At 34.2% G+C, this 125,154-nt stretch overlaps 16 protein-coding genes and 1 pseudogene across 30 annotated transcripts; 4 read left to right on the forward strand and 13 right to left on the reverse strand.

Moving 5' to 3' along the window:
* Window positions 1–2,808: 2,808 nt before the first annotated feature.
* On the reverse strand, window positions 2,809–4,003 carry LOC140814056 (chlorophyll a-b binding protein 8, chloroplastic-like). The gene is made up of 3 exons (XM_073172917.1): window positions 3,805–4,003; window positions 3,647–3,708; window positions 2,809–3,570 (listed from the first exon to the last, which is right to left on the reverse strand). The coding sequence occupies exons 1-3, from the start codon at window positions 3,943–3,945 to the stop codon at window positions 2,955–2,957; spliced, it is 819 nt and encodes a 272-aa protein (XP_073029018.1). The 5' UTR covers window positions 3,946–4,003; the 3' UTR covers window positions 2,809–2,954.
* Window positions 4,004–4,649: 646 nt separating this feature from the next.
* Window positions 4,650–7,818, reverse strand: LOC140815089 (persulfide dioxygenase ETHE1 homolog, mitochondrial). Its single transcript, XM_073174199.1, has 9 exons — window positions 7,400–7,818; window positions 6,594–6,722; window positions 6,343–6,450; window positions 6,005–6,139; window positions 5,528–5,569; window positions 5,376–5,435; window positions 5,239–5,292; window positions 5,082–5,106; window positions 4,650–4,988 (listed from the first exon to the last, which is right to left on the reverse strand). The coding sequence occupies exons 1-9, from the start codon at window positions 7,634–7,636 to the stop codon at window positions 4,885–4,887; spliced, it is 894 nt and encodes a 297-aa protein (XP_073030300.1). The 5' UTR covers window positions 7,637–7,818; the 3' UTR covers window positions 4,650–4,884.
* A 355-nt stretch (window positions 7,819–8,173) lies between these two features.
* On the reverse strand, window positions 8,174–10,227 carry LOC140814147 (uncharacterized; annotated as a pseudogene).
* Window positions 10,228–11,134: 907 nt separating this feature from the next.
* On the reverse strand, window positions 11,135–12,876 carry LOC140814770 (uncharacterized). Its single transcript, XM_073173861.1, has 2 exons — window positions 12,697–12,876; window positions 11,135–12,575 (listed from the first exon to the last, which is right to left on the reverse strand). Exons 1-2 carry the CDS (start codon window positions 12,872–12,874, stop codon window positions 11,269–11,271), a joined length of 1,485 nt encoding a protein of 494 aa, XP_073029962.1. The 5' UTR covers window positions 12,875–12,876; the 3' UTR covers window positions 11,135–11,268.
* Window positions 12,877–25,440: 12,564 nt separating this feature from the next.
* LOC140815294 (uncharacterized) lies at window positions 25,441–26,188 on the reverse strand. The gene is made up of 2 exons (XM_073174421.1): window positions 26,052–26,188; window positions 25,441–25,896 (listed from the first exon to the last, which is right to left on the reverse strand). The coding sequence occupies exons 1-2, from the start codon at window positions 26,063–26,065 to the stop codon at window positions 25,575–25,577; spliced, it is 336 nt and encodes a 111-aa protein (XP_073030522.1). The 5' UTR covers window positions 26,066–26,188; the 3' UTR covers window positions 25,441–25,574.
* Window positions 26,189–31,411: 5,223 nt separating this feature from the next.
* LOC140814289 (2-oxoglutarate-dependent dioxygenase DAO-like) lies at window positions 31,412–32,848 on the reverse strand. The gene is made up of 3 exons (XM_073173227.1): window positions 32,417–32,848; window positions 31,982–32,300; window positions 31,412–31,727 (listed from the first exon to the last, which is right to left on the reverse strand). Exons 1-3 carry the CDS (start codon window positions 32,752–32,754, stop codon window positions 31,467–31,469), a joined length of 918 nt encoding a protein of 305 aa, XP_073029328.1. The 5' UTR covers window positions 32,755–32,848; the 3' UTR covers window positions 31,412–31,466.
* A 2,524-nt stretch (window positions 32,849–35,372) lies between these two features.
* LOC140814664 (cationic amino acid transporter 8, vacuolar-like) lies at window positions 35,373–37,644 on the forward strand. Its single transcript, XM_073173713.1, has one exon. It carries the CDS (start codon window positions 35,667–35,669, stop codon window positions 37,503–37,505), a length of 1,839 nt encoding a protein of 612 aa, XP_073029814.1. The 5' UTR covers window positions 35,373–35,666; the 3' UTR covers window positions 37,506–37,644.
* Window positions 37,645–47,710: 10,066 nt separating this feature from the next.
* Window positions 47,711–49,846, forward strand: LOC140814927 (gibberellin 2-beta-dioxygenase 1-like). Its single transcript, XM_073174025.1, has 3 exons — window positions 47,711–48,443; window positions 48,541–48,892; window positions 49,447–49,846. Exons 1-3 carry the CDS (start codon window positions 48,049–48,051, stop codon window positions 49,696–49,698), a joined length of 999 nt encoding a protein of 332 aa, XP_073030126.1. The 5' UTR covers window positions 47,711–48,048; the 3' UTR covers window positions 49,699–49,846.
* A 2,547-nt stretch (window positions 49,847–52,393) lies between these two features.
* On the reverse strand, window positions 52,394–54,745 carry LOC140813933 (interactor of constitutive active ROPs 4-like). Of its 7 annotated transcripts, none has more exons than XM_073172752.1 (4): window positions 54,604–54,707; window positions 54,211–54,284; window positions 53,727–53,800; window positions 52,394–53,646 (listed from the first exon to the last, which is right to left on the reverse strand). In XM_073172752.1, the coding sequence occupies exons 3-4, from the start codon at window positions 53,741–53,743 to the stop codon at window positions 52,545–52,547; spliced, it is 1,119 nt and encodes a 372-aa protein (XP_073028853.1). In that variant the 5' UTR covers window positions 53,744–53,800; window positions 54,211–54,284; window positions 54,604–54,707; the 3' UTR covers window positions 52,394–52,544. The 7 variants fall into 7 exon arrangements, with proteins under 7 accessions (XP_073028853.1, XP_073028854.1, XP_073028851.1 ...); XM_073172753.1 differs by having other exon boundaries at window positions 54,599–54,696; XM_073172750.1 differs by lacking the exon at window positions 54,211–54,284 and having other exon boundaries at window positions 54,604–54,745.
* A 3,976-nt stretch (window positions 54,746–58,721) lies between these two features.
* Window positions 58,722–60,624, reverse strand: LOC140814244 (polyphenol oxidase I, chloroplastic-like). Its single transcript, XM_073173162.1, has one exon. The coding sequence runs from the start codon at window positions 60,596–60,598 to the stop codon at window positions 58,826–58,828; it is 1,773 nt and encodes a 590-aa protein (XP_073029263.1). The 5' UTR covers window positions 60,599–60,624; the 3' UTR covers window positions 58,722–58,825.
* A 2,250-nt stretch (window positions 60,625–62,874) lies between these two features.
* On the reverse strand, window positions 62,875–68,892 carry LOC140813587 (E3 ubiquitin-protein ligase DA2-like). 6 transcript variants are annotated; one of them, XM_073172163.1, is made up of 11 exons: window positions 68,678–68,892; window positions 68,381–68,481; window positions 67,962–68,272; window positions 67,240–67,291; window positions 67,084–67,129; window positions 66,846–66,960; window positions 66,621–66,738; window positions 66,418–66,439; window positions 64,414–64,480; window positions 63,484–64,082; window positions 62,875–63,307 (listed from the first exon to the last, which is right to left on the reverse strand). In XM_073172163.1, exons 3-10 carry the CDS (start codon window positions 68,151–68,153, stop codon window positions 63,495–63,497), a joined length of 1,200 nt encoding a protein of 399 aa, XP_073028264.1. In that variant the 5' UTR covers window positions 68,154–68,272; window positions 68,381–68,481; window positions 68,678–68,892; the 3' UTR covers window positions 62,875–63,307; window positions 63,484–63,494. The 6 variants fall into 6 exon arrangements, with proteins under 6 accessions (XP_073028264.1, XP_073028262.1, XP_073028261.1 ...); XM_073172161.1 differs by having other exon boundaries at window positions 66,427–66,520; window positions 66,594–66,738; XM_073172160.1 differs by having other exon boundaries at window positions 66,418–66,520; window positions 66,594–66,738; window positions 68,697–68,888.
* A 3,121-nt stretch (window positions 68,893–72,013) lies between these two features.
* Window positions 72,014–72,310, reverse strand: LOC140815675 (VQ motif-containing protein 1-like). Its single transcript, XM_073174744.1, has one exon. It carries the CDS (start codon window positions 72,308–72,310, stop codon window positions 72,014–72,016), a length of 297 nt encoding a protein of 98 aa, XP_073030845.1.
* Window positions 72,311–73,514: 1,204 nt separating this feature from the next.
* On the reverse strand, window positions 73,515–79,186 carry LOC140814169 (coiled-coil domain-containing protein SCD2-like). Its single transcript, XM_073173057.1, has 19 exons — window positions 79,084–79,186; window positions 78,529–78,585; window positions 77,880–78,190; window positions 77,170–77,663; window positions 76,951–77,026; window positions 76,696–76,737; window positions 76,498–76,560; window positions 76,229–76,278; window positions 76,126–76,153; window positions 75,841–75,915; window positions 75,609–75,719; window positions 75,475–75,535; window positions 75,158–75,271; window positions 74,949–75,070; window positions 74,614–74,683; window positions 74,342–74,389; window positions 74,228–74,268; window positions 73,990–74,116; window positions 73,515–73,781 (listed from the first exon to the last, which is right to left on the reverse strand). Exons 3-19 carry the CDS (start codon window positions 78,105–78,107, stop codon window positions 73,684–73,686), a joined length of 1,848 nt encoding a protein of 615 aa, XP_073029158.1. The 5' UTR covers window positions 78,108–78,190; window positions 78,529–78,585; window positions 79,084–79,186; the 3' UTR covers window positions 73,515–73,683.
* Window positions 79,187–79,687: 501 nt separating this feature from the next.
* Window positions 79,688–81,778, forward strand: LOC140813782 (exopolygalacturonase-like). The gene is made up of 5 exons (XM_073172497.1): window positions 79,688–79,875; window positions 79,941–80,246; window positions 80,631–81,152; window positions 81,222–81,648; window positions 81,699–81,778. Exons 1-4 carry the CDS (start codon window positions 79,738–79,740, stop codon window positions 81,444–81,446), a joined length of 1,191 nt encoding a protein of 396 aa, XP_073028598.1. The 5' UTR covers window positions 79,688–79,737; the 3' UTR covers window positions 81,447–81,648; window positions 81,699–81,778.
* Window positions 81,779–81,858: 80 nt separating this feature from the next.
* On the reverse strand, window positions 81,859–86,801 carry LOC140813783 (polyadenylate-binding protein-interacting protein 9-like). Its single transcript, XM_073172499.1, has 10 exons — window positions 86,147–86,801; window positions 84,894–85,004; window positions 84,778–84,822; window positions 83,311–83,383; window positions 83,096–83,208; window positions 82,927–82,986; window positions 82,700–82,747; window positions 82,529–82,597; window positions 82,225–82,286; window positions 81,859–82,142 (listed from the first exon to the last, which is right to left on the reverse strand). The coding sequence occupies exons 1-10, from the start codon at window positions 86,519–86,521 to the stop codon at window positions 82,094–82,096; spliced, it is 1,005 nt and encodes a 334-aa protein (XP_073028600.1). The 5' UTR covers window positions 86,522–86,801; the 3' UTR covers window positions 81,859–82,093.
* A 7,798-nt stretch (window positions 86,802–94,599) lies between these two features.
* Window positions 94,600–103,411, reverse strand: LOC140813498 (ethylene receptor 1-like). Of its 4 annotated transcripts, none has more exons than XM_073171993.1 (7): window positions 103,332–103,411; window positions 100,889–101,827; window positions 99,662–100,030; window positions 99,267–99,533; window positions 99,062–99,189; window positions 98,785–98,982; window positions 94,600–95,392 (listed from the first exon to the last, which is right to left on the reverse strand). In XM_073171993.1, exons 2-7 carry the CDS (start codon window positions 101,783–101,785, stop codon window positions 95,035–95,037), a joined length of 2,217 nt encoding a protein of 738 aa, XP_073028094.1. In that variant the 5' UTR covers window positions 101,786–101,827; window positions 103,332–103,411; the 3' UTR covers window positions 94,600–95,034. The 4 variants fall into 4 exon arrangements, with proteins under 4 accessions (XP_073028094.1, XP_073028092.1, XP_073028095.1 ...); XM_073171991.1 differs by lacking the exon at window positions 103,332–103,411 and adding an exon at window positions 102,764–102,954; XM_073171994.1 differs by lacking the exon at window positions 103,332–103,411 and adding an exon at window positions 102,764–102,952 and having other exon boundaries at window positions 100,889–101,864.
* Window positions 103,412–118,080: 14,669 nt separating this feature from the next.
* LOC140814644 (9-cis-epoxycarotenoid dioxygenase NCED1, chloroplastic-like) lies at window positions 118,081–120,701 on the forward strand. The gene has a single exon (XM_073173682.1). The coding sequence runs from the start codon at window positions 118,326–118,328 to the stop codon at window positions 120,324–120,326; it is 2,001 nt and encodes a 666-aa protein (XP_073029783.1). The 5' UTR covers window positions 118,081–118,325; the 3' UTR covers window positions 120,327–120,701.
* Window positions 120,702–125,154: the final 4,453 nt, after the last annotated feature.

The following is a 125,154-nucleotide window of genomic DNA, read 5'->3' on the forward strand; positions in this document are numbered from 1 at the left end:
TTTATTTTTGACTTCTGCTTCTACTTTTATTTAAAAATAAAATAATTATATTTTTTAATATTTATTCAAACGTCAAAACTGTTTTTGCTTTATTTTTTAATTAAAATGCTTTAAAAAATTGTACTTATTATAGTATTTTTTTTATAACTACAACTTCTATATCCAAAGTCACTCTTTATCTAAGATTCTTCACATGAATAAGTGATCATTAATAGATAGTATTGATTTGGTATTATATATAAACTCCAGAAGCATCTAAATACAAGAATGAATTAAAAAAAATTGTATTTTTGTTTTTGTAATTTTGTCACTTTACGATTTTAGCCATCTATATTATCAAATATCATTTTTATTATGCATCTTCCGAGTTTTAGTCATTTTTCATCAAAAATGATGATGTGACATTACATAACTTAGTGCCATATTAGCTCTGTATTGGTGTCACGTCAACATCATATCAAAAAATGACTAAAATTGTCAAAAAACAAATATAACTTATTAAGACTAGTGTTCGAAAACATAATAAATAAATATCTTAAAGAGACAAATATATAAAATCAAAAACTATATATAAAACAACATTTCTTTTGTAGTGATTCAAATTGGTGGATTAATCTATTTAAATCTAGATTAAAAGATATAAAATAGACATTAAAAATGCACAAAAAAAATATCATGTGAGACAGTAAAGCAATTTTGCGAGATATATATTCTATTGGTCATCCATGAAAAAATATTACTTTGCATGTTAAAAATATTATTTTTTATTGTAAAAATGAACAAATTTGAATTATCTCACGAATAAAGATTCGTGAGAAACTTATAAGATCTAATCTATACACGGACGCATGCAACTTAAAATACACATGTAATAAAAAATAAAAACAAAAACAAAAACAGATGTTAATTAAGGGGTCTTAAGGATTGATTAAGGTTCCCTCTCGTGCATGCAACTTACGGAAAGGCAAGCAGATAAAAAGGAGAGGATGGCAACTAAAGAAGAAGGCGAGTGTTTCCATTAATGGCGCGTGCCCTTTATTCTAGGCCTTTGCACATGGAATATGAGAGCCAATTATCATTTCCTTTTGAATTTTTAGTAAAATAATCACATTAAACAAAATGTATATTCTACGCATCATTATTTGAAACTTTTACCAATTCAAAATGACAATTTACGGAGAAGGAAGACTTATATAACGTATTTGTTGGGTAGACTCATTGCAACAGAGAACCTGTTTCTGGACTGTTAAGTTCTATTGTTTTGAGATTGAAGAAGCGAAGACTCTTAGTTGTCAAATTTTTTATTATCTTATACCAACAAAATATTGTAAAGATAAACGTGGTCAACAATAGCAAGAGTAGTTCTCTTGTGAGACGGTATCGTAAATTTTTATCTGTGAGACGGTATCGAAAATTTTTATCTGTGAGACGTGTCAACCCTACCGATATTCACAATAAACAGTAATACTCTTAACATAAAAAATAATATTTTTTCATGGATGACCCAAATAAGATACCCGTCTCATAAAATATGACCTGTAAGACCATCTCACACAAATTTTTGTCTAATAAAAATTGGAGGTACACACGATACATGTGGCTTCATAGAAAAATTGAGGAAGTTTTTTTAAACAGCTTTAAAATTAAAGTTATTATTTTTGAAAAGGAATTGGTATGAAAAAAGATAGGATGCAGAAAAAAAAAAGTGATGTATGTCGTGTTTAACCTTTTGAAGTTTTTGGAATTTTGAAAAAAAGTTCACCAACATTACAACTTAGTCATGTGAGTTTCATTGTTGAGATTCATTTTAAAGAAGATAGTTGGACTAACAATGTTTGGGCCTTGAACTTGACATCATGGGCCTTATTGTTTTAGAATGGTAAAACGTGCATGGTTGCAGAGGATCTGAAGTTCCTGTTATTGATGGAGACTTGATTAGTCAACGCAAGAAATCAAATTCGAAATGACGAGGAAAAGCAATTACAAGATCAATGGCTCGAGTTTTAGGTGCTACAAATGATGGGAATGTGGGAAGTGAGGCTGGTTCAGGGTTGATGATGATGCTAGGCATGATTGTCTTGTCCATTTCGATCATGTCCATGCTTATCTTTGGTTGTGCGGATGATGGATCAAGCAAACCTAACAAAGGTCGTCGAAATAGTGATAATTCCGGGGGTAAGCAAGGCCTCGGTGATTATGGCGGTCGTGATACTGGCGGTCGTGATACTGGCGGCGATATTGGTGGAGATGGGGACGATACCCACGGTTGTGGTGGTGGATACGGCCAAGAGGCCTGAGGTCATACTGGACATGGCGGGGGTGGCGGGTTTGGTGGGGATATCGGTGGTGGTGGGCATGGCTTCCACGCGGGTGGAGGATTTGGTGGGCATGGGGGTGGTGGTGGGTTCGGTGGTGACAGTGGTTTTGGCGGCGGGGCGGGGGCGGGGGTTTCAGCGGTGGCGGTGGGGGATTTTAAGGTTGTCCGCCTATGCATTATGGCTTGTCCAGGGGAAATTTTAAGAACTACTACGTTTGTTTTTACCTTTTTATTAGTCGAAATATCTTATCATAAGAAATACTATTTGCTAATTTGACATTTGGACAATATCTATTTACAGAATTGTAACTTTGTAAGAGCTCTTATAAAAATAAGAGCTTTGTTTCAATTATTCTATGGTTTACCTTAAAAAAAAAAAAAGTGGTAGGAAATCTAAAGAATTAAAGTATCACCTGTTTTATATCTGGGTCTAAATTAATACAATTTTTCCAAGTTTAGCGTCCAATTTTAAACTTGGTGTAACAACAAGATAAAACTAAGCATGATGAATAACATGAATGAAAATCATCTTCTGTCATATATTACACAAGAGATGTTCAAATGATACTCTGCACATGATCTTATCGCAAATCAGACTCGATATAAACATTAAATTTCCCCCAATTTCGACATAATCTTAGTGAAATTTGAGGCTGGTTAGCACATTGTTGTGCACAGGATCCGACAAGTGAGCCAGCAAGTTCTCATATGGGCCGTCACCAGTCACAAGGGCCTGGATAAAGTAACCCAAAATAGCCAACATAGCCAATCTTCCATTCTTTACTTCCTTCAACTTCAGATCCTTCAAAGATTTCTCATCTTTCCCCAATCCAAGCGGGTTGAAAAAGGGGCCGCCAGGGTAGGCTGGTTCACCCGACCCGCAGAATCCCTTTTCCAGGCCCAAAAAGTACTGCTTCCCCATGGAACCTGGATTGTACCAGTCCTGGAATCTCCGGTGCTCAGCAAATCCCATCAGCGCCATTTCGAAAACGAATAGTGTGTAGTTATCAGCCCAGTAGTTGTATGTTCCGGCCGGGGGGATGACTCCAGTTCTGAACCAGGGGAGAGCTGTTTCTGGTGGAATCAGGCCGGCTTTCCCTAGTATTTCCGGTGCTATGGCACCCACTGCCCCTAGCATTGCGAAACGCCCATTGATGATTTCTCCGTAGGCTAGCCATCTGGGCTCGATGAATCCTCCAGTGCCTTCTGGGTCTGACAGCCCCAATGGGTCGAATCCGTAGTCACCGGGGAGACTGGAAACAGTTCCAAGTTTTCCATTAGTTTCAACTTTCATGTCTAAAGAAATCAATAGACTGACAGATGATTTACCTTCCATCCAAGTAGGACAGACTCTGCTTGGATGCAAACCATAGTTGCCTGTTTGCTCCTTGCTGAAATAAAAGCACATAATCAAAATTTAGTGGTAAACTTTCATAACAAAATCAAGGTTTTTCGGGAGTTTATGCGTGTGGATGTTTTGTAAATACCTTGACAGGAGGACTAGCCTCTGCCTTGACAACAAATGAGACTTTTCTTGATGATTGGATCGACCTTCCTCCAAAAATCTGCCTGGCGGCGTCTGCGGAAGCGCAGATTGATGATGAAGAGACCAACGCCTGTGTTGCCATTTTTTGGTTTTTCTTCTTGGGACAGAGGAGTTCTAGTTTACTATCCGAACGAAGGAAGAATTAGTAGCACCCGAGAATGATCACAAACGGAACAAGGACCAATCCATGCTAGCCAACTGGATTTGTGTGGGACAGATAGAGATCTTTGAAATTGTGGTGCACACACGAGTAACTAAATCGGTGGATAAAGTTAGGATCTTGTTGTCGAATGGAAATGGTACAGCTGGCATGGTTGCTTGGATTGCAGATAATTATTGGTCCGGAAAAAGTCTTGGATATTCCATAGCCACCTGGTTTGGGATCTCCATTGTTCCATGGTTTGTTCTCCACAGAAAGGGCACGGACTAACGTTATCCCACCTTGGATACAGTGGATTTCATTGTTATTTATTATTTATAAAATTCCCTAAGTCGAAGAATAACTTTAATAAATGAAAAAAATATGCTTGGTGAGATTTTGGTGGTTCAAATGTATTTCCTTAACTCAATAGTTTGACACTATTTTCGATTTTTGTCGACGAGTCTCCAAGCCTCTTAAAAACAAATAGTATAATTTCAATAAAAATAATTAATTTTACTTCTTTCAATATTTATGTGACTATTCTAATTTTAGATCATTTTTACACCCCTAGCTAACACAAGTAGACGAGCGTTTTTCAACTTCAAACAAATTTTTCAACGAACCTGGAACTTTAAGACATGAAATAAGAAGCGATTTGCCATTCCAAACCAGAGTCGCTGAACTTGAAATAAAATTAGCAGAGTATAAGGGTTCGATTTACTTCATCATATCTTTTCTAAAATCCATATAATTGAGCTGTTACAAGTACAACATCTCAGAACAAGCCACCAATTCCTTAAACATATCTGTCCTGAATTATGTAAATTACACTTCAGGTTCTCTTGCTCTCGGAGAAAGAATGCTACACGTTCCCCACACCTAAGAGATAGATTGAGAGCATTTGGATTGGACATCTTGCAACCCACAAACCATGTTAGCAGGGACTGCTATGTCTATCATCTTTGGATACGACAGGTTTAAATCTGTGCAACACAAAACAAATTATATATCAGCAACAAAATGATACAAAGAATAGATCGAACTTCAGTTTTGAGCATTTGCAACCAAATACTTACTCGCCATTATATTTTTGAATGTTTCCTGCAAAAGAATATAGATAAGTAAATGGGAATTTCACAAGTCGTGCTTAATAAAGATTTTTATGCATAAGATTTTTGACTTGTCAACAAGTTGGCATCGCGAAAATGAAAAACAGAATAGTCTGGTGATCACCTGATCTTTCGTTAGGCGGGGGTTGTGCGCCATCTCTTCTCCCACAGTACTCACCTAAAATTCATTGAAAGGCATAAGCAACTTCAGTTATGTGTGTGCCCATGACAAAAAGTAATTAGATCTATATGGGCACTTACAGAGAACCCCTTGTAATCATGAGCAGGATATACCAATGTGTCTTTAGGCAATGTAAAGATCTGTTTTGGAATAAAAATTAGAATGTATGTGGGAATTTTGGAGTGTTAAAATTCATAAAATTTTGTTCATTATATGATGTATTTATTCTTACCTGTGAATGAACCGACTTATAAAGCTGCTCGGAACTGCCACCCTGTGAAAAAGTAATGGGATTTCAATATCAGAGCTCCAAATACAATATAAAATAAAATATAGAATCAAATTTAGCTAACAAAAAATTTCTCCAGGGGAAGGATAAAGAGACTGCGTGAGGAAAACTAGTGATCGACTTTGCATGTGTTACTTCAATCTGAGAGCTTTAAGGATTTCATAAGTCTCAATTGATGCGAGTCTGATCTGAGACATATAGTTATGCACGCAGGGTTAACTCCAAATACTTTGTGAGTCATAACTATCAACTTATAAGGAGATCAAGTTTCTGTTCCAATGATTATCTCCACATCTTTAGAAAAGGAAACTCCTTATTCAAGGGTTTTAGACAAAGAAAATTTGTTACTTCAGTTCACCATTGAAAAATCACATGACGAACAAAATTTGGATAATAGGTCTCTCATTAAGAAGATAATACCTGAAAATCTGTCCTACCACATCCACGTATCAATAAAGCATCGCCAGTGAAAGCCATCCTTGGTTGTGGCTGATTTGGTCCTGCTCCCGTGACATAGGTCACACAACCTTGCGTATGACCTGGTGTATCACGAACCTGTGAAAGAGAAGATAATCATGCAGCCAACATGAGGATGATCAAATGCATTCTACAGAACCGAAATGCAGGATATCTCAAGGACATCATCCGTATAATTAAATAGGTTATATTCACAGGTTGATTAAGTCATACATCAACTTATTCTATTCAGTTGTATGATTGGCAAATCTAATTTGAAAAGCTCAAGTTCCTTGTGGTACCTCCAGAAAGAGATCACCAAACTTAATTCTATCGCCAGGTTCAACAAATAGGTCCGCTTTTGCCTTGCTTGCTTTAGAGATTATGGATTTTAGTCCAGGAACCTTACTCTGTAGCGACAACATAAAAAGAAACAGGTTAGAATACTATCATATAATATTGAATCATCATTAAGAAAATGCAAAATATACTTAAAAACCATCTCCGCATCATCAATAATTTGAATGTGAAAAAAAGAACAGAAAACAGTAACCTTAAGCAAACCAGAGCCAGTCACATGATCAGCATGCACATGTGTATTGATTGCATAGATAAGATTTAAACCCAGCTCTTTCACCACAGAAAGATCCCTATCAACGGTCTTGTCCACAGGGTCAACCAACTGTTTACAGAGAAGTTGCGTTATTTCATTCTGAAGGCGACATTGCAGCGTGAAAAACAACGAAGAAGAAAGCCAAATATTGTCACGCTACAAAAAAAGTCTCCAATTATCAATACATTGGATCAATTCCCTATGTATCGAAAGTTAAGCAACAGTCTAACCCGTTATTTCTCATACAGACAACCAGTAAAAAATTTGATGATGATAGAAATCAACACATAGCGTTAGCTGGGAAAAATCAATAGAATATTCATAATCTAAACGAATTAGACTTTAGAATATCAACTGGTTTCTGCTTTCTCGTGAGAAAATACTTAACACATTCAAGAGTGATTCGGATACTTGTTCTAGTAATTTGGCATCATCAATCAGCAAGTCAACCTTCAAATGATCCATCCAGCGGTAAAACGAAGATAGATAAGAAGCTGTTTAAGCAATCTTGATAGGAAAAAGCAAACAACTTTCATCCTAACACTTTCATTTCGCTAAATAGAAGGATCGAAAATGTATCAAAAAGACCCCAACCCCATAATAAGCTATTATATCAAAATTCATTAAACAAACACAAAAAACCCATTTGACCATTACTATTAAACATGCCCCATAAAACATAGAATATAATCATAAACCGCAAATTTAAACTGACAAGAAGAAACTAGGATGTGATGAGAACTAACGAGGGCAGGTTTATCAGGATGAGAAGCATCGGCGAGAAGGTAAGTGTAAGTGCACGACTCCTTCTCAAACATCTGACGAAAAAGCAAAGCAGACGACGTCGCATAAGAGGCTGACCCCATTGGCGATGATCGAACACTCGCGGTAAACGTTACAACCTTCGGGAAAAAAGCTTTCTTTTGCGGTTTAGGAACGGAAAACACAAAAGAAAATTGGAAAACCCGGAAATTCAGAAGCATTTCTTGTTGTGCAAAGGTGGGATTTCAATGTCATAACACGAATGGACGAGCATATCAATGTGAAGATGCTCGAATTTTTTAATCGGTGATGTGCATTTATGATTTATGCGTTGAATTTGTCGCGATTAAGGAAGTTTTGGTGTGATCGGGAGTGGGAATTGGCGAGTGATGTGATTGGTCGTTGATCAGGAGACAGCGTGACAACGTCAGCAATTGCACCTAGTATTGCGCGCCACCTTCGTGCTTTGTTTGGTTGTTGAAAATGAGGTTCTAAAAACTCGAGTTTAAAAATTGTTTTTAGTTTTTAATGTATAAAATCAATCAATATAGATGATCACAAGCATACAAATTTTACAAATAAATATATTTTACTATCAAGAGCAACTATTAAAAATATTTCGGTGTATTTTTTGTTTAAAAAATTTTATATGATCAAATTTTAATATTAAATTTATAAAATAATAATAATAAAAATTAACTTAAAAGAAAAATAAAAGTTAAAAAGTAAACTAAAATTTTACTTAAAAAGCTCGTACTTAATCACGGTTTTTCTTTTCTCACATAAATTCGTTCCACCTTATTTTGGACTTTTTTTTCTCGTTTTGGTCAGAATCAAAACTTTTACTTAATGTGAACAATGGTTGAGAATTGGGTGGGAAAATATTTCTTATACAATAAATAAAAGCAAATTTGGTTAGTGAAACAATGTTTTTCACATAGTATTCTTTACTTAATTTTATATAGGATTCAAAGGTAAAATGTTCTCTAACCTGGTTCGGAACTCATAAACACAAATATGCAATTTAGAGTAAATGTAAGAAATTATATTTTTCTGCAAACAATTCAAAATTGAAAGCTTAACACGGACAGCTTATTTTTCGCCAAAAAATTACCGAAACATCATATTGATGGCATAACTTTCTACACCTCGGTTCTCTTGAAAACAGTTTTTATTGTAAAGAATGGGCTAAAATGTGTCCCATATTTATTTATTTTTTGTTGCAAGTCATCTCATCGACTGGGGCATGAAGAATACCTGCATCCAAGATCATGCAAACTCTTGGGGATAACTCATAAGAATCTTCAAGCGGAAGCTTCAGTTTGAGCTTGAAGTTGCACCAATACCATCCCATAACTGATTAGTCTCGTTTCAAGAGAATCTTATAACTCAGATAGTTTATGATTTCTTCAAACTTGTCCACAAAATCTATTCTCAAAGATACATGCATTGTGAATCATAAGCGACACGAGTTAACTTTTCCCATGAGAACCAAAATTATAAATGATGGGTCAACCTTATATTTTTCAGGGAATGATACTTGTATAATCGGCTCTTTAAGGAAGTGGCTACCCCTCCAAAATCAAGAATTTAGGTGCACTATTATCCAATTATCTCATCAAAGGAGACACACATTTAGTATCGATGCCAAGCCCATTAGATAACACACACCTAACAATTTGTTTCCACATTCCCATTTTTGGCACGAATCCATGCCCTACCATTTCCTTCAATGAACATTCCACATCTTCCGCCACATTCTGACAACAAAATCCCTTTTATCACCAACTTGTAAGATTCAAAGCTCGGATTTATTCCCTTCTTAATCATCTTTTGCATAAAAATTTTAGCTTTAACAGAGCACTTTGCATCAAGAAAAAAATACAACACCTCTTGATAAGTTCCTGGATTAGGCTTGCATTCCTTGACCATAGCCCTGGAAAAGTTCAATCCCTTCTTGAAATCTCTTTTGCTTTCTTAATCATACGATCAATATGTTGAACACGATTGCGTCCGCCTCCACCCCCTCTGATTCCATCATATCCAACAAACTAAATGCCTCGTCCACACGGCCAAGCTCGCACAGTCCATGCATTATTGTCGAGAAGGTTCTCACGTTAGGAATGCATTTTTGATTAGGAAATTCATCGAGCACATTGAGGGCAGCCTCAATCTTCCCGCACTCACATAGCCCCTTTTATGATGATATTCAAGCAACAGGCATCAACCTCCACACCCAAGCTCGGAGCAAGTGCATACACCTCATGAACAGCCTCCAATTTCTTAGTCGAAACCAGCAGATTCAACACGCAGTTGAAGGTGACCACGCTTTGCCAGCACTTGTAATATGGCATATCGAAGAGGGTTTCGAGGCTTTGTTCATCCAACCAGCAGAATGGCCGTAAATCTTGATAACGCCACGAAACAACACATCAGAAAGCCGACATCTCCTCTCAAGCTTGATTCTTTGCATGGGAGTTTCGACCCCATCAATGTCACCGGAAGCTGAGAGATTATTGATGACCGTAGAGTAGAGATATTCCGTAGGATTGTAGTCTTTGCGGTTAGAGAGCTGAATAAAGAGTGGGAGGATGAAATGGGGGTCTTTGATTTCATTGAAAAATCCTGATGACTTGAGGCTGGATCAGCGAGTCTTTGTGGTTGAGGAGATCGGGTGGAACACAACGCTTATCACTTATATGTGAGGAAAATTGACGGAAGAAGAGAGAAAGATTCAGTCTTGGGAGGAGAATTGAGGATATGCAGATAGGCTGATGGATTTTCCATGTGCAAGTCATTGCTTTATCATACTCCACTTCCAAATAGTACACATTCTGATAGGTGAGACAGATATATATATATTATTATTAATAATAATTAATAAAATATTATATTTAAATTTTTATTCTTATTATTTAGTGAATATATTAGTTATTTTCTTCTAATTTAAAAGAATGTATAATTCCAAAATTGATTTGTGTATCATTTTCTTTTTCTATAATATATATGATCTAAAGTTAATTCATTGATGAAAATAATTAATTGAAGCTATCATCTTTCTAAATCATGAAAGTAACTGAATATATCTGTCATATATACATATAATATATGATCTAAAGTTAATTGATGAAAATAATGAATTGAAACTAAATTCTTTCTAAATCACGTTAACTAATAAACATGACGGACGATATATTCGGTTGCTTTCAGGACTAAATAATATCATTCTGTTTTTTTTTTTTTTTTTTTATAGAATTCACTACTTTTAATTTGATATAATAAGATCTAAGTTAACATAAAATAATTATATATATATATTTTTTATTGGTAATTATATCTAAACAAATTTAAAACATTTTGTTTGATAAACATTAATAAACAATAATGCGTGGTAGAGCTGTGAACACTGAATACAAGCAAATTGGTATCCATTCGAGATGTCCTAAAAAATTTCATATGTTTTACATATATGAGTCAATCTTACGATTCTTTATATGTGAGACGGATTAACTTTATTAATTTTTACAGTAAAAAATAATACTCTTAGTATAAAAAATATTATTTTTTTGTGAAATTCGTATCACAAAATACGACTCATAAGATCGTGTCATATAAGTTTTTACCGTACAATATATGTGCTGGACGGACGAAATTGTTTAATTGATTGATCTTTAAAAATAAACAACCATGAACCAACAATAAGAAGCTGAATAAATAATAATAAAACAAAAAAGACATTTAACCGAAAACGGAGATTAAACTGCAAATGACGAAATAAAGCAAATTCATCAAATAAAAACATGGAAATTAATTATGGTAACTGCAGAAATGAAGATCCATGGAGCAGAGAAATCTAAGCACTGGAATCTGATGCAGGGTGGTGTTTCTTTGCAGCGGGCTCAATAGCACCATTTTTATTCTTCGGAGATGGTGACGAAGGTGTTGGTGCTATCTTAGGTGAAGATGATGGTGGAGAATGATACGCGGCTTTGGCTGATGGAGTTTGTGAGTGGGTTGGAGATGCAGCAGGAGCTTTCTTGGGTGAAGATGGTGATGGAGAATGAGGTGATGGAACTACTGACGGCGGAGATAACGGTTGAGAATGAGACGGTGGTACTACTGGAGGTGCGTGTAATGGGGTCTTGGCTGGAGCTTGAGTTGGAGCTTTCTTGGGCGAAGATGATGGTTGAGAATGAGATGGAGGTACCACTGACGGGCCGTGTGCTGGGGATTTGGCTGAAGCTGTTGGAGACTGAGCAGGAGCTTTATTGGGTGATGATGTTGTTTGGGGATGACAGGGCGATACCGCTGGCGGCGGGTGTGATGGGCTTACGGCTGATGGAGTTGGAGCTTTTCTGTGTGAAGATGATGAGGGGGAATGAGACGGTGGAACCATTGGTGGGGCATGTGTTGGGGCTTTGGCTGGTGTAGTTGGAGCTCCGGCAGGAGCTTTCTTAGGTGAAGATGGCGGTTGAGAATGAGAGGGTGATGCCACTGGCGGTGCGTGGGATGGTGTTTTGGCTGATGAAGTTGGAGCTCGAGTAGGAGCCCTCTTGGGTGAAGATGGTGGTTGAGAATGAGAGGGTGATGACATTGGCGGCACCCGTGATGGGGCTTTGGCTGATGAAGTTGGAGCTCGAGCAGGAGCTTTCTTGGGTGAAGATGATGGCACCAGTGGCGGGGCGTGTGTTGGGGTTTTGGCCATCGGAGATGGAGAAGGGGCCTTGGCCGTGGGGGATTTGGATGGTGCTGACGAATGGTGAGTTGGAGCCGGTGTAGGAGCTTTGGTTGATGGGGGCAGAGATGGAGAACCAACAGGAGGCGCTTGCTTTGGTGCAGGAGCATTCTGGGAAGAGGGCGGAGAGTGGGAAGGCGGTTTCGGCGACATGTGAGTGGGAGGCTTCGCCGCAGGCGGAGGAAGCTGTGGAGCAGTGTGGTTAATGTTGCCGCGATGATCAGAAAGGACTTGAACAATAAGCTTCTGACCTTTCTCACAGTGTTGTGCATGACCACTAATAAAGAAGAATATCCCTGATCTTGTCAACTTGAACTTTGTGTTTCCATCCTTGAAAAGTTTAATTGGATCATCTTTGTTGCATCTTTTATAATCTTTTTTTCTCACGACGAGGACCGAATCGCCTCCTTTCTTGTATTTGAAAACTGCATGCAAAATTATAAACAACGTCATTAGTTTCACATTTTGGCAATATTATTCATGTAGATATCTATGCACGTATAATGGACGTTTAGCAAGAATAAGACGATTGTACAAGTTACATACCGAGGATGTCATTGATTTGAAAACGATTTCTTTTAGCCCAATGGTTGTATGATTCATCAGATGCATCGACAACCCAACCTTCGTCTTCGCCAACATGAAATGTACGAGCATGAGACGAACGCATAAACCCCATTGAAATCGAAATTGCAACCACGAAGCTCATCATCCGGAACACCATCTCTACCTTAAGACTTCGGTGTATTATGTTATTAGACTAATATGCAAATTGCAAAGAGAGGGAAAACAAGGAGAATGCTTTAAAGGGTTACTGATGTGAACGAAACTTTGGTGTATTTATATTGTACTTTTGGCCATCTATTTTCAACTTCTAAGTTTTATTATTATTTATGCTTTCTTTGAACCGATGGTCTACCCTTTTTACTACTAATTAATTATACTTAATACGTTGTTATGTGCTCCTTAATAATCGCTAATGTACGTGGTCAAAGGATTGGAATGTTTTTTTTTCCTCTTTAATTAAAAATAATAATTATTACTCTTAAAAGTAATTCACTTCTTTAATGTTAATTTGTGAATTATGTCACTTAGAGATGAGGAGAATATTATTTAGGTACGTATCATAAATCAAAAATTTGTATGAGACGGTCTCAAAAGTCGTATTTTGTGAGACATGTATCTTATTTGGTCATCCATGAAAGATATTATTTTTTATGCTAAAAATATTTTTATATGCTAAAAATCAAGCCCGACGACATCCTCGCTTCGAGACGATTCACGCTTTTTAGAACCTTGGAAAATACATAGCCTTCTTACTAAAAAAGCAACATGTGATCTAAGGCAAGCGAACAAGGGGGAAGGATGAATTTGTGATACTCAAAATTAACATGTCTCACAGATCATGAAATACATATTTACGATTGATAACTGACTACGCACAGATTTGCAATTGAATAATTAATTATGAGTTGAGGTTGTTATGGGCCTACAAAAATATAAAATAAAACGGTTAATGGGCCGAGGTTCTTAACCCAGTCCATCAAAAATATATAAGAAACAAGAATTTATGGGCCGATGTTACCAACCTCTGCCCATCTAAAAGATAAACAAAACTTGGTGGGCCGGGTTGCCGACCCATGTCTCTGCCAACTTCAATCCATCGAAAAATATAAAAAAGGAGTTGATGGGGAGGGTTGTCAACCCAGACACTATTATATTATTATTATATATTATATATTATTATTAAAAATATTAAAAATCTTCTTAATAGAGACAAAAAGTTGTTTTTTTTGTTTTACCAATTTTGTCCTCGTTTGATATCAAATTTACATTTTGTTTTTATATATTTTTTTTAATTTCAAAAAAAAATTTTGTTTTTTTAAAATTACAATAATTCAAATAGCAATTAGTACCTCGATAATTTATCAAATTTCACTTTAGTCCATAGATAATTATAAAAAAATTGTACACACGCGGTATATCTAGTATATATATATATATATATATATATATATATATATATATATATATATATATATATATATATATATATATATATATATATAGGTGAAGCAATGGCCAAGTGCAGCCAAGAGATCTTTGGTCACGAATGACATGTTCAATTGGTCCATTAGCTTTGTTCATATATATTGTCTTGCAATGCCCCCTACAATATAATTAATGCCATTGTTTGTCTATGGATACTATTTAATTTCAAGACACTGTGTCGGCAGTTCAACGTGTAAAAATGATAAGATAAAAGGCAATTAAAGCTCCATCAGTCTAAAGTAAACATCGACGTCCATATATATATATATATATATATATATATATATATATATTGCAATATATATATATATATATATATATATCAAACATCATCATTATTTTTTTCAAAAGATTTAAGATTATCAACTCGGTCGTAAAGTTGATCCAAAAGCAACCACGTAATTATTTTGTGTGGGACGGACGGACACTTGCAGTCTTTGCATGTTACTGAGAAGATGGCACTCGAAAAAGATCATATATCATAATCAAATCTGAGTCCGGTAAATGCAATTGGATTTCCATCATTCCACTATTCTTAATAATAATGTAATTTTTTATTGATACGAGAAAATCGTCTAATTTTTCATATTGTGAAATAATTACGTGCTTTATGGTTGTAATTAAAAAAATATACAAAATATACATACATATATATAGATATAGATAAAAATTGGATCAAGATCCTCTGCTCTGGGAAGTGGGAGCTGTTTGTTAAAAAAAGTTATTATTTTTTAAAAAATTGATATTTTTATATTTTAATTATTTCAAAATCAAAATTATATTTTTACATTAAAATATATGATTAATAATCCAATTTAAAGTTATAATTTAAATTTTCGTTAGAAATATATATTGTGAGGGTAAAATGACGTCTCTCTTATTATTTTTTTCTTTTATAATTTTTTCAACTCTTTTTTTATAAAATTGTTAATTATAAAAATTTAATTTTTTTGCTACAAATATGTGACAAGAAAAAACGACGGTACATTCAAATTTTTCTAATATTATAGTTTTTTTAAAAAAATTATTTTCTAATTTTTTTATCTTGTTATTTTTTTATTTAGAAATTAAAATTTTATTAATCACATATTTGTAATAAAAATAATAATATTGTTGGCTTTTTTATATTCTAATTCTTTTGAAAAACTATTGTTAATATTTCTCATTTCTTTTTAAATTTTTAAATACAAAAATATTTTTTCTTTCTTAGAAATTTAAGAAATAATCCAATTTTCAAAAAAAAAAGTAAAAAAATATTAAGTATTCGAGCAAAAAATATTATACAAGATAATTTTTTTTTTATATGGTATCAATTTTTTGATATTATTTTTAATTGATCGATTGATTCAACTAAAATAATTTTTTTGTAAATTTTTTATAATTAGATTATTTCTTATATCTCTAATATATAGAAGTTAAAATTCTATTAATAACATATTTGTAATAAAAATAAAATTAACATCTAAATTCAAGAAATATATATAAATTTAACAAGATTAAAAAAAAAATTTTAAAAGAACTATAATATTAAAAAATAATTTTTTTTAATAGACAGCACCATCTTGATCCGTAAAAATTGTAGTGTTGAAAATACTTACAAAAGGGAGATAATGTACTCTGATATAATCGAAACGAAAAGCTCTTATTAATAGCAAATTAACCTGGCAATAATTAAACAAAAGATGAGGTATCATCGTTTACAACAGAAGAGACGAAGTGAGTTTCATCGTCTGTCCATTGATCAAGAACACTCGTACCAGCAATCCCCTGTTCACGACTGTTCTCAAAAGTACTCCAATATTTCTCCATGTTACCACCACTCGGCGCAAACTCCACGTCCATCCAATTGTGGTCATCAAGATCGTGCGGCATCGACCAATCTTGGCCGCTGGATTCGTCGTTCCAGTACTCGTTCGAATCGTGGCTGTCGTCGGGCTTGATTTCGGCCTCCAGAGACTGGATCACTTTAGTCAGCCTCTCGTCGTCGCAATCATCGACTTGCGTTTCGTCGAGTAATGACATGAGAAGGCCTTGATTGACATGCGAGAACTCCAAGCTTTCGAAATCATCCTCCTGCTTCTCAATGTATTCCCAGTTTTCAGCTACCACTGTGGCCATACAACTACTTGCAAGAAAAAAAATATTATACTGATGATCAGCGGTGAAACTGCACTTGGGCTACTCAATGGTTCTGGTTTTCCTCAAGAAAAGTACCCTTTATATAGCCGGGCAATAAAATCTTTCCAATAAAGTAAGAGAATATATTATATAATTTGGTGATAGCTAAATTATATGATATTTTTTAGATATTTTCTCTCGTTGATATATTTTAGGCATATCGTGTAAATTCTTTCTTCATAAATTATGATATTGAACCTGATCAGTTGAGATCTGACCCCTTAATTGCATTCTGATATCATATTAACTAAATAGCATGCTATTTAAAGTATAAATTGTTAGGTTCATACATATAAAGGCATGTGTTTATTTTCTAGATATCAAGTAGACATCCTGAAGAGTAAAGGTAAAAAATAAATAAATAAATAAAGGCAGTTTTAAAAATTGTTGAAAATTGATTTTGCTATATGTCCTTTAATTGAGGTCTCTTTCAGTGGTTGAGAAATGAAAAATTAATTGCATGTACTCGATGTTCCTAGTGATATATAATAATGCATCCACACTTCCACTGGTAAAGGATTGTAGATAAATGTCTTTGTCTACCACTTGTGACTGGAACATGTGTTAGGACAAGACATAAAATATTTTCTAAGATATGGAACAGTAAAGGAAGAGAGACAATTCAATATATATTTTTTAATGCCAAAATAAAGTTATATTAACATAGTAATAAATCAAAATGTACAAGCTTTATATACAAAAATAGGACTAGCTTTGTAAAAACCGGGGTCAAAGAGAACATGGTGATTGTTGGTGTCATAAACTTGTATAGATGATGAGCTGTTCTCGACAGACTTCTAGACGAAGAGAACATGAATGAAACTCACATCGAAATGAGAGAGATTCTAAAACTGTTCAGGTATAAAACTGTGGAGTTGAGGAATGCTTAAAAAATTTGATAGGTGCTCATATAAAAAAGATATATCTTTTTTCCCGATGAACTCTAAAATTAAGCGTGTTTGATTTGGAGCAATTCAGATATGAATGACCTCTTGAAAAGTTTCATATGATGAATGTAAGTGAATACATAAACACGCTGAAAAAATACATCTTGTTACAATAGAGACAATCGTCAAATTTTTTAGACGTTACAAACTTACTGATATTCAATATGACATCTCGATCTCATACTCTGATGATCTATAATATGTACAACTTGATTTAAATGCCTTGGACAGAATTTTGTTTGTGCTAGATCATATCACCAGTTAGATCGATGCCCATTACGTTTTTTATTTAGGTAATTTGATTCGAAATTCTCTTTTGAAACATATATGCTATTCGATTTATTATATATTTATTTATCTGTTGGTTTGTTTGGGATAATATTACTTTTAATATATCATTTTCGTAATCTTAAATGAAACGTAAGTTCACCCATGCTTTTCTGAAGGAATCTTATTTACACGGTCAATTTAATGTCTTTTATATGTTTACATTTTAGATAGGTATTGACCAGTGAGCACGAGTCCGATCGGTTTAAAGATATTGTTTCACGTTTTAATTTTCAGATTTGGTCGATTTATTTCGGTTCAACATGTTACCAAAATATTTCTACTTTATCATGGATAACACCAATTGACAAATTAAATTGGTTGAGTCACATTCAAACATGTACATTAATTAAAACGATGAGATAAACTTTATGATAATTGTAAATTAATTACAACTGTCTATATTTTATTGTTAATGGCTGTGCTGGTAAGTGGAGGCATAAAAAGGAGCATTTTTTTGGTAATTATGCACTTTGGAGACCAAACATTTGTCAGGTGTCTAATCAATATGCTTTGGAGTTGGATTGAAATTTGGTCACTCACTTCTCCTAAAAAAAATAAAAATGGCCACTCACACCCCAAGAATACTTCCACCACTCACCTCATGCAAATTAAATAGGACAGTAACCAAAGGTTATGTTATTTCATTGTTTACTTTGATTTCCGAAAATTGTAATTTTTTTTTCTATGTCAAGCGCTTGATATTATGTTAAAGAGTTATGTTTGTTGGTCAAGAAACAATTTTTTTTTTTAATATTTGTAGCAACGGGTAGTACACATACTTTTGTGCTAATGAGTCAGGATGTTAAGCTTATGAGTTCGAGTGGTGCGTGTCTATCTGTAAGTGTAGTCTCATATCTTTTATGGATCTTTCTTACTTTTTTCTCTACCTCCGGATTTGGATTTCTCATCAACAGAGACAATATTACTCGTTAAAATTTGATGTCAGTCTTTTACGGTCCACCTAATCAACCAAATCAAACGAAACAACGTCAGTAGCTTGAAGCACGAGAACTCCCAAGAACTCACTCATCTCATTACTACATTCATTTATGCACGTTTAACCACACATTTTGTCTTTTATGTCTTTTTTTTTATTTTTTCATTGATATTATCATATTTCAGTCTTAGTAATATATCTTTTGATTTTTGATAATTTTATTATTTTTAATCAGTAATATTGATGTGACAATACACTAAGGTCATATCCAGAAAATTGGAGATCCTAGACTAATTTTTAGGAGAAGGTCCTACATAAATTTTTTTATTAAATAAAAATATTACATCTGAGCTGACAATTAAATTCACTTAATTGTCAAAAATATATAATATATTACGTAAATTTATTAAATTATAAAAAATGACATATATAAACTAAAAAAAAAAACTCAATGAATTAACTTCATAAGCCTAATCTAACGAGTCAGTGATGGATCTATATATAATACAAATGTAATAAGAATCATCAAAATAATGAAACGTCAATAATTGATTTTTCTCACAAAACAAATAAAAATTATACTTTAAATTCTATCTGATACAAGATATAATTATGATTGAATTGAGTAAAAATCAGTTCAAGAAACAAATAAACGAAATTTAAGATCAAAGAATCCCAGAAACCAAAAATCAAATCAATTATTAAATATAAAAATACCAACAGCAACACACAAAAGCATGAAAAATTACATTCAATAAAAAATAGCATGATATATAATCTACCTAATTTGAGAAACATAGCTCACCTGGGTGGAGCAATTTAACGAAGAAAAAAGAGCTTTTTTAATAAGAAAGTTGGGTTTTTTTTTAACACAAATAAAGGAAGAGAAATTATACAAACTTTACCACAATTTCAAAAAGAATTTAAAAGAAATTGAGAGATATGCTAAGATTTTAAACGTAAAACAAAAACAAAAATAAATAAATAAAAGTTGGAGGCCTCATCAAGATGGAGGCTCTACGCAGTCTCATTGGTGACACTCTCCCTAGAACCGATATTGTACTATACAAATCAGTATTACTTACATCAACACCATTCAGAAAAGAGTAAAATTACACACACACAAAAAAAAAGAAAAAAAAAACAGTAAATTAAGAATAAAATTTGATAATATAACAAACTAAAAGTAAATAAAAAAAAACTTACGAAGACCAAAAATACATTTTTTTTTTTGCTTTCAAATATTAACCTAAGTTATCATCGTTATAAAAATATGACAAAAACTTGTGTGAGACGGTCTCACTGGTCGTATTCGTGAGATATATCTCTTATTTGGGTCATTCACGAAAAAGTATTACTTTTTATGCTAAAGTATTACTTTTATTGTGAATATGGATAGGGTTGACCCGTCTCACATATTAAGATTCGTGAGACGGTCTCACATGAGACCCACTCTATAAATATATAGTATGCATGTGTTGTGATTGATATGAGGCAAAAACTTGTGTGAGACGGTCTCACGGGTCGTATTTTTGAGACGAGTCTCTTATTTGGGTCACCCATACAAAAGTATTATTTTTCATGCTTTGAGTATTACTTTTTATTGTGAATATGGGTAAAGTTAACCCGTCTCACATATTATGATCCGTGAGATGATCTTACATGAGACACACACTTGATATGATCCCTCCCCCTACACCAAATCTTCACACTCAAGAGATAATATATGCATGTGTGAAAACAAAGTTAGAGATGTAAACTTGGGCGGAAAATTTTTCCTGAATCTAGTCACATCTTGAACCTCGCCTCATTTTCATTTTGAAAATATCTCAACCTGATTTTTGGGAATTTTCTCGTCTCAATCAATGTAAAAAGAGGGATCAAGCATATAATATATTCCCGACGTGATTCTCGATCCAGCCAGACCCAGTTATATTAATAATAAATTTTTATTTTTAGAAAAAAATTTATAATATAGTTAGAACATTGGGACTGGATATTATAATTTTAAACAGAATATTATTGTACTGAATTCAATACAGAAATTGACTAACATATTTAAAAAGGCTCGCTCATATATTAAGATTTTAAGGCTTAAATTAAATAGTTAACTAATTCATCCAAATAAAAAAATTGTTAAATTATGTCATTTAAATTTAGTTATTAGAGTTCAAGAACAACCTCTCTTATATCACTTGTTAGAATCAGAAACCTATTTAGAAGTGATGAATAAACATTTTTATATTTATTTGGAAGTCTTCAAAATGTTTTTAACAGTTTCAAGTTGTTAAAAAGTATTACTGAACGGCTAGACTTATTGGATGGAAACAGTTTAGTTAGACCAGTGGTAATCACAACGGTTGACAATTTAACAACAAGTAGTGGGACAGTTTTAATAAGAAAAAACTTAATTTATACAAGTTATATATCAGGTCGACTAGATTAGTTCGAACGTTAGCTATGTTAACAAGACGCTGCAAGATCGAGCTGGATGACACGGATACAACAATCACGTTCAGTTGACATAGATAACGTCTAAACCAGTATAGCAAATTGAGTTTTCTTTCTAACTATTTTGCCACTGATCATTTTGATCACTAGTCTATGAGTTATTATCAAAATATTTCCAGATTTTCAGATGGTGCAGATGATACTACAACTTTTATAAAATGTTAAGGTCAAGGATGTCTATTTAATTTTCATAGGAAAGAAACATACATTTTCGATATTTCACGAAGAGGTTTGATGCAAATAACTCTATCAAGATATATATATCTCATAAAAACGACTTAATATTTGTGTTATATCTAGAGTAACAATCTTTTTATATTTTAATACAATATATTCAATTAATTATCTCAATTAATAAGTAATAAAAACAAAAATATACGAAGATCACTAACTGTCCAATTGAACATGATGTCTTAACATATAAAAGGAGTGTTACTAATTTAACTTGGACACAATGTGTTTCTCTCTGTCTTATGTACCATGTCGAGTGTCTAGTAAATTGAAATTAAAAACTGGGCACATATCGATATCTCTAATCCGTTAGGTTGTATCAGTATCTTTTTGTAATCTCTCAAAATATATTTTAAAATAAAATCAATAAATTTGTTTTAAAATGTAATTATCTTACTCTTCTTCTTCGTCTTTCATTTAAAAAAAAACAGTAAAGTTTTTTTAAAAATGTAATCATCTCGCTATATTCTTCTTCGTATTTCATATTTTGTTGATACACTATGTGAAAAATCGCTTTTTACTTCGCGTATTATATGAAGTAATAAGGTAGTTAATTGCTGAAGTCTTTGGCTGGTGTGGGAAGGTGACGGTTTATTAAATATAGCGACGGTCTATAAATGGCCGTCGCTAAATTTAGCGACGGAACTCATGCTAAAAACCGTCGCTATTTAGCGACTGAACTTATACATAAACCATCGCTAAGTAGCGACAGTTTTTAACATGAATTCCGTCGCTAATATGTTTGGTAAAATAAAAAAAAAATTAATAATTTAATAAATCTGTGTTATGAATTGGTACAATCGTGTAAGAGATAAAAATTTTAAGTATTGTGAAGTGGTAAAATCGTGTAAGAAATAAAAATTTTAAGTGTTGTGAAGTTGTAAAATCGTGTAAGTGAGAAAAAATTTAATTGTTGTGAAGTGAAGTTGAAGAAATTGGAGAGAATTTGTATGTATTTATAGAAAGTGGTGGAAGAAAATGGAGGGAAATATGTGCGGGTGAATTTTTTTGAAAATTGCGATGGTTTGATTTGAACCGTTGCAAAAGTTTAATTCGGCGACGGTTTTCTCTCACCTGTCGCTAATTTTAACGACGGTGTAATTTAAACCGTCGCCAAATAAAGCGACGGTTTTAGAAAAACAGTCGCTAGTTTAAAATATGCGACAGTTTTTATTTAACTGTCGCTAACTTTAGCTACGGTTTAAATTAAACCGTCGCCGAGTTATAATTTAGCGACGGTTTTTTCTTCAACTGTCGCTAAAATTCGATATTAAATTAATTAAACTTATCTGTTCATCTTTTTACTTCAGTATCAAATGTTTTCATTATTTTTTACTTCATCAAAATTGATATGGCGAAGTAAAATATAAAAAAAAAATACAGTGAAGCCCGTGTTTTTAAACATCCGAAGTAAAATATATTATTTTACTTCGCTTGTGTTATTACTGAAGTTATTGGTAATATATTACTTCGTAATTTATTATTGCCGAAGTAATGCCTGACGAAGTAAAATCCGATTTTTGTACTAGTGATATTCTTATCATCAGTTGCATATATCGAAGTGCTGCAATATATATATATATATATATATACACACACACACACAATCAACCCCTTAGAGATACCAAAATAATAAATGCTGTTCTCACAATATATAAATTCAAAGCTAGTGTGGATTCGGGTGTTATGGATATCCAATTTGGGTCAATGCGAAGTGGATCAAGAAACAAGAACTAACTACAAGTTAGTTGATCAAAGGCTCAACCAATCAGCCTCTTGGATCCGAATCTTAGAAATACAAATACATTTTTTCGCAATTTTTTAATAACAAAAATATTGTTTATGAGCCATTCGGTGAAGTGCATATTACTGCTAAGGGGCAAGAGGTTAATTAAAGGGCTGGAACTCGCGCAGTTGACTCGATGAATAAAAGGGAAGTCACGAGTAGAGATATGCAGCTGTTGATTCGACAGAAAAAGAGTGTGAAAAATTAATCCAAAGAATTCTCTGTGAAATTCAAGTGTCTCTGTATATGTGAGAAAACAAGAGTGAGACGATCTTGTAAACTTGTGTGATCAGGAATTTTGTAATCGATTATAGAGAAGAGTGCCTCCTCCGTGGATGTAGATCAAATCGAACCATGTAAAATCGGTGTTCTTGATTTCTGAATTTCTTATTCATTGCTGTGAGTGGTTTATACAAATTGTTGGCACTTGGAAATATATATGCACCTTAACATTTTAATTTTTTGGGTGTTTCAGGGCTTGACACTTGTTGAAATGAGACTTGAACAGGTGACTCATCCCTTCTTTCTCTTGCAATAAATAAGTCCCGTTACAAGCATTTTTCATCAGAAAGCTAAGTTTTATCAAAATTTGTGGGGTTTAGAGAGAAATATTAGGTGGGAGGAGAAGCAAAAATAAAAAGAAAAAGGGAAAAAACGAGGAGAAAAATACCAAACTTTGTCCACAAATCTCCAAATTTTTACACAATAATTTCTTAACGAGAAACCATCGTTGTTGGAGATGTAACAAGATCATGATCCTAAACTTTTCAAAAAAATTGAGTTCATGAAGAACAATTTTTAGAAAATTTCGAAAAACTAATTCTAAAATAGTTACTTCTTCCAACTTGTTTTTCTCGTTTTTTTTTTGAACGAATTTTGTTTTGATCATAACATAAAACTTATTCAAAATATTTTATAGTTTACGGATGTGCTCATCCTGATCACAGTCCCGTAAAAACTATTTTGGATGGCTGAACAAGCCAAATAACAATTTTAATGTTTCAAAATCTGGGTAAGATCGGTTCGAAATTTCAAAATATATTCTGAACAAAAAATTTAGAACTCAATAAAATAAAAGTACTATAAAAGTTTCGGTTGTGTTTGGTGGCCGAAGCTCTCTCATGCCAAGGAGGCGTGTGTACTATACACGCCATCATGTGTTGTGATTTCGCGATGGTCAAATCTATATGCAACTATTTTTAGACATTTTTGAAAATTTTGGTGATTTTTCAAGTTGTATTCTAATTTATATTACTTTTTAAAGATTAAAAAAATTATCTGGCATGAGTGTGGCATGAAAAAGATTTTTTTAAAGATTTATCACTCACTGTCGGTCTTAACCAGTGTAAAATCACTCAAATTATATTATAAAAAATTATCTTGGTTTGAGATTGATAACTGATGGGAAAACGTAAGCTACAATGTGAGGTTTTTATCGTGATGCTTACTATTGATTTTCTTCATTTATGACCTCTTTTCGCATTTGACCTGGAATTACAATAAAAATTCATAAATTACTGATTTATTCATATTTATCGCATCATATTATACATGTCACATTTATTGATTTGATTTCGGAAATGTTATTGGCTCTTGATTGGTCATTGATCAGCTACTAACTGATTGAATAAATGGAACTCTAGACAACAGTATATCGGATTATTAGTCCACCGTACAATGCGACTTCGGCTCGGAAAGTGAGTCAAATGAACGACAAGTTATCAACCCGGGTACATGGTCAATCTGAACAACATGAATTCGCTACCAAAATGTGAGTTCACCTTGGCTCATAAATATTCGATTGTATGAATCTTACTTGAGTGCGTGGGGAAAAGTGACATGTCAAATGCTGGTAGGTGTTATCTCTTTAGCTCACGATATTCGTTTCAGAGTCCTGAATAGTTGTTAATAGATTTCCATAACACTGCGCTACCACTAATACATTTTATCTTACATAGAATTATTGTATTGAGATATTCTTTTTAAATTTGTTATATTATATAAACTCAATATATATCAAGCGTTGTCTCAAGAGAGACTGTTCGATTTGGTGAACAAAGTGAACGTTTGATCAATTATTAGGAGTTTGATTTTCCTACTAATACTTTCTCGAACGAACCTATCGTATAGTGTTTTCTCAATGCGATTTACATGTGTAACATGATTTGCAAGTTATTGCATTATCAGAAGAACTACCTGGGGCAAATCAAATGATAACAAATGATACTATATATGGCTGTCCAATCTATTCAAACTTCATTAAAAAAAATTGGAGAAGATGAGGTGAAAATCGATTTACTTAATCTTATACAAACATGTCATCATAATATGGCACAATCCAAAAATTTAGGCAAACAAACTTTACATCGATTGCTCTCATACCAAAAAACGTAAAGGACGACTTAATTGGAGAAGATGAACGGAAAATGATATACTCCGCAACGATCAGCTATTAATCTCCACCGCAACCACCGCCATCACCATCACCACAACCACCACCAGCACAGCAACAACCACCACCACAACCCGCAGCTGCAGCTTCAGCCGCGATATCTATTACAGCTACAGCAGGCTCCGTCACATCAATGATCGAATCGCGATCCTTCTGCACAGATCCTCCATTTACAGCGGCTGGAGCCGCCTGAGAAGTTTGGGAACTCTTTGGTGCGTTTGTGCGGCGGAGACATGCCGGAATCCAGCAAAATAATATAGCAAACGCACAGACACCACCAATGACCCCGAAGACAACGGCAGAGTTATCAGATCCTTCATTGCTGCAAAAAACAGATTACAGACATCATGTTAACAGCTCTGGTATATATCCCTCGAAATTTAAGATTGGTTATGTGGAGAATTCAAGACTCTAACTAAACCATGTATGAATATCATGATAAAAGAACGTGGAACAAAATACAGCATCATTCGACACCTGGAGTTACTCATTTTTCCCACCCTATTTACGCCTTGAACAAGTATATATATTTTCTACTCAAGGAGACTCCGATCCTTACAATACGTGACAGCAGCGAGAATGAATTAAGCAGGTTGTCTTCCAGCATAGAAAAATTACAGTCCTTTAATAAGCTGAAAATTGGAAACATCGTAGATACGCGTTTCGTGATGAAACTTGGTCACTGTCATTGATTTTGAAGTCCACGCTAAAATCCAGATATCTCATGCAAATAATATTACATAAAAGAATATTGGTATTTATATTCTTTCTTTTCAAAATAGTGGGGGATATTTTAAATCTGCGTGAATTGGCCATTACAAATATTTTAATAGAAGGTTTATATATACAAACGGATCGAAATTCAGTATTTATTGTATATATACTTTGGATTTATTTGATCATATACGAAGGGCATTGCCCTTTTTCAGCTTGTCCAATGCATTAGTACCCACGTGGAAAAATATACTGGCTCATTTTGTATACAATTGGATCAACTTTAGGACATTGCCTACGACTGCATGTGTCCTATGATGAAAAGACCAACAAATCTGGACACCCCTTCTTCGGATGATTCATTTGTCCTGCAGAAGGTCATGTAGTACTATTTTATTATTTCATGTATTGCTACAAGTTTTCTATTTTTATCAGGCTCTCTCTCTCTCTTTCTTTTTATATATAAATTAATAATGTCAATTTTGGATCATTTTCTACGTTAATTATATACAAAATTTAGAGGTCAATTCAATTTAAAATAATTTACTAAATTAAATTAAACCTATTTAATTAGAACATATGTGTCCGATTTTGTAATTAACAATAGATAAATGTATCCATTTGATTTTAATCCCCAATTCAAGTACCTACGTACCAAACTACATATTATAAATAGTTAATGCACTAACATGAATTTTACTTATATATTAACTAAAAGGATTAAAAATCAAATTTAAAATTACAAAATTTCATCATGTTACAATGTATTCTAAATTAATTAATTTGTAAAATAATTAATTAAATTCTAATTTTTGATCATAATTAAAAATTAAAATGCATGAATATCTAACAGATCTCATGTGAGCAAGCATATTCATTTGGATAAATAACAATTTGAGTACTGTAAATTGACTTAAATCAGGTTTTGCTCCTCTAATCAGTTTAAAAATATGTACGATCCTTTCATTCCGGTTCATAGGAATGAGTATCATCAATTAAATCATTTTTTTAAAAAATATACAAAATATATATAATAATTTACAATTTATTGTGATAAAAAGAGCAGATTAATTTTGTCCCCGCGCGCTCCAATCCTGGAAAGTCTTGCAACTACAAAACAAATAATAACGGACAAGAGGATGATTCTTAGTCATGAGTTGCAAATTGAAGCAATTTCTATCAAGTTTCAGCCTCTTTTATTTCTATTTTATATAATACAATATAACTAAGCTCCCTATACACAAGGCCAATGTAATTTTTAAATTTTGGACGGCAGTATAAATATAGTTACAATTTTAGCTATAGAATGTCTTAAAATTATTTTGTAAACTCGCCTAATTAGGATTTTTTAATTTGTCGAAATTTGGTTTTGATACGATGAATTGAATTTTTCTGTGTTTGTGTACATTTAGTACAATTTTCCTCGGAATGCTGACATTACCAACACTCTAGTAAAAATCAAATTACAAAACTATGTTCAAATTGTTATTAAATTTAAAACCAAATATCAAATTATATATATAACCTAAAAGAGATTCAAGAGTTGATCCACTCCTTAAATTATAGTTATTAAAATAATTATATCAAATTTATTTCCCGAAAATAATAACGAACCAAAAATATGTAAGAGTATGTTCGTTAATGGTCAAATGGAGAAGGTGAAGTGGAGTATGTCGCGTTTAAAATAATTTCCGAGGAATAGAGAAGGTGCCAAGTAATTGTCGTAATAATGTTTATATGTACAGTGAGAATTAAGACCGCTGGTTTTAAGAATTAAGACCGCTGGTTTTAAGAATGAGTGATTGCCCTTCTCCGACCCTTACTGCCCAACCTGGGAACGGACAGCTAATGCGTTCCATTTATTGAACAGGGTTCTATGGTCGGTCCGTGACCTGATTCCCAATATATGATGGAATCTAATTGATTCCTACTTCAATTCAAATATTGGATCTCCTGTCTCATCTCAATTAAGAGGGGTCATGGAAAGAACAGGTTCAAAATCACGATCAATTCCTTTTTCAAATCCTGCTGCAATCAGTTTTCTTTTTATAAGGGCTAAAATGTGTGTATATTTATTTAAAAATTAGTGTTCTAAAAAGCTTAATTAAATCTCGTTTATTCATATTTAAACTTGAAAATTCCCTAAAATGCTTCGCCTTCGCCAAATTCGGTCAAACATAGTTTGATCATATTAAATATAACTAAATATGCTTAAGTGCGACTTTTAAAAACTAAAAAACAATCTACAACTAATATTAATGCTGATGTTTTAAAGTAGTCCAATTATATTGAGTTTATATTTGATGATAAGGGAGATGAAATTAATGATACAATATAAAAAAAATAGAATCTGACCAAAAAAATTAATGCATTACATTTAAATTTATTATATTTGTATATTATTTATTCTATTTATCCGTTTTAGACAATTAAAATTATAATTTTAAATTAAAAACGCTTTTTTATGTTTAAACTTGTATTAATTTGGCTTAAAACTTTAAAAAATTGCTTTAAGCTCTCACACTTCAACGCGTTTCAAATTTTTTAAAAATCTGATCGTTTGAAACTTTTGTGAAACTTAGCAAAATTGTATTGCTCTTGCGACGAGAGTCGTGATCATTCCGGTTAGTTCGATTATGGGTGTGGGGGCAGTGCCCACACCCCATATGAGTGGTTGAGATTCCACCTCATGGGGAAAAAAAAATTAAAAAAAATAAAATTTCTGGCCCTTGGATGTACCCCTGCAGGCAGTGCCTGCAGGGGTAGGATGAAATAATCCGATCATTCCTTTGTACTCATGGAAGGATTATTTTTTGGATTTAATTCTAGAGGTTATGCGGGATTGATTTTAATTTATATTTTCAGTAAATTTGAGGATCGGCTCTGATTTTTAAGTAATCCCACGTCCTTTTCTTTCATGGATTAATTTATTTAAGCTGTAAAACGCGTTATTACATCCTATTATATATAATCGTTGTTTAGGAAAAGATTAAATTACTTGTCGAGATTGAAAGTTTGGCATGTATTTAGATTTTAGAAGGCTCCGTGCATAGAAGTTTCAATTAGCATATATCAATGTAAAAAAAAAAAAAATTGGAATAAAAATTAGGTGTGATATATATTTTTTGTAATTTTATTTATTTGGATTTAGTTAGTTTCTTCGTATCATCAGACGTTCAAACTAAAGGAAATTAAGGATGTCAATTTTGTAATTTTGGTTCCAATCTCGCAAGTAACTAATAATTCCAATCTCGCAAGTAACTAATAAGAACCACTTGAATAACATCTTTGAAAAAAATTATATTAATTAAAAATCCAAGGACTTGTCAAATTAGGTTCAACATCCTTTATTTTTGCATATTTTACTATTTTAGTCCGATTTGTGCCCCTATTAATAATTTGGTCGGGAAATGAAGAGTAAGAGACATAGATTAAGGACATGGAGAATGAACATTGGTATTTTGTTCTTGCAGGTGGCAATTCTTTTCCAAGTTGGATGCCAACTTAACCTTAAAAAACAAAAACCCAGTATGTTATATATCATAACTAGGAAACGAGAGGGGAGCTTTTTCCCCAAAAATGAAATTCAGGGAGAAGATTCCCTTAGACCCAATTAGATATCGAGGTGCACTACGAGTGGGCAAGTGTAAATAAGATTTAGATTAATTATCGTCGTCAACCCAAATGGTTGAGCTTTTGATTAATTATGGTCGTCACCCAAATGGTTGAGCTTTTGAGATGAAAAATCCCAACAACCGGATACCCTTTCTAGACCCATGAACTCAAGTCTCACTGTTGTGGATAAGAATTTTATTTTTAAAAATATAGAAATAATTCTAGATTGATAGTTTATTGATTGTTTGCCAAGCAGCGAAAAAAGCAATTTTGGTTGAAATTTTACATTCATGAGTTGTTTAGTTTGAATAAATTTTAGGGAAACCGTTTTTCGGCCATGTATATGTAAATTTTTTCTGATTTTGATCTTTTATGCTGTAAAATTTCAATTTTATTTTTGTGTTTTTCAATTTTTTTACTATTTTATTCTTTTTCATCGGGATTGTTAACGTGACAATACACACGTTAGTACTACATTGGTATCACATCATAGTCACGTTGGAAAAATAACTAAAATTATAAAAAAAAAAAAGAAAAAACAAAAACAAAAGATATAACGGTGCTAAGAGACAATCATAAATCAAAGAACCAAAAAAAATTCCCGAATTTTCATGTATTTAGCTAAAGAAAATAAATCCAAAATAATTCAAACATTTAACCCATTCCAAATATCAAATCGAAATAATACTCAAGCGGCAAATCTACTAAAAATAAAAAGCCCTTAGCAAACCCCAACAGACCCGACCCATTCAAATCGCAAAAATAGTCGAAAATATTTGTTTACCTATTTTGCCCTATTTTTTACCCTATACTTTTGGATATAGGTTAATATACGATATATCGGTAAATGAATATTTGTTGTTTATTTTAAGTTTTGATGACTTACACCACCCAACCTGCCATTTTAGTTGGGCTAGATTTGTTTGAACTTTTCTCAATCCATTAATTGGTGAGCTAACATGACCAGCCCCATTTGATGGACTAAGACGGGTCTGGGTGGATCCATCCTTTTGGACAACTCTATGTGCGTTGTATATAGCAAAAGAATAATAATGTTTTTTAAGGACGTGTTCGAGTTGGTAAAATAAATAAGTGTTGATTAATAATTAGTGGTTCGATTCTTTCTACCTACATTTTCTCGAGTTTGTGGAAGGCAATCCAAACAATAATTTCACATTTCTATACATGTTCTCTCATATATAAATAGAGCCGATTGAGAAATGCATACCAGGAGTGGAATCCAAGGCTGCACACGGATAATAGTCCCGTACTATTGGACAGTAAAGTCCCAAAAAAACTACCACAGACCAATTCAATCAAAGATAAAGAAGAAAATATCATCATGATCCTTTAAACCAAATATTCGAAACAAAACAAAAAAAAAAAAGAAAAAAAACGAGCATATGAGGTGATCAAATGATAATTAACATTTTCCTCCCTGACAGATTATTTGAATTAATTCATCCAGGGAAAAATCGATGACCAGCAGAAAATAGAAATAACAGCTCCATAAAATATTATAATATTATTGAGAATTAAAAATCTGCATACATCCTTTATGAATTAGTTCAACAATTCCGGGTGAGATCGGAAAAATTCAAGAGCTTCACCGGTGGGTGAATTGGTAGAGATTCGTAGCCTTCTGTAATGATTGAAATTGAAAGGCACGTAGAGGGCAGGGTGATCGGCATCCGCCAACCCCGGCAACACTCGAACCGTCTCCTCCTCGGCGGGCAACACGAAAAGGGCAATTGTTATACGTACGGTAGCCTCGTAGCATTGCACTTGATGCTTCACGTTGTGAAACCTCCCATTACTCCACACCTATACATGTATGCACATGATTTATTACATAAATAATTGATATTTATACGCATTAATTATATTTAAGAGCTATTGGTCATAAAACGCACGAGTCATGAAAATGGAATAGTTGAATTTATTATTGATTTTTGAATAAAATATAAATTAAAAATTAATATATATAATTTTGATATATATATGACATCCAATGGATGAGTGACACATCATCGATGCTCACGTAGATATGCACTGTAGGTATATACACACACTCTTACCTTGCCCGCATCTCCGACGTTAAAAACAAGTGTTCCGGGTACATGATCAACGGAGATCAACTCTCCAGTAGTTTTGTCCACAGCCTCCAAACCATCGACATCATCATCATCTTGTAGTATGGTGAAAAATCCAGCGTCTGAATGCATTACAGCACCCTGTAATCCCACAGTTTCCGGTCCATAATTATATTTGTTCATTTTGAACTGGCATATTCCTTCCTTGAATTTCTCGCCATTCAATCCCAGACCTTCCATTAATTTGCTCCCTAGGAGCTGCGCCAGACTTTGAAGAGCAGAAGTGTGTTTTACGATGATCTCCCTGTAAAAAGATTCAAAAATTGCCATTATTGAATAGCACAGAATTCTTCTCTATCTTTTATTTATTCTTAAAATAAATCAATTTAAAGGTAAAATATTGTAAAATAATAATTTCACCTCTGCTGAGGAGATACATCCAACTGAGTGCAGAAATTTTCGACAGCAACGGCCGAGCCATCGTCGTATAAACTCAGGCTTTCGAAAAAGGCACTGGCCATGTTAGGTGGGGTGTACCCTTTGGAAGGCTCCTGATGGTTATAATTTCTCATCTTGATTTCCATCGGAAGATCATGAAGAGAACGTACTACATCCTTCATATCAGACATGAGGGAAAAAGGAACCCCGTGATTGATAAGCCTGAAACAACCCCAATCTTCGCAGGCACTCACTATTTTCTGGGGCAGAGTTGAGAAATCTTGCATATCAATCACTGGAACTGACTTGTTTACTGCCATTTTACTAAAAAAAGTTATTGCCTTTCTCAAGTTCTTTATCCATGTTTTTATATCTGGGTTTGAGTTTGAATAGTCAAGATCAAGTAAATATAAAGTTTATTATTTATACAAGATTTTAATTATATATCAGATGTCAAGTGGATTCATTATTTTGGTAGGATGAATAATTGAATGACTGTTAAGAATTTGGTAGATTAATATTATTTAATGAATGTAGGACCATATATATGATGAATATTGAATTATGACTAAATTATTATGATCTTTGGCATTTAGTGTACATTGATATTTAGATTTTGTTGTTCTAATTTTTTGTTTGCGTAATTCACAATATATTTAGATTTTGTTGCTCTAATTTTTTGCTTGCGTAATTCACAATCTTATATATAGACACATACATAAATACATAATAGTAAAAACTTGAGTGAGACGGTCTCAAGGGTCGTATTTGTAAGACGAATCTCTTATTTGGGTCATCCATGAAAAATTATTACTTTTTATGCTAAGAGTATTACTTTTATTGTGAATATGATTAGGGTTGACATGTCTCATATATTAAGATCCATGATATGGTTTCACATGAGACCCACTCATACATAATATATAGAAGTTAAATTGAATTTTTAACTAAAAAATACTCCCGTTTTTTCATGCTTTTCGTGTGTTTATGTGTTTTTCACGTTTTTTGTCTGAAGTTGTTAAAAGAATCTCGATATTAATATATTTTTTTAGGAGCAAAAATAGAATTAGTGATCATATTTGTTCACCAAAATATGACGTCAGTCCAAATCACTCATTTTACTTTTTTTTTTTTTTTTTTTACTTTTTCAAAGCTAGATGGAATTATAATTTATAAGCTGCATCCTCATAAAACACATTATAAATATATAACAACTCGATTTCACGCGTTATTTGCTTATATAATTGTTTTTAATATTAATATTTTTAGATTTAAATATAGGTAACTGATTTTATTTTAAAATTTTGTGTTAATTTATATTAATTCGAAACAATAAGATTAAACATATAAAATTATTATGACACAAGAATAATTGTACATTAATAACAAAAAATGGTATTGATTGCAATTTTCAAGCCGTCGTACGAAGTTATATGGAAAAAACATGCAAGTTACATGATTAAAAATACAAATTCATCATTAATAAGACCAAAAAAGGTGCAAACTACATGACCAAAAAACTGTAATCATTTTCTTTTATTTGACTGTTTCAAATTTTAGGAGAAATAAGATTTTTTTGGTTCTATGTATCTGTTTATTTGCAACTTTGGTCATTAATTGTCAAATTTCAGTCTTTATCTTCTTCTTTTTTTTTTTTTTTTTTACAATTTTAGTCATGTTTCAAGATGATGCTTATATAAATGGTATCGACCTTCGTTGATGTTATGTTGACAAGGCTAAAAATAAAATTTAGTAATTTAAAAGATCATATAATTAAAAAAAAAACACAAAAAGCAAGATTGCAATTTTCATATAATTTTATCAGACAATGGAGATTCTCCCTGCGCCGCCCATATTTTATTCTTAAATAAACGTGCTATTCATAAAAATTAATAATGGGGGTAGTATAGATTAATTTATCTTGACGTATATATATATATATATATATATATATATATATATATATAACATGACAAAAAACAATCATAAATGAAAAAATAATATTTTTCCCTAAATTTATATATGGTTACGTATAAGAAAGTTGTGTATCTTACGCAAAACGTGAAAATTTAATGTGTCACACACTCGTTTTGTATTTAGTCAACTTTCACATCCTCTTATGTAAAGTGATGGGCTGATGGCCACTTTAACGGCCCAAAACGATCTTTTCTAGAAAGTCTGAGATTTTTATTTATTTTTAGTCAAAATAAAGTTTTAAATTATGGACGATGAGAAGAAAAAATAAAAGAAAAGTTATACATGAATATTATACAGGGGCATAACTACTGCAAGCAGGGATACATAATATATATGTAAATATATAGTTGATTAATATTTAATGTATATATAGATATATATGTGTGTGTGTGACTATCTTTTTCACGATTAGTATATTTGATTTAAATTATAATATAGCTAAAATAACTCGATTGAATAATTAATGTATTATATACTATTTCATCGTTTTTTAACTTACTTTTTGGGCACATAATTGAAATATTATACATTATGATATATTGGATTTATTATCTATCTTGATACATTAAATTTTTAAGAACGAATTTTTTCAAATAAACACGTGTAATTGAAAGAAAGTTTCACAAATCTATATTTATGAGATATGTTGACTCAATTTATGTTTGCAATGAGATTTTTTTTGACACGAAAAGTAATATATTTTCATAATTCGAGTTGGAGATTTGTCTTACAAAATTGATAAATAAAACAACTTTATAAAAATTTGTGTGAATATAAAACGTATAAAACAAGAAAATTGATTGATCACGAGAATCATAAGAATGTTTATCAGTTCTATAATTAAGATTTTATTTTAAATAGGATTATATTGATGTTTGGTAAAACATCAGATTATCATAATATATTAGAATAAAAACAAGAAAATTTCTTGATCACGAGAATCGTCAGAATAATTATCTATTATTTTTAAAATAAAATACTCACGCAAAGAAAATTATTTACACGAAAATGGAGGTGGAAGACATCGGAATCTTATCGACGTAATTTGGAAGAGGAAAATGTATAGCTATACATGATATGGATGTATTTGGAAAGAAAGATGAACAAGATTCAGTACGAGGAAAGGAAACTCGATTGAAAGAATTCGAGTCAGTTCCAAACGCTTTTTCCTCGATTCTTGGGATTCCATTCGCACTCCACAATATTCGGCAATCCCCTTGATTCCCAGTTTGGACTAAAATTCTCTCTAATAATTATGGGACATAAGAATTACAAATTTTCGTCCGAAGCCTCAGATCTCACCACTCCAATAGCACCGCCGACAATGGACCCTCCCGCCGGGAAATCGTACTGGCGTTTCAGCAAGAAAGATTTTTTCCCGGAACCCACCTTCCAAGACTTCTCAACTTACCTCTCCGCCCTCTCCAAGACCCCCCACCGTCTCAAAGATCGCTTATTCGGGCTATCCTCCGACGTGAATGAGCTCGTTCAGTGCAAGAAACAATCGGAGAATGAGATGAAGCAATGCCTCACGTGGTGGGATCTTATCTGGCTCGGATTTGGTTCCGTCGTCGGTTCGGGAATTTTCAGCATCACGGGTCAAGAAACCCACGATCACGCTGGTCCTGCGATTATTCTGTCGTATGCTATTTCGGGTTTATCCGCTTTATTATCTGTGTTTTGTTATACTGAATTTTCTGTTGAGGTCCCGATTGCTGGGGGGTCTTTTTCTTTTCTTCGTATAGAATTGGGGGATTTTGTTGCCTTCATCGCGGCTGGAAATATTTTGCTGGAAGGGCTGGTTGGGGCTGCAGGTTTGGGGCGTTCTTGGTCATCTTATTTTGCTAGCATTATTAAAAGTAATCCTGATTTTTTGAGGATAAGAGTTGATTCTTTTGCTGAGGGGTTCAATCTGTTGGATCCTTTGGCTGTAGTGGTTTTGGCCATTGCTAATGGTTTTGCAATGACGGGCACGAAGAGAACTTCGGTGCTGAATTGGATTAGTTCCATTTTCGGGGCCGTAGTGATTGTGTTCATTATAATTGTTGGTTTTGTGCATGGAAAGAGTGAGAATTTGGTTCCGTTTTCTCCATATGGGGCGGAAGGGGTGTTCACTGCCGCCGCGATAGTGTATTGGTCTTATACGGGTTTTGATATGGTTGCTAACATGGCCGAGGAAGTTAAGAGGCCTTCAAGGGACATACCAGTGGGGCTGGTTGGGTCGATGTCTTTGATCACTGTCGTGTACTGCTTGATGGCATTGGCTCTCACCATGATGGTGAAATATACTCAAGTGGATGTCAATGCCGCGTATTCTGTCGCATTCGATGGAATTGGGATGAAATGGGCTAAGTATTTAGTTAGCATTGTTGCACTTAAGGGAATGACGACCAGTATGCTAATTGGATCAATGGGACAGGCTCGTTACACCACTCAGATAGCAAGGGCGCATATGATTCCCCCTTGGTTTGCTCTTGTTCATCCCAAGACAGGAACTCCTATTTACGCTACCCTGTTGATAACCACAGGTAGCTGCATTCTTGCCTTCTTCTCGAGCTTGGACGTTTTATCAAGTGTATTATCATTCAGCACTCTCTTCATTTTCATGTTTATGGCCGTTGCTTTGCTCTTTAGAAGGTACAATGTTAAGGATGTCACCCCCAAAAGTGATGCCATCAAATTTTTCACATCATTATTCATTATTTTTGGTTCTTCTCTTGGGATAACGGTCCTTTGGAATTCCAAGAATAGGGAATGGATAGGGTATGTTTTGACCGGAGGGCTGTGGTTTCTAGGAACTTTAGGGATGGCATTTACGACGAAGCACAGGAATCCGAAAGTATGGGGGGTTCCCCTTGTTCCGTGGTTGCCATCTCTATCGATAGCTATGAATTTGTTTCTTATCGGATCTCTTGGTTCGGTAGCCTTGTGGCGGTTCCTCATATGTAGTTTCATCATGCTAGTTTATTATTTGTTGGCCGGTGTTCATGCGACTTACGACATGGCTCATATGGATGAACAAAAACTGAAACTTGAAGAGGGAAAAGAAGATTTGGACCAAGGGAGTCAGCTGGTAACGAGGCAGGACTTGTAATTTTATCCTTCATCTGTCATTGTACATATTAATCTCATGTAATAAGCTAAGATATATTTGCTAATTGAGCGCTGAACTAAAGTGTAAGACTCTTGGATTGAATGAAATAATAGTATTCTGTCAATGTAAGTTTTAGAAAGATGGGAAAACGCTTGAGCTTGAATGAAATATTTAGTCCAACTCTAAAATACAAACCAAAATGAAAATTAATGTACTTTTCGAGGCATTAACAATACAAAATCTTAAAGCTTAGTTAGATCAATTAACTTATTCGTTACGAATGCTTCTCCCAATTAATTGCCTTCTTATTTCACTTAAAAGTTTTATGAAGGAAAAAAAAACAAGAAGAAAATCATTTTGTTTCGGATTCTATGAGTACTATTAAATCCAGAAAAGTTTTTGCAAACGAATAGCCCTACAAACTCTAGTGCAAAATTGTTCGCCATATCGTTTCATTATATGTAACTTCTTATTTAAATATACTAGTAGCACTAACGAATTTGAGTGCACTATGAATATTGATCGTAAATTTGTAAATCAATGCAAACACATAATTTTTTCACAAATTTTTCTATAACAAATGTTATTTCATAGTTTATCTATTATTTCAAACAACCATGATTCAATATTTTCCTTGTTTGATTTTTGAATCATTCAATATTTTTTTCGTGTTTCTTTTTTAAAATTTTATGTTTCTTTCTTCGATTAAATTCAGTAATTACATCATCATATTTGATTTTCGTCTCTCTTTTTCATTATCGGATTTGATGTTGATTAATATCTTAATTTATTTTCAGTTACCATTTGTGTTATGTTAAATGTTCCCATGTTTTAACCTTTTTTTTTATAGATTTCAAATAATATTTTTTTTCTTTTCATTCAAATAGAAATGTTTACATAATGATTATCATTTATTATTATTACACAATTATTCCTTTGAATGAAATATTGAGTTGCTAATTGATAAATTTTTAATATCATTTATTCGATAAAAATGTGGAGAAAAAGTGATGTATTTCAAAAAATTAAAAAATCTAATTATTTCTTAATTCTTAATTCTATGCATTCATTCTTTTCTTTCATCTCATTTTATTTTGAAACATGATTGTAAATCAAAGTTCATGCCCATGAATAATTGGACTATGACGTTGAAGTACTAAATTTAATTTCTTAAAAATAGAAATTATACAAATAAAAAATTTAATTTATAATTTATACTTGCTATATAGATGTGTGTTATCTAAACAATTATATATACTTTGTAGTGGAATATTGAGTTGTCAATTGATATATTTTTTTAATATCACTGATTCGATAAAAAAAAAAGTTGAGGAAATGTGATGTATTTCAAAAAATAAAAAAATATATAATTATTTCTTAATTATCTTCGTTCATTCTTTTTTCCATCTCATTTTTGTATTGAAACATGATTGTAAATCAAAAGTTCATGCTCATAAATAAGGCAAAAACTTGTGTGAGACGGTCTTTCAGGTTGTATTTGTGAGATGGATTTTTTTTTTTTTGAGTTATCCATGAAAAATATTATTTTTTATGTTAAGAGTATTACTTTTTATTGTGAATATGAGTAGGATTGACCCGTCTCACAGATTATGATCCGTGAGACGGTCTCACATGAGACCAACTCAATAAATAATTGGACTATGACGTTGAAGTGAATTTCATTTCTTAAAAATAGAAACTGTACAAGTAAAAAAATTTAATTATTATTTTAGATTAGATTTCCTATATTGATTTGTATTCATCTTTGATCTTTCTCACCCTTTATTATTATTATTATTATTATTATTATTATTATTATTATTATTATTATTATTATTATTATTTGTATTTAGACATGATAAGATGAACTTATATAATTTGATTTTATATAATTGATTCGTATGTTTCAAATTAGTGGACGAAGGTAGTGGCAATGCAAATACTAAATCTCGAGATGTAATTTTGGAATTAAACCAACCAGCAAAAAACAAAGAAAGAATAAAATTCAAAGTTAAATAAACAAATGACAAAATAACCATATTAATATCTAAATAAAAAAATACAGTGATACCAAAAGGCAAAAGATGAACATAAAGCATATCAAAGACAAACACAAGACATTATAGGGTAATTTAGTAAATAAACAATAAAAACTCACACTTTTATAAATAATAATAATAATAATAATAATAATAGATTCAAAAGCAGAATCGATTTCCATGCAAGGAAAAAATGCAATGAAAATTAACTTTTAAACGTCTTCTTAAGGTTTTATTTGGATTTTAAAAAAGTATTTGAATAGAGAATTTGAAATGACTTCGAGAGGAGTTAAAAATCCACCATGATGATTTAAAAAATGATTAGTTAAATATTTAAAATTCATTGTAGAATGGATTTATCTAAACAAAATAAAAGATTTGTTATTTTGGATTTTAATTTTTTACTTTCCATCCAAAAGTAACTTAAATTTAGTTCTCATCAACGAAAACGGTATTTTTATCGTTATTTTCTTCTGTTATGTGAAATGTGAATACGATATAATCAAATCATAATAGAACTTCATAGGCTAATAGCATATACTTTCAAGTTGCAATTACACGTAATATTTCAGCGCATTCTAACTTTAGGAATTGACTCGATCTATCCGAATCAACCGAGTCCTCCTCCCCCTTTCCTTATCTAAAACTACAGTCCTAAAGCAGTAAAAGTCCAACACCTCTCAAGTTCTTGAAATTCCCTAAATAAATGGAACATGGATTCACTTATTGGCTCCAAGTGCAAAAAAGGCAACGACCAAACTTACCCCACCTTTTTCCCTTGTTGTTGGTGGCTAAGTTAGATAAGCATGATAATGGAAATATCTTCTGCCACAAATGGTCGAAGAATAATCCTTGTTTTAAGATCAGACAGAACCCAATATGCAATTTTTTTTTTAAAAAAAGATAATATTATATATATTAAATGAAAACTGAAATGTTTTCAAGAAACGATGTTAATGACGACAGCTCATAGACGCATATACATCAATCAAATTCCCGATAAAATCGGTTATGCATCAGTCACTTCATTTGTGTATGCATCATCCCTTTGATTTGACAAACTGAGTATCCTCAGAATGTGAGTGGTTTTAGCTTTATGACTCCACCACAATAAATAATTTAGTATTGACCCGAATTTATTTGACCTTTTCTCCATGTATTCAAAAAGATCGATCGAACAATCACAACTATCAGTTTATCCCAAACATGGAGATAAGATTACTAGTGCTCTCCTACACCCAGACCAACTCATAATGCGCGCAATCGTCCAACTTTTCTTCGTATGACCATCAAATTTTCAATGTGTATCACCATTTTTTTGCTTTATTCGACATATATTTTCATTTATTTTTTTTATACATATATATATATAATGTATTAATTGATTGGAAAAATGATGTGATGAGTTGTTGTACGGTTTAAAAACCATACTCATTTTTGCAAACCCGACATTAGCAACATAATCTGTGGGCATTTGAGCCCACCAAATTAGTAACTAGTTTGAATATCTAGTCAAAAACATTGTTGGGCAAGCAACAATTTGTTTGATTATTGGTAAGATATTGAACAGTTGTCAAAGATTGCGATTAAGGCAGTGCGTGCATCCACGGGGGTTTCTTGATGCCCATAAACTAAAAAGAATGCACGTTATGTCTACATCAGATTGTGATGACTCTGTGAATCTGTTTTCTGATTTCAAAAGTGACATCTAAAGTAGTAGGGGATATTACTCTTCGAAACTTATAACTAGTTCAAAACAAGTTGAGTACTGCTTTTGACCAAACCAATTTTTATCTTCTTGTTTTTTCCAAGGCAATTATCATATATCGAAATCTTAATGTGATGAATCAGTTTCTCACGACTTTGGTTTTTTTTATATGGTACGGATTCATCATATTTTGAGGAAAACTACGATATTAGTTATGTATGTTTTTCTCTATAAGATTATTGTTTTCTATGTTTTTAAATTCCAGTCTTGGTTCGTATTTTTTGTTATTCTTGTCTTTTTAATATTTTTTTTGACATGACGCTGAAGTGATGACATTTTTAATTAAGTGTCAATTCAGTATTCTTGACGAAAGATTAATTAAACTTGTAAAAATTTAAGAGATATATGATTAAAATTTAAATTTAACAACATATATAGAAGATGCAAATATATAGCAGAGAAGAAAACATATGGCATCAACATTTTTCTCGTATTATCATAAAACACATATTAGGGATATAAATTAAGAATGACAATGAGTCGGATTTAGATAAGATTTTATATCCTCCATCATCATCCTCATTTGACCAATTTTATGGCTAAAAGGATTTTTGAATGTGTTCTAGGCCGGATTCGTGTCACCGATTTAAATTAATCGAGTAATCAGGTGGAGTATGAATAGGATTCTCCCAGGCATACCATCATCCTTAAACTTAAAATCCCAATATCTGATTACCTGATTACTTAATCGAGTCCAAAAATCTCTTCATAAGCTCTTCCATTTGAATCAGATGTCGGATCCTCCAATGAATTAAGAAAAAATTATCATCTCAAACATAAATTTTACATTATTTGATCAACTCTATCTATTCAAAATGATACATATCGAAATATGTATGCAAAGAAAGACGCGACGCAATATAATAGCAGCACTTTGTTTTTCATTTAACAAATTAAGTAGATAAGTCCTTGATTGGTGTGCTGCGTGAAAATCAAACTTTATGTCGATTTAATACCCGGAAGTAATAATCACTTCAATTTCTTTATTTTAGGGAAACTTCATTTTCTATTATAATTTTTATCTCTACTTATTTGTATGAATAAAATTTTAGAGACATACTAGATATGCGGAATGTAAGGGATAAATTCAAAGTATTATTGTCAAGGACAATGTATATTTTCATGAGTAGGTTTCTTATGAGACGATATCACAAATCTTTATCTGTGAAACGGTCAACCCTACTGATATTCACAATAAAAGTAATAATCTTAGCATAAAAAGTAATAAATTTTTTATTAATAACCCAAATAAGATATTTGTCTCACAAAATACGACCCGTAATACCGTTTCACCCAAGTTTTTTATACATTTCCATATGCGAGATTTCGTCCACCATTTGTATGGATCTTGCGGTATAGCAAGATCTGCTACTCTAAGAATAACTAGTTCCAAGTCTTCCAAAACACGTCTATCATGTTTGCTATTTTACCCAAAACCCTGGTTCTAACTTGGTAAGAACTAGGCATTATAAAACGCACATATCTTACATACAATGCATTTTATTAGAACGGTTGACCAAATGTAATATTTGATGATCATATCTAGTTATCCAATTCTAGTCAACTATTATTTTTCTTTAAAAAAAAAATGACCTTTTGCATTATATTTGAAATACATTTAGGAAGACCAGATTCATTTTCCTATTAATCCCGTAATATTTGTAATGTTTCACTCAAATTAGGTCTTTAGCTACATCCCCCACTATCTCACGTCTCAAACCTACAACTGCCTGCGCTTGTATACTAGTCTGTACACCATTACCACCTTATCTCCCCAGTCTGACTAGTTGCTTTCACTGCTAACCAAAAATATGGATGCATGTCCCGATTTTATAGGAATTTGCATCAATAATTGGTCCATTGCCACAATTGGGACCAAAACCAACTCTCGCCATCAATATTTTTTTGACGTTTAAATAACAACTTTGGGACAAAGACCGGCCTAGCTAGGAAAAGGAAACCAAAACTCTTGCTTGCGTCGGTCAGAGGAGCCAAACACGTGTATCCAAAATTTATCGCTTATTTAATTTTCAAACATCCAACGTCTCTTGAAAATATAACATTTTAAGATAATAATGATTAAATAGTAGTCGAGCCATGAATCCATATAGCAAAGTTTTAATTAATTAGGGGCTGACCGTTTTTCAGTACTCCAAAATTGATCACCCCACCAAACTTCAAATGTCGAGCCATGAATCTTTTGCAGTTAGTTCTATTGGCCATACCTGAACCACGTATGTATATGCACAAAGCAGCCCAGTTAAGACACACACACAACGGCATGAATTAACAAATACGTGTGGGGTGGCCAACCTGGGTAGCTATTTCTGTCCGGCAAGCTAATAAATTGGAGTCCCCATACCTATTCGCCATAACCAACGCCGAATGTACGCGCCTTGCACGTAACAGTCGACATGGAAACACACGAATCATACTGCTCCACGTCACCCAACTTCAATTTTGTGGCCCATTAATATCCCAGTACGACTTTAATTGAAATATATGTACACTCTTGTTATTATATAATATCGCTTATAGTTTGATTATGGAATATAATATTTAAAGTGAAAAGGTTTCAAATTTTTAAATGATATATATATATATATTTTATTATAAACTCGACCAACCAAAAAGGAAATTCGTCATTCAATTAATCAGACAAAAGGTGAAGACGAAGAAGAAGCAAAATTTGCAACTTTATGTATTTTTAATGGCAATAAATGAACCCAATCCAATTATTTAAATGTTTAAGGGTTTTTTTTGAAATAAAGTTTTCATTGAATCTGGAAAGATTTTGTTTTATTTTAATTTTATAGATGAATAAACCCTAGACGAGTTGGTAATGCTTGGGACGGGGTCGGAGGAGAAAGTGTGAACAAAAGTGGACAATTGTTTAGCTAACTATATCCAAATAGGAAATATCAAATTCTAATTTAATAGCAACCATGTTGGTATTTGTGATTATTTTTCAACTTTCAAGATGTCTTCCTTTTTTTGCTTGGTGATGCATTTCATTTTCATGCATCCTTTAAATAATTTACAATTTTTGAATTTGATTTTCACATGAATTTAATATCACATGAATTTTTTTGTTAAGCTCTTGCAATTTGGAGGACTTTGTTCAGCTTACAGTTTTCACATCGATGTAATAGAATAATATAATCTTGCGGCTTTGTACCTGATCATATGAGGCAATGATTGGAATGAACAAAAAATAATATTTCAAAATTTTGGGATTTTATTTTGCGACTTTATTATGAGTTTCCAAGTATTTTTGCCATAAAAAATTTTATTCTGTTTTCATTTTGATTTGATAGTGGGTTTCATGTGAAACTGTCTCACGGATCTTAATCTGTGAGACCGTCCACGGACGGGTCAACCATACTCATATTCACAATAAAAAGTAATACTCTTAGCATAAAAAGTAATACTTGTTCATGGATGACCCAAATAAAATATCTAAATCACGAATACGACATGTGAGACCGTCTCACATAAATATGTTTAGATTTGTACGTGATTATGAAACCAAATATAAAACAGCACTTGATAGTATATGATTTAGATTGAATATAATTTATCTTTTTAATTCTAATTTTTTTAAATATATTTCACACCATTCTCACTTTCCAGCAACTATAAAACTAGAGTTTTTTTAGTTATATAACTTGTCAAGACGCTTTTCGAGATAAAATTTGTCCACCTAATGAAAAACTTCTTACTATACCCTCGCAGCTTGGAGTGACGTGAATTGATACTTTCCGACGTCGTATAATCTATTTTAGTGTGAAATATATTTTTTATTAAAATATAATGAGATATGATCTCAAGGTTAATATTTATTGTCCTTTCGGATATCTATAACTTATGTACATATCGCGATTTACTTTTTTCCTCTTGATTTGTGACTCATATATAAGGTTTACCATCATAGGGGAAAAACAAAAATAGAGGTGAATAACTTTTTTAAAAAAAAAAAAAGAAGGGAAAAGAGGAATGGGGAAGGAACTGAAAAGTTTTGTTGACTAGGCGGGCCCACAAATCAGATGGGGGCTGAAAAAGAATAGCTGACTAAAAACGGGCCCAGTCAGCAAAGATGTTGACTACTCCTAGTTCATCAGTCATGGCTGCCCATGGCCCGCAGTACAGGTTACGTATTTATTTATTTTTCATTTTTTTAATAATATTTATTTTTCATTTTGAGCCATTCAGACAAGTTTTCATAATACCCATCACCGTGAATAGAAATATTACAAGAAAATGGTTGTTTTTATTTGTTATTTTATATTACTATTATTGCCATGGGCATACTCTATTAATGTTTGCTGTCGAGAAATTTCCTAGAATATTGAAAGCTCACTAATATATGAACTGTCGTAAATGTTACATCCGGATTTTATAAAATAACGATGTTCTAAATTCAATAAAAATATCATAAGTTCAAATGATGTTCTTACGTAAAATCACAAAGAGGTGTAATCAGTGGCGGAGCCATGTGATGCACGTATACTCAGGCTTTAACTTGGATGGCTCAAATTTTTTTTAAAGTTATATGTAAATTTTGTATAATTTTGAAATTAAATGATATTAGTTCGGATAGATCAATTTAAAATATTAAAGTCAACATATGTACATGTAAACTACTAATAATTTTGATGCCTCAACAATAATTAACATCGATGATATAAAAATAATTTGTAGAAAATAGCAGCAAATTATTGAATATGTCCTTTTGAATATAGTGAAAGTGAAGCGTGAGAGGTTGTGGGGGAATAGAAAATAGAACCTAGCTCATATATACATCAGAATTTAACAAAGAATAATCCCTTTGACCAGAAGTCAAATAAGTATCGATAATAATTAATAGATACATGAACCCAAAAAAGGTGTGACACATAAGGGTTAAACAATTATGGCTTTAACGTTCCTTGCACAAATCGGAACGATGAGGATTTAATGTCAAACTCTTTGTATTTTTATTATGTCAATGAAAGCTAATTATCCTTTAAATAACTATATGGTTTGAAAAGTAACCACTGATCTTTTCCGGTCGATAAAAAAAAGTTTCACATGATAAACATCGAATTCAAAGTTATTATGATGTGTTTTTGACGCTCTCGTGACAAAGACAATTATCATCCCATACAATTTTTTTTGCATCTAATAAAATCAACCTTTTGATTTTAAATTGTAGTGTGAGAGAGTTTTTAGCAACTTTTTAATTAAAGTTAGAGGGTATTTAAATTCAATTATGATTTTTCCATCTGAGTTGTCCCACCTATGCACTCGTTAGAGTATATTTCATGCGTCTTTCTTGGGTAAAAATCTAAGTACTCTGCTCCAATCTTGCGTGTTCGTTTAAATTTTCTGTTTCGAATCGTACGCTGCTTCTTACTGCATGCTTTGGTCCAATACCAACCATGTTTTCTTACGTGTCTTACGAGTCGTATTTTGTGAAACATATCTCTTATTTGAATCATTTATGAAAAAATATTACTTTTTATGCTACAAGTATTATTTTTTATTGTGAATATCGATAGGGTTGACACGTCTCACAGATAAAAATCCGTGAGACCGTCTCACAACAAACTTACTCAAAAAATATTTAGTCATTGCAAAAATAGACATATATACAATTAACTGTTTGGGTTTTCCTGCGGCCGACATTAGAAAGTATGTAATTATTTAGTTAATTCAACAAAAAATGCATTTAATTAATATATATTGACTTCACAAACATGTAATTTACATATGTCAAATAATAAGCTGTGTGAACCGAAGACCAATCTTCACGTTCTAGGGATTGATGAAGGCGTGGACCATCCAAGCACCAAATTGACTATTTCTTGCTTTTTTCACTTTCATTTATGAAATTTTATTTTTATATTTTTTAAAATATAAAATTTATGGAAACCATTAACGAGCAATATAGCATAACTAATATGCAATGTGTATTTTTTTTTTTTTTTATGGCGTGAGATTTCACTAAATATAGAAAAATCCTAACCGATACGACGATTCTTAATGTAAAAGTGATAAATTAATTAATATGTAAAACATAGATTAAATAAATATATATATGCACATCGACATTTTGCAATTTGAGTTATGTTATATGTATATTTAGAGTTGAACTTGATTACACATCATATTTTAGACTACAAAATTACCTAAATACACTTTGATTTAAAAAATACATTTGTGATGATTATGTAATCTTAAATTCAATATATGACATGACTTTTATTGAGAATATATCATTTCTTTCGAAATTCGTGATTTTTGATTGCGATGTTATGTCATAATTATGTAAGCAAAAAATCAATATATGACATGACTCTTATTGTACATATATCTATTCCTCTCGGAATTCGTGATTTTTTATTACGACATTATGTCATTTTTTCCAAGAATTCCAACTTGTAACACGAAAATTAGGCATAATTCATACATGAACATGATTATTTATGTGAACACCAAATTATTTGATTAATTTACGTACGATTGAATTCAACAGCCAATATCTCCCGTTCGCAAAATTCTACTCACTCATAATTTCAAGTACGACTTTTTTGTTCACGAAATCCCATTTTCTCTTCGCCATCGTCTCTCTCCAGAATCCTCTATAAATAGCCAAGCCACACCCACCCCATTCCTTCATTCGTAAACCTTAACTCAGCTGTCTGAATCTTCGATAAATCTCTATACCTTTGCTTCTCCACTTCCTCGTTTTACAATGGTGGTTCTCACGAAACCAGCTACCGAACAGTTCTCCATAGCCAAGAACTGCTCCACATTTTTCCCTGGTGTGCCACTGATAGACCTCTCCAAACCCGACTCGAAAACGCAGCTAGTTAAGGCCTGTGAAGAGTTCGGATTCTTTAAAGTGATCGATCATGGCGTCCCTTTTGAATACATGAGAGGTTTGGAATCGGAAGCTCTTAAGTTCTTCTCTTTGCCTCTGTCTGATAAGCAGAGAGCAGGCCCGCCTAACCCTTTTGGTTATGGCAACAAAAAGATCGGCCTGAATGGAGATGTCGGTTGGCTCGAGTACTTGCTTTTGAATTCAAATACCGAAGCAGATCTCCATAAGTTTTCGTCCCTCTTCGGTGAAGCCGCAGAAAATTTCTCGTGAGTGCTCAACATATTCAGTCAAGAAAGTGAAGGTTTTTGGTTTTAGCTCTGGTTTTTCCCACCATTTCTTACATTCTCTGTAATTGTTTTGCAGGTGTGTTCTGAAAGATTATGTATCAGCCGTGAAGAAAATGGCGTTTGAGATTCTTGAAATGCTAGCAGATGGGCTGAAGATCCAACCAAGAAATGTTTTCAGTAAACTTCTGATGGATGAACAGAGTGACTCTGTTTTCCGTGTGAATCATTACCCTCCATGCCCAGATTTGGGAGAATCCAATAGTACGAGGAATTTGATTGGATTTGGAGAACACACTGACCCGCAAGTCATATCTGTTCTTAGATCCAATAACACCAGTGGCCTTCAAATCTGTTTGAAAGATGGGAATTGGATTTCCATACCGCCTGATCACAATTCTTTCTTCATTAATGTTGGCGATTCATTGCAGGTACAACCACCCCTTCAACACATGCATATACTCCTACACAAATTATACATAGACATATCATAGGAAATCATATCAAAGAAATAAATTTTTATTTTGTTATGAATTCTCAATTTTTCCATGTATATATATATTACTTATAACGTGTGAGATGTGATGATTAAAAGAGAGGTCGGTGAGGTATATAGATTAAAAAATGTGCCGAAAATTGTATTTGACCCCTTGAGCCTATGACATCATTCTTGTTTCATGCACGCGTTTCTGCCTTGTATGTGAAATCGAACGAATCTTGGAAGATTCCTTCACATCTATGTTTTTCAAGTCACCATCTATTGTTCTAGAACCATGAAAATGAAGGGCAGTAAAACTAAGATGGAATTTAGAATTTCGGATTTAATCCTATAAAATAGGAAGGTTCTTATCTTTGAAGAATTAGTATTAGTTACAATATTATATACAAGTTAGTCTTTTGAGATAATTTATGTCTCATTTCCCATCAATCACATCAAGAAAAGGGAAATTCATTCATTATGAAATATCTTGGTGTATTTGGGCAGGTAATGACTAATGGGAGGTTTAAGAGCGTAAGGCATAGAGTTGTGGCCAATAGCTCAAAATCAAGACTTTCGATGATATACTTCGGTGGTCCACCATTAAGCGAGAAGATAGCCCCATTGCCTTCACTAATGAAAGGGGAAGTCAGTTTGTACAAGGAATTTACATGGTTTGAGTACAAAAAATCTGCTTACAAGTCAAGATTGGCTGATAACAGGTTGGGCCTCTTCGAGAAAATTAATGTGGCCTCTTGATGCTTGGCTGGCACATTTTGGGATTTGGTACAGTCGGACTCAAAATTTTCCACAGATGGCAAAGTTTGTGTTTTCTTTTGCTTGTCTCTCTTTCCTCCTCCATACATCGTGTAACTTGTTTGTTCATAATTCAAGAATTCATCAATTATCTTGTTTGTGTATAAATAGTTTGCCCCTATAATTCATTCATTCATACTTTCTTCTTCTTCTTTTTAAATAATAAATGGTTCTTTGCCACCATAATATCAATCGTATTTCAAGCAATTGATTATTGGAGATGGAATTGTATCATTAATTCAGAATAATACATCAAACTTAGGCCGGCAAGTACTTTTCACAGAAAATCATTCTTTGTCGAAGACTCAAATTGGATTAGAATATTATATTCTCTGGTAAATTCGTTGCATCACTTGTTCAATATATGATATTTTTTAAGGGTTTTTTTTTTTAAATTTAACATAAAGAAAGGGATATAGTCAAATTCTTGGCAGCCCTGATCAATTATCTTCAACTCCTACTTTCTTGGAGCTCAAATTTTGTTTGGCAGTACTTTATATCTACATTCGATGAAAAGAGGCTAGCAATAATAACCAATAAAGATTTTTTCCCCCAATATACGTTTTAGTCGAATAGGCAAACTTAAGACTATTTCATTTTTTTTTGTTAAGACTACTTTTTCTTAAAAAAATCTATTTCTTTCAAAGTTATTTTCGATAATGGACTTGTAGATATTTGGGGCTAATTAAATTTCTAGGAAGTAACTTTCCAAATATTTGAACTAGCAATGTCTCAACATAATAGTTATGCTATATGGTTAAACATTGAGTTACAAATTACATTTGAAATGATAAAAGGTAAAAATTTATGTAAGACAGTTATATGTCGCATTTTGTGATATATATTTTTTATTTGGATCATTCATGAAAAGTATTACTTTTATGCTAAGAGTATTATTTTTTATTGTGAATATCGGTAGGGTTGACACGTCTCACAGATAAAGATTTGTGAGACCGTCTCACAAGACATCTACTCATGATAAAACTATCATACATACTAGTTACTTTGCACACGCGATGCGTGTGTACAATTTTTTTAACATTATCAATAGAATAAAGTGAAATTTGACAAATTATGGAGGGACTAAATTGATAGTTGAATACTTGAAATAAAAAAAATAAAAATGTGTGTTGAATTTTTTTTTAAAAAAAAACTGAAAACAAAAGTGTAATATTAGTATCATATAAGGGTAAAATTGGGAAAAAAATTTGGTGTTCACTCTAAGTAGTTATTATTATGTCCTCATACTCAATAATATAGTATAGATATGTTCATTTTTTAAAGATTTCTCCAAATAAAACACAAGGATAATTTTATCATTTCAAATGTATTTTGAATCTCACTTTATAACTATTATTATACATTTTCCTTAGTATAAGGAAATACAAAAAAATAAATTCATAACACAAAATCGATTACAATTTTGCTTGTGGATTTAATTTCACACACACACACACACATGATTACTCCCTTCAGAAGTCCAAATGAACTTAATCGAATTTCCAGACCTAAAATCTATGCGTCTTCAATGCACAAAATCGTTGTACAGTGTAAAGTTGACTAAAACCCATGCCCGTATCAAACGCTGACAGCGAAACCCCACCCTGTCCTCTGCTCCGGGTCTTAATGGAGAAGGACGATAACCCCAGTTATGACCCCTTCCACGGGTGGAGAACAACAATAATAACAGTTTTCTAATAAATTATGCTTGTTTTTCAGATAATATTGGGTTTATGTGAAATTTTTTATGCGTGAAAGGAGCATCAGGAAGATTGCATTCAAGAGGATGAGTTGGAGTTGATGTAGCCAAATAAATTTATTACTGAATTAGGAGAATTCAAGAGAATGCGGAAATCTCGGATTCGGGTATGTAGAGGTCGATACTAGACACCCTGGATATTATCCGATGTAAACCCTCCGACACTCAATTCAACGCTGTCCAAAACTAAAGAAGTGAGCAAAAATGAGATCTTGGATAGTATAAAATAAGAATTTGTTGAGAGTAAATGAGAACTTACCTTGAAAAGAGAGACTTGGTCTATCTATAGGTTTTTGGAAGACTTGCAGGCTTGGGGCCTTACATGAGCTTAATGGTCCTTTATTGGGCTAATTAAGCTTAACTATTTGGCTATTACCCATCTGAGATATTAATGGCTAACAAAGCCTCACTCCATTTGTTGTCCTACGGGTCATATTTTACTCTTTAATCCAAGAATAATTACAAAGAAAATATAATTTTTCCAATGTGTGAGCTCATATTAAGAGTTGGGTACTTTCATAGGGTTGCATCAAAGACCAGGTTTGAACCCTCTAGCAGAATGCACATTGAACAGGTTGAATTTTCAACTCAACTCAAATAAAATCTCAGAATGGCTATGTGGCAGATACTATGTTCATTTTTTCAAAAAAAAATCTAGTATAAACTTATAAGACAGAGGTTTGAATTTTTGTTTGGAGTACTCTACTTGTGATTTTATGCTATGAATTGGACTTCTGTATGCTTGGCGACTGAATGTTTCTCGCTCAAACAGTGATGTTTGGAAACATAATCCTGCATGAATTTATTGTCCAGAATCATGCCTTATATAAGATTGTCTGCAAGGTCGAAGACTGAATCAAATATATATATCATGAGTGCTAAGTGGGGGTTTCTATAACTCCATTTTTATTGAATATCAATCACGAGAGCGTGGGAACAATCAGATTACAAATAGTCAAATACTGATGGCAAGCAGCCAAATTTGAATATCAAGCATAAACACATCAACAACAAAATAAAATTGAAGGTTCTACTTTTGGCCCTTCCTTTTCCACAGGTCCCCAAACATTCTAATACCAGAACCTTTTCTTTTTCCGCCTTCAAAAACATCATCACTTTCATCATCCATTGGCCTAGGGGAATCAGCATAACCGGGATACACACCAACCGGGATTCTATAATGATTATCCATGGATCCACACCTCTCAGATATCCTTCTTCCGTTCATCTCTACTCCCCCTGCTGCAAGAACTGCTGCTGCAGCGTCAGCTGCTTTCCTCCATTGCTCGGTTTGCACCCGAAGCATCTTCATCTCACTTTCTAACTCTTCCTTTGCCTTTTCGGCGGCTATTAGCTTCTCGTTGATCTGGAATGCGTTGTTTTTAGTATTTTCAAGTTCTTGATCCGCTTTATTCAACTTCAAAATCAGCTCCGCTGTCTGAGATTGAGCTGATGATATATTAAGTGATTTCTCGTTAAGCTCGTTCCTTAAGCTCTGATTTTCTCGACGAAAAACGTCCATTTCTTTGTCTTTTTCTTCGAGCTTGGTTTTCAACAAGTTTATCTCATCATTCTTTGATCCCAACTCATCAAAAGTGGCATTATTTGGCTCTGTTATTACCGGCGTTCCAGGCAACAAATCACCGGATCTAGATACGACTCGTGTCTTAGTTTCCATAGGAACTTCAAAAACATCAGTTTCGTTCTCTACTTCATCAGACGATTCAAACTCTGCAACACTGCTGTTTTTTATATCCATCTCTTTGGTTTTCATTGAAGTTGAGTGCTTCTCTTGGATCTGCATCGATTCTGTGACGTTTTGTTGTTTCTTTGCTTTTTTCTCAAGATGTTCCTGAACCACTTTTTTGGCAGCATCAGCTGACACTAATTGGTCTTTAAGACTTTTGAGCTCATCTTGAGCTTGCCCAAGTTGAGATTCTAAATCAGCAATTCGCGTCCCGAGCTTCTTTTTATTTACCGGATCAGATTGGGCACCACGAGGAGAACGACCCTCTGCAATTTTCGGGCTCCTTTCAGTCCTAACACGATTGTGTAGCGGATCAGAAGCAGAGCTCGAGGTCCTGAGATGAGGGGGGCCTCGGGGAGTTTGCTTTTGAGGCACTTCTGTTAACCTGTTCTCATGAATCTTGATCAAATCAATGAAATGACAGCAAATCGATGCAATAATGAGATTCCAGGTTATGAGAAATACCTTGTTGTTCTTGGCATTCTTGATCAAGTTTAAAGGCAAATAATTTTTAACAGCAGCAGAACTTAATGTTTGATCTGTATAATTTGAAATATTATAATAGAAGGGGTTTCAGCAAGAGACGGCACGCATTCGACAACAATTACTTCTAACACTAAATCGGAAGAAAAAGGGACTGCCTGAAATATTATCCATGACAGATCATTAATGAAGTATCACATTTACTTCAATGCACCTAAATTTAAAAAAAAAAAAAAAAAAAAACTCTAGCATACAATCAAGACTTGTATATAGCTTCATCATACCTTTTCAAGTAAAGATTAAAACAAACATACGCGGAAAAATCAAGTTGATTGCTCAGACATATATATCTCATGTAACATAAAGAAGTGTCCAAAGGTTTGACGCATGCTTTTTTTTCCACAAAAGAAAGTAACTTTGCAGTCCACTTACGGCAACTTTTAATGCAATGAAAAGATGTGCAGACCTTTGCCTACGTACGTTGTACGGGATTCAATTTGGTTGTGTTAAAAACGATGATCAAGTGGATGCTCAAGAGATCTGAAGTTACAGAAGTAGTCCGCAAATAAAGATCCAGGATCAAGAATCAGTCATTTATTATTAAATCCTTCATTTAATTTCAAGAATCTTGAGGTTAATGCTGTTAAAATACAAAAACCCTTTTAACTAAGCATATAATCGAGCTTCGAGCAAAAAAAAAAAAACCCCACAGGGAGCGACAGATCAAAGTTAATCACTGTTGTAATCGCAAATTAACCCCCCCAATTAAAAAGAACTGACACCATGAAGATAAAATATTGGAAAAAAGAATTCAGAGCTCAGAATCAAAGAAATGACTCGATCACAAATCTCACCTTACCTTGAACAAGTTTCGTTTGCCCTTTCTTCTCTGCAAAATGGGAAGACAGCACAAGATCAAGAACGAACACCTAACATACAGAAAATGAAGAGTGGGGTGTTGTAGCCGTTGAATGGCATTTATTAATGCATATCTGTAAATATAAATGGACAGCTCTACACGTGACCCCAGACAAGCGGTAAAAACTATATGTTTTATGTACATGCATTGAAAGCATATTACCATTTTCAAATTTTGAACTACCTTCTTCTTTTTTGGATATAATTTGAATTACTTACAGGTTAACAAGTGTGAATAAATCATACTCATCAATGTACGTAGTAACAACATATATCATATATGTGTAAATTTTTTTTATCACGACTACGTCATACTTCGGTATTCACGGGATAAACCTCGAATATATATAATAAAAATTTATATTCATTTATTCAACATACAGATGAAGTATGATGTCTAAATTTATGGTCAAAACGAGGTAATTACCCTTCATTAAATAACGAAAAAAGGGGGTAGACAACGACGTTTTAAGATTTTGATTAGACTAAGATTTGGTATGACGTCCGCTACTTAGATTGATTACATTGCTAATGTTGACTAAAGTTGCTCATAAATCATTCATCAATCAAACTGTACTATTCCAAATATTATTTAATGTCAGTATGCATGAAAGACTGAAAGTGATAGCTTTGCATGTACGAAGGTGAAATGTACAAGTTGAAAGAATATATAATATATATAAAAAGTTATATGACTAGTCGATCATGTTCATATTTACAATAATAAATAATATTTTTTAATAATAACTCAAATAAAATATCTCTCATAACATTGAATCGTAAGAACTTTCTTACAAAAGTTTTTGTGATATTAATATTGGTTTAATTTTGATTTCGATTTTCGAGAGACGGGTAATTTGGTGAAATTTTAATAGAGTTGGAGACTCTAATTAAGGTACTTTTAAAAACAATATTTATATATAATATTTAAATTTATCAAATGACAGCTTTTAGCAATCATCAATTGCATATTTGCATATGATATCGGATATTTTTGCATGTGGAAAAATTTAGTTTATTTTTAAAAAACAATTAACATATCCAGCTAAGAAAATTGTAAACCACAGATTGAAAATTGGCTAGCTCAAACTTGCATCCTTTTATCGTAATTTATAATTATGAAAATTGATAAATTGGTCATATAAGTTTGATACTTTTAGTTTTTGGTTCGATATCTTTGTTATTTTTTTTTATTTACGTATGATATTTTTCAATTTTTTAGACATTCGACCTCTTTTTACCCAATTTCATCACACGTGTTGAAGTGACAATTTTCTTTGATGACGTGTAACTTTGAATGATAGATTTTGTCGCATATGTACATATCAGCTTTTATTAATGATGGGAAAGTAAGCATTTCTTTCCTTCCATATTCATCGATATTTACTTGGAGGGACAAACAAGTCTATTTTTTTTCTAAAAAATTCCCCAATTGTGTGAGATAAGAGAAGTTGCTTTGGAAGAAATGCTGATTTGAATTGCGTCTGATCATCATTTAAGAAATTATCCAATAACAAGAAAAAAAGAAAATTTGTCATGATCCAGTTTGTTAGAACTTCATATTTTTATTCTCTTTTCAGTTTTTTTTCTTGTAAACTCTGAGCACAACCAATTTTGAAATTATAGTAATCGGCTTACGACACATTAGTGGATCATCCCATGAAAAAAATCACACCTACCACTTTGCCATATAGAGTAACATGTTTCACCAACAAATTAGTATAAGACTTAAAAATCAAAGCACAAGAACTTCGGCAGCCATGGATCCTTCGACATGGGTTATCACTTACTTGTCCAAGAAACCTTCAATTGTGTTCTTTTTCCACATATACAGAACAAGATTCCTCTTCAAAAAACAGATGACTCCATAATCTCGTGTAAAATAAATTTTCTTCTACTAAGAAATTTATAGATTTTTTGAAAGAAAAATATGGATTTGCTTTTTTCTAAATAAAAGCTGATGCCAATGAATATGAGAGACGAGACAAGAAAACCCAAAATTCAAAGTTTACATGTAACCAAGAAAAAATGTTAATTAAGGAACTATTATGAAAATTGGGTAAAAAAAGACCAAACGTCTAAATAATTATGTAAAGGTAAGAGACTAAAAACCAAAATTGACAAACTTATAAGACTAATTTACAATTTTCCCTTTACTACATCATGATTTGTCGAAATATTCTATATTTATATAAGATAATAACAAATAATGATTTTGATTGTTAATTATTATAGGAAATTAAATGCACCTTTCACGTGAATCCTAACATAGTAGGTAGAGGTTTTTTGTATTTTGTTTTCTAAAGACAAAGCATGTGAAAAGCTTAAAATATAAATCCAACGACTCCATTGAATTTGCCTATTGTTTTGTAGCCCTACGCCTATCAATTTTCGTCACCAATCTTGATTTACCGAAATTACAGATAGCACGTTCAAAGAATCAAGCCCACTCGCCTGATGTCACGAGTCGGAATATTTAATCATAAATTATACACTTTATAGATATTTAAGTCGAATATTTAATCATAAAGTATACACTTTATAGAATCAAAAACTCATATGAAACTATCTAACGTGTCACTTTTGTGAGACATAACACCAACTTGACTTATGAAATTCATTAATTTTTACGTCAAAAATATTATATTTTCATTAATAAAACATATAATCATAATAATAACAGTATAATCATAATAATATCAGTAAATTGATAAAGTTTTTCCATTAATTTATCGCAAAACTAGTTCTATTCATTAAATTATATCGAAATTTACACACATTTTTTCCCCTTTGAACTTTAGCAAAAAACTCGGTTTAAAAATATATTTAAATCTTTAACATGTTTTGAAAAATGAAAGGAAAAAAACATATATATTTTGTTATTACAATCAAAATGTCATTCTCGACTTTGGACACTCTAGTTTTGTACATGATATTATGTATAGATATTTAAAAACTATATACGCCACGTACAAAAAAAAATCCATAAATTTAATGAGGTACGAGTTTTTAGGTCGTTAAATTTTCATTGTTACGTCGTTGATTTTTTGTTGTTGGTTTCATCTTCAAATTAACACGCACATGAATACTGCCATTGGACTCATTAAATTTTCAACTGGGAGGATATTAGTAGATTTTAAGACATCGGGGTTGCATTGGGAATTTTTCGGCAAGCCCAAATTTAAAATATGTTTAAAGCGGCCCATCAACATAGCCAGCCCAAAACATTCTGCCTCCGACAAAAATAAAAAAAAAATTGCATGCAGCCAAGATTCATAACAGTGGATCACTTAAAAATTAAGGTGAGAGATTCCATCACACAATTTTGTTCTTCGGAATATACAAGTAAAGTCTTTACCTTCCAAAAGTCAAGCCCACAACCTTAATTTATACCCAAGAAAGAAGCAAGTAGAGACTAGGTAGTTATAATATATATATATATATATATGTAGCAAGACGTGGAATGGAAGGCAAATGACAAAATGAAGGCGTGAAAGAAAGCACATCGCGTTGTTCAAGGCTAAATCGAGAAGTAGGAGCGCATCTGCTCTGCCTTCTTGGTGCGGTCGCGCTGCTGAGACGAGAAAACACGCATGAGAACAGAAAGACACATTAGGGGCGCCCGCAGTATACTGACAACGAGAAACCACTAAAAAAGAGAGACGAGAGGGATGGGAGAAGATTTGGAGAGAAAAAGAACAAGGGTACGAAGGCGAAGAACGCCACATCCGGGGCAAATAAGCAAAATTCGACTTCGTTTTCTTCTTCTCAATTCTTAGTTTAATGTTCGGATTGAAAAACATTATTTGTTTTACTTTCTATTTCATTATAAACAAATTTTATTATCTCGAGGAAGTGATATTTATCTTGATTTGAAACTAATTTTTTGTCTTTTATTTTATATATTTAAATGATTCCTTCAATTTATTTATATTTTCATGAATTGTCTGTATTCAATTATTTAATCACTAATTGAATGTTATATTTTTTTGAAATAGGACACTCAAGAAAAGAGTTTTGTATAAAACTATAAAAAAATACATATTTAATGTTTAAAGTTTGGACATATAACTCTATGGAAGCCTTTACAAGATATTATTTTAATATAAAGAAGGAGAACACACACTCACATCACAACCAAGATCAATCATAAACTAAAGAAGCTAAACGTAGATGATCTTGATACCACCAATGGATATGTCATCTCCCCCATCTTTAGGAACCAAAGAAACCAGTATTTTTTCATCATCTTCAGAACCCAAATCTTCCAGAAGTTCAGTCAATCCCAGCCTTATCCGAGTCTTGACATTGATCGAATTCTTGTGCGGTATCTGAGAGAAACATCCTGCGTACTCCGCCTTGTCCAGTTCATCAGCCTTATCTTCTTCGTCATTAACAAAAACATCGAACCTCACAAACTTAGCGGTGTCAACTTCAATCCCTTCAATCACCAGCAACTCCTCTTCCTTTTCCTTATCATTCTTGCTTCTCGATTTCTTTGGCCTTGTGACCAATACTTTCACCACCTTGTCAAGTTTCAGCGGGAAAACAGTCTCCGCCGCCGGCGCCCCAGAAGTCGCGGCCACTTTCGATTTCTTGACGCGCGGAGTTGGCCTGTTTTGCAACCATGGCAAGTCCACCTCCTGGTAAACGTACCCCATTTTTTCGTTCTCCAACGTGTCTTTGACTCTTACCCGCACAAGCTGCGCGTTTTCGTCGTAGAATAGGAAATCGGCTTCCAGCCAGTCGGCTTCGGTGTAATCTTTGGGTTTTGTTCCCCTCAGACCGCGCCATATTGTCCAGAGACGATCAACATTTGCATGGTGGGCGTAGAAAATTACGTCTCGACCTGTTGAGTAGAAGTTCCCCATATCCTCTCCACTAGGCGTGGCCTCACCTGTCCAAGCGTGCGCTGCTATGTGTGATCCACGCTCCACTGTGCCTGGACCTGGGTTAGGAGCGGTACCAGTTACGTACTTTTCCCCGTAGAAATCGTCTATTTTTTTAACATTGCGAACCATTTCGCCGTACATGACTGTCAAGTTATTGGGTAATATCTTGCTCGGCTTCGTGGGGGATTTGGCTGAGTACGCCAGATCGAGGAGGACAGGCGGTAGATGAGTCTTGTTCCGTCGCGCATCATACAGGGATGAGTCTTTCTTTGTGAATGGTTCAGGCATGACCATTCCACCTGGGTGGTCCCAGTTCCAAAATGGCAAACCGAAAGTGGGGTCGCCAATTAATTTGCCCAAGATTCTCTCGTAAAAATATAAATACCATCTGTGCCAGGGATAGAAGTGCCAGCAGTTGTGAATTTGAAGTTTTTGCTTAGGGTCTCCTGCCTGTTCATAGGTGAGATTGCAGTAGGCGCAATGAACATTAGCTTGTTGCATGAAATTACGAGGATCGTCGGCGGGCAGAGCTTTCATGAGCTCGATAGCTTTCTCAAACTTAGCGTAGTATTCTTTTCCTGCTAGCTGTGCAGCTGGGCGGAAGCGCATATTCTGCACGGGGGGAAGCTTATACTCGATTATTCCCGAGGCCAGAGGTGGGCAACAGTCCACGTCGAGTGGTTTCTGTGTGTTGAGATTTGTGCCCCTTGTGCATTTGGTGAAATCGGGGGAAGAAACTGGAGAGGCAATGGCTGGCGAATCTGACAGAACAAGACTAGCTGCCTCGTAGAGACCCCCAACCCCGAGAAGTACATTTCTCCGGTCCAATTTTCCTGGGATATTTTCAACGTTTTCACGGTCATGCTTCTGGTCTCGACCGTGGTTTGTGTGGTTGCACGACACAGCGAAGCGTCGAATTTTCGATGGATCGCCTGTTAATCGTGGTGGCTCAGCGACAAAATTAGGTTGGCGCTGAGACAAGTGGGTGGACCATGAAAGTGGAATAGTAGCCATGGTCTGTGAAATATTATTAAAGCAGAACATGCTCGGGAAAACTTACCACTATTTCTTTGTATATATAGGCAATGGAACTAAAGTTTTTATGGTTACACTAATTCAATCAATTAGTGGTCGAAATGCTTCTATTTTAATCAATCAAACAAGTTGAGCTTCTTATATATATATATATATAATAGAAGAAGCTCAACTTGTTTGATTGATTAAAATATATATATATATATATATATTAATATATATATATATACATATATATATATATAGTTTTGATACGCTGCACACCTACCGTGCACAGCTATGTGAGCACCGATGAGGTGTCACTCACTCATTGGATGCGCAATAATTCCATATTTCATCATATCCAATGAATGAGTGACACCTCATCGGTGCTCACATATGTGTGCACGGTAGATATGCAACATATCAAAATTTTATATATATATATATATATATATATATATATATATATATTCCCTTGGTTTTTGGATTATAAAGTCATCTCTAACCTTTGCACCAATTTTGATGCAAAAATTTGCTCCAATATTTGGCCAAAATAGCGCAGCCTCCCACTCTTGCGCCAAATTTGGTGCAAGAGGTAGCCTCTGCGTCACTTTTTTTTTTTTTTTTTTTAAAAATTGTTTTAATTATTATAAATATATATTAATTTTATTATTTATTTTTAAGTATAAATAATAATAAAATATTTATTTTATTATTTTTAATAATGAGATATCTAAACATAAAAATTAAAAATAATAATTATTGATTTTTTAAATATTTATTTATTTATGTTAATTATTAATAATTAAGGAATAATTTGATTAATACAAAGATGTTCACTTCACACTACAAATGCTTTAATTGATCATTTGTGATATGAATATAGTCATTCAAATTATATAATTAAACTATAAATGTAAATATTATTATTTAAATTTATTAATAATATAATATTGATTATATAATATACACATTAGTCATAATTAAAAATATATTAAATAAAAGATAATAATTAATATATATAATATAAAAGAAATATTTTGAGAATATTCTTTTTGGTGTGAGATTTGAAATAAATGAGTTGAAGATGGATGTTGTATTTGGTGCAAAAATCACATTATTTTAGTGTAAAATTTACACCAAAATAGATTTTATGATTGGAAATTGAGCTAAGGTGTATGAATACCTCAAGGTAAATAGGGTAATTATTTTCCAAAAATAATCAATATTCAACGTATACCTTTTATATCTAATAAAATTTAATCAAGTGGGGTGTTATTATACATCTTATAAATAAATTCGTTCCCACGAAACAACTTGCGAGCTTAAAAATTGAAGGCTCGTCACCAAAGTTGTCGAATGTATTAATTTTTCCTATATTATAGTACAAATGAGAAAAAAGAAAGAATAGACCAACACAGCAGTTTGATATTTAATAATAATAATAATAATAATAATAATAATAATAATAATAATAATAGTTAAAAATTCCTTGTTCAACTAATTAATGAATATTCATAAGTAGGTACACTCGGGCTTGGTCGCGGTTCCGGCGGCTATTAATCTTCTATTTCGGTATTAAATTTTTGATTTGTTGAATGATCTCGAATTAGACATCTAATTATTAGGACAAAATATCCATATCTCTCAACTGAAAAAAAAGAAGAAGGTATTTTTTAAAAATAAGTATAGTCACATTTTTTTAAAATTAATTAATGTGAAGAGTGAGCATTTAAAGAAGCTAGGATAATAAGACAAATTAATCTATCTTGAAGCTCAATTAATCTATCTGGAAAATAAATTCGTTCCCATTAAAGTTAAAACAACTTGCTAGCTTAAAAACCCAACAACCCGTAATTAAAGGTTTTGACTTTCAGCCTTCCTTCTTGTTTGAGTTTCGAACCATGAAGTCAGGTGTGTTCGATTCCTTCCGGACTTATCGATTTGAGCATGTCTCACATGACTTGCTCAATATGATTACCCAAACGTAATTTGAAGACTACTACATCGACTGTTTGGGCTTACCCAAAACACACTACATCGACAGCTACATCCTCCAATCCACACAGCAAACATTACACAAGTTCCATGTATCTACCAAATCACTCATATTCCATATTTAAATCCTTGTGCCATCTCAAATACTACCCTCTTTAGTAGTCATTGGACGCTAAATCTACTAAATTAAAGAACAAAAGGATTGAGAATTAAGACTAAACATCAATTTTTTTATCACTCATATTACAAATCCAAATCCTTCAGACATCCCAAAAATCCGTAAGTATTACTCACAAAGCAGTCAATTACACAAGAAAACGTCAAATTCATAGCCACTCAAAGGAAAATATGATCGTCAGGAACAGAAAATGGCCAATTAATCTATGTCATTCCATAACAAAGTACACATCCGAACCACCCAAAGAAAAGAATGAGAGAATCTAGAAAGAACTATAAATGTGTGTGTATATGTACATTCCCTTGCTATATACCTGGAAATCAGCCATTTCCAGCCTTAAGATGTTCTGATACATAGGAAGTGGCCAACTTTCTAGTGTCCTGTTCAGCTTGAGAAGACGGCTTCATATGAGGTGCAACGTTATTTGTTTACACTCCAATTGAAACCAACACATCCATACATAGAGCGCTCCCATGTGGCGTTTTTCTAGGTATCGTGATAGATGCCCATTGAACAAAAGCAAGCTATCGAACAAATTCCTTCTGCAAGCTACTTTGTACCTAGAAAGTTGGAAAGGAGATCGTGGAACCATGTTTTATATCACATATTTCCCTGGGCTTACCATAATGAATTACCCTCCCCAAATTTTGAATTTCTATGAATGGATAAGGAGTAATATATAATAAATATTTTTTTGTTGGGCCCCTGGGGTATAGAGGGATAGATTTGGCTATACCTAAGCGGAAGCTAGTGCCATGTAACTCCTGGCGGACTTGTCCTGGCTCGAGCCTCGGCAAGTGAAACAGCCATGGCTAGCATCATCTGCTCCTCAAAACTCTCAGGAACAATCGTTCCTGTAACAGGTTGGAAGCTATCTTGATTTTCATCTTGTTGAGGTGGTTCCCCATGCCTCATAGCGTCATCAAATTCATCAGAACCTCCATAGCTAGTTCCAACTTCAGCCATTTCCGATCTATGATCAACCCATTCTCCAGTATCCCCGGTCATTGCCAAATGGTTATCAGGTGATGCCACAATCATATTCTCTGCAGGAAAATAACTTTCAGATTCACGCACCTCCCGATTCAAATATCTGCTAGAGCTAGGCATGCTATACGTAGACATGCTTCCAGCATAGTTACTAGAGGTCTCTCCGCTTATTTGTTGACGCTCTGCAAGGGCTGCAATGGCGCATGCGAGACCACCAGATGGAGATGATGAAGATATGGATATCGGGGCCATCGCCGCCAAAGAACTGGAACTGTGATCATCTGCAATGTATTCTTCAGACTGAGCTGCATCACAATACAGTGGATCTTGTCTTTTCCCACTCTCCTTTCATCATCACAGTAAGAGACAGGACGACAAAAGATCAATTTACGGTATCACGGGATCAGAGTAAAAGATTAATGATTAGACCAGTCAACAACTAGAGGTAACGAGAATAAAAGGGTGAGGGAAGATTTCAAAATCAATCCTGTAAGTAGGCTCAGCATTGATTTTGATCGGCTAACTAATCAAATTTCAGGTTTAGTCTAGTAATTTTGTTTCAAAAATTTACTCCTTTTTTGTCGGACCACTCACATGACACTCTGAGTGTCTTTACCAAATAACAAACATAAATATTGCATCAACAACAGAAAAAAAAATGGATCTGTAGGAGTACCTGAATAGACAGCCAAATGGCTTCCATAACCATTATATCCTCAAGATCCAGGTCAAATTCGCCCTCCCTGCATTTAGTATCGGTATAAGAATATAGAAGGCATATGGCATCATAAATCTCCAAAGAAGCGATCTCTAATCTATTAGTCTAATCAGAAACCATTATCACCTTCATATTTAAAAATCCATCACTCAACTTAGTGTTAATCTATTCGTCCATATGTGAGATATGAAACATACTCGGGGTCATAGAAGTAAGTACCAACTATCAAGATGTTGTGAAAGTGGCCATAGAAAAAAACGTTAATAAATTTATATGTCATGACTCATTACATCATACACACCCAATGTTTCTTCATACAGTATGAGAATGAAAATGTAAATATTCTTCAATCCAAAAGTAATCATTTCACCAAAGCCTTTCCAACAAGGAAGTTGCTTGAAGAAGCTTATAAATCTGACATCTAACAGGATGATGGAAAAGTTCATATCTCAAACTAGATAGTATTTTTCTAGAACAAGCTCTCGTAATAGCTTCATCATTTTTAGCATGTAAATAACAAGATTAACACTAGAAAAATTATAATTTCTCAGCTTAGTTTTGATAAACAAATTCAGATTTATTTTCTGGAGAAAGAAACAAAAAATGAATCTAAGGTCTTACAAGATCCAGTAACACATTATAAAATCTCAGGGAGATGATAAGATATTGGAAATAAATAAAGCCAAACACCTCTAAGTTTGTATACTATAAGAACGGAAAAATATTCATATTACAGTAAATTTCGGTTCATTCTTGATGTGTGAGGTAACCAAATACTTGCTATCAATAAGAATGAAGATTACATCCCATATTTGCTTCCATCATTCAGTGTGTAGACAAACCCACAGGGTCCTAACCACTCAATATCCATAAACCATGTTAAAAAAATTATTCCATAACTAAAAGTTACCCAGCTGAACTTATATTTCAACCTAAAAGGATGAAATCCAGTCATCATTCTGCAGATAAACTGTTATGCTTTACAAACTCTAACCACAAACTCAAACTTTAAGATAACAATACAAGTTGATCCGATCATAAAGTACATGGTACAAATTCTAGTAGGCTATGACCACAAGCTCTTAAACTTTGATTGCAAAACAAGCTTTAAGATGAGCGAAGAGAGTGGATATCAGAAATTCAAAAGGCTAAAGCAACATTTATGCTCTTCATTTGATAGCACCTTAAAGAAAATGTAACAAACAGATTATTGAACATGAATCATGATGAACAACAAACCAACTATATATCACACAAAAACTTTGGCAACAATACTATATCGTGTGGAAACAAACGGTTACACTAAAGTGAATCGAGTAAAATAGAGCTAACATTCTTTGTCGCTGACATTCCTAGAACCTGGGGATGATAGCTTTCCCACCAGAAAAAAACAAAATAGAAATATGTCAAGAAAGTGCCAATTTTGAGTAATCCTCTTCCTAAAATTTGACGGTGTCTTCACGTTTCAAGAAATGGAAAAGTAAAAACCGAAAGAAAAGAAACGTATGAAGAGGGCAACTGCCCAGATTAAATAGATTCCTGGTTACAAATTAAATGAAATTACTAAATTTTCACCAAATTTAGACTACCATTTGAAATGTAACACAATTAGAGTGATAAGATTGACTTCCAAAACATAGACATGGAAAAACTGATGCACTCACCTCTAACCGGCCTCTAACAAATGTATTCTTTTAGCTACAACCAAACACGTCAACACAAACTTTTATACTGCCTGATCCAATTCAATTAAGAACACACCGGATCATGATAAGCTCAACTCCCAAAAGATAAACATGGAACAAATGATGCGCTACACCACTAACCAACATCCGATAATGGATTCTTTTAGCATACAACCAAACATGTCAACACATACTTTTAACCGATACAATTCAATTAAGAACACACTGGATCATAGTAGCAAGAATGACTTAAGCAGAAATTATAAAATAACTAGACCTATTTTGCCTTTGGGGTGGAAGCAGTCTCGATGCGGTAGCAGCACTAGACTCATGAGAGGGCACAATTTCTTCACTTTCCGAGGCAGAAGCAAAAGATGGGGCTACCAATAGGAAGAAATGAAATGTAAATTAGTAAATGAGCCACAGCCAGTGACAAAGTCTCATATCAATTACCTCTAGTCGAACAGTAATCAGCCTCATTTGGTTTTCTCACGCTGCTAGAAGAACTGCCTTCTCTTCGTTTCAGCATCCTATCCTCTTCATCCTGAACTTCTTGCTGCCTCATCCTTATTTTGGCTTCTATAACTCGTTGTTCTTCCTAAAAATGTAAGTTCGATCACATGCCAACATTTAGCCGTGAGGCCATTTTCAACATCGACAGGAGGAAAAATATAGCACATAATGATACTAATATTTCACTCTCACAATTTGTTCCAAGCCTTTCTCCTCCTTTGTCTTAACACCTCGATATTCCACGGCATAATTTGAGGTTTTGCAGAAAGGACACCTTTCACTGTTAAGGTAAGCAGAACCAGACATACTTGACAGCATAACGAGCAATTCAGATAAATAGTTAAAGCAAACAAATTGCATAATAAGTTCAGAGCAAATTCCTCCAATATAAAATAGAAAATAAAATCAATTAAATAGAACCCAAGGATACTGTGTTGGCCTGGTGGAATTAGGAGTCCTCATCTGCAAAAAACACTCTGAAATGGGGAAAAATCAATATAGTAACAACTTAAAACCAAGATAAATAAGAATAATTGCTTGGTGAAATAATGACTAAATATGAAAAATAAAATAATGTTCAGTGTACCAGTACATATTCCTTTTGTGCAGCATCTTGACCGATTAAGGCTTGGATAGAACTGAAAACATTCAAAACAAATAAACATAGTTCTACATCAAATGGAGGTCAAACTAAAAAGAAAATAACATGTCGACAATCACTATTGTTTCCTGAAAACTTAATCATTGTGTCATCAAGAACAAATATGTGCTTTCTTTATTCCTACAAAACGACCCTCCTCCGTTTATCGCCGGGAAATAGATAAAAACGCATAACAAGTTACTCAAAGTTGTTAAAAATTGAACCAAACCACATTTCAGTTGCTCATCAGCACTAGCCCAAAGTGATAAAGATTAGGCTCATATTTCCAATGTCAAACACTTGAACAATTTTGCAGAGTCAATTTCTTTGGCACTGTTGAATACTCAATTTTTCCAAGGCAGTTTCTTTGGCGTTACAGTTGAAGAAAACACAAGGCCAATAAAATAAAAAAGGAAAAAAAAAGTGAATACACAAACGATCAAATGGAGCTCAAGAACCAAACTGCAGTAATAAATAGAGAATTCAATTAGTTACCCCTTCAAATCTACCAAGACGTATAAAACAATGTAGCATTTGTCCTCTAATTTCTTTTCCTAATCCAATTGGTATCGCATATGAAATTGTTTTCTTCCTAAATGGAGATCTCGTCCAACCCCTACGAAATATAGAAAATTGAAAAATGAAGACAAAAATAGGGGCAGACCGACCAGGAAACAAATGGGGCATTCCTCTAGGTCACAACTACAATCATCATCACCAGGAAAACAAGGTGCCAGCTTTGAGTCAAGAATAAGCTTTCTAAGCTTCTTGTGATCCACGTCTTTGTGTTGGTACAACCCTTGAGGCCTAGTGTACTTCTCATCCACCACATGCCTCTTCTTCCCCAATTTATTCCCCATTGAATAAAACCACAAAAATTCTCAATCGCTCTTTCTCTACAACAGTGAGATGTCCAAATCTTATACCGTGGCTCCAAGATTTCACTTCAAAGCAACACAATTTCCACTATCTCAAATTCCTGCAAAACGGGTAAATTAAGATTAAAATAAAACATATATTTCAAAGAAACGAGAGAGACCCGTCAATTTATACGCAAGAAATGAAGAGCACCATCAAATATTTAAACCTTGAAACGAAATCTTGGAACAAATAAAGACGGCCCCTAATGGAAATCAACAAGCAAGACAGCGCCACACTGCGTATGCCTCCACGGATACATCAACATGTCTGTACAAGAGAAAATGGAAAGAAGAACGAGGGAAATAGGGAACAAGATCAGAACTTTTTCTCAGTTGTCAATATCTGTGTTCTTTTGCGTGTGAATCGATATATAAGTGGGAGATTTGTGATGGAATTTGTATCACTCTTAATTTTATGCGGTGCCTACAGAAATAATAAAATAAAAATATATATATATATATACTTCTTCTGCTGATGCATACGCTGAGAATTCACAGTCTGCTTTTGTTCTTGTTCTATTTCGGATCTTTAGGCTTCGGTTTGTTCATCAGATTCAAACCAAAAAGCTTCGGTGAAAAAACACAAGATAACTCTCTGCCGTCACTTTTTTCCAACCAAGTAAAACAAGAAAGCTTGGATATTTGTCCTTTAATAATTAACTGATTGATATGTCAATTTCGTGCTATTTTTCCTTGAAACTTAACGAATATAAACAATGGAAAGGAGCCACGGATAGAGTGGAGCGACCGGAAAGAATCAAGCGGGTAAAAAGAGTACACAATTTTGTTATATCATCTCCTGACTCTATTCACACATGCGAGTACCGATGAAATATCATTTATTTAAAATTATTTATGAAATGACGATAAATTTATTAAAATCCATACGGATCTCACAAATCACCATACACTACAAAACGTAAAATACGTGAGATTCAAACATTTTATTCCAGTTTTGATATTTATATAATTCAAGTGAAAATGGTGATTTATATTTACTTTTTCATTATATTCTCGTGCATGGATTTAAATCATGAACATGGAGAAAGAAAACATTTAACCATCATTGTGCCTTAACGAATTCGAGGGTCTGAACTCTGACGAACCATGCACGTAGCCAGTATATCTAAATTACCATAGGCATTTATTCGAAAGTATGGATATTTTCAGAGAGTACGTCTCTTGTATATAGTGAGACGATTCAATTATATCCAAATAAGAGATTTGTTTAATAAAATACGACCTGTGAGACCGTCTCACACAATTTTTTGATATTTTCAAAATGCATGAATGTAATTGTGATGTTATCTTCTCATAATTAAATAATTTGTAAACCATACTTTTTTGGTCAAGCTCTTCAATATGTATTTAAACAAAACGAATCAACTTTTTAGTATCAATATCAATGTGTATTTATTCTGAAAAGCTGAAATAAAATGGGAAGTTGACAATATATTTAAGATAATTTTTTTACAAAATATATATATTGAGTAAAACTCAGTATAATAAATTCAAAAAACAATAATTCTATTACGGTCTATTTTTCAATGAAAAAAAAAACTCTCGGTATACTTGGTCCGATTAAATCCCAAGGATATTCTTAGCCAAGGATGAAAGCAAAAAATTGTTGTTAAAAAAACAAAGAAATAAAGGGAAAAGCTGTGAAGAAATAATAGAAAATTGTATACAAAAAATCCATTTTCGTAGCAATTATTCGTCTGCCAAGATACGCCAGCTGCTTGTATGTACCCTGAAAAAGCAAACTGACCATTTCAAGTTGCTTATCCGAGCAACAAACTAAGATTCACTTCTATTGTCCCCTTCTATTTCTTTCCTTTCTTTATTTATTTTCCATTTATAGTATGCTCTTGTTTATTACATGCGTGCCTGCCATTCGGTACAAAAGTTCTCGATAATGATATCAAAACTGAAAATGGTGGGTTATTTTATTGTATATACACACCTCCAAGTTAATTTTATTATCGCATTAATTCTTTTTGAATAGTTACAGACAAATTGCTTTCAAACTTATTTTTTAACAAGACAACACTATACATATAAAATACAAATATTGTAGGATCGAGCGCTTGTCGTTTTACCAAAAGTTATAACTTGTGGTAATACTGTAACTCAAATCTTTTAAACCGCACAACAGTTCAAACATCACGGTTCGATTGCTCCATCAAGCAGGGACAATTATTACATCCAACAATCTCCCTCCCAATAATTACACTCCTTGCAATCAATGGGAATCGAACTCGTGATCTTGGCTCCGATACCAATTGTAGGACCGAGCGCTTGCCGTTTTGCCAAAAGTTATAGCTGGTGGTAATGGTACAACTCAAATCTTTTAAACGCATAGCAGCTCAAGCATTACGGTTCGATCGCTCTACCAATCAGGGACAATTATTGCACCCAACAAATATAATCAATAATGTTTTTTATATAACTATTATTACATTTTGAATATTTTATATTAAAGTTAATTTATCTTTTTATAATATGAATGCTTGAAAATTTATATAAGATTAATAAAAAATATTTTTACAAATTCTTGGAAACACTTCTTTAATGTATAATATATAATATTATTTTGAAAACTTATTGAAATTGCTAAATGGGGACCCGTACATAACATTTTAATTTTTTTTTTAAAAATGTCTATTCATGATTCGTTGTGTGTTAATTTTTAGGGTTGTGGTGACGTTCCAACTCTCTCTTATGAAATTTATTAGCTTCAAGGGACCTAATACCCATGAAGATATATTTAATTCACGGATCGTATTTATGAGATGAATCTCTCATTTGGGTCATCATGAAAAGTATTAGTACTTTCTATGCTAGGAGTATTACTTTATATTGTGAATATGGATAGGATTGACCCGTCTCACGGATTAAGATCCGTGAGACGGTCTCACATGAGACCTACTCATAAATAAAATAAAAAATTGGCACAACAATTTACGACTATAATCTATTATCATATATTTTTTGTTTCCATGGAAACTATAATATATGAATGGATTATGAGAAGAAAATAGCCCTTTTTTATGTAGTGTATATAATATATATATAGACGTGTGTTTGGTCCATCCACTACGACCGTGAGTTGAATTTTGGATTAATAGTTTAGTATTTTATTTGATACGAGTCATCCACTTTAGGGTACGGTCCTCTGCCAAACCAAACCAAATCAAAACCAAAATCAAACCTTAGAGACCGATGGCTTCCCAATATCGAATTGAATAATATAATAATAATATTAGTCCAACTAAATTTAGTTAAATTCAACATTCCTACTCTATTTCCATCTCATCTGTTCGCAACGGTATACTTAACAACCCGTTAAAGATTTCCATAAAGCAGCCACAAATTAAATATTATTATATATATATATGGCATTTTTATCAATTTAATTTCAAAAAAGAAAACCGAATTAATTTTAGATATATATGCCATATCATTGACACGACTAAATGATTCTCAAACGAATTTAAAGAAGTATAAGTTTTGTTTATTCATCATTTAATGTTTTTTTATTACATTAATACAAAATTGTTTTATATGTTTATCAACTCATAGGTAAAGTTTACCAATGTTAGCAATTTGATGTGTTAGAATACATTTTTACGGAGTCGATCGTGTATTCGTAATTATCATACATACATATTATCATACATTCGTAAATACCAATGTTGTGTACTTTAACTTAAACATATTTCCATTTGTACTCATTTTTTTGTTACCTATGTGTGTGTGTGTGTGTGGATAGATATCGAACAAAATTAATGAATTATACTTCATCGTAAAGCTTGCAATAGTTCATCGAGAGGAGGCAACTCCTTGGGCGTCCATTCAAATTCAAAGTCACTAAACGACATTCCATGTGACAAGAATAATGGAGCCATGTTACAGGCAATTGGAGTGGAAGATTGCAGATTAATCCGCGGCGGCTGCTGTTGCAAGTTAGCATCCTGGATATGGGAATCCTTTCCGGTAAGGTTTTGAACAACTGACTTGAAACTCATCGCATCGGTTTCCACATATTGCGTGTTGATTATCACCACCTTAACTCCAGCTACTCGCCTCCCAGCCATTCTTCCTTTCCTTTCACGCTCCGATATATATCGCTAAATGCTAGTTCGATCAGAGCTGTTTTAATTTCTTCTTCTTTTTGATTTGGAGATCAGCTTAATTTGTGAATGATGATACTGATGATGATTAGCAACTGATCAGAATTTATAGGTGGTCTGACATGTGTACGGAGGCATTCGTCAAAGAAGTTGACCAGTGTTTTGTTATATAATTAACGGCCTAATACGACCATGACGCACACGCGAATGGGAATTACGTTTGGAATTCAAGAAAATTCCATGGAATTTACATCTCATTTGGATTTTGATCAGGAGCCCGAAACCAGTCAACTTCACACACACTTGAGGGGAAAACAACATTTTGTATCTTTTTAACTTACATATTTTCCATTTATATCACGTTATCGATCAATTCAAATCTTAATCTACTGACTTGTGCATTTTTTTCTTTAGTTTTTGTTATATTTAACCGGAATACTGATACATCACTATTTTTCAATGTTACGTCAGCGCATATATACCGACACACACAACAATTTTATAAAAATGACAAAGTGTCTACGTGTTTGTACGCTCTTCACATATTTAGTGGGAACGCAACATTAAATTTTTGCTGACCAATTGCCAAGTTGATATTTGTCTATTTTAATTTTCACATGTAATTTAGTTTATGAAGATACTGTGTAGTACGTAGACTTCATGTCGTTTTGTGATTAACATTATGAAGTGGTCAAATTGAAAATTAAATGCAGAAATAAAATCAGATGGAGACTCAAGGGAGAAAGTGATATACTTACATATATTTTATTCATGGTTGTGTAATTAGGCAATAATTATTCATAGACTTTCCTGTACTATATTTCATTTGACTTTATCCACATTTAACAATAATAATGTCTAAAAAGTAGGTTGAATGCAATATCATTTGACAAAAATTTGTGTAAAACGGTTTCACGGGTCGTATTTTGTGAGACATATCTCTTATTTGGGTCATCCATGAAAAAGTATTACTCTTTATGTTAATAATATTACTTTTTATTGTGAATATCAGTATGGTTGACCCGTTTCACTAATAAAGATTCGTGAGACCGTCTCACAAGAGATCTAATCATAAAATTCTATGTACTACATTATTTAAGTATAAAAGGAAAATTGGTATTGATATTCCTCAGTCTGTCACTGAGTTTTGTTTCTTAAAAAAACTGATCTCTTTGTACCAAAATGTGAAATGCCCATCAGCCCATGAACCAACGAAAATTTACTGATTAACAGATGAACAAAAAGTAAAACGAGATAGCCTAAACAGAAACCAAAAAAATTATGCTACTTACAGGCATGTCCTGAGATATGTGGACTTAGAATTCGGTTTCTAGGAGCTATTGTTGGTTGCAATCTAGATCCATCAATCTACGAGTTTCTTCCCATAACTTGGTCTCCAGTCCTAACTTCCGGAGTTCCAACAGACCACGCTCGACTGTGACACACAACGAGCAAGACGGATGAGTTCGAACACTACAAGGAACCATTACTTCCATCATGCATGCATGATTAGTCAAGAGACATGGGACGTAAACTTGTGTCGTGGAGAAAACAAAAGAAACATCATAGTTCAATAAAACTAAGGAAAACATGAAAAAGGGACAAAAACAAAAAATTGTACATAGAAGTGTCCAAGTTAGTACCGTCCACAGCATCATGTGAATTTAGCAGTTTATGGGATTTGTTGATCCATAACTGTAGTTTCTCTTCCGCGATGTCAGGTTCCAGTCCATGATTCTTTGCTCTTCTCCAAAAATATGTCAGCCAAGCCTAATATTACAGCATAATGAATCTGTCTGTAATCCCGAGCACGAATGTGCAGCTAGAATACAACAACCATAATCATTCCAGATTACAGAAATCGGTTTCATTTAAGGTTACCTGTTTAAGAAGAACGTCTTCAGACTCTTCTGGACTCAACTCTGAAACAAAGTATGAGTTTCTTAATTAATCAAAGTAGTAATAGCTGGAAAAAGTTTGGACAAAAAGACTTACCAAATGCTTCTGAATAATATTGGCCCTCACTCGGCAGCTTTAATTCATCTGTAGATGTTAAAAAGAAGGCAATACCAGAAATATTTGCATCAACTTTCCTTGTCAGACTCTGAGTTATGAAATAATAAAAGTTCACAAGGGGTTGATTACAATGTAAAATATGAGGTGAGACAATTCTTTTGTTGTACAAGTTAGGAATGAGATCAGATATAAATTTGACATTATTCATCCACAAGATAAAAACTCAGTTGAAAGTTATTGAGTTTTCATACCGGAAACATTAGATTTTGCGAAACTTGGGCGACGCTTTAGGGCCATTGATATTGCTATTGCCTCTTCTACCTTTGAATCAAAATACTAAAAATCATCAGAAAAAACAACAAAATTCATTCTTTTCCTTTTGTTACAGTAAAAAACTTCATTCTACTTGAGGTTGAATAAGAGATCTCAGGCGAAATCAATGTCTTTGTTTCCACAAACAGATCGAATTTTCTAACATTCTTTACAATTTACAAACATTAATAAAAATTCAGAATAAGGAATAACATAATGTTGAAGAAGTGCGGAAATTTCACTCCACAGGCATTAAAGGCAAAGTTTCGAGAACCTTAAGTGAGTTCAGTTCCCTGAGACCTTTCTCAACTAAAAGCATGCTTTCAACACAAGTTTTTTTTGAAATATCATTTGCGTCTTGTACAACCTTCTCCCTTTCTTCAAACTCACTGTTCACTGCAAATTGACAAAAGTAAAATACGGTCAAGTTGCATGAAATTAATGCTATCTAGTTGACACAAACATGGAGCAAATGGAACATACTCTGTGAAGTTTCATCTTTTGCTTTCTGTCCAGCAGCTAATATAACTTCAACAGGACGAGAGGCAAAAGAGGACCAATATTCGTATCTTGATCCAGCAATTTCAGCATAGATACCTGCGATTTTATTTCAAATTTAAATTCCTAAAACAATTTTGCAATTAAAATTCAAGATTCCTATAGGTGATATATTCCACCATAACCTGCTTTTTTAGAATTCCTATTAAAAATATCAGAATCCTGTCATGTATCCTAGTTGGTGTCTTAAATAGGCCTAACCATGTAGTGGTAGTTAAAATTTAAGACTGGATAAAAATTACCATGGCGAAGGCATATGCTCCAGCACCGAGCAAGCCAGCATCTCTTCAAAACAACCTCTTCCTAATATAAGAGACTATCAATAATAAAAAAATGACAGGTAAGAGCACTGAAATGTTTCACGATTGGTAGATACCATCTCTTCTTGAGTCAATATCGTTCTTTGAGTAATTGTTCGAAGTGAATTAACTTCATTTTTGACGTCGTGGAGCTGCTCCAAAGTCGACGTAGCTTCATCCCTTGCAGCCTTATAAGAATATCATGGTAATAATATTTAGAATATACTTGGAATCATGATTGATTAGCATCCTTATGACTTTGCAAAATTTGTGACCGAAAAATCATAAACAAGCTAGACATCTTAATACCTCGGCTTCCATTCGAAGTGTTGCAATCTCCTCACCTCCTCCACCATAGCTTTGTGCTGCAACTTTAAGAGCAGCCTGAAATGCAATTAATAAGAAGAATTAAAATTAGTTGTCCATGCAAAAGGAATTAGCAGAAGCATCAAGCCTTGACCTTTTTAAAGATTTAATGAATACGATTTGGAGTAAGTTGTGATACTGACTATCATGAATGTAAAGCTGATGCTCACAAATAGATAATCACAAAAATATCATTATAAGTTGCTAGAATTTTACGATCTTACAGACCTCTCGTTTCTGAAGGTCAGCTTCCTTCCTGCAGAATTGGTAAGATAAAACAATTAGAACTGAATCTACCATCTTACGTAAAAGTTCCCAATCCAATACTTGCCTGCTCAAAAGCCGAGCTTCTAAAGATACACCTTCTCCCAGAGATGCAATCTACACAAGGTCATGATATATCAATCAAATAAAAGCTCAAACTTGTAGGTTTTGAAGCTACAGACAAAAAAACATTGTACGGTTCTTTATTACTGAAATTATGTCTTCTCATAGCCGTAGAAATATAAATAAACATTCACATTAGTCAAAAGCTATATACAGGAATTTCATATTCCCCCAAGAATTAAATCTAGACCTCAACTACACTTTCAAAGTTACCTGTTTCTCGAGCTGCCTGGTTCTTGCTTCCGCTTCCTCACACCTTTCTTCTGTAATTCGCAGCTGAAGAGGAGAGGTTACATTGAGACGCTAACTTATATTGTGATATGGAAACTATTCCAGTTTCATGTGAAACTAAACTTGCAATAAGAAATAAACTAATCATGAGTCATAAACTAAAAGGAAAAGATGCATCACCTTTTCCAATAGATTATCATTTTCTTCCTGAAGCATGTCAAGCTGCAGTTTTTTTATCAACAGTTGTCAATGAAGCAGCCGAATTTCAAGGAAAATATTTCAGGTATATGCAATACAACTACATTATTATTACAAATATAAACAAATATGTTAACAGCAAGTACACATTCGTACATCCTTCCCTTCTGAAAGAGTACAAATGCACTTTCCCATTATCCCACAGCAGTGTAATCAATTTGGTCTAAGAAAATGTACCTCGTCTTGTAGAGCAGAAGACGACTGCTGCTCACTAGGATCTTTATATTTGAAAGTTCCAAAGTCTAGAGATAACCTTCAAATTGGCAGATCAATTATGATTGAATAGATAAGAATACTCAAAGTTTTTTAAAAAACAATGCAGAATATATATATATGGCGAGTAAAAAATAACTAGAGTGAGAGATATTTTGACACAATATTTATCGATTTAAGTACCTTTTGTCCTTGGATTTAGCAGATTTGGTCTCAACAGGGACTCCGGATACCTCTGGCTTATTTGATAATGGTACACTTCGAGGTACCGTGGAAGCGGTCTTGATCACTAAAGTTGGATGATCAGCTGATGCAAAACGAACAGATGGAGGCTGTTCCGAGAGACTAGAGTAAGAAGCTGATCTTCCAGTGGCGTTAGATCGAGCAGAAAGTGGTTGTGTTTCTTCGGCCGATTCTATGGGTCGAAATGAACTACTTGGTATTGTAGAAAGAATAGGTGTCGGCAGGTCAACAGGCTTTAGATTTGATGGTCGAAGAAAAGATAACGAGCGAGCTGATGGAGGCTGTTTTTCTATTGAGCTGAGAGTTGCGGATGCTCTAGTACCTGATGTTGAACGTGCAGAGAACTGCTGCTCCACCGAACTAGCATTTGTAGATCCTCTAGCACTGATTGTTGAACGTGTAGATTGTGGTGGTTCTTGCAAGGTACGAACTGACTAAAAAACAACATAAAAGGGTCCATATTAGGTGCTTATAGGAAATTCTATCCTTCATATTTCTTCCCCTCGAAAAAGTAAAAAAAAAATTAAATGAAAGTTTCTTCCCCTCCAGAAACCTGACACATCTCTCTCACATTTTAAATGAAATCTTGGGTCTGTCCCTGACCAAATGATACTGAATGAAATGAAAATGTTAATGATATAGGTTTTTACCATTGGAGAACGACTTTTGGCTTGCCTTCCTTCTCCAAGTCTTATGCCAACTGACAAAATACCAGGTTCAAAACCATGCAGGTCATCGTCATCATCCTCGTCATCTGCAGGTTGATGAGCCATAACTTGAGCAAGTCTTTGAGCAGCTAATTTTGTGTTCTGTGGTCTCTTCATATTTGATAATCCAGTTGAACTAGAGCGTCCATGGCGATTCATTGGAGATGCCATCGTGCCGCCTAACCACTTTAATTTTGTTGTATCAAGGCAAAAATTATTCCCTCATACTTACACTGGTCTAAACAGGTTCATTGCTGCAAAATAACTTAGTGGTCATGCAGAAGAAGACAAGCCAAAAAGGATTTTATGGAATTTTAAGGAAAATGAGAGCAATCGAACCATCTTAGAGCGACCTCTAAATTTCTTATCATGAATTATCAAATTCTCGATTGCTAAGAACAAGACTATGGATGAGAATGTCTGTGGGAAAAACTCAGATAATGTAGGAAACAATAATACTTTCATTACCATATTTCCATGCATACATGAAGAGAAAAGTGCAGAGATAACGTCATCAGCAAATTAAAATGGAAACGCTACAATGTTCATAAACAAAGTCCCTGATTGACACGAAAAGTGTGCCGAATTATACCTATAACGATCACCTTTTCTGCCTCGCGAACTGCGTTAGTAGTACACTGCCAAAAACCTGCATCAAGAGGTATCATACGATTACTACAAGTTCTACTTTGTGTGTCATAACTTATTTCATGAACATTTACATAACTTAAAAAACAGAATGCCAGTATAATGCAGTATGAAAACCAGCTGCTGACCCGATCAAATTTCAAATTGAAAATGAGAAAACTTCAATTCCTAAAATTCAGATTTCACCTTCTGTTGAAACCACTCATTTGTCCTGGCCTCCCGTCTCACGACATCACATCCACTTTTTTCATAGGCTTTCCATCCAGAAAAAATTCAATTTTTTGCAGGTACGAATCGGCTTTCGAAAACATGGCTCAAATTATTCAAGGCATCATAAATTTACATCGATCTAAGATCAAATCCAATCCATTTATATTTATATTTCAGCAAATATCTAGGATCCATTTTTCAGCTAACTTCAAGAAAACAAAGATTCCCTCAATCAATATATATGTAATCACATATTGAAAAAGCTCAATTATATTAGGATTTATCTCACCTGATGCATAGATGTCAATTATCGATGAAATGGACTGGCCGAAGGAGTCTGTAGCTCGTATTCGTATTCGTACGAGGGATGGTGTCCGTTTCGGAACTTCCCAGGAAAAATAAAAAATATAAGCCCCACGTGTGTGCATTGCATGCAAATCCAAATATATCTCGATTTTAAATTTATAGTTTAAAAAAACGCGAAAAATAAATTTGACTCCATAAATTATCAACAAACTTGGGCGATTTAGATTTATCAGACGAGTAATAATAATAATAATAATAATAATTGTTTCCTAAACAATTGACTTAATTATTGATTTGTCTTTAATTTGAAAACTTGGACGCAAATTGTGAAATGGAAAAAATGCGGAAGATGTTTAATGTTGGATAATTTAATGTTGACCCTTGAACTTCCTTAGGAGAATCAACAACATTATCTCATAAATTCTCTTGCTCATTCAATCCGAGGAAAAAAGGATTAAATCGACGATAATGGGTAACTGTATAGATAACAAAAGGCATAATGATTCTCTTAAATTTCCCCTACCGTTCCAACTCCCAGACTTGTAGCTAAAATATATAGCATTCGTAGAACTGGAGCCCATAAAAATAGTCGAGAATCTCCATTCTCATTCACGAAAGCAGGAAAACAAACACTAACATGAATCCAAGAGTAGCCCTCGGAATAGCACTTCTTTCCTTATTTTCAGCGGTGGTTGTGTGTTGGAGTCACAAAACAAAAGTTTTCAACGTCAAGAAATATGGAGCTATTGGGAACAACAAGACCGAGAATTCTAAGGTAAATTTGTTGCCATGCAGAGATCCCATAAGCTGTGGTTATATGTTTTCTTTTGCATAATGTAGGCATTCACGAGAGCTTGGACCGAGTCATGTAAATGGAGAGGCAAGAGCATTGTTTTGATTCCGAAGGGAACTTTCCATTTGGGATCCATTGTTTTAAAAGGACCTTGTAATGGCAGAAAAGAGTTTGTCATAAAAGGGATGCTAAGGTCTCCTAATCGACCAAGTTCCTTTTTCATCGACCATTGGATCACATTCCAGAATATCAATAATCTCAGGATCCACGGTGGGGGTACATTGGACGGCCAGGGAGCCTCGGCTTGGCCGTATAATAAATGTAAAACCGGTTCTTGCAAGCCTCTTCCTGTTGTAAGTTCTTTTTTTATAAAAAATCTAATTTCATTTATTTTTTTAAATTATTTTTTGGCTATTTCTTGACTATTAATAGCTTGATTAATGAGAAGATGTGTAGTTGAAACGTTTGGAAGTGGTAGTGGCCAGGAAATTTAATTTTGGTTGACTATATGTAACCCCTCCTTTAATCCTATTATATATGAAATTAAATTGGTGCTAAATGGCTTAGAACCTTAACTGTCTGCATACGGATAAGTATTTTGAATTTTGAATACAAAAAGATATGATCAAGAGTGTGATTTTTGCAACCAAAAAATAAAATCGTAGAAGCCGTCAATAATTCCACCTACAATATTAAAATATTTTATAAGTTAAAAAATTTGGAATGACATGCAACAGTCGCTGCGGCTGGATTTCGTGAACGAGTCGGAGATATCCAACATAAAGTCACTAAACAGCAAGAACTTCCATTTCAACCTCTTCGCGTGCAACCGTGTCAACATCCGTCACGTCATTTTATCAGCTCCGGCAGACAGCCCCAACACGGATGGCATCCATGTCAGCAGCTCGGGTAACATCAATATCGACAAGACTGTCATCTCCACAGGAGACGATTGCGTGTCCATCGGCCCTGGAAATCGGGACATTCACATCACCAACACATTTTGTGGGCCTGGCCACGGCATCAGTGTCGGTAGCATGGGAAAATCTGGCACCAAAGAAGATGTTACAAGCATCAGCGTCGTCAACTGCACCTTCCGAGGGACTCTTAATGGAGTTCAGATCAAGACTTGGCCAGAACCAAATGCTGCCGGCGGATTCGCTTCAAACTTCACATATGATAACATTTTAATGGAGAATGTGGACAACCCTATATTCATTAATCAGCAGTATTGCCCTTTCAACTTGTGCAATCCTCAGGTAAATTTTGTATAAAATGATTGGGTTTTCCATTGACTTGTGGAGTTTTTCCTAAGTTTCTTGTTTCAGGGATCATCGAAGATTCAGATAAGTAACATTATATTCAGGAACATAAGGGGGACATCAACCACCAAGGATGCAGTGAAACTGAAGTGCAGCAAAAGCAATCCATGTCACAATATTGCGTTAGAGAACATAAACTTAATCGGTCCAGGAGGAGTTGAATCTTCTTCCTGTTCGAATGTCCACGGCAGGTCTCGCGGCAGGCAGAAGCCTCCTTCTTGCCTTTCATGATTAGAATTTAGAGGCCTCTGTTTTTTAGGATAACCTCTACACTTATCAATTCGCACTTTGTTCTTGTTTTGCCGACTAATGTCGAGAATATTAAAGCTTTTTAGACTGGCCAAAGTTTTTTTCCCCATTATTTTGTTGGATCGTAGATTCTCAAACAAGAACTTTTCTAATTGATCGGACGTGAAACGGAAGATGCATCGTCGTGAGGTTCAGTAAATCTCTGAATACGATGAACAGCCTTAATTATGGTAGTTTCAACTACACAAATAGCCCCATAAACTCCAACTTACAGTTGAATTTTGAATGGTTAATCGGTTAATACTCGTCACATACGGATCCTTGGAAAAGAATGATTCAAGAAAACTTAACCACTGGATCAGATCCGAAAATAGTGACTCAACCGGCCTGGAAAGTTAAAACCAACCATTTTCGATTATTGATCGTGGTATAGAGCAACCGTTAAATAAAAGGTCGACCATCAAGAGTAGCATTCAGTTTCAAGGGGAAAAAATCGTGGTTTTCAGGGAAAAGGGATAAATGAAACAAAGTTAAATCCCACCACCGCTTAATTTTAGAAGCATTCTCTTCCAAGATAACCAAACCCCAGGTACCAGGTTTTGGATTCCCGCTATCAGACATTCCTATACTCAAGGACGAGGAATCCGGGGCCTTACCGGTGTCTTTGAAGGACTCACCCTATAGTAAATATTTAGAAATTTGGTAAATGAATTGTTACTGTCTTGAAAGAAAACAAACAATCACCAACGACAAGCTTTACCTGATGCGTTGGGATCCCAAAATTTCACCGCAACACTCAAGGGCCAGTATTGCACTCTCAGCCTGCAAATCATAGCAATTTACACTAGTATGTATGTATATTAAAAGCATGTAAATATGCAAGTGGACGTGGCCACGGGTGATTGGTGTCATCAGACCATGAATAACCGATGTCCATCTTTTGGCTGACGAAATCTTACAATGAAGTTTGGGGAATGAAACTTGAGAGTTGAAGCGTTATTCAAAAGAAGATGCCAAATCACAAAGTCATGTGAGAGTAATTTCAGCCAGTTATGAACACATACCATGGAAAATTCAACAAATGCGATGCGTGTTGAGTGCATGTGATCCCCCAAGAGCCTCAGACGAGAAACCTACAGTTCAGTTACCTCAGGCATTTTACACTTTCAAAAGCTACAATATTTAGAAAAACCGATCCAATGGCCAATACTTTAAAACTTTTAGCCTTTAGTTACCTCTCCGCATCTTGTTTCAAAGAACACCTTGACATCAATTTGAGAGACCTGCTCAAGTTGACACATACCACAGACATGTGTTTTAGATATGCAACAGCTAAGTAATATACGAGCAGGATAGAGTATGCAACAGCTAAGTAATATACGAGCAGGACATGGTAAGCGGCAAACAAATCATTATTCAGTAAAAGCATAAAACCAGCCATCAACTGATGTAGATCATGTACCTTCTTATCAATATTTGTACAGTATACTGTCTTGGCACACATTTCACGTTCAACCTCCGACTGCAGAATAAAATTCATTTAAAGAAATATTGGTAACTAATTAAGATGGATTTACATACAAATTTACTTCGATCCAAGCAATATTTAAAACTCATATATTTGATCTTACCCTGGGAAGAAAGGTGGGGTTAACGGGTAGAATGGCCGTTTTTGAAGGCAGGACTGTCACAGGAGAGAAACCTAAATGTGTCCCGCAAAGGCTAAGAGCAGCTCTAGCAGAATCTGTAGATGTTAATCATGCATGCGAAATTGAGATTTGAAGATATTAGGCACGCATGTCAAGCAATACAAAAAAGAGTTCATGAGGAAAATAAAATTACATACACTCATCACCAAATTCTACAAAAGCGAAGCGAAGGCGAGAGTGTGGATCACCACAAACTCGACAGTCAAGAACCTGAAATTAAATACAGCCAGAAGATAATAACTATAAGAAATATCACAAGATATATCTTGCCAATCTTTAACATTCAGTAAAGTTCTATTCATTGTGAGTTGATGATATGAAATTTTTTCCTGGCAATCAGAAGGCGGTTTACTGTTTGGACCGTGACAGATTAATGACTATAGACCATTCTCCCAAAAATGGACGATAAAGAGACCACATTTTAAGTTCATAAAAGAAGAAAACAGGGAAGAGAAATTAACGGCATCCCATGTTTGTCCTTTAGCTCCGGCAATTTTTTCCTTCAGGTTAGGATCCCTAGATCAAAATATAATAAATACTTCAAACTGTGGAGACGCGTGTCCATTGGATTTTTCAGACGAAATCTATTGACTTAATCCCCCCTTTACTGTCAACTTATGACAGATACCCTACGAGGGAAATGTTGTCCTCTGGTAGGAAATCAAAGGGGTAGTGATAAAAAGCTTCAAAACAAAGTAAAAGACATGCAAGACAACTAACTCACAACCTCAGTAAATCTACTCTGTCAAATAGTTTACGGATTTGATTTATGTAAAAATTCAAATCACTGGTTAGCTAGGTTAGGCAAATCATTGATGTTACATTTTCAGAAAATATAAATAATTTCCTGAAAAACAAAAAATTCCATATCTCATTGCACCGAAAGAAGAAATGCAGCTAGACCATACTGCATTACCATCAAAAGGAATAAAACCAGCTCAGCTGAATCAGATAAGGTATACAACACATACAATATGTCAAGATGTCCCACATCGGTTGAACAAAATTCCTGAGAATTACATATATGGATTTGGAGAATGATCTCCCTTGAGCTAGCTTTCGGGGTTGAGTTAGGTTCAAGTCTCAATCTTAGCATGACATCAGAGCTCAGATACACCGTTATGTATTGTATTGCCTATAGTTATGTTACCTATTAATAAGATGTTTCACATCAGTTGGACAAAGATCTTGAGAGTTGTATATATGAACTCAGACAATCTTCCAATTTGAACTAACTTTTAGATTTGAGATAGGTCCAAATCTCAATCTTAACACAATCAAACATATTCATCAAAATCTCAGAATAGCACAGATCAATGATTTTACTATTAGTTAAACCAACAATTAAAAAAAAAATAATTGGTTCAAACTTCAACCAAAGGAAACAAGAAAGCAAAACATCATGAAATAAATTGTGGAAAAGTTAGTAATTCACTCAGAATTCATTTCTCCAGATTATTGGTTAAAATTCTAATATCTGAATCTTATTTTCAAAAATCAGCACCAAACATCTTGTTATGTTTTTCAAACACATATACACAGCAGATTTACAAGGAAATCATTAATGGCTTGCAGTTGAACGGTCTCTAAACATAACAACTTACCTGTCCAAAGCCGCTGAATAACGCAGCAAGCTGCTCTTCGGTCACCTTATTTCAAGAAACAACAAAAATGTGTCAATATGAATTAAAGGAAAAGTGAAGTTCATTGATTTACTTACATTGTGGTCAATATCAGACACATATACTGTTCGCCTAATATTATCATCTCTTTGAGCTCTAAAAGATCTGCCATTTATTCTCCTCTGATTCTGGCTGTAGTTATTTCTTTTCTGAGAACAATTGTGTGACCAGTGAGAAATAAGTAAATATAAGAGATTGGTGGTAGGAATGGTATTGGCAATCTAAAAACTCAGTTCAGATAAACTTAAAGAGCACATTTTGGTCTAAGAAATCATAACATACAACACAATCTGACATTCAGATATGGTAAGAAATAATCACAGAACATGAATTGGTAAAAGAAAAACGATTGTCGGGTATGAGATCTAGTAATCGGTATTACACATTTGCTGCTGATTCTGTTTATATTATATTATTAGATTTGTGCATGTATGTATATCTTAATGAACCGAAGCCAGGCACAGAGCTCACAGTCATATATCAAATGGACCAGTTCGATAATGTATATGCCAAACCAAATTCACTGCCAGCAGTTATAATCACAAAGTCAACAACTTTCCCAAAGAGTCATCTTTACAGATCAAATACCTATCCATTCGGATGATCACACGTGTCCACAACCTCTCTCCCTACATATGATACATCAAAAACGATTTTTATGTATAAAAAGGACATAATTTTTTTCCAAAATCATTCCAATCCTCCTTCATGCATTAATGTACGAAATGACCAATATGTAACAGAAAATCCATGACCAAGAAGCTGATTGCTCTATTTAAGAGGACTTGTATCTTAAAATTCTTTCCACCACTTCAATTTAACAACAAATTCTCCAAAAGAGGAACATAAAACTACATGTAGAATGATCGAATTTGGCATCAATTTAGTTCTGCAAAATCATCAAATCCACAAGAATAACAAAAATAATGAAATGTATAATCAGATCATCACAATTCCAAATTCGAGAAACCATCAATCACTATAAAAACCTTAGACAACAAATGACTCCACAATCCTGAGCAAAGAAAGGAAATAAATCCCGCTAATTGTTTTATCGTTCTCACTTCTGCAAATAAAACACATAAATTTCTTCTTATTCTGTAACAATCAAATATAAAAAGTGATTAATTCCAAGCTATCACGGTAAATTCAACACTGGATCAGATGAACAGGCCAAAACCTTAGATGATAATCAACAAAAAGTCAAGCACGATAACTAAAAGACTAATCGACCCATTAGAAAATGAACACGGTTAAAACAACCAGAGAGGCTATTGAATTTATATTATACCCTTTGATTATTTGGGAAACCATCATTTCCTAAATTCTTATCATCAGGAGCAAAATTGACTATCCCCATTTGGCCATGGTAATAAGAGGAAGGAAAGAACTCCTTAGCTAGGGGATTCAGCTTCAGTTTCTTCAGAAGATCAACAAGTTCTTTCACTCCCATTTCTGATTTTGAATCCCCATTGGAGTTCAATGCAGAATCCTTAACCCCACCGTTTACCTCAGTTTCCGCACACTCCTTAGAATTGGAATTGACGTTATTTTCGACCGATTTTTCAGTGGAAGCGTCGGTGGCTTTTGGTGGATCAAGAACAGCAACAGGGGTCTCCATTTCCTTAATTGCTGCGTCATCATTCACTTCTGCACCAGCAGCCATTGAATCAACAGAACCCCACAAACAAAAGGGCCCAAATTACACAAAACCCGACCCTGAAAGACAATGCACAAGAATTCAGACTCAAAAATCAAAAGGCTCCGATATTTTTCATGTTTCCTCCCGCAAAGATAAAAACCCAAACTTTTATCTCGATAATAATATTAATTATAATGGTCATTCAAAAAATAGTCTTTTTCCTCCGTTTCAGATTTCGGTGATCTCCACATGAGATTTTACCAATTCTCTCAATGTAACGAGTATGCAAACATTTAATAAATGGGCTATACCCACAATCCCATCACGTGAAACAAGACAAAAAAGGCAGGAAAGAAAGAAGTAACGATGATCGAGACAGTGACGATGACCCTGTGAATTGGATAAAAATTTGGTGGGTGATTTTCGGATCGGGTCGATGAGCTAGAGACGGTTGTCCGAGTCCCTGTACTTGCACTCGCAAGAGAGAAATAACGTAAATAGACGACAGCAGATCATTAACGGTAGAAGATTATCTGGTGTGATTAAGTCAAGGGAGGGTTTTGTAATAAACGTTCTAGGTAATATATAAAATGAATGAGAGTGCTAAATCAACTTTTATTTCTAATAAGAAATTCAATGACTTTGTTTTCAGTGTCTAAATCATTACTCACGAGGATATGACTATTCGTGCTTACTGCTTTCACTGACACTCTTGGATCTGAAACTCATGCTTGTTTTGATTGAGTTTGGTCACTTTTTACGCGCTAAATGCTCGTTTAATGATGATCAATCAATGATGCTCCATATTTATTATTTAAATTATGTCATTTGTATTGGAATGTCCAAGTTCTATCTTTTCAGGCTCCCAAATGAAAATACCCTTGCTAGTCAAGCTTCCTGGCTATCCGGGTAATTTTCTGGTAATATTCCGAGAGCTCTTAGCTATATAGGCTCAAAACCGATGATGATCTGGGAGAATATAAGATATTTCCCGAGATATCATCTTGAAATAAGAAAAAAAAAAAGAAAATGAAGAGAAAGATGCAATATACTAGAAAGGGCTCCAGTATCACAAATTCGATCACAAATTGGTAGTGGTTTTCGAAGAAACAAACAGGTGGCCTTTCTCTACCCTTCTTTTTGCCAGTTTCGCAGAGAGAGAGAGAGAGTTTTTGTCACATATACATACAGCTAGCCACATAGGATAGATGTCTGGAGGGATGCATTAATCCCACATTTAATTTCAATCTTGTTATATTTTGATTAAATAAAACTTTATTTTTAAAAAAATATACACTAAACATGACGAAGAAAATAGAACTTGGGTATAAACAAAAATTATAACAAATGGAAGGAAACACAAACCTGTGTTGCCGTTTTTAGCATCATAAAATCATGCGTATTCATTTGTGTATGAAATGAACTTGACCAAATTCTATTGTTTGAATTCAACATCGTTGAATCTCTAAAATATAAATCTCCAAAATGCTAAAAACTTTGAAAGCCCGTGGTTGATTACAACATAACTGCGATGATTAAATTCTAGTAATATTTTAAAGCGTCAAGAATTATGTTTTAGTTTTAAAACCAACCACGACGACTAGAATTCGACTTTTTTATATACTAGCATGATGCACGTGCGTTGCACGTAATATCAATTATATTATAAAAATTTAAAAAATGTGATTTTCTAAAAAACAATTTAAATCATTTTGTTATTTTTCTGGACTTAATTTCTTATCATATTAGACGATTTATAAGAACTTATATAACTTACTTTTAAAATTGTTTCTCAAATTAAAATTCAAGCAGTTGATTTTATGCTATATAATAAATTGTAATGAACATAATATATAGAACAAAATGAATATAAACAAATTTTTTAAAAAAATTATATATTCAGAAACCACGTATAAATCATAATAATATAAAAATCACCAAATTATGAATTTTATCATTGTATAAATAATAATCTACAAAAACGAAGAATACTAAAGATAAATAATTATCAATTTAAAATCACTGTGATTAACTCATAAAAACAATATTAAAACAAGTGAAATAGTAATATTGATAATAAAATATAACTCATAATATTTAATTTAATATCTTAAAGAATTTTTTTTATTTTTTATTTTTACAATTCTATATCATGGATAATAAATTCTATATATCGATATTTCGTAGATTAACATTGATGACTATTAATGTCTTGTTAAATAAGTTTTAAAATAATAAATAAATCAACATATGTATAGAAGTACACATTCAAATAAGATTATATGATAAATATCAAATAAACTCATATGATAGTTATTAAATATAGATTTTAAACTATTGGCACGATTTTCATCATTAAAATTTGAAATATAACAAAAAAAATAAACTTTCATAAAAAATTTTATTTTTGTATCTATTGAATTAATTAGTTTGATTTCAAAATAATTTAATAACGATTTTAAATATCATATGTAAAAATTCTGATACTTTGACAAATATTAATCAATGATCATTATAATTATATTTATTATAAGAATTATATCATATATTGTTTTTACATCGGAAAATAACTTATAGTCTTTTTATTGCTCATTAAATAATTTTTAATTAATTACATATTCTAAGTTTTGAATGATGATTGATTTTGCAAGCAATACATGTAATTTTTTAGTTATACAATTTAATAAAATAATTATGCCTATAACATATATATTCGTTATAGATGTTTTTTTCCATATTTTTTCGAAATCGTACTATCTTTTAAAATAAAAATTAAATTCTTTACTTTCTATTCTTTGTTAAAAAAACACATAAAATATATTAGTTATTCTACTATTGCACATATAGTTATACGTTTTTCATGTATCTTTTTGTGATGCAATAATTTATTACTTAATTAGAAATTGCACTAAAAATATAATTACAAAATTACAATAAAATCATTGGAAAAAAATGTAGAGAGAAAAATTAAAAAGATAAAATATTAAAATGTAGTATAAAGATGAGTTATTTGATAAAAGTAATATAGGAGTTACATTCTATTTTTGAAGTGTATAGAGGTTAATTTTATCATTTCACAATTGGAAAACAATATTTTTTATCCACACTTTTATAAATATATATGTTAGTTATTTTATTATTGCACATATAGTTATAAATTTTTCATATATCTTTTTGTGATAGTATAATTTATTAATTAATTAGAAATTGCACTAAAAATATAATTACAAAATTACAATAAATTCACTGAGAAAAAAATGTAGAGAGAAAATTAAAAAGATAAAATATTTAAATGCAGTATAAAGATGAGTTATTTGGTAAAATTAATATAGGAGTTACCTTCTATTCTTGAATTGTGTATAGAAGGTTAATTTTGTCATTACATAATTTGGAAAACAATGTCTTTTATCCACAGTTTTATTGATAAAATCATTGAGAAAAAATTGTAGAGAGAAAATTAAAAGGATAAAATATTTAAATGTAGTATAAAGATGAGTTCTTTGGTAAAATTAATATAAGAGTTACATTCTATTATTGAATGGTGTATAGAAGGTTAATTTTGTCTTTACACAATTGGAAAACAATGCTTTTTATCCACACTTTTATAAGTACTAGGAAAAGACACGTGCGTTGCACGTGGAAACACACTTTTATTATTGATAAATGGTGTTAAAGAAATGAGTTAAGAAGATATTATAAGTTTGCAAATAATTAATAATTTTCATCTATTTTATTTAGTCAAACACTAAAATTAAATGTACGTAATATAATTTATACAACATGTATTATAAAGTGAAAATCTTATTTGTTAAAAAAATGTTATGTATTTCAAACATAAATGAATTTATAATTGTTGCAAAATATATTAGTAATCAATCAAAAAGTATAACATAGAATTGATGTCATAACAAAAGTATTAAAATAAATATGAGATAAAGAAAAAATATAATCTATAGTGTTGATCACATTATTTTATCACATTATTTTACCATTATTTATTTAATTCAAGAAAAATAAAAATATAACGTAGATAATGCATTCTAAAACTTAAATCAAATAATTGTGTCAACCTTTTCTTCTTTTATATTTTGGAATTTTCTATCTTTCACAAGTTTTTCCTTTTTCATTCGCCCTTTCTTCTTCATGAAAGAAGCAATATTATCATCATCTTCAATAACTATTCTGGTGGTCTTATCGTCATCAATCATTTGCATTTTCATATCTTTATTCTTTAATGATTCTTTTCTTGGACGATCTCTCTTTTTTCTGTATTTTTTTATGCTGAAAATCTTTCCTTGCAGGAGAAGCTATTATTTCATCATCCTTAATCTCCATATTTGTATTGTCGTGATCTTCTATTATTTGTATGCCAATATCATTAATGATATTTGTTGGAGATCCTCTTTTCTTTTTAATATCTTCTTTTTCGAAATCTACAGATCTCTTTTTGCTTGCAACATTTTTGTTGTTGAAATTTGTGCTTGGATTTTGAATGCCTTCAATTACAAATGCTAATGTTCCGTCTTTTATTTCAACCGACTTGTCCATTTTGAGAAGAAATGTATATTCTTCTCTATTTGGTGTATCTAAAAGCTTGTAGTATATTGAAGTGTTGTCATCCTATAGAAAAAGAATATTTTTATTAGTAAATGGTAATTACATATATTCTTTGGAAAAAAAATCATTATTTGTATACCTTAGTGATGGAATCAATATAATCTTCAACGCTGCAGCCAATAAAAACATTTGCGACATTTCCGAACAATGTAACACTTGCAGTGGCAGTGCCATCATTTACGCTCATCATTATTCTATATCTACAATAACAATTTAATGTAAGGCATTATTATCAACTCAGGTAAACTTATAAATATAATGTTTAAATGTAATTTTACCTTGACACAATACTGATATTGAACTCTATGCAATTATTACAGCTCTGGATTTTCATTGTATCGTTGACTGATTTTGAGCAATTACTACATGCTTCGTACCATGGATTCGCCTTATTTTCTACCTCATATATGTATGCCTTGAAGCAATAGAATTTGTTCTGTATTTGTTCATAACTGAGATACATAACATCAAATTAAATATCAATTTATGATTCCCTATCTAATTTTTTTTTTATAAATGTCATTAATAAAATATTTGTTCCATTGAATAAATATTCAAAAAAATAATCGTGAAGTAATAAAAATAAATTGAATAATAAATGATACGTAACCTTTGGTAGAATATTAATCTGATCGAGAATTTGCCTCAAAGTAATTTCTTCAGCATCTTTAATTTGATGTGTCATCCATAATTCTTCTAGACTTCTTTCTTTGAAGTTGTTACCTAACCTGTAGTAGAATTATTAACATAAAGATATTTACAAACTTGAATAGTAAAAAGAAATAATATCAATATTATAGTTTTGTTAAAAAAAATCGAAAATAATAATACCATATATTTATTGTTTCTTTTTCTATGCAAGATGGATTTGTGAACGTTGTTGTTGTTGTTGTTGTTGTTGTTGATTTGAACTGAAACTTTCCTATTATTAGTTATAAGGAGAAGTAGTGAGTAATGCTAATGAATAATTTTTGTAAATATTGATTGTAAAATTTTTAAAAAATTTACCTTCAAATATATGTCTTTTCAAGTTACAGAAAGCTATAACCGGTTTATCCATCTCTATCTCTTGTAAAAATAGTCCTTCATTAATAGCAAAATCATCTCATAAAGTAATTGTTATAGTATCTAGCCTTTAAGAAGAGGGAAACATAGTTAAAATCATTAAAAATATATTTATCCAATCATATATCGCAAATTTTAATACTAAAATAAGGCTTTGAAAAATATTAGTTTGCTTTTTATTTTTTATAAAGACATAAAGATAGAATAAATACTGACGAAAGATTTATAAGTACTATCTCTATTCTATATCCGATGATGTTCATATCTTTTTTTGTGAAATTTATTAAGTTGCCGAACTTCCTTCAGAACACCAATTATATCTGCAAAATTTTTACAACATTTGATAATTTCATTACATATATCTAGAAAGTTTTTATTGGTCGCATAAATCGATACCTATATCTTCATTAGTATGTGATTCTCTGCTTGTATCATTAAACACTGTAAGTTCAGAAGTCACATTGGAACAAGTGAATTGAGTTTGTAGTTCGTCAATTGTCGTCTTCGTTTGGATAATCAATTCTATCCGTTTGTTGATATTCGGATAGTTGTTGTTGACTTCTTGAATAATTGGATCGGAGATGATGTAAGTTTTGTTTATCTTCAACTGATCTTGAAAAAAATCTATTGTGTTCGAAAACATTATTTCATGTATTTTTGTTCCCTTCAATGAAAACGGAATATGTTTATTTAATTATTATAACAACAATTTAAATATAGATGAATATGGATAAGAAGAAAGTACCTCTTCGTCCACAAAGATCAGTTTTCTTATAGGCTTCGAATTTGATTTGGCGGGTATTTGGCTTCCCTGTCGTACTACTTTAACCTTTATGGAAGCATTTTTTTGACTCGGTTGCAACGAGATGATAGGACATATGTGCAAGGTGTGTCCATTCGAACTATATGATTTTGTACTCTCTAATTGACATGACACAAAAAATTTTGAGAATGAAATATATTAAACAACAATAATTTAAATAAATAATAAGTATATTGGAAATAATAGAAATTGATAGATATTGGTCTACCACATTGTGATTGAAATATAGTATTTTGGCATGGTACACAAATCGAACGGGTTCTTAATTCAAAATGTTTGGAAAATGAAATAAATACAATTATTTAAAAGCAATGGAACCTTGGGTTACAAAAGTCGATGCTTTGATTTCTCCATGTTTTTAGTTCAATTCATCGAGTATATTCAACACAAATACGTTTAATAGAACGCACGAAGATTAAAGATCAACACCTGTCAATTTTTTATTTAAGAAGTTTCAACTTTGAATGAATATCCAGCCTACCTCCAAATCCCCAGCCTTCTCCGAATTTCGAAACGCAGTTATGCAAACTTGTAGAGAAAATTTCTGTGTATTTTGTTGAATACATTTGAAAGTATTACACTATATATATAATTATTAATATAGTGATAGAGTCTTAATAGAATCCTTCTTATCTTGTGTTAAATAAATCCTTCTTATCTAGAGTTCTTCTTATCTTGTGTTAAAAAGAATCCATCTTATTTAGAGTTCTACCGAAATAATAACTCAATTATTAAAGATAATATAATTTTATTTAAAATTACTTAATAAATTATTATAATCATGTTAAAATAAGTTTATGTTTTTCATAACCTTTCATACTTATTTTAAAATATAATTATAATTGGAGCATGTGAAATTTTATTATTATACAAATTACCTATGTTGTCCTACTTCAGTCGGTCATTTATTAAGTTTTAAGTAGATATATTATAGCTATGACGTATCAAATTTAATTTTTATTTTCAACAAATATGTTGATATTTGTGGGAAAAATTATTTTCATTTTATCTATGACCAAATAAAAAATATAATAATAATAATAATAATCAAAGTATTTTGGCATTTTTTTTTAAAAAAAATATGTTACCCTTCTTTTTTATTTTCAACAAATATGTAGATTTTCGTCGAAAAAAATATGTTCACTTTATCTATAATTAAATAAAAAATTTATAATAATAAAAATCAAAGTACTCATAGAAAAAAATATGTTCTCAAATTTGATGTTTATCCAACAAACACGTATTTTTACAATTTTGACCTTATCATAATAATTGATTTTACTAAAACATCCTTACTAAATTACTCAAGTGTGTACAAAACAAGGACAAAGTTGACAATACACAATAAAAAACTTTGACCCTGGTTCACACTTTTATAATATGTATAGATATAGAAGATTATATCATTACTTGTGTTTATTTACACGTTTGTTGTTACGCAAGGGAGTTGGTCATTAATTAGTCAGAAAATCGACTTTGAACAAATTCTCCCGTCGGAACTCGGAAAATATATAATATATAGGGGCAGATTTTGAATACGACGCTAGTGAAAAAAAAAAAAAAAAGAAGCTCTCGAACTCGAACCAAGCTCCATCCGAAATACCAAGAAGGAAGCCATTGTTTTTTTAACTAAAAATGGGTTTGACTTGCAGCATGAATATTAGACAAAATAACAGTATTTACAGCCTTCTGAATAACAAACGAGGGAAAAAATAGAGTGAGTTAGGTAACTATAGATGGTAGGCCAGTCCGGTTTTCAGAACTTCCTCTATAATTTACGATAATATATTCTAAAACAGAATGCAACCGAGAAAATTACCAACTTATGATTCAAACAGACCATGTGCGGAATACAACCTCCGGACTACTGATCTCTCCCAAATTTTGTCGAAGTTTTATCATCTTCGAAAACCATACTTTATCCGACCAGTTAAACAATAGCAACATGGTCTCAGGCAGCAGTTCTGTCCCCATATATGATATATCCATTAAGCTCAATTACCTTGTTCACGAGTAAGCACTCGTGTTTGGTTTACTGAGATTCAAACAAAAATCCATGCTCGAGGAGCTCAGATAAGACGGTTCTCATTTTATCTACGGAAATAGGCTTTAACACGACTCCATCCATACCAACCCTTGAGCAGTTCTCTTTTGTCAACTTATGGGTGTTTCCTGTTAGTGCTATAATCAAATGTCTCTCATGACGTTTTGGGAATTTTTCACGAATCCTTTTAGCAACTTCAAAATGATCAGCACCTGGAATGCTTATGTCGAGGAACACCACCTTGTGTTCATAAGTAACGGCTTTGACACACTCATCTCCTGAACCAACAGCCAATACATCGCACCCTAGGTGCGTAAGGAGCCCCTTTGTTACCATACGGCCAACACTGCATAATGAAGAAACAACTTTAAAGTCAAATTTATTAACAACTATGACTCGTGCTATTATATTTCAAATCTTCTGTGCAGTTCATCGAGTATTCAACATAGTCAATAAAAACCAACAAGCCATGCACTTAGGTTCAACAACAGGCAAGGCACATTACTTGCACGTACGTGAAAATCTTTAATAAAGTGTGTGGTTTGAATATAAGGCACACAATTGCCATAAGACTCGATGTTTTTATTTAGCACAACCGCGCACTAGGCGTGCTTCTATATAAAAACAACACATACATGGGAGAGAGATGAGACCCAGTCCTCCTTAATACAAACAATACCATACAGCTTATTAGAGAGATGAGACCCAGTCCTTAATACAAACAATACCATACAACTTAGCCAAATAAGCATAAAAAAGCACATTAGTATTCTTATGTCTGGCGATTGACTTCCCCATCCTTAAAAGCTCGATGTTAAATGTAGAGTTTGTTTAATCCAAGTTGAGATGCAATGTGATAGTCCTTTATAGCATTAAACTGAAAAAAATTGTTTCCAAACTATTAAGGAAGTATATTATGTGCAATGTTGTGTAATTTTCCTATCCTCGTTCGTAGAAGGCATGTGCTCACTTGTGCTTAAGCTTCAAGTTTTCCTTGCACCTTCGATAACAATGATCCAGAATCATAAGAGGATTTCGACTAACCTGATGTATTTTGGAGGTGTGGCTAATATTGCCTTACTAACCCTACTCTTAACACTCCACGTGAACTTAAAAACACAAATCTGTTACGTCCAATGAAATAACAATGGCCAAGAACTCAACAACCACAATACCACTTAGCAACAATTCAAAGATCGCAACAATAACTGTAATCACACCAGACAATGCAAACAAATATGACCACTAGGATCCAACAAGATCCAAATTTTCCCTCTACAACAATGACAGTAACAATAATGGCAGATGTGACACAAACTTCAGCAATTTAACAGCAGCGAATAAGGTGGCAATGACCAATGGAATGGCAGGCAATGACGCCAAAACTATTGACGACAACGACAAAAGACATATCAATATGTTTAAGACAATAGAGCATAAAAATGAACTCGTAATCTCCGTGAGTGACGAGAACATACAGTTTCTCAACATATGCTTCATTAAGACCATGGTTCTAAAATTCGCTACACGCTAGTCGGGCGCCAGACTAGCGCCTAGAGCCTAGACCGCCTAGGCGAGGACTAGGCGTCGCTAGGCGGATTCCACGGTATTAAGAGACTTGTAATGGTTCTTAAACTAAATTTCAACACAAACTTTGTTAAAATCCAATTGACACCTGGTTCATTCATCTTGCTTAAGGCGGATCAGAATAATAGGCAATGCAAAAGAAATCAAAATAAAGAAAAAAATTATCTTTAGGGTCTGGTTCGATTTTCTTATGTGTACAGAAGTAAATAGACAAAGAAAATAAGACTGGCGTGTTAGGACAAGCGTAAGCCAACAAATCGTGATTTTAATTAGGCTCTCAATCCCAAAAAATTTAAAGCACAAGCCTATAATTCAATTTTATGTCATATTCTAGTTTAATTTGACTTTCAAAAATTAAAAGCCCAAAAAAAATTTCCCAAAAAAACTTTAAATGCCTAGACCCGACTAAGAGCGCTTAAGAGCGCCTAGGCGCCCTTGCCGCATAGGTTGGCCGCCTAGAACCTTTTCGGTATGGTCAAGTGACGCCTAGGAGGCCGTCTAGCCAGAGTTTTAGAACACTGATTGAGACTTGAATTGATTATTTTTTCCTAACTCGATAAATGTGCTCCTGTACAAGCTAAACTTGTCCAAACATAATGATTCAAAATTAGTGGTCCAATGCCATATGAAAATGTTTAGATAGGGTAAATTATATTAGTTTCAAAAGCAGTGTCCGTAAACGACACAACTTAAAAAAAATAAAACGTGTCTATCTTCTCTGAACTACATACCTGGCATAAAATAGCCAAAAATGCTTGCAGAAACAACCTATCTAAATATTCCACTATGTCAAAATGTACCACCCATAAAGGAAGGTAGAATTAATTTTAATAAATAACATAAAGAAACGTAACCAGTATTTATTGGAAAAGGCAACCCCAAATATTACTGTAGACTATGGAATAAGTTTCTTCAACTTGGGTTAGTTTAAAAGAAGAGAATATATTTTCACCATCACTATCATCAAATAAAGTATTTATTATGGTCAGCTGGTGCAAGATGCCTTTTTTACATATTGGATCACCCCAAGTAGCTATTTTAATTGTAGACAGGCCAACGGACAAAACTCACGTCTCTACCATGAGCCCAACGATTTTTTGGCCAAATTCCTTCATTTAGTCAAATTCGCGTTTTTTCAGTTTTTGGTAAATTTCTGTTATCTTAATGAATTGGCATATGAAAATTAAAATTTGATTCCGATTTGATTTCCATATTCATTAGGCAAGATAGTATCTTTTAATTAAGTACTTTCCGTTTTCTGGATTTTGATTATTATGAGTTTGTTCTATATACACAAGACATACTTTGATGTAGAGACAGGTTTTTTATTAAATAAAATTATTGCGAGTGTTTTCTCATTATTTTAAGATTTTCAGGCATGCTGTGTTAATCAACAAGTTGATCCTTGTTACTATACGCTTCTTCTACATCATATGGTAACATCATGAATAGCACATAACAAAGCACCGCCCAATAAACCCGTAAGTCCTATCATATGAAATGGGTGGGGCGTCAAATTAGGAAAATAGGTTTGAATAATTCGGAATTTGTACTTGCCTCTAGAGATGATGTGGTCTACCTTTTTGAAAAACGCCCTTTTCCACAATCAATGAATATCACCACAAGATTCGCAGCAAAAGACAATGGTGCGGTATGGAAGAAGACAATAGTGCGGTATGAAAGAAGATAGTAGAACAATGGTGACAAGATGTTGACACTTGGCTTGAGTAAGGTGACAGTCAGACAACAACAGGGGTATAATCAAGGGTACTCAAAACGATTGGTCTCCTAATATTTAATTTTCTACATTTCTTGAAACAAATGTAGGGCAACATCCTTAATTGTTAATTGGCTTATCCCATTTTTCCTTATGTTCATCATTCAATCACCAAACTTTCTGCAACATGAACTCCCATTGAGAATGTAAAAAGAAAAAAGAATTTTCCAGATTTCAAATACTCTGCGAACCAATTCAAGCCAAAGCAGATATTAATTCAACAAAAGGCAACCTTTAATTTATAGCCAGAGTTACTTGATGTTTATAAATCACTGCTTTACAAACGAATAGACCATATATTGCTCATAAATAAGACACAGACGGAAAAACATTACAACGACATGAATAAAAGGGAATTATAAACCATTACTGACCTGTTCTCATCCATCACTACTACTTTGAGACCAGAAAAAATTGGCTTAACATAAGTTTCTGGACTTTTAGGTACAAGCGAGTACTTGATCTCATTTGAGCGTCCAGGAAAACCAAGTTTAACAATGAAGATGGCAGTAGAACCTTTCCCAATACCTTCACTTTCAATCCAAATATGCCCTTCCATGAGATTAACAAACCTGATCAAAGAAACAGATCTAAGCTAATTTTGGAATCGTTTTAAAAATGTTTATGGCTCAGGAAATGTAGCAAGATTACCTCTTACTAATGGCCAGACCAAGTCCACTGCCATCAGAATTTTTGGAAGCTAAAGGTTGACTCTGCACAAATTTCCTGAATACCTTGGGAATATCTTGTGGGCTGATTCCCAAACCAGTATCTTTTACCTAAACCAAAATGGTAACAGTTGTGAGATGCTTGGAAGAACAAAAATAATCCTCCCATTCGGAAAAAGGGAACAAACCTGTACACGTAAATAGAAGTGGTTGTCACTCAGTACAGGTAAAAACTCTGGGGCTCGAGGATCTCTTAAAGCATCTGATTTTGCAAGAAAGGCAGAAATCGACACGCTACCCTCTTTTGAGAACTTTACAGCATTCCCAACAACATTCAAAAGTATTTGCATTAGCCGCTTTTCATCACCAACGGTATACTCAGGCAAATCTGAAGACAAACTCAATGTAACAAATAGCTTTTTCACAGATGCTATAGGCTTTATCAGGTTAAGGGCCTACAATAAGAAGCAGACATTCATTTAACCAAAGGAGAATGGGAAACAGAAATTAAATAAAAACTTGCTACTTCTAAAGACAAGGCAGTAGTTAAACAAACCCAACACAGCCAATATCATATTTTTACCTCTCTGAAGAGTGCATGCAGGTTAAAATTTCCTATCTCGAGTTGAAGGCTACCATCTTCAAGCCTTGAAAGATCCAAGACATCATTTATAAGTGTTGCTAAAAGGTTGCTGCTCTTGAGTATTGTTTCAACCATCAGGCGTTGCTCCGGTGTCAGCTCAGTCTCTTGTAGTAAGCTTGAGAGAGCAATTATTGCATGCATGGGAGTACTCATTTCATGATTCATGACAGCCAAGAAATCATTACGAGCACGGACAGCCATCTCTGCTTCTCTTCTCGCAAGATCAAGAGCAACGTTCTGTTCCATAAGAAGATCCCTAGCCCTCATTGACTCCTCCAAAATTGCAGCATGCGATAGAGCAACAGCAACCTGATTCCAGAATAAATCAAACACATAGGAAACTCCAAGCATCAAGAAATATGATAAGAGGGCTACTCAACTGTTCTGAATCAGGCAAGTGCAGAACGCAAGTTCTTCATTTTTATAACTTTCAGAGGCGTGTTCTAGTTTTCAGACGATTGGCACATCCTTTGAACCAGAATTTTTTTTTTGACAACTTAAGTCATAATTATACCCATAATTATGACATTATATTATACACAACCAAATTATCAGGGAATGTAGAATGAATTTCCGACAAACGAGAAACTTTGTTGAGATACCCTTTAAAGTTGTTAGACCAATACAACAAAGACTAAAAAGTCAGCCTGAAAAAGTAAGCATGCTGCTAATGGATCTGGATCTTGAGAAATGGCCCACTCTATTTCATAACAGCAATGCCAAACTAGGGTAGAAATAGAGAACAGAAAACTAAAAAAATACCATTTTGTTGCAGGACTTTCGGTGGGAAAAAATTCCACTAGCATTAAGATAATACTAAATGCAGCTACAAATACACAAGATCCCATTAGCCATTTTACCAACCTTCCAGTCATATATCTGTCATTCACTTAAGTTGTAATTTAAGAAAAGCGTGGCAGCCCCATTCGAATGGAAATTGGCAAAGAATGGGGCCCTGTAGTTTAATTCTTCATTTCAGTAGATTTAGCTCTCTAAATTCTAAGCACGACAGCATAAACAAAGCACAGACACATTCAATGCCAATATTTTTTATTCACATAAAGATAAAAACTATAAAAAAGATCCACACCCCAAATAAAGGAAGGCACAAAGAAAATATGTCCAAAATCTGAACGTAACTAGGAAAGAGATGTGGTGAATCCTAACCTGGTCCGCCACGACTTCAACAAGCTCCAGTTCATGGACACGCCATTGCCTTGCACTATCCGAGGGGAGCATTAAAACCATTAAAGCATAGCGTTTAGTTGAGAGCTCAGGCCAATCATGAATCTGGAAATTTGATAGATGTAGTAGGGGAACCCGCACGGCAACCACTTCCCCAGGCATGTGTTTTCCAGCACGTCGGAACCAGGCGACTGGAGAATTTGGAGAGATTTTTATGGCTCGATTAGCATTGAAAACTTGATTGATCACAGGATGCTGTATAGGCACAGTAAACCCAACTGGATTTTGGTGATGAAGTGTGTAGGAAAGTTGGAGCTCCAATCCTGTACGAGTTGGCATCCACAACGCACACTCTTCCAAAGCCAACGTTCTTCCCAGCTCAACAAATGTAGTCTTTAGAATGGTATGCCTGTCAAGAGTGCTTCTAATTTCATGAGTTAGCATTCTAACATGCCTACCAGTTTCTTCCTGTGATCGAATCAATCCCATTTCTCTATCTAGCTCTGCAGCCTTATTTTTCAAAAACAACTCCCTTGTTTTAACACTTAATAGATCAGGAATGATATGAACTAGCATAAGGGCAGTTGCACACGACACAGCAGCAGTCAAAACTTTTGCAGCGGTCATGACAATTGCCACGGTTCTTGTATGCATGGTAAATGTCCATAAATTAATTAAGTGTGTTGCCCCACAAAGAACAATGAATGCACCAAATTGCACAAGCACCCATCTATATGGAAATACAGCAGATTTTTTGACAAAGTAGATCAACTCCAAAGGAATTGAGAAATAAGCCAATGCAATGAAGAAATCTGAAATATACTGGTACTTCATCAACAATTCATCAGCCGGCCATTGCGGCTCCATGCAGCAATCCATGCTGTAAGAACCACCTGAGCTCCACTATTTGCGCCTACATCCCTGCATCAGTTAATCAAAAATGAATTCACAATCCCAGCTGCATCAAAAGTTATTATCTGATTATTAATTATCTGAAGAAAAAATATAAAGTTTTGATCCAACTGGAAGCATATTGATGGAAAAACAAACCATGATGAATAATAAAATAACTTTATAATATAATATCTTGACATATCTTTTGCAGTGAGGCATATTTCTATTTTGCACTCACATGGTTCCCAGATAAAAAAAAATCCATGATTATCTATAAATTGAAAATGCATCAAACAAAGTTCAATGAAAGGGGAAAAAACAAACTTCAAATCTTTTGAGACAAAAAATACTCTATTAACCTATCTATGGGGCACATTGCTGACCAACAAATATTATTACAGGCACTGAATCTAAATGATATTAGCAAGACAATGGCGGCTTTCAACCTTTAAGAACAAAATTTGTTCAAAGATCACTTGAAAAGTCGATGCCCTTTCCCGGATACAAGATTGCGCATCTCCAAGAAAAAGGCACGCCACTAGTTAGCGAATTCCGTTATATAAAAAAATTTCCCGAAAATTATTGATTCACTCTGATGGATTACGCGTGACAGCTAATCATATAATTTTAGCATTTTCTTGAAGAGATTATCACTTACTTGAAGATGGTTTATTCGACTACCCCCAGACAACCCAAAAAAAAAAGCATCTCAATACGACTCTTCAATATTCATATACAGCTTGCCCCAGCAAATATATCATCATATAACCTGATAAAACTGCGAATTTTGCCCAAAGAACAAAACTTTAACTGAACCCCGTTCAAAGAACGATTTTTTGCATAGTCAATCAGATCCCGTGAAGCGACCAACAAATTTTGAAATTACTACTCTCAAAATATCATGTATAGAGGAAACGAGAGGAACTGAAAAATTAAAATTGGAAAAAAGTAAGAAGAAATTACCCAACATTTAGACAAGCAAAATATTACTGGAGCTGAAGTTCAACAGAAAAACGAAGCACGACGCTTTCCCATTGGCTTGATTAATTATATATATTACATCAATATCATAGATTATATTACATTAATGAAATCATATGAGCGTGAAGCTTTTCTGTGATGACTTTGTTTTAAACAAGATGGGGCCTAGAGAAAGAAAGTGTCCGGGTACCGATGTATTCTGGAGGAAAAAATAACATTACAGGACTGTGAATTTTTCACATCACGGTCATGGATCCCAAAAGGTAAGTAAACCGTCAACATCAAGCAAGTCAAAGCCAGTAGGTTAAATAAAGGGCATTCAGTCACAAGATAAAACTATATTCGGCAAATATTGGATTTTTTTTGAAGGAATAAGGCATTATATTATCTTCTCATAAAGTCATGGTTTATAAAAGAGCTCAAAAACAAAAGGCAAAAATATACACAATCTTCTGATGCTTCAGACGATAAACCAAAAGATGTTAAAACGTGAAATTAGCCAATCGTTTACGATATTGTACAAAAAAAAGAGAAGTCTTGACTACCATACCGATAGATGATGTTAACATCAGTAGGTTCAGTTGCCCAATACAAGCTGGAATCGAGCTTCAAAACTCCCAAAGTGAAGGTGATACCCTTGTAAGAGCCCGGGTTATGGATGACCCGGAATATCAAATGGATTCCCAAATCCGAGTAAGTCTGCAGGTGGATTCTTCTGGAGCCGGGCAGGTGCAAGCCCATGCTCTACTCTCCGGGCAGTCATAGGCCCGGGCTCTTGTATAAATCTCCAGGGAGGCATTCTACCCGGTCACCTCGATATGAGCACCGCACTCGAGTATACTAGCAGAATAGGATGTGGGCGACTGTCTCATCTCTGACACCGTGCCGATGAGTTGACATGTCAGAATATAGGGTGTGCTCAGCCGTCCTACTATAATTAGTAGCTAGGTAGCACGGAGATCGAGGTCATCATTACTTTTTCTACTATAAATATCAGGTTATCTCTTTACATTTACATGGATTCATTCATTCACACCAATATCACAGCCATCACTTGGCTACATTGGTTTTCTTGCTTGAGTACCCTGCTGACTTAAGCATCGGAGTGGTCACGCCGGACACCCCTCCGGCGCCCATTCACGAGTTCCTTTCATTGTGTGCAGGTTACAGCTGAAGCCATATTACGGAGATATATCTCATTGCTCTTATTCCCATCATTATATTGATAGCAGATCCGGTGGAGCTCCCGACCCGGCTCGTCCATTTCACCAGGATCGCATCATTGGCGCCGTCTGTGGGAAACTTGAGCTCAAGACGTAGATATGGTTTCCATTCGAAGCAAGTCCGACCTTGCTCGGCACCACAGTAAGCCCAACTCTCCTTGGCAAACATAGAAGTCCGACCTTGCTCGGCACCACAGTAAGCCCAACTCTCCTTGGCAAACATAGAAGTCCGACCAGCTCGGCATTCAGATCTTATATGTGGATTTTATATGAGCTCGAAGCTCAGCAGCTATTCCGGATTGACGTGGAAGAGTATTTGCTATGTACTCAGTAGCATACAGCTGTAGTCTAGCTCAACTAGAGAATTTCACTCTACCGAAAATGAATTCGGATTCAGTATTTCCAGGTTAGTGATTTGGTTTTTAATAAAACTAATATAGCAGGAGAAACAAAATCTTTTAAGTCCAGGAGATAGGAGGACCCGGCACTCATATTCAAAGTCCGGGAGATACTAGGCCCCGGCACTCATATTCAGAGCCCGGGAGGTATGAGGCCCCGGCATCCGGCACTATATCTTAAGTCTGGGAGGTATGAGGCCTCGGCACATTATATTAAGTCCAGGGATCCGTAACCTGGCTCGGGGCTCCGCACCTCGACTATTCCCAAGTCCCGGGACTGCTCCCCGGCCCAAGGCTCCGCACCTTGGTTATTGATAAGCCCAGGGCACTACACCCTGGCTCGGGGCTCCGTACCTCGACCATTTACGAAGGCCAGGGCTCCGCACCCTGGTTATCTATTAAGTCCAGGGATCCGTACCCTGGCTCGGGGCTCCGTACCCCGACCATTCATGAAGGCCCAGGCTTCGCGCCTTGGTTATTTATAAGCCCAGGGTTCTCAAACCTGGCTCGGGGCTCCGTACCTCGACCATTTATGAAGGCCAGGGCTCCGCACCCTGGTTATCTATTAAGTCCAGGGATCCGTACCCTGGCTCGGGGCTCCGTACCTCGACCATTCATGAAGGCCCAGGCTTCGCGCCTTGGTTATTTATAAGCCCAGGGTTCTCAAACCTGGCTCGGGGCTTCGTACCTCGACCATTTATGAAGGCCAGGGCTCCGCACCCTGGTTATCTATTAAGTCCAGGGATCCGTACCCTGGCTCGGGGCTCCGCACCTCGACCATTCATGAAGGCCCAGGCTCCGCGCCTTGGTTATTTATAAGCCCAGGGTTCTCAAACCTGGCTCGGGGCTCCGTACCTCGACCATTGATGAAGGCCAGGGCTCCGCACCCTGGTTATCTATTAAGTCCAGGGATCCGAACCCTGGCTCGGGGCTCCGTACCTCGACCATTTATGAAGGCCAGGGCTCCGCACCCTAGTTATCTATTAAGTCCAGGGATCCGTACCCTGGCTCGGGGCTCCGTACCTCGACCATTTATGAAGGCCAGGGCTCCGCACCCTGGTTATCTATTAAGTCCAGGGATCCGTACCCTGGCTCGGGGCTCCGTACCTCGACCATTTATGAAGGCCAGGGCTCCGCACCCTGGTTATCTATTAAGTCCAGGGATCCGTACCCTGGCTCGGGGCTCCGTACCTCGACCATTTATGAAGGCCAGGGCTCGCACCCTGGTTATCTATTAAGTCCAGGGATACGTACCCTGGCTCGGGGCTCCGTACCTCGACCATTCATGAAGCCCAGGCTCCGCGCCTTGGATATTTATAAGCCCAGGGTTCTCAAACCTGGCTCGGGGCTCCGTACCTCGACCATTCATGAAGGCCAGGCTCCGCGCCTTGGTTATTTATAAGCCCAGGGTTCTCAAACCTGGCTCGGGGCTCCGCACCTCGACCATTCCCAAGTCTCGGGACCTGCTCCCCGGCCCAAGGATCCGCACCTTGGTTATTCAGTAAGTCCGAGAGGCACGAGGCCCCGGCATCTTATCTCAAGTCCATGAGACACGATACTCCGGCATTTCTTCTCATTTCTGGGAGACATGAAGCCCCCGATGCTTTTATAGAACAAAATTGATTGTCTCTTTGGGAATCCAAGCATGACTGATCGGGACAGCGAGTATGACTCTAGCACGACTATTTAAGGGATGTGTGATGATACCCTTGTAAGAGCCCGGGTCATGGATGACCCGGAATATCAAATGGATTCCCAAATCCGAGTAAGTCTGCAGGTGGATTCTTCTGGAGCCGGACAGGTGCAAGCCCATGCTCTACTCTCCGGCCAGTCATAGGCCCGGGCTCTTGTATAAATCTCCAGGGAGGCATTCTACCCGGTCACCTCGATATGAGCACCGCACTCGAGTATACTAGCAGAATAGGATGTGGGCGACTGTCCCATCTCTGACACCGTGCCGATGAGTTGACATGTCAGAATATAGGGTGTGCTCAGCCGTCCTACTATAATTAGTAGCTAGGTAGCACGGAGAACGAGGTCATCATTACTTTTTCTACTATAAATATCAGGTTCTCTCTTTACATTTACATGGATTCATTCATTCACACCAATATCACAGCCATCACTTGGCTACATTGGTTTTCTTGCTTGAGTACCCTGCTGACTTAAGCATCGGAGTGGTCACGCCGGACACCCCTCCGGCGCCCATTCACGAGTTCCTTTCATTGTGTGCAGGTTACAGCTGAAGCCATATTACGGAGATATATCTCATTGCTCTTATTCCCATCATTATATTGATAGCAGATCCGGTGGAGCTCCCGACCCGGCTCGTCCATTTCACCAGGATCGCATCATTGGCGCCGTCTGTGGGAAACTTGAGCTCAAGACGTAGATATGGTTTCCATTCGAAGCAAGTCCGACCTTGCTCGGCACCACAGTAAGCCCAACTCTCCTTGGCAAACATAGAAGTCCGACCAGCTCGGCATTCAGATCTTATATGTGGATTTTATATGGGGTCAAAGCTCAGCAGCTATTCTGGATTGGCGTGGAAGAGCATTTGCAATGCACTCAGTAGCATACAGCTGTGAGAAACAAAATCTTTTAAGTCCAGGAGATAGGAGGACCCGGCACTCATATTCAAAGTCCGGGAGATACTAGGCCCCGGCACTCATATTCAGAGCTCGGGAGGTATGAGGCCCCGGCATCCGGCACTATATCTTAAGTCTGGGAGGTATGAGGCCTCGGCACATTATATTAAGTCCAGGGATCCGTAACCTGGCTCGGGGCTCCGCACCTCGACTATTCCCAAGTCCCGGGACCTGCTCCCCGGCCCAAGGCTCCGCACCTTGGTTATTGATAAGCCCAGGGCACTACACCCTGGCTCGGGGCTCCGTACCTCGACCATTTACGAAGGCCAGGGCTCCGCACCCTGGTTATCTATTAAGTCCAGGGATCCGTACCCTGGCTCGGGGCTCCGTATCCCGACCATTCATGAAGGCCCAGGCTCCGCGCCTTGGTTATTTATAAGCCCAGGGTTCTCAAACCTGGCTCGGGGCTCCGTACCTCGACCATTTATGAAGGCCAGGGCTCCGCACCCTGGTTATCTATTAAGTCCAGGGATCCGTACCCTGGCTCGGGGCTCCGTACCTCGACCATTCATGAAGGCCCAGGCTTCGCGCCTTGGTTATTTATAAGCCCAGGGTTCTCAAACCTGGCTCGGGGCTTCGTACCTCGACCATTTATGAAGGCCAGGGCTCCGCACCCTGGTTATCTATTAAGTCCAGGGATCCGTACCCTGGCTCGGGGCTCCGTACCTCGACCATTCATGAAGGCCCAGGCTCCGCGCCTTGGTTATTTATAAGTCCAGGGTTCTCAAACCTGGCTCGGGGCTTCGTACCTCGACCATTGATGAAGGCCAGAGCTCCGCACCCTGGTTATCTATTAAGTCCAGGGATCCGAACCCTGGCTCGGGGCTCCGTACCTCGACCATTTATGAAGGCCAGGGCTCCGCACCCTGGTTATCTATTAAGTCCAGGGATCCGTACCCTGGCTCGGGGCTCCGTACCTCGACCATTTATGAAGGCCAGGGCTCCGCACCCTGGTTATCTATTAAGTCCAGGGATCCGTACCCTGGCTCGGGGCTCCGTACCTCGACCATTTATGAAGGCCAGGGCTCGCACCCTGGTTATCTATTAAGTCCAGGGATACGTACCCTGGCTCGGGGCTCCGTACCTCGACCATTCATGAAGCCCAGGCTCCGCGCCTTGGATATTTATAAGCCCAGGGTTCTCAAACCTGGCTCGGGGCTCCGTACCTCGACCATTCATGAAGGCCCAGGCTCCGCGCCTTGGTTATTTATAAGCCCAGGGTTCTCAAACCTGGCTCGGGGCTCCGCACCTCGACCATTCCCAAGTCTCGGGACCTGCTCCCCGGCCCAAGGCTCCGCACCTTGGTTATTCAGTAAGTCCGAGAGGCACGAGGCCCCGGCATCTTATCTCAAGTCCATGAGACACGATACTCCGGCATTTCTTCTCATTTCTGGGAGACATGAAGCCCCCGATGCTTTTATAGAACAAAATTGATTGTCTCTTTGGGAATCCAAGCATGACTGATCGGGACAGCGAGTATGACTCTAGCCCGACTATTTAAGGGATGTGTGATGATACCCTTGTAAGAGCCCGGGTCATGGATGACCCGGAATATCAAATGGATTCCCAAATCCGAGTAAGTCTGCAGGTGGATTCTTCTGGAGCCGGGCAGGTGCAAGCCCATGCTCTACTCTCCGGGCAGTAATAGGCCCGGGCTCTTGTATAAATCTCCAGGGAGGCATTCTACCCGGTCACCTCGATATGAGCACCGCACTCGAGTATACTAGCAGAATAGGATGTGGGCGACTGTCCCATCTCTGACACCGTGCCGATGAGTTGACATGTCAGAATATAGGGTGTGCTCAGCCGTCCTACTATAATTAGTAGCTAAGTAGCACGGAGAACGAGGTCATCATTACTTTTTCTACTATAAATATCAGGTTCTCTCTTTACATTTACATGGATTCATTCATTCACACCAATATCACAGCCATCACTTGGCTACATTGGTTTTCTTGCTTGAGTACCCTGCTGACTTAAGCATCGGAGTGGTCACGCCGGACACCCCTCCGGCGCTCATTCACGAGTTCCTTTCATTGTGTGCAGGTTACAGCTGAAGCCATATTACGGAGATATATCTCATTGCTCTTATTCCCATCATTATATTGATAGCAGATCCGGTGGAGCTCCCGACCCGACTCGTCCATTTCACCAGGATCGCATCAGAAGGTATATCGAGTGGGCAAAATTACTAACAATTAGTACCCTGAAAAACTCGAACCAAGGATCTGTAATGGAGTTGAAAACTCCTAAAAAAACGAAGCAAAACTGATTTTTCCCAAATCGCTGCTGGAAAACACGAGCCCGCGGTCACGGCCGGTTTGGTTGGGAATATTCCTAGGGCTCGAATACACACCACTCACGGCATCACTCGCATCAGAATAAAATGAACCGGGCTTGAGAAGTTGGACGTGATACTCTTTTACTAGCGCATCGATCCAATGCTTCTGTAAATCTTGATAAGTTATTATATTTTTCAAGGGGACAAGTGATTTTTTATAGTTTCATAAATTATTTATAATTATATTAGATTTTTTTTATTTTTTTACTTTCAAATCAGTGTTTTTTCTAAATAATTTTTTTAGAAATAAAATTTGCATGAAATAAATGATAAATTAACTAATATTAAGACATTGGATCAAAAAACAAATATAGAGTAAAATGACTTCATCATTTTAGTATTGCCCTAATCTGATTCAATGTTTATTTAATGAACTAACAAAAAAACTTGTGATTTCGAAGTATTACAAATATATTTCAATGAAAATGTTGCTATAAATAAAAATTAAATATATTCTCATATACTATCATATAAAAAATAATTGGTTGTCACGAGGGTTTGGATGGATGAACTTGGATTTAAGGGAAATTTGAAATGACTACATATTGAGCCATGTTCTCATCGCTCCTACTTAATGGTTAGATTTGAAACAATTTTGTCTTTTCTATATTAATATATCTCTAGAGTCAATAATTTGATACGAAGAACTACTAAACTTACTCATGCTGCTCTTCAACTTTATGTTGAGGTCTATCATGTAGAGATGCTCAAATTGGACCAGTGATCGATTTATAGGTTTCGTCGTAAACCTAATTGATTATTTCCAATTATATAAATAAAAAATTCAAACTGCACTCAAAAGTACGACATTTCTCAGTTTTATTGAATCTAAAATTCACTCCAATAACTCAAAATATAACTAGCTGATATTTAAATCCATCGTCAAATGAATTTTGACAAACAAACAATATAACTAGTTGATATTTTAATCCATCGTCAAATGAATTTTGACAAACAAACAATAGATGAAGATTTGAAACTTTATCTTCGAATCAATCCATAATTCAACTTTCACTATATATCAATGTTAAAATAAGTGGCAATGGTTAGAATAATTGGGAAAGTGGTAAAGTCCAATCAACCAACCAACCTACCAAAGAAATAACGGAATAAGTATATGTATGGAGGGTCAATTAACACGTTTTAATCAAGGGGTTACGCGCCTTTATATCACATGAATGATCGGAATTCATATCTAACCCTTTATGTTGCCGTTCGTTTAATTGGACCCTTACATATTTGTTATTTAGGACATCTTCGTTATCTAATCTTGCGATTTCTTCGTCTGACCAGCTGACCATATTACATTGTATTATGTTCTGTTTGAGCGTGAAATTCGTCGTAAATTTATTTGAAATTTATAAAACCAACAAAAAAAAATGCTTCGATTAATACAATAGTGAATCGATCATCCAAATAACTTTTATGTTGCATTTATTTTAGTTGGTAAGATAAATTTGTTTAATGGAATTTCAAATTTTTATCTCATGGTAATTTAATATTAATCATAATTGATTTCAAATTTCACCCGATATTACTACTAACCATTTGTCTCAGTGGTATGTTATGATCACAAAATTGAGAATGTATCAATCAGTTCGAGATTCCTTCACCTCGTTATTCAAAATAATAAAATAACATCAACATTTCATATCAAACTATTTTATCTAAATCAAATATTTTCATCCACACCTAACCATAAGAAATTTGAGAGCATAGATGATTTCGAATCCATCAACTACAAAGTTATCTATAAAAAATTTGTCTGATTTCTTGTTAATATCGTTGATTCAATATAAGGTAAAAAAACAAATCGTTGAGAGATTGTCACAGTTAATATTTGGTTGTGTTTATAATATTACAAAGGTTGCAGGGGCCTATCCATGAATTGGTCGTGTTCTTGGCATCATGCATCCCTCGTATTAGAGTTGTTAGATTTGATATAGCGGTTTAGCTCGTGTCGGACACCTTCTGTTAAATATCCCACATCGGTTAGATAATTAACTTTTGAGTGGTATATATAGAATTGGACAATCCTCCCCTCTTGAGCTAGCTTTTGGGGTTGAGTTAGGTCCAAGTTCCAATCTTAACATGGTATTAGAGCCCGGGTTCCACCGTTATGTGTTGTTGGACTGCCTATAATTAGGCCACCCGTTCTGCCCATAATTGGGTCATTTGTAAACTCTACGCTCCAGATGTTCATTCATGGGCGTGAGAGGGGTGTGTTAAATGTCCCACATCGGTTAGATAATTAACCTTTGAGTGATATATATGGAATTGGACAATCCTCCCCCCTTGAGCTAGCTTTTGGGGTTGAGTTAGGTCCAAGTTCCAATTTTAACACCTTCCTCACCCTCGATTGATTTGACATGGTATAGCTTGAATCTTGACAAATAATAAACACACAAAACAATAACTCGGGAATGAAAGTCATAAACTTTCTATGTGAGACAAATTTCTTTTTTTTTCTTCTACATATATTAATTGGGCTTAATCAGCAACTTTAAATAATTAATTTATCATTCACTTAATATTGGTTTGGAGCAAATTATTATTCTAAACTATCTACTCAGAATGTTGATTTCGATTTTCAAGTAAATTTTCACTTTTATTGGAGGCATAACACTATTCGACCAACTGGCAAGATCATCCAATCATCTTTTATTAATACATGTAATCTTCGAAATAATATTGCCTACAATCGGACGAGCATAACCTTTTTTCTGTAAATAAAGATACTTCTCAACAGATACAGATATCTGCTGATCGATTTTTGGCTTCAAAACTCTTATGAGACGGTCTCACGAATCTTATCTGTGAGACAGATCAACCATATCGATATCACAATGAAAAGTAATACTTTTAGCATAAAAAGTAATATTTTTTTATGGATGACCCAAATAAGAAATCCGTCTCACAAAATACGACCTATGAGACCGTCTCACACAAGTTTTTGCCAAAAAACAAAATCACTCGTCTCATTGTAATATAAAAAAATAATGGATAGCCGGGAAAGGAGGGCATTTAAAATTAATTGCCTTTTCTGAATTATTATCCATTCATGGTTCACACTAAAAAGTGGGAACGGGGAAGCAACAGTGGTCAAATACTACGTGTCGAGAGTAGACAGCTTAAGTCCAATAATGTGGGCCAGTGAAACCTTTAGTGGGCTCCTAGACAAAAGTTCGAAAACGAAAAGACAAGTCTTTCGGCCCAACTTTTTGCCCTCGAAGCCCTAGTGCGGAGGGATTTTTTCCTCCCATAAATTATTTTGGAATGTATCAGGGGACTCTAAACAAGAATACTTGGTAATTTTAAATTGTATTTGGGTTAACTGATTTGATTCGACTATATTTTTTTTTAATAAATGAATTTCAAATGACACGCATCTATCTCGATTGTATATAAAATCAACAATTTAAAAATAACAATTCAAGCAGTTATAATATATTTATCATTAGAAACGATTTTTTTATTTTTTATTTGCTACAATTTACAACAGTTGATCGATTCTCTCTTCTTAATTATCCCCTTTTTTGGCCATTTAGAAGCTGAAGTATTTACTCATGTCTCATATTTAGTACCAGTTAATAATGATTACACGCAGAAAAATGATATATTAGCTAAACAAAACAAGTACAAATACAAATTTCAGGGCTCAGCTTCATATTTTCTGTCATAATTTATGGTCAACTGGTCCACTTCTATAACATTCTAGGTACTTGAACATGTGAGTCCTAGGTTCAAGTGTTGAAGGAGACGAAAAGAAACCAATTTTCACGGTTGAGATATTTTATGAATGATATGCATGAGCATGAACTACGACTAGTATTAGACCAACCTACGGCCTATAACCAATAATAACATATGAGTATGAGTCGAGGCTCATGTTAAACCATCTTTACAATAATTAACCCCTATAACATTATTTTGTAATTTGAAACTTTAATTAGCAGTGGAGCTCCAAGTGGCACTACCAAGTATTCTTCCCAAATGTATTTGAACTTACATGCCACGCACAAATTGGTGTTTCCAGCACTCACATTGCATTATTGGTCACCTTTTTGCATTGAATTTCTTGCCATTGGATTTGAAGCTGTACGTGTCATGCTAACAATATGAACACTGCCCAATTCTACTGTTTTATTCAAAAGTTAATTACTATGACCCACCGTTATAATTGAGCATAGGGTTTAATTTTCGGGAAAAAAAAAACATGTACTAATGAAAATGAAATATCCGATGTTTATTAAATTATAATATCCTAGTTTGGCTGGTCCCATGAGTTGAAATTGCCCGGAAAGTTATCCTTAATCTCATTTAGTACAGTTCGATCTTCTATCTTCATCCAATGGTTTGAAATAAATATCCCAAATTTGTTTTCCCCTCATGTAAAATTGGCACACAAGTTGAAAGAAATTCGGGGTTTCATTGATTCTCAGTAATCTTTGTCTAGAACTGGTTCCATAATCCGTAACTAGCATGTCTCCTGTGAGACGTTCTCACGGATTCTCACTGATCTTTATTCGTGATATTGGTAATCTCTGTCCATGTTTAAAATAATTAGTAATACTTCTGGCATAAAAGGTAATATTTTTTCACGACTGATCAAAATAAAAAATTTGTTTCACAAAATTGACTCGTGAGACTCTCTCACCAAAATTTGTGTGTTCCGTAACAGGTTTATAATTTGTGAAATTCTCTCCTTCTCGTTTAGTTGGATACTCACTTGAGATAATTTCTAAGAGCCAGGGGGAATGCATCTAAAATTGGTCTTTCCAGGTGTAAGGGCTCGAGAGGTTTTGTCGGTTCATGTCTTTTATCCATGGATGGGTCCCTAAAAAGATTAGTGGATAGAATTTGTCAGCAATTATTCTATATTCTTTTTTGAAACATTAATCAGGTTTACGAATAAATCAATCATACAACTTCTGCCTCAAGTTATGCGGGTATGTTTATTTACATATTTTTTTTATATAAAAAAAATTAATACATCGAGCCCATAAATATATTTACGAAACAAATTTTTTTTTTTAAAAGGAAAAAGAAAAAGAAGAGTGTGATATGAAATCGCAAGGTCTATCAAAAAGTTAAGCCGGAAAGTTAAGATTGGGACAACATAAATTATCCAATTAGTTTCCATTGAATATTCATCATTATATTCCATTGGGAGTGCATGTCCCACGAGCATAGAATCAATTAAATGCAGGGTGGTCCATTACAATTGAAAGCTACGCAAAAGGGTTTTTAATTTCTCGTGTCGTCTTTTTTATTATTTTACAAAATCATATATAAATAAATTGACCCGACCCAAACTCCCTGTTGCCCAAATATCAACCTGCCTCACATTTGCAACCTGCAATCCTCGTGCCGGAAGGTTCGATCCTGGGTGTGGGGGCAGTGCCCACACTCAAGATCAAGGGTTGAGATTCATATCATGGGAAATAAAAAAATTTAAAAAAAATAAAAAATTGGGCCAGAAAAAATTCTGACCCTTGGATGTACCCCTACAGGCACTGCCTGTAGGGGTAGGGTGAAATAATCCCCTCGTGCCTCCATGTGATAATCCGGCCATAATGGGTCATCTTGAAGATTATAATCTAAATAAATGAAAAAAAGTGGTCACTCCCTGTACATTAATTGTTTCATTATGTTATGATTGTGCACAAGTCTATGGCTTCTTCTGCAGCAATTAATACAAGATGAATTTTCATTCATAAAATGTTGTAAAATTCAAGTTTCGATTCCTTGAATATATTGAATAATCCCTTCATTCAATGTCATTCCCGAGTTTCGGAATCAACACTCAAATAAATGCAGTTGATAGTTATTTCAGTTAATTTAGTTGTTTACTTGGTCTTTGCCAAACACCAAGGTTCATTGCTTCTTGTGCAACTTTTGAGCAAGATACCTATAACCCCGCCGCTCGCTCGCTCGCTCGCTCGGGTTACGACTAGGTACTTAGACTGAGTTAGTAGGTAGCATGCTCTTTATATATATTCGAAATCACAAATCTCAAAGCAAAACTAAATATTTTGGAAAGTGCGTACAATCTCTCCGAAAAACATTTATTCATGGGAGACAATTATTAAATATATATGAAATATTTATGCCAAGTTGATGTTGACCACAGGATCAACTGGAATTAGGAAGAGTTAAGCATGTGGTAACATGCTTATGTAACAAGGATAGCATGGGTGATCTTTAAGCAACAAGTTGGGGGCTTGTCATTGCCAATGATCACAAAAGAATTTCTTGAAAGAGATCTCTAAATATATGTTTATATTATCTACCAACTTGTACATTACTCTCTAGTTAATCAAAGCCCCACATGCCCAATTTGATCAATGAAATATCTCGGAATTAATTACAACTTAAACAACATTAACGTGTATATTATATATAGTGGCTGAGTCAGGAAAATTAATGGATCACCCGAACTAGGGTTTTAAACTCTGGAATCCTTTAATTATGAGAATACACCCTTTGATCGAATAAAAAATTAGACTAAACCGGCTCGAAAAAGGACGACGGAAAGTATTATATATTCAAAAGGTAACAACTTGTGTGAGACGATCACACGGGTCGTATTTTGTGAGACATCTCTCTTATTTGGGTCATCAATGAAAAAATATGACTTTTATGCTAAATATATTACTTTTTATTGTGAATATCGATAGAGTTTGACCGGTCTCACAGATAAAGATTCGTGAGACCATCTCACAAAAAACCTACTATATTCAAAATTAAAGCTTTGAAGTGGTCTCACGAAAGACCTACTATATTCAAAATTAAAGCTTTAGAGGTGGTATGATTTTGTTAAGTAAGATGGAAATGGAATTCTTAGTAAATGTTGGAAATGTACATAATATATTTATGCCAAATGTGTTGGAATTTTCGTCTTTTAACGTATCCAACGAAGCGCTTTAATTTATATATATATAATTTAGTACAGTTTGTCACCTTGATTTGCTTGCAAGGATGTATATACATATGTGGAGCAAAGAAATCCATGTAAAAAGGAACACGTATCCAAATCAAGAATCATTTGTTTATGATTTTAAAGCTGAGTATGTGGCCGCGATATATATATTCAACAAAAATCAACGATGATTTCATATCTATCAATTATCAAACATCGATATAATAATATATATATATATATATATATATATATATATATATATATATATTATATCACATTGGACTATTAAAATATTTCAAGATATGGTTGTTAACATATGATTTTGATGTGATCTATTCTTTAACTGATTAGTCAATGAACTATGATCTAGAATGGTAATGTCGATGTTACCTGTGTGGGGACAGTCCCCCACAGGATTTGAGTCGTTGATTTTAAAAAAATTGGTGGACCCCGCATCATGGGGGCAGTGTCTCACAAGGTAAGTTGAAATATTCCATCTAAAAATATGTAAATCTTGCAAGTTCCAAATCGTTTGACTGATTGTATTGGAGTCCAAGTATTTGAGTAGATTTGATTTCAAATTCACATGTAAATTGATTCAAAGTAGAATGAAGAATTTGAAATCCCATGATTAGCTCAGTAATTTTTATGTTTCAATTTCAAATTCATTTATCAACACTACCTAATATACTTTACAATGGTCCAAAAGTTATATAAATGTTCGAACAAAGAAACTAAAGTTAGGGGGAATAAATTGAGCCACATTTCATTTATTTTGGTAATGTTTGAAATATGAATTCATATCACGTGTGTTTAATTTATATTTATTGTAAAAAATTATTATGGATGTACATTTTTAAAATTAAATAATATAATATATTAAACTAGATTGTGATATATATTGGTGGTATGAAAAAACTTGTGTAAGACGGTCCTATGAATCGTATTTTGTGAGACAGATTTCTTATTTGGGTCATATATGAAAAAGTATTACTTTTTATGCTAATATTACTTTTTATTGTGAATATCAGTAGAGTTGACTCGTATCACAGATTAGATCCATAAGACAGTCTCACATGAGACTCACTCATATTAGTATAAAGATGTAAGAGTGGGTCTCATGTGAGACCGTTTCACGGATCCTAATCTGTGAGACGGGTCAACTCTACCCATATTCACAATAAAAATAATATTATTAGCATAAAAAATAATATTTTTTTATGGATGACCCAAATGAGATATTCGTCTCACAAATACTACACGTGAGACCGTCTCACACAAGTTTTTGCTAAGATGTAATTGTTTTGGAACTGACGAAATCTCGCCAATAGTGGTCATTTGGATTAATCCCAAAATCAACTAACTAAAAACTCTTACCATATTTAAGACAAATGAATTTTGATAATTGTTTAATGTATTAAATAAAAAATAATCAATAATTGGATTGCGGTTGTTAAACAATTTTGACTAAGTAATACATATTGTTTCTTATCCCTTTTCCATTCACACTTTTTTAGTCTGAATTATTGACGTTCTATATTATCCCCAATCCTAATTTCTAGGAATGATTCAATGCATACACAATATTCAAGAACTAGAGTGTGTGTGTGTATATATGTAATGAAAATGTGAGATATGAAAGGAAACCATAAGTTGGAATGCCACGTGTTAAATATAGAATGAACCAATCAATTTCCATAAATCCAAATCCACTCCATATTGGAGAAGAGACTTTTCCACGAACCTATGTTTTTTTCTAGTACCAAATTAATTTTTTGGTCCAACAATTAAGCCTTAATCTCAGTTCCCCACAATTTTAAGTGCCAACTTTCAGTCAAAATAAAAATTAATAGAGAATGAGGAAATAGTGAATAATAAGTAAATCGGGAAGAGATTTTGCGGGTGTACATTTATTAACGACCCAACGGAGTTCGCTTTCCAAATAACTAACACGTGGGCTTCTCTTGCATGTTACAATAGGACCTCCATCCCCCACTTCTGCTCTATATATGCTCACTTCCTCTCTCACCACACACACACTCTCTCTCACTTTCCACTCTTCCTTCTCTCTGCTTTGCCTTATTCCTAAACCCAAGAACACCGAAACACGCACTAAAAACGCTTACAAATTTCCTTCTCAGCCACTTCTTCAGTGCCAAAATAGGGAGGGTATGGCCACTTCAAGTACTGCAGCTACAAGTTCTTGGGTCAAGCCCAAATTGCCTAATCCACTCATAAGTGATATGGGCTCTTGTACAAAGTGGGTGTCATTCAGTCAGCCCAATGGATTCCTACCTAAACAAAGCAGCTCCAACATAAAATGCTCCCTCCAAGTTCCAGAACTCCTCTTTCCGAAGGAGTACACAAAAACAACAAAACATCAAACACCTTCGATACCCACCTTCACAACCCAAGAAACCAATATCAGAAAAGCGATTTCGTCTTCGTTTCCATCGAAGCCGAAGTGGAACTTCATTCAGAAAGCTGCGGCAACGGCTTTGGATGCTGTGGAGAGCGCGCTGACTGCACGTGAGCTGGAACATCCTTTCCCTAAAACAGCAGACCCTGTAGTCCAGATCGCCGGGAACTTCTCTCCGGTGCCTGAACAGCCGGTTAAACACGGGCTTCCGGTTGCCGGGAAAATACCGGATTCCATTCAAGGCATGTACGTCAGAAACGGTGCCAATCCTCTGTTTGAGCCACTCGCCGGCCATCACTTTTTCGACGGTGATGGTATGGTTCACGGTGTTCAATTTGCTGACGGGACTGCTAGCTACACCTGCCGATTTACTGAGACTCAGCGGCTAATCCAAGAACGGGATTTGGGCCGCCCTATTTTCCCAAAGGCCATTGGCGAGTTACACGGCCATTCAGGTATCGCAAGATTGCTGCTTTTCTATGCTCGTGGGATGTTTAAGCTGGTTGATCATAGCCAAGGCATGGGCGTTGCAAACGCTGGATTGGTATATTTCAACAACCGTTTATTGGCCATGTCTGAAGATGATTTGCCATATCATGTGCACGTGACTTCAGACGGTGACCTCAAAACTGTGGAAAGATACGATTTCGATGGCCAGCTGAAGTCCACCATGATTGCTCACCCCAAGTTGGACCCTGTTTCTGGTGAGATGTTTGCTCTGAGCTATGATGTGATTCAGAAGCCGTATTTGAAGTACTTCAGGTTTTCAAAAGACGGCGAGAAATCAGAGGATGTTGAAATCCCGGTTTGTGGACCGACAATGATGCATGATTTTGCAATCACTGAGAATTTCGTGATCGTGCCGGATCAGCAAGTGGTGTTCAAGATGTCCGAAATGATCAGAGGGGGTTCTCCGGTGGTGTATGACAAGGACAAAGTTTCCAGGTTCGGTGTATTAGACAAGTACGCGATAGATTCTTCCAAGATGAAGTGGGTGGAAGTGCCTGATTGCTTCTGCTTCCATCTCTGGAATGCATGGGAAGAGCCTGAAACAGACGAAATCGTCATAATCGGGTCCTGTATGACTCCCGCTGACTCCATTTTCAACGAATGTGACGAGAAATTACAGAGTGTTTTATCCGAAATCCGGCTCAATTTGAAGACTGGCCAAGCAACAAGGAGGCCCATCATGTCAGAACAAGATCAGGTGAATCTAGAAGCAGGAATGGTGAACAGAAACAAGCTCGGAAGGAAAACCCGTTACGCGTATCTAGCCATTGCAGAGCCATGGCCTAAGGTTTCCGGGTTTGCTAAAGTAGACCTCTTCACCGGGGAAGTCAAAAAATTCATTTACGGGGACGAAAAATTCGGCGGCGAGCCTCTTTTTCTTCCCACAGATCCCAATTCCGAAGCAGAAGATGATGGCTATATTCTGGCCTTCGTGCACGACGAGAAGGCCGGGAGATCAAAGCTGCAGATAATCAATGCGATGACACTGAAATTGGAGGCCTCAGTTAAACTTCCATCAAGAGTTCCATATGGGTTTCACGGTACCTTCATCAACGCAAAAGACTTGGCAAATCAGGCCTGATCTTTTTCACTTCTCTTTCTCAGTTTTTGCAGTGGACAATTGCCAGAGGGAAGGCATAAATTTACTTCCCCGGAGTCTCTCCACTCTTTTAGGAAAGAACCCTCCTTCTCACTATATGGAGCGTGTGATAAATTTTGACGTTTCTCTTTTTGTGAAAAATATATTTCTTGTGAAGGGATTTTTGGAGGGCCAGCTTGTAGCTTTTCGGTGTAGGTAGAAGCATGGAAGCTCAGCTGGTTTCTGCTCATTCTCTCGCACACTATGTTTAAATCAGATGGAATAGAGTTATTATTATAGTCACACACATGTTCTGTATTTACAAAGAATCTTTTCTCTGTAATCTTGTACATTATCAAGGGCTGACTTTTTTACTTACCCTTCCCAATTTCTTCAGTTTTCTCCTATACTTTTGGATATGTTATGGAACAATCAATGTCTCACATTGAAATATCAACAACAAAAAATCTCAGTTTAATATAAGTTGGGACATACGTCGGTTGGCATAAACAATATCATATGATTGTGGAGATACGAGTAACTTTCTTTTACTACAAAAAAGGAAAAAGTATTCCAGTAAAAACATAAACATTAAGTATTACATACAACATCTGAAAAATGATGATTGGTTTGTTTACATTTACCTTTGTCCAAATAAGGTCAACTTTTAAGGATTTTGATCATATGGGACAGGAAAAAGAAAAGAAAAAAGTAATTAGGAGATGGAGACTGCCGAAGTTCAACGAAAAGTCGAAATGTTTTCTCTAGTCAGATGTCAATTTTCTCATACAAAAAGCAGTATGCTAACCGTGGCTTCCTTTGATTGGCCAGTTATACTCTGTTTTTGGAATTGTATGTCGTCCAATGACATTTCGCATCAAGTGCGAAGTGATTTTATTAATGCCAAAGGTCAAATTTTTTTTTTCTATCATGTCGTCCACTTATTATTATTTCCTGTTTCAACCTTCAAATGCGATCAAGACTTTTGAACAACCGGATAGGTTAGGATTTAATTAATACCATCCCAAGAAGTATTTTTGCCAAGTACGTTAAAACATAAAACGAAATATTAATTTATACAATATGTTTTTTATTTCTAAAAACATACAAAAATCTCTCGATTGTTCTTTAAAATCTATACTTGGAGAAAAAAAATAAAATTTTCACAACATTTCACAACTTTAAAATGTTCTAACTAGACAGACCATCGTTATTATAATTATATATACATAATTTAATATTCGTATACATATCTTTCATTCGAGAGACACCCTCGAAAATTTGAATTAAGTCAGAGTTTTTTTTTGAAGATATTTGGCAGCAATAATGGAAGGCATGGTACAATTTTTATTTTAAATAAAATAATAGACACAGGGATATAGATGTGTAGTGCAGTCGCTGGAATGATCTCTGGACAGTGGCCAGTTTAATAAATAAAAAAGGTGGCCTTTATTACGTGGATCAACAATATACCCCTGAAACCTTTTTATATCCCCTCTTTTTTTTTTTTTTATTCGGAGTCAATTCTTTTGAAATGTGACAGTAAAGTTGTTGCGATTTTACAATGTGTGTGCGACATAAATTAATTTATTATTTGAGTAAAGAGATGACTCACCGATCCCAGCCATTGTTATTTTGTTATTTTTGAGCAAGAACTATGTTTAGGGCTAAGTTTTGGTTCGATAACAGATCACGACGAAATAAAAATAGTTAGGATCTCGAAATATGAAGTGCGACACGACACTCATGAAATATCAGAAACTCTTATGATTTAATGATTTTGAGATTGATGAATGAAAGATGCAACAAGATCAAAACTCTGATTATAATAACCGATAAATTGAGAAATTCGAAATCCATTATTTCGGATCTATCGATCTAAACACAACTAAACGAAGGCCATCTAAATTAACTCTGGTATATATAAACAATGTTTTAACCTAGTTAAAATAACACAATCATTTATAATCTCGTTGAAGCCTATACTACACGGTATGACCTTTTGTTTAAGGTGTGCAATTCGAACTGCAATTAAATTTACAATTAATACGCGAGAATGTCGGAAAATTAAAAAAAATATAGGATGTAACATGTCGGGGAAAATATTTACCAATAAGTGACCTACCATGTCCGCCTCTCTACGCCCCCTAAATTATATTGAATGTTTCAGGAGACGTCGTATCATTATTAATTTAATTTAATTTAATAAAACGACGTAGAAGACGAAAAACATTTGTATTTTCTATTTTAGATTTATTTTTATCGAAGCATTATATGACGTACGCCATTCGATTCCAAGAAAATGGTACAACAAACAAAAAGAGAACATAAAGTAGAGAAATATATAATCAATACTTTTATCAATAAAGTGAAGAGAAAAAAGTTAAATTTATTAATTATAATGAAAAAGTTTTTTTTGTAAGATTGTCTAACATATTTACATCTACGGTATGATTCATATCTACTATAAAAAATAATACTACTAACAAAACAAGTAATTTTTTTCATAAATTAGATCGAGTTGAAAATTTATCTCACAAAATTATTACGATGCTCTAATAGTCTATTTTTTTGGGTACCATACTAGGGTTTATGCGGTGTCCATTTCTTGGACACGCGTCGGGTCCCAAGTTTGGATTTGAGCTTAAAAATGGGACTTTGGAAAATCATTTATTCTATGTGATAGTTCCCTAAACAAATGGGATGTGACGAACGAGATGATGCACCTTCACATATTAAAAAAAATTGTATATATTTTAAAGCAACCCACTTTCTAATTTTTTTAAAAGAAAAAGTACATTATCTTGGCTTTAACAAACTAATATATATTGGGTATACTATAAACATTTAGATTGATAAATTGGACATTTGAAAAGTTTAGAATTGCTTTACAAGCTACCTATGATGAGTAGGCGTTATGCACCGACTTTAAGATATGATTATAAAGTAGAAAAATCGGATTGAATATATATATATTGATGCAATCAAAAAAATTAACACCGAATAAAATATCTTGAAACGATGATCACGAACCAATTTCTTCAATAAACCGAATCAAAACGCTCCAAAATATAATTGTGTATCAAAGAAAAGGGTGAGATGACTCCGTCCGGAGACGAAGCCACTCCGACGCTCAAATCAGTATTTGAGAAAAAAATACAAGACTAATGTAAATAATTGTACATGAAAGCGTACCTTAATTAGGGTTTGGAACCCTTTATTTATAGGTGTAGAGTCTTAGATGATATGAAATTTTGTAATATATGACAACTAGATTTGTGCATATCAATACAATATTTTGTAATATTTCTAAAATATAATTAATGATATGATAAGATTTTTACCATATCATCATATATACACAATTGATCAGAGTATAAAAATTAGATTGAATATATGAATTGTCCACCTATCATATCCACTTATGTGTGTATCGTTGAGGTGACACTCACTAAATATATATATAAACACGCTTTATTTGTTTAATTGAACGAGTAGCTGGTCATATATTGAAACAACTTTTTATCCCAAAATGGTTTTCAATTTATGTTATTAAAAAGTTACTATTTTTTTTCACATAATTAAAATCCATGGTGTTATTGGTGTACATGGAGACGGACACGCCATATCTAATATAAAATTGAAAGTAACAATGACAACTTCAGCATCACATATTAATTCATATTTTTTCAAATGAAGAAGACCTTATGGTTTGCAACTAGATTTACACCATGTAATACAGGAATATAAAATGCGCTTTTGATCCAGAAAAATCTAGGGATAACATAATATATAATATAAACAACATTAAAAATAATATCTTGCGTGTGGAGCGTTAACATAATAAACAACGTTAATATGCTTGTCATTGCCGTTATTTTACCTTATAAAATTACAACTGTCAACTAGGCAGGTGGAATTGGAAAAAAAGAACTGCCTCTTTTATGTTCAAATGACAAGAGAATTCGCAATTATTATAATTTGATAGTAAATCTTCGGAATAATGTAATAATTCGTAAACCGCGTTAATCAGGTGAACTGAATTAGACAAGTTTTGTAAGAAAGACTCACCTGATAATGAATTGAATGGAAAATTCAACACATGATCATTGATCAAGTACTCACAGCATTACTGTTAAACTTGAATATTTAGAAACCGTCTTTATTTTTTGGATTTTGATGTTCTTTTTTTTCCTTCATTGCTACTACACATTGACTGGTCTTTGAATTAAAATTATGCTGATTCTCACTTTGTGTTTCAAATATAAAATAATATTAATTTTGCATTAAAAAACCCCATGAATCTCTTTCGAGCAAAATACCTATTTAATAAAAAAATGTAAATGACAGTAACCAAAGAATAAAGATCAGGGATTTTGTCCATATCTTAATTTGACGAAAATCCCGCAACAGCACAGAAATTCATAAGCGACTAAAATTGAATTTTGGGTTCCCACGACGCACGAGTAGGTTTGGTTTCAGACGACAATCCTAAACAGAAACGTCGCATCGCTCGAGGTTATGACGATGATTTCAAAATGAGTGGGCATGCCAGTAGTACGTACGCTGAATTTTGTGTCTAACGCAGGAAAGAAGAAGAAAGAAACTCTTAATAAAATACAATAATTTTATCAAGTGAAAACTGAGTTGCATAAATGGTACTTGACGTCATTGCTCGAGTCACCCACGTGCAAAGAAATTTTATTATATCATTGTATTGTCTATGATGACAAGAATGTTTTTGTTTTTTGTTTTTAAAAAAATATATATTAATGTTAAACGTGGAATCTCCATCGACCAGAAATTATATGTATCCTTCGACTTTAATTGA

The sequence above is a fragment of the Primulina eburnea genome, chromosome 15 (assembly GCF_022965805.1).
Source record: "Primulina eburnea isolate SZY01 chromosome 15, ASM2296580v1, whole genome shotgun sequence".
In the NCBI taxonomy this organism is placed as follows: domain Eukaryota; kingdom Viridiplantae; phylum Streptophyta; class Magnoliopsida; order Lamiales; family Gesneriaceae; genus Primulina; species Primulina eburnea.

What these genes read in the sequence shown, in the direction of transcription:
- LOC140814056 (XM_073172917.1), bottom strand. Translation starts at nt 3,945, where the DNA reads ATGGCAACACAGGCGTTGGTCTCTTCATCATCAATCTGCGCTTCCGCA. An exon ending in AGGCTAGTCCTCCTGTCAAG is followed by an intron (nt 3,709 to 3,804) that starts GTATTTACAAAA and finishes CTTTTATTTCAG; the next exon opens with CAAGGAGCAAACAGGCAACT. An exon ending in CTGTCCTACTTGGATGGAAG is followed by an intron (nt 3,571 to 3,646) that starts GTAAATCATCTG and finishes AACTGTTTCCAG; the next exon opens with TCTCCCCGGTGACTACGGAT.
- LOC140815089 (XM_073174199.1), bottom strand. Translation starts at nt 7,636, where the DNA reads ATGCTTCTGAATTTCCGGGTTTTCCAATTTTCTTTTGTGTTTTCCGTT. An exon ending in CTGGCTCTGGTTTGCTTAAG is followed by an intron (nt 6,451 to 6,593) that starts GTTACTGTTTTC and finishes TTGTCGCTACAG; the next exon opens with AGTAAGGTTCCTGGACTAAA. An exon ending in GTGGTAGGACAGATTTTCAG is followed by an intron (nt 5,570 to 6,004) that starts GTATTATCTTCT and finishes ACTTTTTCACAG; the next exon opens with GGTGGCAGTTCCGAGCAGCT.
- LOC140814770 (XM_073173861.1), bottom strand. Translation starts at nt 12,874, where the DNA reads ATGGTGTTCCGGATGATGAGCTTCGTGGTTGCAATTTCGATTTCAATG. An exon ending in TCAAATCAATGACATCCTCG is followed by an intron (nt 12,576 to 12,696) that starts GTATGTAACTTG and finishes TTTTGCATGCAG; the next exon opens with TTTTCAAATACAAGAAAGGA.
- LOC140814289 (XM_073173227.1), bottom strand. Translation starts at nt 32,754, where the DNA reads ATGGCAGTAAACAAGTCAGTTCCAGTGATTGATATGCAAGATTTCTCA. An exon ending in GATGTATCTCCTCAGCAGAG is followed by an intron (nt 32,301 to 32,416) that starts GTGAAATTATTA and finishes ATCTTTTTACAG; the next exon opens with GGAGATCATCGTAAAACACA. An exon ending in ACGTCGGAGATGCGGGCAAG is followed by an intron (nt 31,728 to 31,981) that starts GTAAGAGTGTGT and finishes ATACATGTATAG; the next exon opens with GTGTGGAGTAATGGGAGGTT.
- LOC140814664 (XM_073173713.1), top strand. Translation starts at nt 35,667, where the DNA reads ATGGGACATAAGAATTACAAATTTTCGTCCGAAGCCTCAGATCTCACC.
- LOC140814927 (XM_073174025.1), top strand. Translation starts at nt 48,049, where the DNA reads ATGGTGGTTCTCACGAAACCAGCTACCGAACAGTTCTCCATAGCCAAG. An exon ending in GAAGCCGCAGAAAATTTCTC is followed by an intron (nt 48,444 to 48,540) that starts GTGAGTGCTCAA and finishes ATTGTTTTGCAG; the next exon opens with GTGTGTTCTGAAAGATTATG. An exon ending in ATGTTGGCGATTCATTGCAG is followed by an intron (nt 48,893 to 49,446) that starts GTACAACCACCC and finishes GTATTTGGGCAG; the next exon opens with GTAATGACTAATGGGAGGTT.
- LOC140814244 (XM_073173162.1), bottom strand. Translation starts at nt 60,598, where the DNA reads ATGTTCTGCTTTAATAATATTTCACAGACCATGGCTACTATTCCACTT.
- LOC140813587 (XM_073172160.1), bottom strand. Translation starts at nt 68,153, where the DNA reads ATGGGGAATAAATTGGGGAAGAAGAGGCATGTGGTGGATGAGAAGTAC. An exon ending in CACAAAAGGAATATGTACTG is followed by an intron (nt 67,130 to 67,239) that starts GTACACTGAACA and finishes TCCCCATTTCAG; the next exon opens with AGTGTTTTTTGCAGATGAGG. An exon ending in CCACCCCAAAGGCAAAATAG is followed by an intron (nt 64,481 to 66,417) that starts GTCTAGTTATTT and finishes TACTAAATGCAG; the next exon opens with GGAGGGCGAATTTGACCTGG.
- LOC140815675 (XM_073174744.1), bottom strand. Translation starts at nt 72,310, where the DNA reads ATGGCTGGGAGGCGAGTAGCTGGAGTTAAGGTGGTGATAATCAACACG.
- LOC140814169 (XM_073173057.1), bottom strand. Translation starts at nt 78,107, where the DNA reads ATGGCATCTCCAATGAATCGCCATGGACGCTCTAGTTCAACTGGATTA. An exon ending in CTGACCTTCAGAAACGAGAG is followed by an intron (nt 75,916 to 76,125) that starts GTCTGTAAGATC and finishes ATTGCATTTCAG; the next exon opens with GCTGCTCTTAAAGTTGCAGC. An exon ending in ATATTATTCAGAAGCATTTG is followed by an intron (nt 74,269 to 74,341) that starts GTAAGTCTTTTT and finishes ACTTTGTTTCAG; the next exon opens with AGTTGAGTCCAGAAGAGTCT.
- LOC140813782 (XM_073172497.1), top strand. Translation starts at nt 79,738, where the DNA reads ATGAATCCAAGAGTAGCCCTCGGAATAGCACTTCTTTCCTTATTTTCA. An exon ending in ACAAGACCGAGAATTCTAAG is followed by an intron (nt 79,876 to 79,940) that starts GTAAATTTGTTG and finishes TGCATAATGTAG; the next exon opens with GCATTCACGAGAGCTTGGAC. An exon ending in CTTGCAAGCCTCTTCCTGTT is followed by an intron (nt 80,247 to 80,630) that starts GTAAGTTCTTTT and finishes GACATGCAACAG; the next exon opens with TCGCTGCGGCTGGATTTCGT.
- LOC140813783 (XM_073172499.1), bottom strand. Translation starts at nt 86,521, where the DNA reads ATGGCTGCTGGTGCAGAAGTGAATGATGACGCAGCAATTAAGGAAATG. An exon ending in ACCCCACCTTTCTTCCCAGG is followed by an intron (nt 82,987 to 83,095) that starts GTAAGATCAAAT and finishes TTTATTCTGCAG; the next exon opens with TCGGAGGTTGAACGTGAAAT. An exon ending in CATTTGTTGAATTTTCCATG is followed by an intron (nt 82,287 to 82,528) that starts GTATGTGTTCAT and finishes TATGATTTGCAG; the next exon opens with GCTGAGAGTGCAATACTGGC.
- LOC140813498 (XM_073171993.1), bottom strand. Translation starts at nt 101,785, where the DNA reads ATGGATTGCTGCATGGAGCCGCAATGGCCGGCTGATGAATTGTTGATG. An exon ending in TGCATGCACTCTTCAGAGAG is followed by an intron (nt 99,534 to 99,661) that starts GTAAAAATATGA and finishes TTCTTATTGTAG; the next exon opens with GCCCTTAACCTGATAAAGCC. An exon ending in GTAGTGATGGATGAGAACAG is followed by an intron (nt 95,393 to 98,784) that starts GTCAGTAATGGT and finishes TTCATTATGCAG; the next exon opens with TGTTGGCCGTATGGTAACAA.
- LOC140814644 (XM_073173682.1), top strand. Translation starts at nt 118,326, where the DNA reads ATGCTCACTTCCTCTCTCACCACACACACACTCTCTCTCACTTTCCAC.